The sequence below is a fragment of the Chanodichthys erythropterus genome, chromosome 9 (assembly GCF_024489055.1).
Source record: "Chanodichthys erythropterus isolate Z2021 chromosome 9, ASM2448905v1, whole genome shotgun sequence".
Classification (NCBI taxonomy): domain Eukaryota; kingdom Metazoa; phylum Chordata; class Actinopteri; order Cypriniformes; family Xenocyprididae; genus Chanodichthys; species Chanodichthys erythropterus.
In genome coordinates, this window is record NC_090229.1 from 29,927,827 (window position 1) to 30,072,005 (window position 144,179).

Consider the following 144,179-nt stretch of genomic DNA (forward strand, 5'->3'; position numbering starts at 1 on the left):
GCCAGCCCATGTTCCCAACATTATGAAAGGCATTAGACAAGGGCAGCCAGTAACGTCTGGATCTGCACAGGTGAATCAACAGACTAGGTAAGCAAGCAAGGACAATAGCAAAAAATGGCAGATGGAGCAATAATAACTGACATGATCCATGATATCATGATATTTTTACTGATATTTGTAAATTGTCTTTCTAAATGTTTCGTTAGCATGTTGCTAACGTACTGTTAAATGTGGTTAAAGTTACCATTGTTTCTTACTGTATTCACGGAGACAAGTACAAGTAACACTATTTTCATTTTTTAAACACTTGCAGTCTGTATAATGCATAAACACAACTTCATTCTTTATAAATCTCTCCAACCACTGTTGCATTAGCCGTTAGCCACAAAGGATAGCCTCAAACTCATTCAGAATCAATGTAAACATCAAAATAAACACTGTACTTAAGCGATTAGACATGCTGAATGACAAACACTTTGTAAAGATCCATTTTGAGGGTTATATTAGCTGTTTGAACTTTTTTTATGTTATTTAAGGCAAGCGCGAGCTCTTGGGGTGTGGAGCACCAGATTTAAAGGGCCACACACCCTGAATCGGCTCATTTCTAATTATGCCCCAAAATAGGCAGTTAAAAAAATGAATTAAAAAAAAAATCTATGGGGTATTTTGAGCTGAAACTTCACAGACACATTCAGGGGACACCTAGGACTTATATTACATATTTAAAAAAAAGTTCTAGGGCACCTTTAATGATGTTTAAGGGTTTCAAGAAAGCAGTATGGATCTGATGCTGAGATTCATGCAGGGATCAATCAGAATTGCCAAAGTGAGGGGGACCTGCATTTAATCTGAATGTAGAATACTGTAAAAATATGGACTTTTTAAGTATGACAACTATTTATATTCATGAATCATACAGTAAGTAGTTCAGGTGGGTTTGAATATTGATGTTATATCAATTATTATTATATATAATTACCAAAATGTCATGCTGTAATACCTGAGTTTCCATTTTACTGCTGTACTTTTTCTGAAATCATAACATTTCTGGAAAAACCTGGGATTGGCATCTGAGATCCAGGGCCCATCCCACTTTCCTTTTCTGCACAAACAGGTATGTGGCAAGAATACTGTCATAACGAAAGCAAAAGTATGACTCCATATGATCGCACATGAGTCATGACACCTCTATAAAATTTTACTTTTGATCTGTTTGATTTATAAACTTCAAACATAAACATTTATGAATCAAACACTCAACACAATAATATAAATCGCCAGAAACAATAACGAAAATCAAATAATTAATAAATAAAATAAAATCTGAAATAAGAAAATAAATCATTTACATTCTGTAGCATAAATTCTGTAGAATGTTTTCATAATCACATCACTTCTTTTTTCATCATCTCATTTTTATCTTTCATCATTCTGTGAAAGTTTAGTGCAACAGGTCTGCTGAAACATGCGGAAACTAAACAAGTAAATAATGATGAAACATGCCTGATATTTGGGTGGAACTACCTTCTGTAAACACAGTATATGAGATCAGGTAACCATATTTATAATATAAATAATTGCTGCTATACATGGAATATAGAGATGACCTACTATATTTGATAAAGTGTGGTATACACAACTACATGTGCAGTGAGCTTCTGACCTTCCATTTCTAGCTTGACGAATGAACCAGACGTCACATCATCAGTTACAATCTTTAACAAAAAAAGGTTTTTATTTTATTTTTTGCGCTATTGCACAGTATGCAGTAGTCACTTGTCACAGTGACTGGATGCAGAAAACAGAACTCCACAGATTTTGAATTCTTTCTTTTACAAAGTTCTTCACATCCTCAATTTGCTAATGCTATCAGTTGTCGAAAGGTGTATAATCATCAGCTCCATTTAACACATTTATTTCAGTCCATTCTGCAGAATAATGGAAATTTTCACACACTGTGCGAGTCCAGATTTTACTGGTACGTTACCTTCCACCATTCAGATAAATATGCCTTCTGAAAAACTTGCAACAGCTTTCTGCAAAAAATTTTGGTAGTGTGTGGAAGTAAAAAAAAAAAAAGCCCAGAACTTTCCAAAACTATAAATAACCTTAGAGAGCCTAGATGAACAGACGCACTGATCAGATAAAACAAGATATGGTGTCACGTGTAAACAAGAATCCCATGTAATTGTTTGTGCTATAAACATCACTTTTCTCTTAAGTTAATATAATACAACATAATTATAACATGAAGCCTCAAAGTGAATGGACGGGCTGATTATCTTTCTTAATGTCTTAATACAAAGCCAAGTTCAAGTTGAGACAAGTTCAGCACCTTATTTTTTTTCTTCTGATCACAGATTGGCAGATGTTTTTAAAGCACTGACAATATGTTAGAATAGATTCAGCTTTTTTGTATTTTGCCAGTGATTAAAGTACATAGTATGCACATATTAGCTTTGTATTAGGACACATTACTTTTTAACAAATGTAATGATTCATTTATTATAGGCTTTCAGTACTTTTGCTGGTTCCTATTGTCTTCATGAACTGAGTGAGGGATTGTCATAGGTCTCTAGAGAGATTGTTGATTTCAGACATCATGACTATCTATCGCCATCTACAGGTTAGCAGCACAAACAATAAAATCCAGCTAAGGAATTTTCCATTATAAAACCTAAAAGTCAGTGGAAGAGGTTTTTTAAATACATGTTTGGGAATCCCTTCATTAAAATAAAATAATAAAAAAATAAAACAAAGAAAACAAAAATAAAATAAAAGTTTTACGTCCAAGGGATTTATTTTCATTAAAACTAAGATTTTACCTTTCTTTTTTTATTCTTTTATTATTATTATTATTATTATTATTATATTCTTTAAGGTATTTATTATTATCATTTATTTTAAGGTATAATCTTTTTTTCTATACCTTAAAAAAATGAGGGAAAAAAAAAAAAAAAAAAAAACCTGACCCTACACCACTGGTGAATGAAATAGTGTCAAGAAATTTAAGAATTTATGCATGAACCTAGACATAATCAATAGCTCAGTACAAACTGTAATTGTAAAACCATTCTTGTGCTGGACAGAATATCAAACAGTCTAAGACCAGAAAGTCAAGGACAATGCCTAGTTAAAGGATTAGTCCACTTTCGAATAAAATTTTCCTGATAATTTACTCACCCCCATGTCATCCAAGATGTTCATGTTTTTTTTTCTTCAGTCGAAAAGAAATGAAGGTTTTTGATGAAAACATTCCAGGATTATTCTCCTTATAGTGGACTTCAAAGGAGCCCAAACGGTTGAAGGTCAAAATTACAGTTTCAGTGCAGCTTCAAAGGGCTTTAAACGATACCAGACGAGGAATAAGGGTCTTATCTAGCGAAACGATCGGTCATTTTCGAAAAAAAAAAAAAAAACATCTGTATATGCTTTATAAACACAAATGATCGCCTCTTGTACGTGTTTCCGCTTTCCGTATTCATCAGAACGCTTAGGCTGTATGTCCTACGCCTTCCCTATTCTACTTACGGAACGAACGCGGCGGCAGTTTCGTTTTTTTCCGTCTGGAGGCCATTGAAGTCCACTATAAGGATAATAATCCTGGAATGTTTTAATCAAAAACCTTCATTTCTTTTCGACTGAAGAAAGACATGAACATCTTGGATGACATGGGGGTGAGTAAATTATCAGGAAATTTTTATTTGAAAGTGGACTAATCCTTTAAAGGTCCGATAGTTTAACTTTTGCTCTCAGAAAATGGTTTTTCATTGCTGTAGATTCTTTACACTTATTACATTACATAGTTGCGCCATTACATTACCTTTGTGTGCTTGTGGCACTTAAGTGTACATACAGTATAACCAATTGCCTACACAAACCACCTCTACTGCATCTTTAAATTAAACATTTGACATTTTTCCAGATATTTGTCAACTAGATATTAATCAAAAGTTCTTTTGATCAAAACTTTAAATTACACTACAATCCCAGAAATATCATTTTTTAATGAATATGCATATATTTTGAAGAATTATGTAAGTAGAGAGGGGGAGATTTTGCAGCTTATATATTAGTAAATGTAAAGAAAAAAATATCTGTCAGACATAGTCACCAAACATCTTATTCATCTTCCACAATGCCACAATCATAATGAAGGAAAGGACAATATAAATACATTCCCGACGGTTCAAGATGACAAAAATCCCATTTCCTCGTGTTACGCTTCTTAACTGCTCCTCCACAGCCACGGCAGACGCCCCATTAAAAAGCAACTTATTCTCACCCAGACTTTTTAAAAAACTATTAATCTGTTCACAACCAATCAAAGGCTGTCCCACTGCAAACAGACCAATGAGGAGATCATGCACGTTGAGCGCTCAACCAATCAAGACAGGGCATTCTAATTCTGTCCATCATTATGAAGCAATGTAAGGTACATCTTATTTATGACCTGCAACCAGAGAGCCAGTGGGACATTTGTCTGTGAAAGTGAGAGTGGCGCTGGTTGTTCACATTGGAGTTCCGGCATCCATTATGGACTAGTTAAAAGAGTGGAGAAGAGGAAGTGAAAACAGACTCTTAACTCACCTTTGAGACATTTTCAACCTGGGGTGATGTGAGGACCACACTGAGCCCTGGAAATACTTTTCACACAGAAAGTTGTCAGGTTGTGTTGAATTTAGACTCGAACTGGACCCTTCAGAGGACTTGATGTAAGAAATCAGTCTGGAATCATCATCATCATCATTGGAAACAGAAGAAGTACGCACACTAGTTTCCATGGAGTCCAATATTTCAGGGTCTTTCCTCTTCAACAACAGCTTGAACCAGTTCCCCTCAGACATCAAGGCCCCGGTGTGCCAGTACTCCATTCCCAACTCCTTCTACAAGCTCAGCCCTGCCAATATCAACACTCAGCTCCAGGCTGGCACTCCGCATGGCATCAGTGACATCCTGAGTCGATCCATGGTGGGCGGCCCGGGAACCCCCGCGCTATTGTCCGGCTACCCCTCCATGGGTGGATTTGGGACAGCTATGCCTAGTCCAGGGGTGTATTATAATCGGGAATACACCCCATCGGGACTGACCGCTTTCCCTAAACCCGGTGTTGAATGTTCAGGTATGAAGGGCAAAGGCAGCAGCTGCTGGGTGGACGGAGGGTACGAGTGGAGAGGAGCGAGACAGCAGTGTGCCAACAGTAAGTCTGAGCAAGATGTACTTCGAGTTCATTTTAGAGAGTATTATGTGTGCTGTGATTCCAACAATTTACTAATAATAATTTACCTTTTTTACTATATAGTAAATGTATGTAAATTGTTTGAATATCATACAGAAGAATAAAATTAGACTTTATTTAAGGACTTGATGAGATCAGGTTGAATATTAGTCCAGTTAGTGCGATTTTATTAGTGTATATAAAGCTGTCTGTATATGATGTAAATTAAATTTAAATATAAGGATGTGGGCAGACTATTTTTTAGTAAAAAAAAAAATATATATAACTTATTAAACAGTTAATTATTTTAAGATTTCAGTGTGATATTATAAGTGTATATAAAATTGACTGGTTATGATGTAAATTAAATTTAAAGGAAAGGTTGTGGACAATATTTCAAATGACTTTTTTCTTTCTTTCAGTAAACAAGGTATAAAAAAATAGTTTATGCTAAAAAAATAATTTCCTTTTAAACAATTATTTTAGCTTTAAGTAAATGTTAAAAATGATTCAAATAGAAATTAATAATATTAAAATATTATGAAATTTATTAAAATAATGATTAGTGTATAAAATATAACAAACATTATAACATAATACTATTAAACATTTGACATTTGTTGACTATGAAAAGTAAAACTTCTATAATCCCAGATGTTTCTATTATTTTAAGATTATTCTATTTACTCAAAGACCCCTATATGAATGTGTCTAACATAAAATAAATATAAAAATTGTAAATGTAAAATTGTTTCCATTTTTCAATTCATGTCACATTCAAGGTTAAATTCAACAAAAAATTAAGTCAAACTAAATGTGTCAGCACATGCAGCTTTAGTTGTGGTAAAAAAAAAATCTTGTGTTTTCTCTGTAGATGGTGGGCATCACACTGAGACTGCGGGGAAAAAGAAGCACACAAGACCCACTTTCAGCGGGCACCAGATCTTCGCTTTGGAGAAAACCTTCGAGCAGACCAAGTACCTGGCAGGACCAGAGAGAGCCAGACTGGCATACTCACTAGGCATGACTGAATCACAAGTTAAAGTAAGATAATAATGTTTAATAGTTCTGCATTTGTGAGTTATTCAATATAAAATATATAAAATACACCGGGGAAACTTGTTATAAATTGTTTGGGGATTACGGTTGTTGGGAAGCTAACAGCTATTAGCTAAGTAGGTTGTGTCTACATAACTGACATTCATAAAGATGTGAGAAAATTGTGTGAGAATTTATTTATATTTAATTATCTGTAATGGGTTTTAACGGCACCTGCGTGAATCTTGACACGATAATATAATTCCTCAGGTGTGGTTCCAGAACCGGCGCACTAAATGGCGGAAGAAGAGCGCGACGGAGCCCAGCTCCACACAGGCCTCGCGGGGGGAGAGCGGAGGAGACGGGTCAGAGAACGAGGTGGAGGACGAGGAGTACAACAAACCGCTGGACCCCGACACGGACGATGAGAAGATCCGACAGCTGCTGCGAAAACACCGCAGAGCTTTCTCAGTGCTGCGCCTGGGACCGCATCATCTCTGAGGGCGAACGTGCACGTTTTAATAGGCTTTAGTAGGCCTACATTGTGCCAACAAAACACGCATATTCAGACCAGATACAGTTATATAAAAATAAGGTGTCTCAAGTTATACAAATACACAGTAATATATAACCGTTCTCGGTTACACTTTCTATGAACATTTACACGTTTTTGTTTTGTTTTTTTGCCAAAGAAAAAAAGATGGGTTAAAGAAACTATGTGGTCAAAATTGAACCTGCTTTTAAACAGCCTAAAATGTCAACAGTAAAACAATTATGATATACAAAACAAAACAATTAAAAGATTACAAAATGTTTTGGGGCAGTGTGTATTGTAATTAATACATTGTATAGGCTAAATGTATTACAAATTATCCCTTCAAAAAAGAAAATGCACATTTGTGAACTAGAATTTTGAATAAAAAGATTATAGTTACTGGGATATCTTGTGCGACAACTAGGTCTATTTAATACTCTGTAAGAAATTATTTTAATATTGAACTATTCATGGTTATTCATTTGATTATGCATTGTAATATTTAATACATAACATTTTTATTGATTATTGTGTTATAATACAATGTATTATCTAAATATATAGCCAGGAATAAACCGTAATAATTTAAGGCTACTTTAACTGATGAAAATTATTTACAAGAACACAATTGACAGTAGGTTTTATCACAAGGCAGGTGTTAGGTATCAATTTTAAGGCATTAAGAATATAGTTATGTTGCATTATAAAAGTTTCAGAGAAAGTATTGCCCAGTTGTCTTTGAATTCTGTACTGAATATTGCTCAAACTTATTCAGAGGTAAAATGCATTATAAATGTTCATCAAACTACAGGGATAACAGGCAGATATGGTAAAATGCAATCAGATACATAAATCAATACTGAATGAACTGTATTCCCACTCTCTTTATGTCATTGTAGATATACATCCTTCCTTTTTTCCAAAAGTTACAAGCATTTCATGTTGTGTCAGTGAAGTTTAACTAACCTGCAACTCTCTCAGTCCATAAATCAGGTCAAGTTCATACAGAGGTGTTTAGTAATAAGACACAGCATGTTTTCCATAATGCCATACAAGCACTGTACAGAGATACTATTATTTATTTATTTTTTTTTAATCTCTTGAAGACAGGGTAGATTGATATTCCCTCAATAATAAATAAATAAACAACAGTCAAATGTTAACATCTAAAATGCATATAATCTAATGTATATGATCTGTAAATTAATTATGAAGGAAATGCACAATAAATTGCTGTTTTGAATGTTGAGTTTGTCTTGTTATTTTGAAAATCACAATCTCTTTTCAAAACCATAAAGCTATGTTTAGTTAATAATCTTTTAAAGAGGTTAAAATAACTTTTCAGCATGCTATATGATGCACATTATGAAAGGAATGAAATCTTAAGAATGTTAACTTATGTTTTAAGGAAATTCCTGAGCTTAACTTGTAAAAAAAAAAAGGCTGAACTGTCAATAAATGTAAAACTTACTCTGATAATTCTACAGCAAATCAACAGGCATTGGTTATAGTGGTCATTGTCAGTTTGATGAATCTCATTTAACTAATGGCTCCTTTGAGATCAGTTGTCTACAGGGAGACATTAGTCAGATCTCAGATCCTTTAATCTAAATCTAAAGAGCAGATGGCGGGAGGGTGATTGTGTCTTGTTGAGCATCTGCTTGTTGTTATGGACGTCTTAACTGCACACCTCAATTAAAGGGTCTTATAATGATAATGACTTTGGATTGATCAATTAATGTGAACTGAGTCAATGTGAAACAATTGACCTAACAGTCATCAATGGATCTTGTCAGTGATGCTAATTTTAGCACCTGTTGAAATATTTCAAATATCGAGAAACTCATTGGCTGCGTCCGAATGCTTAAAAATGCTGCCTTCGGAGGATGCATTCCAAGGTAGGAAGGCATCAGGCAGGTCCGAATCCAATGGTACCTCTCTTGAGATACCTTCATCTGCTTGATTTTTGAAAGAAGCATAGATGTATCCTTAGCTGCCTTTAATATCCCACAATCCTGTGCTTTCCATTCTGTAAGAATTGCGCTAAAAAATAAAGATGGCATCTGAAAGTTGCAGTTGGTGGTCAGTTTCTGTGTAAATGTACGTTTTTGACCAATGTTTCCCACTTTGGATGTCATTCAAGAAATTACTACTGTAGTAATTAACTATTTGCTTAATAGCTTAAAATGCATTACATTTGCCTGACCCTAGTAGGTAAGGTTTTTTTTGTTTTTGTTTAACAAAAGCAGCTTAAAATGCAGCTTTGCCATCAGAGAAATACATCATACTTTGAAATATATATTAAAATAGAAAACTGTTATTTTAATGGCAATACTATTTCACAATATTACTGTTTTTTAGCATAAGAGACTTTCAAAAACATTAATCTAACAGACGAAAACTTTTGAACGGTAGTGTGTGTTCATAAAATATTACTGAAATAAATACATTTGTTTTCTATAATCTACATTGCAATTAATAGAATTAATAAATAATTTCAATATTTTAGTTTGAACAGTGTTACTATTTCTTTACCCAATTTAAATATTCTGTTATGCATCTATAGGCTAAAAAAACAACAACAAAAAACAAAAAAACAATACAACTTATCAGTTGATGAGTATACATTTTATTAGGAAATAAGACATAACATAAGAAAAACATTCATTGGTGCTGCAGAAGATATAGTACAGTAAGAGGGTCTTTAGACCGTTTCAGGCCAGTCCAACATTCGGCAGCACATTAGGTACGACTAGAGTAAATGCACTGCAACTATTTTACTGCATTTTACATCTGTTACAAGAGATCTACCAAACACAAGGTCTGTCAAAAGTCATAAAATGGAAAGGAAAAAAAAGGAAATAACATAATATTTGGCACGGTATCAAGCATCGTGTACATCTTCAATCACTTAAGATAGTTTTCTCCTCATGCAATTTTTAGACTGTTTAAAGGGATAGTTCACCCAGAAATAAAATGCTGTCATCATTTACTTTTAAGTGGTTCTAAACCTGTATGATTTTCTTTGTTCTGTTGAACACAAAAGAAGATACTTTGAAGAATGTTGGTAGCCAAAGAGTTATTGGTGCCCATAAAAAAATACTATGGAAGTCAACGGGGACAATTTAACAACATTTTTCAAAATATCTTCTTTTGTGTTCAGCAGAAGAAAGAAACTCATACAATTTGAGGGTGAGTAAATGACAGATTTTTTTATTTTTGGGTAAACTTTCCATTGAAGTAAGATTTATGCATGTGTTTACTCTGAACAACCTATAATTTCCTAATGGCAAATGTTCCTATCGACAAGTTTCCCCCTGGCCCAGCAGTCACCATTTATCTTAAACTTTTCACCATACCACTATCCATCTTCTGGATAGACACTATATAATAATATATAATATATTTTTCAATGGTTCTGGGGTGAATCCATGACAATGCCTCAAACAAAGTCTATTTTTTAATAAAAAAAAGAAGAAGAAAAGTGAAAGTGACACAAAAAGTAGAAATAACTTAAAGGTTAACATAAAAGAAGCAATGTGACTGATTTCACAATTGCTACGAGAGAAAAATCCCTTTTATTACTGACTATGAATGCTCACATCACTGCAAAGTAAAATACTTCCCCAAAACGAGTGCAAACATGAATGGCTACATACACGTGTAACTTAGCATGCTAATAACAGTGCACATAAATCTCAAGAGACTGTAGTGTTTGTATTTATCTGTAAAATCTCAAATGCTAAACGACATCGATGCCGTACCTACAGCGACTCCGTGGCCTCCTATTGAACCACGGTTTGAAGCGATGCCCCCGAGAACAGTAAATTATGTTGACCATACCATGAATCAACTTCAACAAGTCCATTATTGACAGGTGGGCTGTACGATTTAACCCTCACACGTAAATTATGCGTGGGGGTGTTCAAATTATATTGATTTAATCAATAAATTCAGATTTGGTTCTGTCATTTCTGGACATAATCGCGTGTAGAGATTGTTTGTTTGATATTTGAAATGAAGAACATGTTGCTGGGACATTTAAAGGGATATTTTACTATAAAAGTGTGTCAACTTCAATCTTGCATATTGTCGGTTTGATTATTAATACATTATTTCTGAGCATCAGTTACGTAGCCCTACGTATTTACAATTTAAAGTCATTACATAAAACAACGCATAAAGTAATTTACCACACAGAATCTTACTATATGAAACGTGGTCATTACGACAAGCTTTAAACAGATTTAACGCTGGACCAACACCAATAAAAACTATAAAGAGCTGTTAAAACTTTATGAAATAATACAAAATACCCAAGATCCAACGCAATTAAACAACAAACACATCTCGGAATGCTACGCTCCACATTAGCATTCACCATTGCACTAGTGCTCTAATTAAAAGTCTGGGGGCTTCCAGGCCAGGGCACGATGGTTGGGATTTCCATAATTCACAAGTGCTAATGGCTTTATAACTCGTCCCTTGCTGTCCTGTACATATTCTATTGATCCGCAAGTCTGACTAACAACCCCGCAGAGACAATGACTGAAGTTGAAGACACGCTGACGGCCGTAAATGCTGAGGTGAGTGTAAATGCAAAAACAGAAGATTATGAATCCATACTTGCACATGCAGAAAGTATAAGAACTGAAAAGCAACTAGCTGAAAGCTACAGTGTCAGCCCACACTTACTCGACGCACATGCACGCAGATGATGAATGTCAATGCAAAGAGATTCCGGAGTGAAACAGCAACCAAAGCTTGTGCGTCGCAGCAGCTTGCGTTTGGGTGTGATATTTTCAGCATACTAGTACTTGTATTCACATCCTTACAAAGAGTAAAAGCAAACAAATGGAGCTGTAATTTTTAAAGCATGCCATTGTAATTCGCATGAGTTTACATACTCTATGCAAAGTCTTAAGCTTAGTTGTTTGTAAAAAGTCAGGAATTGATAGCTTTGAGAACTGCCTTTGTGTTCTTTCTCTTGGTCCTTCTTGATTTTGTCCTTTTTTTCTTTGTTCAGACATTTCTGAAGTCACGCTGAACATACCTGAAGTCTTTGTTAAATGTGCATCATGATGAAAGTAAAACTAGGAGAACATAGCTTTCAGAAAATGAACAGTTCCTGTCCTTTACATTGTGTGCCCACTTGAGTTTGCCAGGAGATTTCAGAGGTCCTGTAGGGGTTTCTCATTGTCTTGGTGTGTGAGAGTGAGTGTGTACTTGTTGTAGAGTCCTGGCATGATCAGAAGAGATGACCACAGATTAACCTCTAGGTACACGTCAACAGCACAGGAAGTCCTGATAAAGAGAGAGAAGGAGTGTTTATCAACTAGAAAAAATGACTTATGAAAACATATTAATCTTGCACATGACAACTTTGTGACTTATTTTTTTTGGTTTATGGGTATTTGACATTAAATATTTTTTGGAATTACTAAAGGATAAAAGGATTAAAAACCACTCTAATAACATGTTTCCATTAAATGAACAAAAAATATAGTGTAGGAAAAGTGTAAACAGTGCAAACAGAAGGAATGAAATTGGGTTTATGAATGGGTTGAAATGGGTTTATGAATGTATAATAATTAAACAAAAAAATGTGTATATTGAAATGTATAATATTGCTGAGAAGTTAGTTTTAAAGGGGATGTCATTTTGTCTTTTTAAACATTGTATTATACTGTATTTCATTCCATTTTATTTTGATCCATTTTAAATAAAACTGTTCTTTTACCTTTCTTATTCATTGTTCTTAAATAATTTAAAATGGCCTTTTATAATGTTTGCACTTTTTCACAATTCTCTCTCCTTATTATGCCAATGTAAAGCACTTTGAATAATCAGTGAGTATGAAATATATGGTATCACAATTTGTGCACAGTTTTGTATTGCTTGGTATTGGCTGGTATTGACATTGACTTGTGTACAGTACTGTACTGAATATGCAAATGTTTGGTAACACTTAAATTTAGGATCCAATTCTCACTATTAACTAGTTGCTTATTAGCATGCATATTACTAGGATATGGCTGTTTATTAGTACTTATAAAGCACATATTAATGCCTTATTCTGCATGACATTATTCTATCCCTTAAAGGGTTAGTTCACCCAAAAATTAAAATTCTGTCATTTATTACTTACCCTCATGCTGTTCCACACCCGTAAGACCTTCGTTAATATTCGGAACACAAATTAAGATATTCGTTGGCTCAGTGAGGCCTTCATAGGGAGCAATGACATTTCCTCTCTCAAGATACATAAAGGTACTAAAAACATATTTAAATCAGTTCATGTGAGTACAGTGGTTCAATATTAATATTATTAAGTGACGAGAATATTTTTGGTGCGCCAAAAAAACAAAACAAAATAACGACTTATTTAGTGATGGCTGATTTCAAAACACTTCTTCAGGAAGCTTCAGAGCACAAGTGAATCAGTGAATCGAATCATGATTCGGATCTCGTGTCAAACAGCCAAACAGCTGAAATCACGTGACTTTGGAGCTCCAAACCGCTGATTCGACACGCTGATTCATTATGCTCCGATTTTTCCTGAAGCATTGTTTTGAAATCGGCCATCACTAAATAAGTCGTTATTTTGTTTTTTTTTGGCGCACCAAAAATATTCTCGTCGCATTATAATATTAATATTGAGCCACTGTACTCACATGAACTGATTTAAATATGTTTTAGTACCTTTATGGATCTTGAGAGAGGAAATGTCATTGCTCCCTATGCAGGCCTCACGGAGCCATCTGATTTCAACTAACTAACTGATTAACAAAGCTCTTACGGGTGTGGAACGGCATAAGGGTAAGTAATAAATGACAGAATTTTCATTTTTGGGTGAACTAACCCTTTAATACTGCCCATACCTAAACTTAACCACCGCACTAACTATTTGCAGTAATTAGGAGTTTGTTGAGGCAAAAATCATAGTTAAAAGTTAGTTAACAGTGAGACTTGGACCCAAATCTAAAGTGTGACCAAATGTTTTTAGCAATATCTTTGTTTCCACTCATTTAACTTCGTATCTGTCATTTCTACATTCAAAGTGGTCCAAATAGTGTAACTATTTTAACTATAGTGTAACTATAGTGTAACCAATTCTTTGATTTAAGAACCAATACTTAAATTCATAATTTAAGTCTATTTGCAGACTAAATGACATGATACAGCTGCAGTGGTAAACCCATCTAAACACTAGACAAGCGTAACCTATAGAACACACATAAAACTGGCAGCAAAACAAAATAACTGCCCTAAAAATGCCAATATGGGACAACAATGCAGAACAGATTGTGTTCTGTGTATCTGTAATTAATGAACACTGGTGCTTTTATGGTTCAGTGCGAGGAATTGCTTGCATAGGCTTAAGAGACAGAGAATCCAACAGACATAGATCAGGAGACGAGCAGCGGGACCCGTCTTCCATCATGCAGCACTGAGGTGCTTAATCTCGGCTCAGCGTCACAGTAAACGAGGGCCGAGGGGCTGCTAATGGCTTCTCAGGGAATATCAGAACAGAACTCTTGAGTGGACTGACGGACATTCTGCTAAATATGGAAATGGGAGATGTGTACTTGGGTGGTTGACAAATAACGTGGGCATTAACCTTTTTTCATCATGAAGATGTTATGCCCTCTTTGTTTTTGGGGTCTAGTAGGTTTTCATGCTTGAATGTTCAAAAAACATTATTTTGTGACATATTTTACATTGTTGCAGCACCTCTTTTCCCAAACTGTCACCAATGCTCTGTTTAGTTCCGGTCTCTAAAAAGCGCAATGTGCTCTGATTGGTTGGCTGGACCAGTGTGTTGTGATTGGTCAACCCCTTTGAGCGTGTTTTGCAAATGTCATGCACCTTTCCATAACCGTGAGTTTCAACACACTACTCACATGACTCAACCAGTCCTTGCCCCCTTTTTTCGTATATGCCTTGGGCGGGAATTATTTAAATGAGAAATAATTGAGCTTTTGTTACCTATCAAAGTCATTTTAATCAGGGTTTTTTTTTTTTTTAGATATAGTTGTGCGGTATGATGAATATATGCGTAAAAGTACAAACATTCCATGTTTACTCAAAGAATATAAAGACATGCATAATATAAAATGAGATGCATGATACTTTTTCAAAAAATTACAACTATGCTGTTTAATATAGTTTAAATTGAAGTTCATCATGTCACACTGCATTTAATCCTTAACATAACAAATAAAGTTAATTCTATTGGTGCCCATTTTTTGTTTGTTTACATTTTGAGGAAATTCCTGAAATTATATATATATATATATATATATATATATATATATATATATATATATATATATATATATATTAGGGCTGGGCAAGTTAACGCGTTTTTATCGCGTTAACGCATTAATTAATTAATGCCGACAATTAGTTTATCGCGCGTCAACGTACTTTTTATTTTGAAAGTCCGTTGCTCACTGCGTTTGAATACACATAGATAGACTACAACCGAATACAACACAAACCATGGGTCACAGGAGGGGTGGGATGTTTATCGGTAGGCTACTGGCTGCTTGGGATGAGCGTCATCACAAGTCTCAACCAATGAAAGCATTTGTTGTGTGTCTAGAGAGCTACAGCGCGAAAAATAAAATATCTGGTGCGGACAGAAAAATGGAAAAAGGTACCCACTGCTTACCACTCAATAAAAGAATCACATTGCTAAGTGTTTTTGAACGTTTTGATTTCATTTGGTTTAATAATTAACATTACCTTTGCGAGTCTGACTCTCACTGCGCTCGTGAATTAGCAGAACTTGACGGGGACATTCAAATGCTTAACAAAACGCTTCATGTGACCAACAATTCTGTACATGTTTATTAAAGCATACTGTGTGGATATACACAAATGAGCCCAAAATATGAATGCAACACGTTTATATCTTAAACGGTTTCCTCTCATGTCATCTCAAGAAAACGCTTAATGCACTTAGACTGATATTAAAGATACCAAATTCTATTTACAAATAAAGCACATGCAGAAAAACGGATGACACCAAAATATAAACTTTCAGTATCACTTTTTAATAAATTTTATAAATTTTCTTCATAACGGTTTTATAAAGGTAGCTTAGTGTGGTTGTCATTTGTTAAAATAAATATAAAAATACAGTGTGTTCGTGTCCATCTGTCTGCTGAATTTGACCCATAATCTCTGATTCTCCTCATCTATGATCATGGAAAAGGGGAATTACAATGACAACAGTTGTAGGCCTACTCAATATGCTAGTTTAAGCATCATTTAAACGTTTCCAACAAATAAATGAATCGACTTTTCTCAGTGTGTTAATTACATAGATTTATTTGGATATTCATACGATGATATTCATACGATGGCTGAAGCAGCAGTGAGCGTCCAGCGTGCGACACGGTAAACAGATCAACACTGTAAACGAAATCCTACAAAACTTCAGTGAAAAAATAAATAAAATGATCATGCGATGCGATAAAATAGCTTCTATTCCATGCAAACGATACCATTAAAAATGTTAACGTTCCACTTAATGGGAGAAACAAAACAAAAAGTAAGCAAGAATCCGTATTAATTTCAGTACGAAGGCGACACTGTCAAAATGGCGGCTCCACTCCGGCATGCAACGAGGTGTGACGTTGGTTCGTATTCTTTTTTGCACTTTTGTTCATACAGCAGTACTTTGAAAGAATAAAATTACGCAATATACTACTTTTGATTTCATTATAGAATTTTGCGAAAAAATCATGCGATTAATCGCGATTAAAATATTTAATCGTTGCCCAGCACTAATATATATATATATATATATATATATATATATATATATATATATATATATATATATATATATATATATATATATATATCAAAAATAGAACTGCATTAAATGCCAATATAGTTTTATTGTATTTATTTACACAATACTGGTATATTGTATTGTCCATATTATTTGAAAATATTAGAAAAAAACAACAACCTGAAAATCTGATTTTATGATCAGAAGCAAAATCTTGGTTGTTTCAGTTCAAGCTACAAAAGCAGCAAAAACAACACAAACAAACTAATGAAAAGTCTCACCTTTTGACTCTCCTAGTGTCAATGTAAAATTGTCTTCAGTGGAAAAAACAGGAAAACAGGCTGGAGACAAGACAAAAACATAACCAATAATAAGGAAAATGTTATCATATATTCATCCATCAGCATTCGTTAAAACATTTTAATGAAGATGGGATGTTTGAGAGATCTGATCACCTTGTGGTCTCCCATGCAGATGTTGGAGCCCAGTGTGTTATAAACAACAGCACTCTCACCCTCTTCCCTCTGCAGACAACAATAAATCAACAAATTAAGCAATACAAGTCGCTGTTCTTTCAACTCAAACGTGCATATTGCATATTCTATCCAATAACCAAATGATTATTGATTTAATCATATGGATGTGTATAATAACATATTCAATTATGGTGTAAATAAAATAAGTTCAAAATATGTTTTAAAAAAATCACTAAGATAAAAATAAAAGTTACACAAACGTAAACCTACCTGGTGAATGATGTCTCTCGCGTTGTGGGACATTAGGATGCGGTCACACCATGCCGGGCATCGTGTGTTCATGTACTGTGTAGGTTTAGTGTAGTCTTCACTGTATGGGTAACTGAAACATTAAAAACATACATGCAGAACTCAGACAAGAAAATTACACGGTTTTGGACTGTCAGTATTCTACAGACTTTAGTACTAACCCCAATTTAACTTATGTGTCTATATTTTGTAATTAATTCTGAACACCTTGATTAGCTTATTTGAGTGTGCTTGGTTAGAGCTAAACTAAAGAAAGGGTTAGAGCTAAAGAAAAAGATAGGTTAAATTGGGTAACGCATTACAAGTAACATGTTAGGTAATCAGATTACTTTTTTCAAGTAACAAGAAGCGTAGTACTTTTAAATCTACACCACATTACCAAGTTACTTTTTCAAGTAAAGTTACTTTGTTTTCCCATTTATTAATTGACAGTTCCCCTGCCTCCATATTGAAAGAAATCTAGAGTAAGTGCAGAGGCGTTGTGCGCGCAGTGTAAACATGATGGTTCATGATGGTTCAACAATCAAGTCCAGCCCAGGAGAGAAAAAGCCAGGTGAGAAAAAGTAATGCAAAATTAATGTAATGCATTATTTTCCTTAGAAAAGTAACTAAGTAATGCAATCAGCTACTTTTTTGGTAAGTAATGCAATATTGTAACAAATTACTTTTAAAAGTAACTTTCCACAATATTGGTTTTTAGTGTCACATGATCCTTCAGGAATTATTCTAATATGCTGATTTAGTGCTCAAGAAACATTTCTTATTTTATCAAAGTTGAAAACAGTTGTGCTGCTTAACATTTTTTTGGAAAACATCATTCTTTTTTATGGATTATTTGATGAATAAGAAAGTTTGAACTCCATTTGAAATGGAAATCTTTTCTTGCCTTATTAAATTAAAAGTAATAATTTCTTCCAAAAAAACTGAAAACTTTTGAATGATAGTATTCAAAAGTAATGTATTTCTGTAAAAAACAAAAAACAAAAATTAATCATGAAAATATATATATTATTGGTTAATATTTTGGCCTTGCGGAAAAGAAATGTCTTTCAGAAGCAAAGCAGAGTCCGATATTATGCTTTGATTTTTACCTTTGGAACATTGTGCACTTTACATTTTCAGGTGTTTTACAATACTTTTAAAGCTGCTCACCTAGGAGGAAACCGGATATCCTCCTCTGTGATGACGTCGTGGAATGCAGCGATCTCCTTATCATACTTCAGCAGCTGAAAGACAGAAAAATACATAAGTTCAGACATATTCCTAGTGATATACTCTTTTGATTAAATTATAGTCAATGTCTTATTTATTAAAAAGAAGTTCAGACCTCTTTTCCGTTGTTTTCTCTGAACACAGCCTGGTGCAAATAAGCAAATAACTTGGTCTCTATATGAAGGAGGACCTAGTGATGGAGTGGTAAAAAGAAGGACAGAAAGAAAAAATGAAATATTGAAAAGAAAGCAAAGGAACAAAACATGAGTAAAGAAAAAATAAACACCAGGAAAGACAAAGAGTAAAGACAAAGGTGAAAAGAGAAGGACAGAGGTTAATGCAGGGCATAAAAAACTAGCAAAGAACGGAGAGTAACTCCAACTTTGCTGGCACAAAAAATGAAGCACAGGTCTGCAGGAGTGATCTAAATGCAAGCTCGCATTTTCAGGACTGGCAAGAAGTCAATATCAACCCTCCAAAAACCATAAATCTGGCTGGACAGTGTACTGGATATGTCTGAGCGCACACAAAAAGAAAAAATTAATCATCTCCTGGATGCAAAGTCAGAGCCTTTAACATGTTTACAAAACCTCAATAAAGCAAGTGTCACTGCAGATTTGCTGGTGGCTCTGTAATTCTGCATACTGGTGAATTCAGAACAAAATCAAAGCATAAAAAATAATAATAAAAATAAGGCATTTTGAATTGAAAAACACATTTGCTGCTATTGAGGTGGGATACGGGTAAAGTTAGGGAAAGCTTTGGTGGTATGGGTAGGTTTAAGGATGTGTTAAGGTGTAAGGGATGGGTCAATAGTGTACTTATAAATGTTATTACAGATGTAATTACATGCAGGTGTTTTTAAAATATAAGTACAATGTAAAAACATGTATGTACACAATAAGTGCATTGTATCAAATGATTAATTTAAATGTAAGTACATAGCAGTCAAGGTCACTTAATATAAAGTGGGTCCAAAAACTGTAATATTGTGAAATATTATTACAATTTAATATAACTTTTTCAGCATTTTCAGAATTTTCAGCAGCCGTTACTCCAGTCTTCAGTGTCACATGCTCATTCAGAAATCATTCTATATGCTGATTTGGTGCTAAAGAATAATTTCTTAGTATTACCATTGTTGAAAACCAACAATTAATGGAATGTGTAAATGGCCCATACATTTACCTCAGACAGACTTGTAAAACCACTTTTGTAATGTCTACTGAATAACTGAATCTTCATTTGTAGGTTTTTCTCAGAAAATATTGATATATGCAAATGTTTGTGGTTAATTTGATTAAATAATCAGCATATCATACCCCTAATTCAATATCTGTTTTCATCAAAACAGATTTAAAAATAAATAATCACCTTGTGGTCATTGTCTTTCTCTTCACAAATTATTTTTTCTACCTCGTTGCTACTGTCTTTTTTTACCGTCTGGATATCAGCCGACATGGAGAGGTTCTGTACACAAACAAATACACATATTAATCTTTATATAATTTATGTGTGTATGTGTTCTGTGTTTAATATATCAGTCAGATCTACCTGTACTAGACTGAGTGTGTCAAGGCGGAAATTGAAATCCCCAAACAGGAAGAAGGGAAGAGGACTGTAGCTGTTATCTGCTACCCTGCAAGACAAGAAAAAGAGTTTGATATGGGACCATAAACCACATTAGACTCAGTCTTTTCTGCTGAAAGACAACATGACACAGCATTTAACTGAGATGCATTTCTGTGTGTAAGAGAAAATTGAGCTTGAAATAGTATGATGAGTAAATTACTATGATATAGGTTACTATTATTTCTCCCCACCAATTTCATGTTGTCATTGCATCCATTGTCATTTTTATAACTTGAATTTATTAACACAAACTCATGTGAATAATTCAAGTGAATATTTCCAAAGCACAAACCTGTTGATGACGTATCTGAGAGCTTTCTTGCGGTTTGCGGAATACACTGACGGACTAGCGTTGCAGGCTATGAGGTTGGAGGCATCGTGAAACAGGTGAACGTTCACCAGGTCCAAACCCCTGTACACACACACACAGATAAACACAAGATATATTATATGTGACTGATGTGGGACATTAGCTGATAGGATGGAGTTCACAGGCTCCCTTCATTTATCACTCAGTCTTCAGGTTCCTGTACTCCTCTATTATACTGCTGCCATGCGTCTGCTATTAATGTGCTTCTGATGACACACTATTCCACTAACACACAGCTAACACAACGTGTTTGCTTTGAGATGAAGCCAAAAACACACACACAATAGACTATAAAGAAAATTATGAGGGACATCTCGAAATGTGAAGAAGAGTGTGTATGATAACATACTGGTTGTGAATGATCCATCGTGTCCTCATGTAGCCTTTTCTGGACCACTTGAACTGTAATAAAATGTACACACACATATGCATGCATATTAAATTTAAGGAGGCATTTATATATTTTATAGACAGATATATTCTTGTACAGATTTGATATATTCATATATATATATATACAGAGTATGAGTCCCAGTACTTTTTTGTACTCGCCAATAAATATATTTTAGTAATGCTGTAATTTTCAAGCAGAAAAACTATTTTTTGGTTTTTTTATTATTTTAATGAAACAGTCAATTTTATGTTAAAATTTTAGTAAATTTTAAGTGTAACAAAATCACATTTTTGGTCTTTGATGTCCATTTAGAATCACACCGCACACAAAGATGAACAATATGTCATACAAAACTGTTATGTTTATTATTTAACTTTAATTTTAATTACCAGAAATTTACATTTTGCATACAACTGTATGATGTTCCCCTCATTATAAAATATGTAGCATACTGTACGTTAAAAATTGTGACAACTAAAAAAATAACATAATTTGGACCATTTTTACAGCATGATGGGAAGATGAGTAATTATTTCACATTATTACATGGCATGAATATGTTAATCTTAAAGTATCGTTCATAGTTCTGCTTCCAGCATTTCTTTGTATTTCAAGGTTTATATAACAAATGCTCTATGCACTGTATGAAAACATTTAAGCAATACAAAAGTGTAAATTAAACTGGTGCATCTCTAAAATGTAGTCAAAACAGAAGTGTGTGACACATTGGGACTCTGAAGTGAAGAGAAATTCACTAAAATTTTACCAAAAAAAAAAAAAAAAAACCCACTACACACTCTTACATCAGGCCAGAAGTTCTTGGGGAATTTCTCTTTTTCCATGGTAGCCACTCCTTCCAGGGAGCCCACGTACTTGTTATGGCCTAAGACAGCTTTAAACTCCTTCACTACAAGGAGGAGGAATAAACAAACAAGACATATTGTAAGAAAAACATGCAAATGCAAAATCAATATACTAATGTTAAAGTTGTCATGCCGCTGTAGGCTGTGAGAGCAGGATCTATGAGACACTGATTTGATAGGGCACCAAATTCATTGGTCCGCTCATCTTAATGGCTCTTCTATTAGTCCTCTTCTTGAGGGCTTATTCATGAGATGCTGTGACTAGAACAGATGAAGGCTAGTGAAAAAAGCTTATGAGGTTAAATCCTGTTCTATCAGAGACACTAACCAAATGAGTCAAAGGAGAACATTTATTTCTGTTGTGTTGGTTGGAAATTTATCTCTCTGCTAATAGCATTAAATGTCTTGTTTTTGTTTTGTTTTTTTGACCATTAAGATTATGTGTGAATTTCACTGAAATCTATTTAAAATTTGTAAAAAAAAATTGTGAATACATATTTCACATGTTGTACCATTTAACCCACTTCATTACATAATTTCCTGGAAATATTTCATCACACAAACATTTTATTAAACATTTACAGAGATACTAATAATATAAAGTATATGTGAACATACCATGTTGAGAAGCAACACTGTTCCTCAACCGAATACTATGAATTCACCTAAATTTTGAACTTTTGAATACTCAATGTAACGTTTTTTTCTTCATGTTATTCATTTATGTTATCTTCAAGAGTGATTCTCATTAGTTTTGCTTGACTGTAGCTCTGTCATTTTCTGTCAGTTAATACAATGATTTTATAAGCATAAATTAAAGGCAGTTTTGAAAATAAGTTAATAAATAAATTAGAAAATATACTTTTTGTTCGTCATATTATACCATATTATATATATATTTATTTATTTTTATTTTTTTTGGGATGTCATAAAAATACTGTCACAATGCAAAAATCTTAATAGCCCTAAAAAAAATATAATAATAATAATTTCCTATTTCACAGCTCTCCTAAATACTGAATTCTGTTAATGCGTGGCATTCAATGTTCAAATATTTCTGAATAAATCGCAGCTCATCCACAGGTAATAATGTATGACCAACTGACCACTCCATGACTGCTAAAATATTTTTACTCAAATGTTTCCTGTCCATTTATTGATTTATTTACTAAAAAGACATGTAATAAGCAGGATGATGCACAATCAGCTAGTCATTATCGCAAAATAAACCCACCAATAAAACATGGTGATCAGGATTATGCAATGACCTGGACTTGTTCTTGACAGGTTTCATGAAATTCAACCATAATATTTTATAGTAATAATAAATACTTTATAGTACGTTTATCAAAATAAAGCTCTTACCATTGAAGTCATATTGTTGGATATTTTTCAGTGACTTGTGGATGAAATACATGCTTCCCAGAGCCTAAAATCAAATAAGTCAATCAGTCAAGCAAACAATCATACATGATTTCAGGTGATCTTCTGATGGAAACCCTAACAATATCCTGAGTGGATACTGGGCTAATGACCTGACAGCTTTAAGTCATGCACAAGCAGGGGTTAATGGAGATCTCCAATGTCTGAAGAGCTGCTTTGATTTTAGATGATGTTGATGATGTACTCACATCATAATCATTAAACCCTGACTTTTAAGACTCTGTTACAGTCGATTTCCTTCTGTCTGTAAAACAAAACTATCTGACTTGCCCATAGTTTTGGCACCAATAAAACACATAGATATGCCCATGCAATTCTCCACTCACAAACCTCACACACGCACACACCTCCCGCGTCTTTTCTGGCAGCACGCTGAATGAATTTAATGTACTAGCTGCTTGCTCCAGCGAGCGCACATCAATCCAGTCCCTCAGAGATCAATACGGACAGAAAATTAAAACAATCACACAGGGATTAAACACAGGGCCCTGCTGTTGGCCCAACACAAGCCCCACGGATGGCAGAGAAAAATGACCTGCCGTTGAGAGATGTTTTGACATGAAGCAAGCCACACCATAAACACACACACAGTCATGTTTTCTTCAAAATATCCATCCCAGGAGAAAGAAATAAGTCTTGTGTGAGAAATTATGCTTTTTTAATATGACAGTGCTTTCTAAATGACCAGTCTTGAGAGACTGGACATTACAACAGGCACATGTGCTGCTACCCTAGTACAACAGCTCCGGCGGGTACAAGAAGTAGGGGAGAGATACGGGAAATTGGACTGGGAATTGACACAGAATAGATTAACCTTTTTTTTTTGAGTTTGCCTGTTTTGAATTGTATATGTTCTTTTGATTTTAATTTTTTAAAAGAAATTAATACTTTTATTTCATCATTTAATTCATCAAAATTTACAGTAATTTATGTTACAAAAGATTTCGAACAAACGCAGTTCTTTTGAACCTTCTATTAAAGGATTAACCACTTTCAAATAAAATTTTCTTGAAAATTTACTCACCCCCATGTCATCCAAAATGTTCATGTCTTTCTTTCTTCAGTCGAAAAGAAATGAAGGTTTTTGATGAAAACATTCCAGGATTATTCTCCTTATAGTGGACTTCAGTGGACTCCAAACGGTTGAAGGTCAAAATTAGTTTCAGTGCAGCATCAAAGGGCTTTAAACGATACCAGACGAGGAATAAGGGTCTTATCTAGCGAAACGATTGGTCATCTTCGAAAAAAATACAACAGTATATGCTTTATAAACACAAATGATCATCTTCCAAGTGGTTCCACCAAAACCGCACTTTCAAATTGTTCAAAAAGCGTACGCTTTATGTCCTACGCCTTCCCTATTCAACTTACGGAACGAACGCAGCGGCAGTTCTATTTTTTTCGTAAGTGCGGTTTTGGCGAACCACATGGAAGGCGATCATTTGTTTATATAAAGCATATACGTTTACATTTTCTTTAAAAATGACCAATTGTTTCACTAGATAAGACCCTTATTCCTCGTCTGGTATTGTTTAAAGCCCTTTGAAGCTGCACTGAAACTGTAATTTTGACCTTCAACCATTTGGGCTCCACTGAAGTCCACTATATGGAGAATAATCCTGGAAAGTTTTCATCAAAAATCTTCATTTCTTTTCGACTGAAGAAAAAACGACATGAACATCTTGGATGACATGAGGGTGAGTAAATTATCAGGAACATTTTATTTGAAAGTGAACTAATCCTTTAAAGGTGCCCAAGAATGCTTTTTCACAAGATGTAATATAAGTCTAAAGGTGTCTCCTGAATGTGTCTGTGAAGTTTCAGCTCAAAATACCCCATAGATTTTTTTAACTGCCTATTTTGGGGCATCATTAACTATACACTGATTTTGGCAGCGCGCCGCCCCTTTAAATTGCGTGCTCCCTGCCACACGAGCTCTCGACTATATTACAGTGCATTTCCAAAGTTCACACAGCTAATATAAACCTCAAATGGATCTTTACAAGATGTTTGTCATGCATGCTGTATGCATGCTTCGAATTATGTGAGTAAAGTATTTATTTTGATGTTTAAACTTGATTCTGAATGAGTTTGAGGCTATCCTTTGTGGCTAACGGCTAATGCTACACTGTTGGAGAGATTTATAAAGAATGAAGTTGTGTTTATGAATTATACAGACTGCAAGTGTTTAATAATGAAAATAGTGACGCTCTTGTCTCCGTGAATACAGTAAGAAACGATGGTAACTTTAACCACATTTAACAGTACATTAGCAACATGCTAATGAAACATTTAGAAAGACAATTTACAAATATCACTAAAAATATTATGCTATCATGGATCATGTCAGTTATTATTGCTCCATCTCCATCTTTGGCTTACCTTGTCTGTGCACAGATCCAGACGTTAATACTGCCTTTCCTTGTCTAATGCCTTGAACATGGGCTGGCATATATGCAAATATTGGGGGCATACATATTAATGATCCCGACTGTTACGTAACAGTCGGTGTTATGTTGAGATCCGCGTGTTTTCCGGAAGTGTTTTAAACAAATGAGATTTATATAAGAAGGAGGAAGCAATGGAGTTTGAAACTCATATGTCTTTTCCATGTACTGAACTCTTGTTATTTAACTATGCCAATATAAATTCAATTTTTGATTCTAGGGCACCTTTAAAGCATCCTGTATCACGTTTTCCACAAAATATTAACCAGCACAACTGTTTTCAGCATTGATAATGATAAGAAATGTTTCCTAAGCACCAAATCAGCATATTAGAATAATTTCTGAAGGATCATGTGAAACTGAAGACTGGAGTAATGACTGCTGGAAATTCAGCTTTGCCATCACAGGCATAAATTACATTTTAAAAAATATTAAAAGAGAAAACATAGTAATAATATTTCACAATATCACTGTTTTACTGTATTTTGAACAAATAAATGCAGCCTTGGTGAGCAAAAGACTTCTTTGGAAAACATTAAAAATCTTACCAACCCCAAACTTTTGATCAGTAGTGTATTTGTTTTGTAAGCCATGAGCAAAGACCACAAACTTCAAATTACATAATACCAGATTTCAATTCTTTAGCACTTCGAGGCTAAAGAACTAAAAGCCAATATATTGTATTGCTGTAAAGTATCATACCGTTGACAAAGATTGACTGTATTTTAAATACCACTGGGGAAAAAATGGGTCTGTTTGAAAAGCAAATAACTGTGTGATGGCATAAAATAATCAAATCTTGCTAAAATTTTGCAGCTTTTTATAATGAAGGTTCTCATTGCAGTGCATGAACTCTTAAACACACTCTCTCACATACACACACACAGCCATCAGGTGTGTTAACACCCACCTTCATTCTCATTTGTCTCACATCATCTGTATTGATTTGTAATTAGTTTTCGGAGGGTTGTGAATCATCGCTTGACTGGGAAGAGAGTGTGTGTGTAAATGCGGAGAGCGTCTGGCACACTCATCGTACAAATGGTGTTTAGATAAAAAAATCACTTTTAAGTCAATAAATTTTTATTAAACGCTGCACTGGCCTGATTGATGAAGATAGGTGTAAAGCTGCAAGTGTGCTGATCTCTCTTTAAGTGTGTGTGTGTGTGGGGATGGGGGTTCTCGTTGAAACAGGCTCATGTGATGAGCCAAATTTTTTGATTCGTGTGCATCTATGACATTTCTATATTTGACATACATTTATAATTTGGGAACAAAAACTGAAGCAGTTGCAGGAAAGGGTCCACGTACGGAAAAACTCACCTGCATCAACAATACAAATACACACTCACTCACTCACTCACTCACACACACACACACACACATTCAGTTTATTTATCATGTTCAGATGAGAGGGGCCTAATCAATAGTTTTAATCTGGAGTTAAACGTATTGACTCGGTCTGCTGCCTGGCCACTCCCGCACATTAACCCAGTCCATCAAGGTACAGACCAAACACATTGTGTACAAACACACAGACAGCACCTCTCACCTGGGTGGGCTGAGGGTTAATACCCTGCCAAACACCAGCAACTTCTCTCTTTTCACAGATTTTACTACATTACTTAGAGAAATGAAAGAGGTGCCCCTGGGCTCTGTCTTGGGTCCGTCACTATTGTTAGACAGCAACTGACCACTAATTACTTACTTATAAGAGGTCTTTGTAATTTTGTTTAAAGATGCTATGTGTAACCTTTTTTGAAATTTTTTTTTTTTTTTTTTTTCAAAATTCAAACATTTTCTGCTTGTTTGCAGATTTAAGTTTGATTTTGAATTTTCGTTTTCAATACGGTCACAGACTTTTGGACTCCACTGTGTATGTTCCATTTTAAATAACTTAAAATTTTAAAATTTGTTGTAGCACTTTAAGCAGTTAAAATCAATTCAAGGGTGTTGAAATTATATTTTTTTTTTTTTTTTTTTTTTTCAGAAAACGGACTGATCCTGCTCTTGAGTTCAATTGACTGAATGATCTGGTCACAGCAGCTAACAGCTTACTGCGGGGAACAATCAGTTAAAAACTGTCTGTTCCTCACAAAAACTATTGAATGGCTTCAGGATACTTGTGATATAGTGCATAAATCACATCCACCTTATTTTGCAAAGTATAAGTAAGCTATTTTCTGTGAATGAGCAAGACTCCCAATTCATTAGCCACTATAGGTACGAAAAACAAAGTGCAGTAAACTGTAAAACTACAGTGTTTATGTTTACGATAAGCAATTAACTGTTTTTGTACAGCTAACATAACCAGAAGCAAATGACAACGGAAGCCTCGCACATTCAAGTTACAAAGGCAAAACCTGCTGTTACATTAAAAATGAGGTGGATAGACTACTACTATTGTGTTTTTACCCCTTTTGCACAGTGAAAGCCCCTGTCCTCATTCACTTCCATTATAGGGAAAATAATAAATGAGTAAATGATGACAAAATTCTAATTTTTAAGTGGACAGTCACTTTAAATGTGAAGCAGTGCTGTGAGTATAGATACGAATAGCACAAGAATAACAAGTTGAAAAAGGTAAGTATTGGAAGACCAATCTTAAAATGGATATAGAGCTCCATCTAGTGGACATACAAACCAACCACAGCACTGATGTTGCAAGAGATAGCACATTAAGTCATTGCGTGACAGTTAAATGTGTTTCCCTTGAACTAAACCACTAAGGAAACAAGTAAAAATGACAGATATTGCAACAACCGTATCACTCACCGTGAAACTGTCCACAGCCTTGAAATGACTGTCTACATAGACACAGACTCTGTCAAAGTCTGCCATCTCAGAGCTGGACTCTATGGTCCTATAATCAGAAAGAAAGAAAGAATAAAAACAAGAATTTTTGCATATATATAAAAAATAGAAACAATAATGGTAATTTGTAATTTGGTATCAATCTGTTCAATACATTGCTGTCACATCACCCAAAAAGTACTGAAAAATAATGCTACTATCACATTATTTGGATATTTCAGGACATGCAACATTGCAGTCATATATATATATATTTTTTAAATACATCAGAGTACCATGTAATAAATACCATGGTATATAAACATGGTAGGGCTGCAACGATTAATCGCGATTAATCGTTTGCAAAATAAAAGTCTGTGTTTACATAATATATATGTGTGTTCTGTGTATAATAATTATGTATATATAAATACACACACATTCATGTATATATTTAAGAAAATTGTTATATTTATATATAAAATATTTATGTTTATATGTAATATAAAAAATATATATATTTATAATACATGCATATATTTCTAAACTTTATACCTGTATGTGTGTGTATTTATATATATATATATATATATATATATATATATATATATATATATATATATATATATATACATATATATATAATTATTATACACAGAACACACACATATATATTACGTAAACACAGACCTTTATTTTGCAAACGATTAATCGCGATTAATCGTTGCAGCCCTAAAACATGGTAATCAGTGGTTTGATACTGACATTGTACAATTATACTGCCACAGTACTTTTTAATAAGGTTACTAATTTATAGCGCACAATTTGCCACATCCTCACCAGAAAAAGTTCTCTGCATGGCCCATGTTCACCATATAGTCCTTTCCACCAACTTCCTGAAAGTGCAGGGCGACGAAGCGTGGCTTGTACATGTGGACCGTCTAAGATGATAACATTTACATTAGACATACAATTCATTCACTAGTGTGTTTATCAGCTGTTGCATCACTGAATCCATTAAATCATGAGAATAATATAATAACATGGATTTTTTTTTAAATAAAAAAAACTGTAGCTACTGTACTCTATCTTCTCCGATCATGTAGACTAGAACAACTCCTAATCCCAGAAGGACTAACCATTGTGTAACAACATTGTGCTGTTCATGTCAGTCTGATCTTGGTTTGTGTGGCTCATTTTTCAAGACAAATATACAGTATATAAATATATTGTTTTGAGCCAAGTGTATTTTAAATGCAACTTCCCAAAAAAATTGATTGCAATTCTTTGATAATTAAGCTGTACAAATAATGTTACCAGGCAAAAAGCAGACGCAAACAATTCAAGTGTAAGGTAAGATTTTGTATGCATTAGATGCAGAGATTTTCTAGCAGGAAAATCATTAAATCTGTGATTCAGCTTCTTTTTGCTCACAACATGACAACAGCAGATAACATAACATGATTTTATGGTGTACCAAAGACAGGTTGTATAAATGAGACAAACACCTTTAGGTTTACAGTGCCCGTTAAACAGAGTAAAGTTCACTCTGCAAAGGTGTGTGTGTGTTTATAGCAGGTTTGAACAGATGGAGAGCTCTGACAAAGAAATGTCAGTGTGACTATTAGAACAGTAAAGAGCATGTTAAAAAAGCTTGTGTTTAGTTTTTCTACTACGCTACATTGAGCAGCATCAGATGTGTGTGTTTGAATGAGAGACACGTGAAAGGCGTCAAACTCACCGTGAAGAATTCTCGCAGCCAGTCTCCTTCAATCTCACCCACCTGAGGAAAACAACCAGATTTCCCTGTTAGAGCACTTTTATAATACTGTAATAACATGGTCAGGTAATAACCTCTGCTTTAAGTTTTGAATTTCATTGTGGATTACATTTACTGGGTGATGGCTTTCAATTCAGAGCATTTAAATAGCTGAGATTGTTTGAGTGCTTTGATTGTGTCATTACAGGCAATTCTGCCACTGAAGGTCTTTATCAGACCATTTAGAGGCATTTTGAATATGTCCAGTAATAACAAATGCTATTTTAGTTCTCTAGACAAACAGACAAACAGACAGACTAGAGGTGTGTTTTGCACTTTGCACATTTACTTTGTATTTTGCAGCTGAATTTTAATTGATAATAAAACAATAAAGCAGCTGTATAGCGATATATATCATGAAGAGTCTGAATGTTGTCACCCATACATGGGGTGAAAGTACATTACATCTCTCCCATTAGATTATCAAGTTACTTTTACTCCTTTACCAAACTGGACAATAATAAATGCATACAATAACAAATATATTACAAAGATGATTGTATATGCAGTCAACATATGCTGCCGACAGAACAGATGTCTACCACCATCCTAAAACTCAAAGAATTTAAGCTATTGTGTGTTTTAGAAAGCAAACACAAAGATTATGAACAAAGTAAAACATTAACATTAAAAAACTGCATGAATAATTTAATAACTGAAGACTAAAACCATTTAAAAAAGAGAGTGTGTGCGTGTGTATTGCGGAAAATGTTTGTTAAACGGTTATCTTTAGATATCAATCTATGAAAAGTAAAGGTACTGTTTCTGAAACAATATCATAAACAATATGTCACAGGCTCAATTCTAAGACTACACTGCGCTTCAAATTATTATGCAAGTGACATATCAGTACGATTTCAGTAGAATAAACATTCAGATTTTAGTTTTTTTAAGAAAATGTTTGTTTGTTCATTTATCCATTTCTTTTTAGATAACTGGTATCAATCTCAGATAAAATAATTTGCCAGATCTATGGAAACCCTACTTCGAGGTTGTTCCACATTATTAAGCAAGTCACAGTTCTCATGCAATATGGGGAGGAAGAAAGATCTTTCTGAAGATGAAAAGTATGAAATGGTGCAATGTTGTGCAAAAGGCATGAAAACAACTAATATTGTGTGGAAACTGAATGGAGATTTTCAAATTAGCATAAGATTTGTGATTTAGAGAACAGCAGAACTCGGTCAGATAAAGGCTTATTAATGACAGTTCCTGTCAAAAAAATGATTTGTATTAAAATGGCAGCTATAAAAAAAGTGTTGAGCAGCAAACAGGTATTTGAAGCTGCTGGTGTCTCTGGAGTCTCAAGAAGATGGGAGTTGTGCGTAAAGATGCATTTTAGCCAACACTAACCAAACCTCACTAAGAGAAACATTTACAGTGGGTGTAGAAATACATTTTCAAACAGTTTTATTGCTGTGGGGTTTTTTTGCAGCATGGGATAGTGCATAGTGCATTGTATTTCAGCCGAAAGTCTGATTGTGCAAGACTATAGTTTGAAGCAGTATCCAGAAAATGAAGCAGTGCATACAGTATGTGTATACTCGCATCTGAAGATCTGTGACCTGCCACTGCAGGTCATGCATAGCAGAAATGCCTTGAATTTGGGCGAGTATGCAAAGGAATTAAGATTAACTTCACAAAGCCGCCAGCCATGTAGCTCTAAAACATGATATGGGTTCAGGAAGGAGCTTAGAAATTTCATTTATGAAGGTTGACACTGAGAACTAGGTTCTATGACATATTTCAGACGTGTAATATCTTGTACTACTCTTACAGGTTTTTCAAGCACTCCCCTTTTAAAAACTGGTAATGTAATGTTTGCTGACACTCTTAGCTTAATTTGTGTTCCGAAGATGAACGAAGGTCTTACAGGTGTGGAACGACATGAGGGTGAGTAATTAATGACAGAATTTTCATTTTTGGGTGAACTAAGCCTTTAATAGGGCTGTGTATTGCCAAGAATCTGGCGATACAATATGTATCACGATACAGGGGTTACGATACGATATATATAGTGATATATTGCGATATTGTAAGAAAGGCGATATATTACGGTATTTCTTTTTTTTTTCTTTTTTTTTTTTTAGAAAGATCTAATTTTAGAAAAAACAATCATAAAGAACACACTCATTTGCATTTATATCACTAATCACTATTTTGTGCAATCTAAGTAAAGGGAAAATAGTAAAGTGACTGCAGGATTCTTTATGTGTATATGTTTTAAAGGTTCACAGTATAGCAGTTTTTAATTTCTAAACTATTTAACAACAGAAAGTGCATACTCTGTAAAGTTTGCTTTAAAGCAGTCTATTGTATAAAGTGCTATTTAAAGTACTGAACTGCAGAGCTGGTGCAACCATATCCACATCACTATGATCAGATGCTTTCTTTCTGCTGCCACCGCTGTCAATTTTGTTGTGTGTTTATTTTGTTACTGAGAGGAAAACGTACAGTACATATCACATATTCTATCGAAACGCTTCTCAGGAGCGCGGATGGTGTTGGGATGTTAAGCGAGCTCTCAGATTAAATGCGCTTCCTGAGTATTTGGATTTTAACATGGCCTATTTTGCAAACAAAATGACTCTTGTCAATTTCCTTAGTGGCTTCTTTATAGCTGAACTTCAGCTCTGTATATCGAGGGAGCGGAATAATTCTATCATCTTGTGAGCTGGGTTTGCCAACACTAACACTAGCGATGCACGCACCTTCACCTTGCTCTTCTCCGGCTCCGCGTGATTTAAACCGAACACAAAGTAATGAATCTTGGATGTAAATAAATAAATATATAAATATCGATACAGTATTTTTGAGAATCGATACAGTATCGCCAAACATAATATCGCGATATTCACATGTGGGTCATCAATAAAGCTGCATACTGAATTTGGTCCTCCAATTTCATTACACTAAGCCATGGTAAGCAGTTTTTCCCACACTAAGTGTTTTAGAATGTCCCCAACACACTTTCACAAGCATCGCCATCGCATGCTCATGCTAAATTCATCAAGAGTCAACAAGCTGAGGGCGAGACATGCCAGTGCAGATCACTCGTCTCTCTAGCCACCTTTTCCTGACAAGCCTACTGCGTTTTGAAATATGGGAGGCACTTCCGGTTTGGGGAACTTCCATTCAAAAAGACTGAAACAAATCATTTCAAATACTAAGGTTACGCTACAAATAATCCAAAACATGAGCCTGATGGACTTGTTCTCAAGCCACTTCTTTCTTGGTTGTCTTTGCAATTTGGGCAGGGGCATTGTCACATTTCATTGAACATTTCATTCGTCTTTAGATAACTTTTCAATTGTGGGAACCAAGCAAGCCATTCTGCAATATTCTCCTGTACTCCAAAGTATTAAATGACTTTTTACAGTGAAGCAGCTCACCAATCCCAGCAGGTAAAAAGGCTCCCTACAAAATTAAACCTCTTCCTCCATCCTTCATTGTGGTAGAGATGCATTTATTATTATATTTCTCAGCAGAGAAATTTTCAATGACGCCACTCTGGAGCATCATGACGCCACTCAATGAGCATCATGTTTCATTGTGATTCATCACACCACACACAATTGCTGAACCACTCTGAATCAAACTTCCCATATTCTGCCAAAATCTTCATTCTGTCTTTAATGTTTTTCTGAGACAGCAACAGCTTTTTAACTAGCGCATTTGCTTGAACTTAGCTAATTTCCTGACCTGTAATTTGTGGTTAAGACTATTAAAAGTTTAGTGTTTAGCCATTTTGGGGCTTGGCCCAAATTTTTTTTTTTTCTCTCTCTTTTTTTTTTTTTTTTTTTTTTCCTAGGAGTGAACACAATTTTTAAACTACTCAAAAAAAAGTACAATATTGATTAAAAATTTAACTTAATTACAGTAACATGAGCATTTGTAATTCGTTACATCACAGCTCTGCTCAGGGATTTAGTAAAATAAATAGTTTTTAAAAAAACAAAACAAAACAAAAAACAGCCACAGAATGACAATGTTGCACAACATTTTTAAAGATATCTGTATCTACTTCCTAATAACACTGGTTGCTACAAAACAGACTAGTTTTATCAGTGTCACAGATATGTGCCCCTGTGGTCTGCTATATTATAACCACAAGCGTGAAATTCACTTCAGTCCTCCTGTCAATTTAACAAAGAATTGTAAGGTACAGGACTTTTCAAAGTAAATTTGAGAATTGTGAAAGAGGGCAGACCACTGCCAGTCTATCTGCAGGTTGTGTAAATCATACTGCTATATGTATTGCACAGTTTCTTTTGTTTTTGTGTCTCTTTCATGCAATTATCACTAAAAAAGTAAAAAAACAAAGACCACTCCCTTCCACAGCCTGTCAAGCATGCAGTGAAACCAGGTCAAGAGAATTTTACTGCACAGCCGGCGAAAGAACGGATGGAACAGCACACCCTCATTGATTGTAGTGAATTTGACAGGGCCTAGAAATAGAATTGCATCTGATGCAATTTACAAACGTTACTTTGATCTTATAAAGACCTTTTATGGACTGCCATTCACCGTTTTTGTTTTCTAAGTTCCACTGAATTTGAAGGGTGGGGAGGCCAATGGAAACTTCCTTCATTTTATCTCTCAAGAGGATTTCCCAAATTTGCAATGCATCATTTCCTGTTGCCTGCTCCAGAGGCGCTTACAGTCGACTTAAAATAGCATAGAACTAAGTTCATTGAATTAGAGTACTTTTAAATGGCAGGTAAACACTACAGGGTCTTCAGGGGACACTATCAGAGGGAAAGAATGCTTTAACCAGCTCTGATGAAGTGTTGATAAGGAGTTCATCAGATATGGTTGCACCTAGGCATTCGGTTATTCCATCACAAGACTGCATGACTGTATGATTTGATCTGACATACTCATTCAACTCTCTAAAAGAAGTCGTCAGTTTTCAAAAAATGATCACTCATTGCTGAAACACTCATTGCATAACAAAAAGATGTTAACAAAGAGTCTTCAGCCACAAACATACTTCACGCAAGTATGAAAAAACAAAATTGTTGTCAACAGGGCAAGATGCCATAAATGTATTGACTTGTTTAGCAAGATTCTCAGCAAACTATTGCTCCAGCAATGACAGGACAAGATAATACAAGAATATAGTTTATGGAAACATACTATAGAGTCTATGATGTGTGTCATGAATTCGCTGTCATACATTTCCTGATACATTTTTTGATCAAATTTGAGATCTGATATGTATTGGAACAAACAATAGGCTATTTTTTTGTGTAAATTTTACAATAAAGCATCAAGAAATGTTTAGATTTAAATTCTGCATAAACAACACAAGGTTTATTTTTAGCAACATGAAGGGTGTGTTCAGCACTGTAACAATTTTACGCTAATGCTAATAAAATAATGATTTAATATTTCAATATTTTGATATATTATAAAATTACATTAGTAAAGTACAATTTTAAGTAGATATCATGGTGATATTTGCTGACCAAAATTTTAATTAAGCTGAAAAAAATGTGCTGTTGTTGTCATGAAAATCTTTGAGCGTTTTCAGACCTGGCATTTGTTTCTGAACCTGATTTGTTTCTCCATTAATTTAGACACCAGTTAGTTTAGGCATGGAAATCGGGCTCAGATCTGCATCAAAACAATCACTCCGAGGTCGAATGAATGAGGTGGTCTCGTTCCGATTTAAAATGAACTCTGGAATGGTTTGGTTGAGGTGAGAAAGCAATCTGACCCAATGGACCAACAAACCAAGTGCTATCATAATTCATAACGGGAAAAGTTTTATATAAAAAGCAGCAGTGTCTGATTCTGTGAGTTTTTGTGGTTGAGAACCAAAGAGCTCCTCTTAATCTTAAAATGTTGTGTAATTGCTCTTCTCCATGCTTTGCAAGAATGCTGTCCCGATGAAGCCTTGATTCGTAGAAGTGTTTGCATGTGCCACAACAGCTACAGATAAAGCCACAATAAGCAAACTTGTCAATCCATCTTGATGGATGAAGCAGAGGAACATAAACAGGTGAACTCTGACCAATAATGGGACAGTTTTACTCACATGTGACTTGCATAAACACATTTTACTACGCTTTGAAATGTTGCCTTGCGAAAGCGAATCAAACTAAGAAGACAATGCAACATTATAACAAATTAAGTCCCTGTTTTAGAACAAAGCAAACAGACTACAGGTCTGAAAATGCCCTCAATAACTTAATTTTTTATATTTTTGTATTTATTTATACTAAAATATGAAAGCGCTGCTTTCTCAAAGGCATAGTAAGCCTAAGTGGATCTTAGAAACCATTAGCACCAATTTTCTCTACTTATGCTCACTATGCTTTTCAGGAAATGCAGACATTAAGCATTTTCAGTGAGATTTGCCCTTTCACTAAATGTTATCAACTCATTAGACATGATGAATCAGAGCTAAATACACTAAACTCAAGGATCTTGCAAAACATGAAAGGTCTGGTAAACCCTTCTAGAGGATAAGAAAAATTTAACCATTTTTGGAAGTCTGCTACAACATTTAAACTGACCTGTTCAAAAAAGAAGTGATGAAAGGTTGAAGTCCTTTGGGAAAAGATATTCATCTGTTTACAGTCACAATGGACTGTGACATGTGCTTTTTCTCAGCCAAAAATGGCCGGAGGAAACTGGGTACGGGGCCAAATTTCCACTTGTAGCCTTAGTCCTCTATACACACAATGAAGCCAATGCTCTAACAAATTCAACTAAAACACAACTCCGGAACTGGGCTGAACATACATAGTATGAGGCAAAATTATCTCTATAGCAAGACTATAACTAGAATCACCTTCAGGTCAAGTCAACTTTATTTATAAAGCGCTTTATACAACAGAGATTGTTTCAAAGAAGCGATAACAGGAAAATTATGCATTTCAGCTGCTGTTCAGCTGAAGTTAGTTCAGTGTTGATTCAGTTCTATTGTAAAGATCATCAATTATTAAATTAGTTTATTTAATCTATAAGCAGTTCTGCAGAAAACAGTAATGTCATGGTCCAGCTCTGTTCATTTCTCATACAACAGCATCAGACAATACAATCATATCAGTAATATTATTGAATATTAAGTGTCCCCAACTAAATAAGCCAGAGGCAACCATGGCTAGGAACCCAAACTCCAACAGGTGACAGAATGGAGAAAAAAACCTTAGGAGAAACCAAGGGCCAGATTCATGAAACATTCTTAAGAATAAAATTCTTCTTAACTGGCAATTTCTTATTTTCTATCATAAGAAAAAAGATAAGAATATTTTGTGTTCTGAAAAACTTTTCTTGAAGTTTTCTTCAAGAAAGATTTATCTTTTTTTCTTAAGATCAAATTTAAGAAGTATTCATTTTCCCTAAAAGAATGTTCTTAAAAATCATCATAAATAACTTCTTAAAGTTAGGATAACCTCCAACCTGTCTTATATCCCTAAATATAAGATGTTTAATTAATTTATTGGGTTGTTTTAAATATTAAGCATTACAACATGACGCTAGCTACATATATACAAAATACCACCAGGAATGTGGACGAGTACTCTTAAGTGACACCGATCAATCATACAAAACAGTGATCACTATTCTAGCTAGAACTAGTGAGGCAGCATGGGCTGCACACACAGATACAGGGCGCATTCACTCTCAAGAAAGCGCAAGAAAGACTGAGCACAAATGAATGGGAAAGACCGCTCTATCTTGAGACAAGCTCTTTTAAAATAACTATTTTATCTTGACACAGCACTGAGTGATTAACTCCCCTCAAACCAGTCACAACGAAAATAGTCTGCGTGCTTATTATATCATCTACGGAAATCTTCAGCTAGTGCAAAAAGACGAGCTTTGAGGTGTTTTTCCATTCAACACGTCTTCAGCAATACACACCTTTCAATCAAATAACACCACAAAGTCTTTCACTTTCTTCTTAAGGAAAAAATTAAGATGTTCTTAAGAGAACCTCCTAAGAATTTTTCAAGAATTGCACTTAGGAACATTCTTAGGAACATCTTTGAATTTATTTTAAGAATATTCTTACCTTCTTTCTTAAGAAGATTTTTGTGAATCTGGCCTCAGGCTCAGTTGGGGGGCCAATTATACAGTTATATTGTCTAAATAAAATGTGAGTGGTTTTGCTTTTGCAAAAAAAAAAAAAAAAAACCTGCAGCACCAATGTTATAGTGTGTTGTGGGAGATTGCCTTGGGTCATCCTTCAGTGTAAGTGTGTAGTTTTCTATCTGGAAATCATGATTATTTAGAAATGTAGAAGAATCCTCTACCTCATCAAGTCTCATAATTTGACATGGCATCAATCATTCCTTTAGCGTAAGAAGAGGACAAACTACTTACATAAAAAAAAAACTGTTGAACAAATTGAGATAAAAGTTCTATACAATTGAACTTATTCAAATTAACTTACACCATTAACTTACAAATTAACTTACACCATTGACGGAATTTTCACTATTATATGGTAGGGGGCACATCTCCTAAAGCAGGGGTTTCAAACTCAAATTGGCAGGGGGCCGTTTCTGTGATTGACACCTCATAGGAGGGCCATATTAACATTCAAGTGCAAGAAAGCGCAACATTTCAGAAAATTTACTTTGCATTATTTCTCATTTACATCAAATTTGCCTACTAAAATATCTTTATACCTATACTATAAATATTCAGCAGAGACAGCAGTGTCTCTCTCATTGTTACAGAGTGTAATATAATTATGTAATACTATTACTAATATAATACTACTAGGCCTAATATACTATTAATTGCAATAGTCTGGTGCAACTTCTCACATCCAACAAGGTGCATGGAATAAAAAAAATGTAGTTATTTAGGAACAAAACCATCAACACTTGTGGTGTGGAGGGGTCAGAAATAAACAAAAAACTGGAGCTATATATATATATATATATATATATATATATATATATATATATATATATATATATATATATATATATATATATATATATATATATATATATAATCAACTTTATTTTGCCAAAAAATAAAAATCTCTCATTGTTACATACATTATTAGTTTTTAATATTTAGTGGAAGTATTTTCCCTTACTTTATGTCAGCTTAAATAACATTAAAATTTTGCACTGACCAACACTGTACTGAACAAATACAATCCCTGAATATATGTGTACACGCTTCTGTTTCTTGACAGACACCTGGCAGCGCATTTGTCCAAGATGCCGTTTGAGCATCGGTAACGTTTAATGGCTGCATCGGACGCGTTTTGGTGGTTTAAATCGACGCTCGTGACTTAAAGTCGAGTGCTTTTACTGTAATTTGGGCAAGAGCGCTCATAATAGAAGCGACGCGGTTGAGAGCGCGGCTCATGGTTGCATAGCAACGACAGACGCCACTGGAGCGAAAGCGCTTTGGAAAGAAGGAGAATGCGGGTCGGCTGCTTATGTGACGCGATATGTGAATGCCCCCATAGAACAGCGACTTTTTCTTTGCATATCAGAGAGGTAGCAACTGGAGAGAAAAATAATAATAATAATTTAGCGGGCCGGATTATGTTTTATTTTTGAGATCAGTTGCGGGCCGGGTAAAGGGGGAGGGCGGGCCGGCAGTTTGAGACCACTGTCCTAAAGGCTGGGACACACCAACTCTGGTTTGCTATACTAAACAGCCAATCAGAGTTCTCTCTCTTGCAGATGGCCTGACGAGGATTCAACATGTCGAATCGGATGAAAAAAAAGCTGACAAGGACCAACTTCAGCCGCAATGCAGAACACACTGAGGAAACTTAGTCGACCGACACACGAAAATTGGCCGATGGCCGACCTTCGGCTTGGTGTGTTCCGATGCAGGAACAGACCAAGCCGACGTCAACGAACTAGTGGCGACGAAAGCAGACTGCGGGGTTGGCTCATATCGGCAGCGTCTGGCTCCAAAGTTGCCCTGACACACCAAACCAACGCTCGACACCCGACGGCCAAGTAACACATCCGTTCTGTGCCTGCGTAAGATGAAATGCCTTTCTGTTGTAGGAACCGTGGACGAACCAGACAAATATATAATTCAGATGATTCTTTCAAAACATAATTCTAATTCAGAATCTAAGTTCCGGCTCCAGTCCGTCTACAGAGAAAACCCTTGTTAATTACTTTTATGAAGTACCCCCCCCTGTAAACACAAACCCTACTACTTAGCAGTCAGATCTCCGTATGAACAAAGACATTTATATTTGCACCAGAACAGTGGATCGTGGCTTTGAAATTGAGAGCATTCTTCTGAACTGTCTGTAATTGTCAGAAAAACACTATATTGTCTCAAATAGTAACGCCTTGTTTCACCTGTCGCTGACTGCTCTGTGTAGGAACTGCAGATGACAGGATGATTGGAAAAATGTTGGTGACATTCATTATTATCTAAACATAATGGGTGATATATAAATTATGGAGGTCATGTATATATATATATATATATATATATATATATATATATATATATATATATATATATATATATATTTTTGTGCAATAAGTCAATATATTGATTATTGCGACAGGCCTAATCCGAACACGGTCTTCGACAAAAACATGATTTTCTCAAGTTTTTGTTTAAAATGTTGCTTTTTTAATGAAACATACATTCAAGTGTTGATAAAAAATGAATACACGAAGCTAGAATAAAATGTTTAATTTATGGACATTTTTCATGTTTTAAAGGGTTAGTTAACCCAAAAATGAAAATAATGTAATTTATTACTCACCCTCATGTCGTTCTACACCCGTAAGACCTTCGTTCATCTTCGGAACACAAATTAAGATATTTGGATTAAATCCAATGGCTCAGTGAGGCCTCTATAGACAGCAATGCCATTGTAATGCTTAAGATCCATAAAGGTACTAAAAAACACATTTAAAACAGTTCATGTGAATTCAGCGGTTCTATCTTATTATTATTAGGCGATGAGAATACTTCTTGCGCAGCAAAAAAACCAAAATAACGACTTTTCAACAATATAGTGATGGGCCGATTTCAAAACACTGTTTCGGAGCTTGACGAATTGAATCAGTGATTCAGATCTCCTATCAAACGCCTAAACTGCTGAAATCACGTGACTTTGGCGCTCCAAATCACTGATTCAATTCGTAAAGCTCCGAAGCAGTGTTTTGAAATCGGCCCATCACTAAATTGTTGAAAAATCTTTATTTTGTTTTTGTTTTTTTGCTGCACAAAAAGTATTGTCACTTTATAATATTAATATTGAATCACTATACTCACATGAACTGATTTAAATATGTTTTTAGTATATTAATGGATCTCGAGAGAGGAAATGTCATTACTGGCTATGCGGGTGTCACTGAGCCAATGGAATTCAACAAAAATATCTTAATTTGATTTCTGAAGATAAACTAAGGTCTTACCGGTGTAGAACGACATGAGGGTGAATAATAAATGACATTATTTTCATTTTTGGGTGAACTAACCCTTTAAGGTATCATGGTTTCCCTAAAAGTTGATTTGTGAGGCTGTTTTCAGCTAGAATCTATTTTTATGTTACAGAGCTTTCCTGTAGCTCAGTGTAGCTCAGTGGTTAGAGCATGGCACTAGCAATGCCAAGGTCATGGGTTCAATCCCAGGGATTGCACATACTCAGATACAAATATGTAGTATAATGCAATGTAAGTCGCTTTGGATAAAAGCATCTGCCAAATGCATAAATGTAAATGTTACAGGTACTAATATTATCAAGTTACATTTTGGGACTTTTTTGCCTTTATTTCAGAGGATAGTTGAGGCGAGACAGTGATTGGGGAGAGGAGAGAAATCGTAATGATACAGAAGTTTTCTTCCCTATTGTGATATTTATCCAAGTGAAATGGCTTTTGCAACAAGATAAAATGGTTCGGACTTATTTTTTCTATCGGGAATTGACTGGATTGTTTACTACAGCTCTGATCTCACGTGAATGACAGGTTCTGTGTCCTAGCACTTAAAAACATAAGAGAAAAGAAAAGACATCTTTTCTTTTCTCTTATGTTTTCTCTCTTTTCTCTTTTCTCCATCTTCCAAGGAGGGAAAGTTACTTTGATTAAAGATTACGAGGGCACATGAATAAAATATATATATATATATATATATATATATATATATATATATATATATATATATATATATATATATGTGTGTGTGTGCACAGATAAATAATTTAATAAATACTGCAAAATTCTATAAAAAATTAAGATTTGCAAAGTTTGATTTCTCAAAATTTCTAAATCATCACTTACCACTTTAATAATGACTAGTATAATAAACAAGTACTAATGAAACTGAAAACAATACTAATACGAAATAACATAAAGAAATTGCGTCTTCCAGTCTTAAAAATGTAAAAACAACTTGCCATAAACTGCCAACTTTACTATTCACATGCAGTAATGCCAACATTACTATTCACACTTCTGAAAGCCCGTGTATAATTGTTTCTTTCTTCAGTATGGACTAACATTCTCCTGTCTTATTCAAGATGTGCATAATTGTAGACCAGAGTTTGTAGTAGCCTATGTCGTGCTACAGGAGCTCAACTCCCCATTTTCGCGGTAACGCTTTGAAATATCTCACAACTGGTTGTCAGTTTCCTGTTTTATTTGAATACACACAGGCCGGTCGCGCGGTGTGTGATAGGTCGTTAGACCTGTGGGGAGGTGCTGTCAGACAGCACACCGTGAATGGGAGAGGATATCACTCTAGACTGGGGACTCGTGTGCTAGAAAGGCCCAGTGGAGCGAAAAAAAAGTGAAGTGGGTTCACAGCAGTACCTGCAATATGGAGGAGCCGCATGAGAACGTCCAGCTGTACGTTATCATTGATGAGCGAGAGGCGTCGGAGCCACTCGCGCAGGACGCGTTGTTGCGTTCAAAAATAGCGAGACGCAGCGCTACGGAACGCTGGCGTCTCGAGATGCGTTTTAAAAGTTGAACTTCTTTTAACTTGATACGGCGACTTAAAACGAGACGCACAAAGCTGAAAAGAAAATAGTGTTTACAAAGTGTTTACATGAAAAAAATAATAATAATAAAACAGCGCAGAATGACGCAAGAAGGCGTTCCTTGTCAACGGCCCCTTACAATATAACAACGGTTGAATTATAAAATTAAACAGACTGAAATATAGCGCATTTCGGAGCCGTTTAAAACGCAGCTATTCATGTGGGTGATTTGGCCTACCTATATTCATATAAGGTTAACGACTATTTTTAAGATTACCTAAGAAAGCACAGATAGCGTTGAACAGCAGGTTACTAGTCTGCGTGCAGTTGAAAAGGAACCAGTTAAAATAACAAAAGTCGAAATAATTCGTTGCGTTACTCATTTATGATATTGAGTAATATTCCACCTGGAAAATAATAAGGAATTTAAACAGAGGCGACTTACATTGTCAAACAGTGATCCAACGTTTGCAGTGACTAGTAAGACGTCCGTGTACATCTCCATGATAAGAAGCGAGCTGGAAAAAAGTCGAATCTTACGAAGGAAATCCCACTCGCAGCTCTTTAGTGGAGGAATAACAAACGGCTTACAGATAAGATTAGAAAAGTCTAGCTATCTTGCCCTGAATACAGAGCCCACGAGAGCGACGCTCGCATCTCCAGTCCTGCTGTCATGAGGAAACATTCACATTCACGGTGTTTCTCTTCTTCAGTTGCTCAGCGGTGGACACGGAGGGATTTCTCCTCCTGTCTTCATGGTAATTGGACTAGGTTCTTAAGCTGAATTAACCCAACGTCGAAGCATCTGTAGTCTCTGGGTTCATACCTTGCCAGACTAAACCAAACTAGTTGCGCTGTCAATGTTATGTTGCATGTGAAGCTCCGCCCTGCACATGTAGTACTGTGAGCTACTGTACAAATGCGAAGCGTCAAAGTTTCCGTGTGTCAGTCAGACCCGACTGAAGCGAGGTATCTAGGCCTTCTGTACTTACTGAATTTGTGGTTACGTATACACACACACACACACAAAAGCGATGCATATACATTTGTATTATATATACACAACACACACACATAGGCTATATATATATAAATATAAATATATATATATATATATATATATATATATATATATATTATATATATATACACACACACACACACATATGTATGTATATACACCGATCAGGCATAACATTATGACCACCTTTATAATATTGTTTTGTTCCCTCTTTTGCTGCCAAAACAGCCCTGACCCGTCCAGGCATGGACTCCATTAGACCCCTGAAGGTGTGCTGTGGTATCTGGCATCAAGATGCTAGCAGCAGATCTTTTAAGTCCTGTAAGTTGCGAGGTGGGGCCTCCATGGATCGGACTTGTTTGTTCAGCACATCCCACAGATGCTCGATTGGATTGAGATCTGGGGAATATGGAGGCTTTGTGGCAGGGCACATTATCCTGCTGAAAGAGGCCACAGCCACCAGGGAATACCGTTTCCATTAAAGGGTGTACATGGTTTGCAACAATGCTTAGGTAGGTGGTAAGTGTCAAAGTAACATCCACATGGTTGGCAGGTCCCAAGGTTTCCCAGCAGAACATTGCCCAAAGCATCACACTGCCTCCTCCTGCCTTCTTCCCATAGTGCATCCTGGTGCCACGTGTTCCCCAGGTAAGTGACACACAAGCACCCGGCCATCCACGTGATGTAAAAGAAAACGTGATTCATCAGACCAGGCCACCTTCTTCCATTTCTCCGTGGTCCAGTTCTCATGCTCATTTCGGACAGGGGTCAGCATGGGCACTCTGACTGGTCTGCAGCTATGCAGCCCCATACGCAACAAACTGCGATGCACTGTGTATTCTAACACCGTTCTGTCAGAACCAGCATTAATTTGAGCTACATTAGCTCATCTGTTGGATCGGACCACAAGGCCCAGCTTTCGCTCCCCACGTGCATCAGTGAGCCTTGGCCGCCCGTGACCATGTAGCCAGTTCACCACTGCTCCTTCCTTGGACCACTTTTGATACTAACCACTGCAGGGGACCGGGAACACCCCACAAGAGCTGCAGTTTTGGAGATGCTCTGACCCAATCGTCTAGCCATCACAATTTGGCTCTTGTCAAACTCGCTCAAATCCTTATGCTTGCCCATTTTTCCTGCTTCTAACACATCAATTTTGAGGACAAAATGTTCACTTGCTGATTAAGACAGGTGCTGTGATGAAGAGATAATCAGTGTTATTCACTTCACCTGTCGATGGTCATAATGTTATGCCTGATCGGTGTGTTTGTGTGTATATATATATATATATATATATATATATATATATATATATATATATATATATATATATATATATATATATATATACACACACACACACACACACACACACACCCCGCTCTCTCTAGAGAGAGAGCGAGCAGACTGGGGCTACTTTGTTCAGTAACACTTATTTTGATTTACAAAAGTTGAATGTGTTTAAATGTCGGCAACCACATTGAAATCTGTTTTTGGAGTTTGGGTATTTTAGGTCACTAATCCAATAAGTAATTTTGTAACATGGATCATGTGAACTCTTTTGTTCAAAAGGTCAGATTTCCTTACACTGAAGCACAAGATGCTCTTTGGATCTTTTTCAAATGATGTTGGGGAACATGGTAATCAGGTTTTACACAAACTTATGTGGAGTGCAAACAACAGAAAGCAATTGAAAGCAAATTCCTTTGGTCTCAGGTTTAGCTTACAATATGTGTTATTGTTTAATGAAAATGTCATATGCAACATTCATGGTATTTACTGATATCTCATGTAATGAGAATCCCACTGGCAATATTTAACAAAAAATATACAAAAACAGATGAATGTAGTTTCTGTTCTGCATGTGCTGTTGCAGTACCACAAATTAGATGAATGAACATGGCAGTTTATAATCTAGTTAGTTTGATGGATTCAGAGCTGGTAAAGGTAAGGTAATTGTGCAGAAGCTGACGCACATGATCACATGCCCAGTGTGCCCTGGCAGACACTTAATTGGAGTCAGTTTGTCATTTTGAGTGTTCCACCAAAACTGATTTGGAGATCTGGAACTCCTCCCGTAATAATGCAAGAGTGATATTCACCAGATGTAAACCATTGGCTATTTTAAAGATCTGTTAATATCTAAATTGAATCCCCTGTACTAAACATGTGAAAACAATAAGCATGAGGCTTACTCGTGTTCAGCATGCAGTTTTTTGTGTTGTGATCTATCCATCAGCTCTTTGACCGGGTGAAGTCATTGTATCCCCTCTTGGTCTAAGGGCTGTTACCTAAGAATTGGCACTCTTCAAGTGAAATGTCACCATGAAGGAAAATCTCTGTTTCTCAGGTCAGACTCCAGCCCAGCAGCAGCAGGCTGAATGAATGTTTATAATTCATGTTAAGTAAAAGGACTCTGGCAGAACAACTTGTCCCTCTGCTTCAGTGCTTGACACAGTTCTCCAGACATACGTCAATGTAGAGCCTAAAACCAATGTCCAGTTCTCCATTTATTTTTTACAGCCTGCAGCAGTAGTGATGGGAAGTTCTGGTCATTTTACCGATTTGGATCTTTGAGTTGTTCAGCAAAATGAACAAATCTTTTTTCAAGTCAGTTTGTTCATTTCAGCAGAATATAATTTGAAATGTTACATGGTGGGGGTGTAATGGTACACAAACATGACGGTTCGATACGTACCTCGGTATTGAAGTCACGGTTCGGTACAGCAGGGGGGAGAAAACTAAACATAAAATTGCTTCTTTTTTATTAAACAGTCATTTATTTAGCAAATTATGCCTCTCTCTTTAAATACTGTAAATTCAATTATAAGTGACGTTTTCAATTTAACAACAGAGCCCAAACTATTAAATTCAGTTGCTGTTTTTATTTTTAGATAAACACTCAAATAAACATGTTGCATTAACTTCTAAATCTAATTTACTTTTCGACTCCAAGTCATTTTTGCAATACAATCATTTACAGTTACTGTCATAACTTGTTTTCTTGACAAATTATACATATTAAATAACTAAGACATTACCAACAGGTAAAGTAATTATAATGAATATATAAGCTAATATAGTGCATATATTTAGTGAAATGCTCCCCTCTAGAGTTCATTTCTCTAGTGAACTAACATGGTGTGGACACTAAATGACTTGCCTGAGGTAAATGTAATGCTACGCGAGATACTATTCTCAAGCTGTTATATTGATGTCTTTCCGCGGTTGAAACACTTGTTGAGAGATTACACGTAAATATATTTATGCATATCATCTGTTCTTCTTCTTCTGCACTTATTCCTGTTGTGGCGGTTAGCAAACAGCATTGCATTACCGCGCACATGCCTCCTTTTCGATTGGAGTGTGGATCACCTCTGACCGACTGTATTCGTCGTCTGACTGCCTGTACCGAACCATGACGAATATTTGTACCATTACACTACTATAACATGGTTATAGCCAAATTCTGCAACACTTCTTACATCAACTTACACAAACGTTAATCACATTTAGAATAAGAAAAAACTATAATGCAGCCAAGGCCAAATTATGAGAAAGCTAGGCACTCCGTTAATTCACCTCACCTCCCGATCCGAGTCGTTCGTTCTTTTCTTACATCACATCCCCATAGGCTGAAGCAGTCTGTAGCTTAAATAAAAATGACTAATTGACCTCCCGAGTCGTTCATTTATAGCGAGTTATGGAAAAGAACCATCATGACAGAAACTCACAAATGTATAAATTGTAAGTATTTTGAGACCAGAAACGCATTACGTAACTAAGAAGAAAAAAAACGTACTTGTTTGTAAGGAAGGTTGGGAATTATTAACTAATTTCTGAATCCAATATGGTCGTCACATCATGTGACAAAAGAACGAACGACTCAGACCTTAATACTCAGGAGACGAACTAATCATTTCTGTTTCCAGTATAGACTGCATAGCCTTATCCAATGGGCTGTTATGGGATGAATGGACGACACGGACCCGAAGACTCGGGAGGCGAACTAATAATTTCTGTTTCCTGTACAGAACCTATGGGATGTTGCGCATGCGCGGTCAACAAAAAAATGAATGAATCACTCTCTGAGACTTGTTCAAAATGAATGAATCGTTCATGACCGAATCCTCACTACTCAGCAGGCCTAAGACAGACTTTTTTGTGGGTGAGCCATTTCAGCTGCTGTACTAGGCCTTGAAGTTCTTCATTTCCTTTGAGAAAAAGCAAAGGATAATAGAAACGCTTCCCATCATAAACTTGAAACTGAGAGAATGTTGTGTTGAAGTTCTTTTATTTACATATATGACATATTCAAATAGTTGTACATGACTGTATCACATTGGAACATTTTTTACAAACAATGACAAACAGGTGGATGTATTGGCAAGGTGCTGTTTTAGAGCGTGGCAGCAGTCAAATCACTGGCGACATTGTTATGACAGATAAACTGCGTTCCGTCAACACACACACCCACTCAGCTCAACGTGGATGGTGACCTAATCCAATTTAATGACAATGTGCAAATCTCACACTTTATCCTTCAAGGCTGGATTAATCTAAAGATTTTTGTAGTGTCTACTGTGCATAAAAGTAGCACTGTTTACTACAATATTAAAGAAAATGTCATAGACATGGTAAATGTTACTTATCCTCATGAGAGCCAGCAAAATAGTTAAGTTTTTTTTTTGTTGTTGTTGTAAGATTTTTGTCATGTTTTAAATCCTCCAATGACAAGGCATTAACAGATGTTCTACAACTTTCAATACAAAAAAACAGCTAAGCCAATGAAAATTTGACCAGTTTTGTAACATTTCATAGGATTGTTTTTTTACCGTATTGACCTGTAATGTCTCCCCACAGGTGAGAAGTAAATCATACACTACATTTGACAACTTACAAAATAAATAAATCATTAAACTATAAATAATAATGTACATATACATAATCGCTCAAAACTTTGGGCTTAGTAAGATTTGTTTTTTTAAGAAATTGAGGATGCATTAAATTATGTCTATTTCAAATAAATGCTGTTCTTTTTAACTTTCTATTAAAAAATCCTCAAAAACATTATCATGTTTTTCATAAATATATTTAGCAGCACAACCATTTTCAACATTGATAATAATCAGAAATCATTAATATAATATAATATGCTCATTTTTAAGTAATAAATCAGCTAAGTAATATGCTGATTTGGTCCTCAGGAAACATGTGACACTGGAAACTGGACTAATGGCTGCTAAAAATTCAGCTTTGAATAATTCTGAATAAATTAACTTTTAAAAATACAATAAAATAAGTCTGTCATTTAAAAAATGTCATTACATTTCACAATATTACTGTTTTTACTGTATCTTTATCAAATAAGTGAGCATAACAGACTTTCAAAAAACATTTAATGGTAGTGGAATTACAAAATAAAGCAATACTGTACTACTGCTACTTTTTCAATATACAATAATTAGTTTGCAGAAGTAGATGTTTTTGTGATGTCAGAAATGTCTTAAAACACTGAGAGGAAGTTGTCATGCCAAAACAGCCAACATTTTGTATCTCAGAAAGAGTAGATCAAATTGCTGGATCCCAGAAGGATACTGAACTGATGATGAATTGCAAAAATATTAGAGAAAAGAGCACAATGTCAGTGAATTGGAAGAAGTCGTACATTAATAATGGCTCCCTCTACACCTATAATAATGGCTCCCTCTACACCTATAACTTCAATAAGAATCTCCAGTTGAACCTCCACAATAAAGCTGAGAACTACATAAGCGTCCTTGAAAACAAGTTGACATGTTTATACAAACTCTCACTACATTTCCACAGAGCCATTTATATGCGTTCAGTAACTGGTTTAAAAGTGTAAAGAACAGAGTCGTTCCCACATATTGAGCCCAGCAGCCGAATGGTTTCACATGCTGGTATGTGGTTGTACTATTTCAGATCACGGTTGAGCTCTAAAGCTTTAATTATACTCGAACTGTTTACTACAGGCATATGTCTTTAAAGATTTAATTAATAGAGACTACACAATATGGCGCCAATTCAATTCCACTTTCAAGCATGTAGATGAGGTATAATTATATTTAAATACATGTTACACTTTCTTAAATCAAAACTCCATCGTAGTGTACATGCCTCCTTGAGCTAATGTCCAGGCTCTGTGAGAGATGCTGCTCTTACAAAGGACAAATGGAATGACTATGATGATGGCTGAATGAGAAATCCTAATCTTGGTTGGTACAAGATGGCTACACACACCCTTATAAAGGTTAAAGGATTAGTTCACTTTCAAATGAAAATTAGCCCAAGCTTTACTCGCCCTCAAGCCATCCTAAATGTATGTGACTTTCTTCTTTCTAATGAACACATTTAGAGATATATTAATATCCTGAAGCATCCGAGCTTTATAATGGCAGTGAACAGGACCGAGTGAACGAGTATGAGCTGAAAAAAAAGTTCCTTCAATCCACATCCATCTATCATAAACGTACCCCACATGGCTCCGGGGGGTGGGAGGGACAATATGTTTGTGTAAAAAATATATATATATTTAACAAGTTATGGAGTAAAATATATAGCTTCCGCCAGACCACCTTCCATATTCAACTTACAAACTGTAAAAAAACAGAGCCGGAGCCATGTGGAGTACACATTTATGATGGATGGATGTGAATTGAAGGAACTTTCTTCAGCTCATACTCGTTGGTCCCGTTCACTGCCATTATAAAGCTCGGATGCGTCAGGATATTTATTAAAATATCACTGATTGTGTTCATCCGAAAGAAGAAAGTCATATACACCTAGGATGGCTTGAGGGTGAATAAAGCTTGGGCTAATTTTCATTTGAAAGTGAACTAATCCTTTAATATTTAGAACTTTTCAGCTTGAGTGTTATTTGAGAATGAGATATCATCCAATACAAACTAAACTTATTCATTAGAAGCCAAAAAGCTAAAGTGACTAAGAATAAAGTGACTATATCAAGCTTTCACACAATAAGCTAAACAAGCAAAATCTTGTTTGTCAGTGGTTGTAACCAAACATAGTCCTGAAAGGAAAGCCACAGAGCAAAAAGTGTTCACGTTGTGAAAATACTATCTTGCATTATGAGCCCTTTAGTGTTATAGTTTTAGAGCTAGTTACAGTAGTTGCATACAGTGTTTTCTGCACTGGTATTTAGGAGGCTTTTTATGCCAAGGTTTTTTTCTTCTTTTTTTAAAGGGATAGTTCACCCAAAAATGAAAATTTGATGTTTATCTGCTTACCCCCAGGGCATCCAAGATGTAGGTGACTTTGTTTCTTCAGTAGAACACAAATGATGATTTTTAACCCCAACCGTTGCGGTCTGTCAGCCGTATAATGCATGGCAATGGGAACTTGATCTGTAAGAGTAAAAAAAAACACGCACAGAAAAATCCAAATTAAACCCTGCGGCTCGTGATGACACATTGATGTCCTAAGACATGAAATGATCGGTTTGTGCGAGAAACTGAACAGTATTTATACATTTTTTTTTTTCATATAATTTTTTGCCTCTAATAAACCACTATGTCCAACTGCCTTGAGCATCCAGTGTGTGAGGTCTGATAACGTGCTCTGATGACGGAAGTGATGTCTCGCGCGTATGTCAATAAGTGCGAGAGATCACTTCCGGCGTCAGAGTGCATTCAGACCTCATACATCATAGTGGTGTATTAGACGTAAAAAATGATATAAATACTGTTCAGTTTCTCGCACAAACCGATCGGTTCATGTCTTAGGACATCAATGTGTCGTCATGAGCCATAGGGTTTCATTTGGATTTGTCTGTGCATGTTTTTTTTTTTACTCTTATAGATGGAGTTCCCATTGCCATGAATTATACGACTGACAGACCACAACAGGACATAATTTGTATTCAACTGAAGAAACAAAGTCACCTACATCTTGGATGCCCTGGGGGTAAGCAGATTAACATAAAATTTTCATTTTTGGGTGAACTATCCCTTTAACAACAACATGGCAATTTCTTAGCTGAGTTAAGGCATGTTCAAGACTAATGTCCTGTGCGAAAATTCATTGCGATAAACATTTAAATTTGAACAACACAAACATTAGCATGCCGTCAAGCTAACACTTTTCTTATCTCTCTTCCATCGCACTGAAAATAAATTGACCAACATGCCCAGAGCTGCTGCTATTACAAAAAAAATGAGTTGGTGGCATTCACAGACAGACACTTTTGCTAAAGCCGCGCACACACTTAACGATTGTAAGGTCGATTATGATTGTAAATTGATACTTATGACTGATCGCGCTCAAACGCGTCCAGTCGCGTTCAGTCTGCGATTACAGTCGGTGTTCAAATTCCATGTGTAAGTATTTAAATCGGCTTCAGTCGCAGGAAACAATCGCTTGTATGTTCAGCACAGTTTTAGAATGATTGAGCTAGTCGTTAAATGTGTGCCCGGCTTAAGAGACAGTGAATAGCAGAGAAAGAATCCGGAAGAATCCATCCCAAAGCATAGTATATTGAAAAGAGTATACCAAAAGTCCCCAGATGGTCTACAATTTTCGGTAATTTTCGAAGTGTAGATCCATGCACACTAACACTAGTATTGCCCACAACACATTTCGGTTTGGAGGAGGATTAGGTTCAGAACTACAAACACGAATAAAAAGTGTTAAAAAACTACAAAAATGGCAGATGTGCGACGGTTAAGTACAGAGGTTTAGATAAAGTGACTAATATGTTAATGTTATCCATGTTATATTTCATCTGCAACAACAATGTAAACTTTTATAAAGATCCATTTGGCCATTAACTTTTAAATATGAAGGAAAAATATAAGGAGAGTTCTCCACTTCAAAGACCCATGACTGGCAGATCAACATGCTACTTCTTTTCTCTCCAATATGGTGGGAAATGAAATGAAATGTGGAGTGTTAACTGTGACAAGACAGGCCAGTTTACGGTGATAGGATGCACATAACTAAGCGACAGAGCATCTGTTAAAGACACTATATTATGAGGTGATAGTATGTCCCAAAGCTTGTCTACTCTTCTGTTACACACTCAAAAGTATGTACTTTTTCTTCACAAAAAGAGTACTTTTAGGGTGTAGTATAAGTAGGCGAATTGGGACGCAGCATGGGTCGCTTGTCTCTGTACGCGTGTATTTGGTGTTCTGAACAGCTGTTTAAAAAAAAACATAAAATACAGTTCCTTCCTTCTCCGTGACTTAATGTTCATTTAGCCTGTCTGCCTTTTTTTACACATTGGTCTAAACAGAAAATAAATATATTAAAAACAAAAATAAAATAAAAAAATCTAACAAGAAAATCTATCAAATTGTGGTGTGAACAGGCCTTTATAGCGCAACATGTCAAATTCACTAACAAACTGATTGTTTTTAATTAACAGATGAACACAGGAGTACGGATTAGGATTAGTAGGATTAGGGCCAAGCAATAATAAAAAAATAAAACCATCTTGAGATTACAGTTGTTACATTTTGAGAAAAAACTTGTTAAATTACGAGAAAAAAGTAATTAAATTATGAGAACAAATTTGTTCTCGTAATTTAACAACTTTTTTCTCGTAATTTAATGACTTTATTCTCAACATTTTATCTCGACTTTTTTTCTCAAAATTTAACGAGTTTTCTCATAATTTTACAAGTTTATTCTCAACATTTTATCTCAACTTTTTTCTTTAAATTTAACAAGTTTTTTCTCATAATTTAATGAGTTTATTCTCAACATTTTATCTCGACCCTTTTCTCGAAATTTAATGAGTTTTTTCTCGAAATTTAACAACTTTAATCTCGAGATGGTTTTATTTTTTTATTATTGCTTGGCCCTAATCCTCTTCCGTACAGGAGTCATTGTCTGAATCAGTCAGATAACTTACTGAATCAGATCAGATTTTTCAAAATGAGCTGAGAACCAATAACTCTGTTGTGTGCACTTTTTGAAAGCAATGTTAAAGATGCAAATTTTGTTGTAATAAAAAGTATTAATTTTTTTTTATTTTTTTTTTTATAATATGTTTGAATAGTCTTGTTATTGTTTAACAAGTTGTCACAATTTTAGGGTTGGTTGATCTGAAAGTAAAAATAAATCTTTTAGGAAACATATACACTACATACTGCATAGTGTTGTTTAAACAGCACAAATAATGGTTTTAATCTGAATTTATGCAGTACCTTAAGAACATGAAAAGTTCATTGAGTTTTCAATTGGCTTCAATTGGCCAATATCATTAAGACTCTTAAGATTTGACTTCCAGATGTGAATGGAAATGGCAAAGAGTTCTGGATTTGTCACACATTGATGAAAAAAAATCTAACAATATATAACAAATTCTTCTCAAACCCTTCACACAGGCTTTATTGTTTACATGGAGGTATTTTGAAAGACTAATGCAGATTATTTGTCTGCAAAGGTAAGTATAACCTTGATATCTTTAAATTAAATCGCTGGTTTGCCATGCATATTTCTGCTGTTTTCTCCTGTTAAAATCCAGGATTAAAGTGACTCATGCAGCAGAAGTATAGCAGAGAGATGGAAGTGAATAACAGAAAACTCTTGGACACCTACGTGCAGCCTGATGAGGCGTTTCCTTGAACCATTCATGGCCATCAAATTTAATAGTTTATTGCATCCTAATGATACGTTAAGAGTAAATGATAATAAGAGAAAAAGAAAGAAAACATTAAATTAAAAAATTTTAAAAAAAAACTAACCAAGTAATAAACAAAAAAAAAGAGAAAGAAACCATTAAACTATCACATTGCCTCTTTATGACTCCTCATAAGCCACCCGGCCACTACAGACTGAAACACGCTACACTGGCTTCGGTCAAAGGAACATCAAAACACGTCTCGAGGTGTGCTTTGATCACAACCTGACCTAACACTGGACAAGCTTTGATCCTTTTTCACAAAGAGGGATAATTAAACAAGGACAGCTCTTGTGATTTGATGTAAAACAAATCCATAGCGTCGTTGTCCAGGTCTCTGAACCGTCTCTTGCCCTCCAGGTCCTCACCTGAATCATTTTCCTCTCCTCAAGAACGACTGCGGTCTGCTTGAGTTCCAACCAAAATGTTGCTGTAGATTTTTTGTTGCTCCTCTTTGAAAGTATCTTTCACTTTCCCTCTTTTCAATCCACCATCCCTAAAGAGAAAAACAAACCCAGTTTGAACTAAATTGTTATTTACCTCTAAAAAAAAAATAAAAAGACATATCTGAGAAAACCAGCTTTAATATGGCTAAGCTGGTTTGCTGGTCTCTCAAGGCCCAGAAATTCTGCTCTGTCTCACGCAAAGTTGATAGCGTAAGCATTTCGACGTATGCTCCTTTGGCCTTGAGCATGGAAAGATGCGTTTGTTGTGTGCACACAACAAACATCAAATGGACTTTGTTTTTCAAGCGTTTAAGTCACTCGCACATGCGCTGTTGGGCTGCAAGCGGACGATGTGCGCAAACATCTGTGAGCCCTCCTGATGACTAAGGGGGTTTTCGCACTGGCAGTTTGGTTTGAAACGGAGCACGGTTCACATGAAAAATCGCTAATGTGAAAGCTGTCATTTCGAACACAGGTGCGCACTGGGGTACCGAACCCGAGACTACCTGAAGGAGGTGGTTGCATTCGAACTATGCTGCGGTTCGCATGAATATGAAAGCAACACGGACTCGGGTGCGCACTTGTTCAGGAAGTAACTAGGGCTGTACTAGAATAATCGAATATTCGAATATTCGTTCGGTGGGGTGGCATTCGATTTTCAGTTTTGAGATTCGAATATTCTTTTCTTTTTTTTTTTTTTTCAACACGTGACTTCCGTCGCGGACTCATTCTCACTCATAAGACAAAATAAATCCCTTATATAGAATAAAACTAATTGTAATAGATATTACATTTTGTGTCATTTTAAAAACAATTCATTTATTCTTATTCAACTGTTTATAAGCTTGCTACCATGTTCTTTATTTATTACAGTTCATTGAAATCACTGTGTGTTACTAATTTAATTTCTGTTTTGGGATTCATTTGTTTTAAAGAAATGTTCGTTATTAATACCTTATTAAAGTTCTTGCTCTCAACAGACTTTGTGTTTTGTATCACTTGTGCACTGTCCGTTTTCGGAGCATAAACCTGCCCGTGTAATGCATACCGGAAACTGTTCTATTTAAAAGATTATTAAATGTTTATTAATATTTAAAGAATGTGTGCCACCTGATCATATTGCACCAAATGCAACACTGCACTCCACTGGGTCTGCCGCAACATATTTACGATGCCGAAGAGTGAAACGTGAAGTCGTGAAAGATGATACAAATGCAAACCGACACTATAATTATATATTTAGCCCCACCCACCGAAGCTTCGAATATTCGATATTGATTGCCACCTAAGCTTCGAAGCTCAAAAAATGGCATTCGAAACAGCCCTAGAAGTAACCTGCGCATGCATTTTAGCTGATTATAATGTATTAACTTCAATAAAACACATCTAAGAGATGATAGTGTTGATGATTTATCTTGGATTCGAGCCTGCAGTGTATTCACGCTTTGTGAGTGCAATCAGAGCGGCAAATGAATGGTAATCAGCTGTCGTCTCAAAAAAGTCTGTTTGCAAACAGCGGAAAACCATCTACATGCGACACACATACAGTAAACTCAAGTATCGTTTACTCTGCTGCACGCAATAGCACCAAATTAATAAAAAAAAAAACACAATTTACTGACCTGCGTTCTGTTTTCTATCATGCACCGTGCACGTCTGTGATGACGTGAGATGAATGCAAACACACCAGGGTTCAACGGAATCAATTTGAGCGTGAAACCAGACCAACACTGCGGGGGGCACCGGGAACAATCACGCACGGGCTTTGCCTGTAGCAAACGAGCCCAGTGTGAAAGCCCCCTAAAAGTGATGAAAATTGCCTCACGCGGACAATCGTTGCAAAATACGGACGGCTGAAATATACTTTGGGCTAGACAAGTCTGTCAGCTGGTTTTAGAAGGGTTTTGGGCACTTGTCAGGCTGGGAGACCAGCTTAAACCAGCTAAGACCAAACATTTTCTGTTTTAAGACAGCCAGTTTTCACTTATCTCCCCATCTACAGCTTATATTAGTATTTTTATTGCTTCTCTTTAGCCTCAACATAGCCGAGTCAAACTTACCAGAGAAGGTCCACCAGACCACCCTGTCTGGCAATGGCTGCCTTTACTCTGTTAGCAAACTGCACTGCATCCTCATCTTCCTGAGGGAGACAAAACAGACCTTGACAAAAACCTTGATCTTGTGCTTTAAGAGTTTAAAATGTTTCATATTGTTTCAATTATTTTTACCATTTTCAGTTAAAGGGGTAGTTCACCAAAAAATTCACCCAAAATTCTCTCATCATTTACTCACCCTCATGTCATTCCAATTGTGTATGACTTTCACAAACAAACACAAACAAAAATCTAATGTAAGTGCATTGTGAATTTTCATTTTTGGGTGAACTATCCCTTTAATAGCATGTTTACATAAAACTGAACAGTAAATTTGCTTAAATATTAAAGTGCCCCTATTATGTTATTTTATGCCCTCTACACATTGACCGAATTTGGGCTGTCCCAGATGAAAGATGACCAATCGTGGCGATTACTGTGGTCGAGTCTCTTAAACGGTGGTCATAAAGTGAGAGAGGTTCAAATACAGAAGTTGTAGATAGCCTGCGATAATTTTCTGAAAGTGTCAGAAATTTAGCATGATCATATCACAGTGTTTGCTGCTTTTACCTACATCTACTGAATAACCCATAAAAAAAAGCAACATGAAATGAGGTATTGATCAACATAACATGGTGCTAAAAACCTAAAGCTCAACAAGCTCCATTTACAAAATTAGCATGCCAATTTGCGTCTTTTCCCTAGCCATGACCACGTACATATTCTCCTCTTTCACTTCCTTCTCTTTTTTTCAGCGAACGTAAAAACCACAATTGCCCATGTGTGATTCATCTTGCTTTATTTGTTTACCACTAGCACATGCTGACTGTGATGGACAGGCCATCTGTCCAGGGTGCTTTCCCCTGCCTCTGGCCTAGGAAACTGGGATAGGCTCCAGTCCCCTGACTTATAAGTTCATATAAGGAATAAAGAGAGAAAGAAATGAGCGCATGCTGATAACGTTTTATTCTTCTATACTAACTTCCGTCATAGCCTATGATTCAATAGGTGTCATCATTGTATAGTCTAAATAAATGTCATACCCAAGTTTATTAGATACGCAGGCACTAAAGAGTTTGTAGAGAATACTTTTTGTGCGCAAAAAACAAAACAATAATAACGACTTTATTCAACAATATCTTATCTTCTGTTTCATTCTCATACTGAGCTTACTACGTCACCAGCATAAGGATTATGACAGGGAAGAGAAGAGATTGTTGAATAAAGTTATTTTTGTTTTGTTTTTGCGCACAAAAAGTATTCTTATCGCTTCATAAAAATTAAGGTTGAACCACTGCAGTCACGTGCAGTTCTGGACCTTAAAACTGTTGATTATATTGCTGTCTATGGACGAGTCATATGCCTCTTGAATTTCAATCAAAAAATCTTAATTTGTGTTCTGAAGATGAACAAAGGTCTTCGGGGTGTGGTACGACATGAGGGTGAGTAATTAATGACAGAATTTTCATTTTTGGGTGAACTAACCCTTTAAAGTTTCTTAATTTTGTTTTGGAGGTCTCCTACAATAGGCTTACATGCATCCGAGGTCGAAAAACACTTTAATTTTCTCATAATATACATGGCACATAACCACATTTCTCAAAGAGTTTGAAAATGGTTTGTTTGAAGAATCAGTCTCTCTAAACCCCTCCTTTCCGAGAGCCTGCTCTGCTCTGATTGGTCAGACTTTCCAGTCTGTTGTGATTGGTCCACTGCTTACAGCGCGTGTCGGAAATGAAACGTCTACTACTACTATCTGAATTTAGCTCCGGAGGCTTCCTCAGCTCTCACAGTGATACAAACAGTAACAATGGTGTTGGTTTTCCGTATCAATTACAGCGCAAGTCCTCATCCTTTTGAAGTGCATGCAAAGTGGATTCGCAGCACTGAAACCAGTATCTTCTCAACATTTTGACAACACAAACCAAACTCTTCCAGGCCTCAGCTACAAATACAGAGTTTGAAGGCGGGTCAAAGGAGATGCTTCACAGGCAGCCAATGAAGAACATTGGCTAGCATTATGCAAATTTGCTACATTGTTACGTAAGCATGCAACACGAAGTGAGACTGGAATTGCTGATGACTTGTTTCAGCAGTTCAAAATCGATTCTTTCTTTTAGGAGATAACTTTATTTGTCATGTACTTAGATCTTTAAAACTTTACAGACCATTTGCATTCACAAACAGCTATATGAAAGGTAATATTCGAAAAAGCATTATAGGAGCACTTTAAAACAACCTAAGTACACCAAGGAAGGGCTTTAACATTATTCCAGTGATTTTCCAGAGAATTTCTGCAACATTCAAGGTGGGACAGATCGAATCAGCACAATCATGGTGACCATTTCTGGTATTTTTAAGAGTTGAGAGCTTACACACATTAAAAACAATGGTGTATTTGTTTATTCGCATGCCCACATGCAAAAACAGATGTCTATTTCCAATCTGTGGTGGGTGGACAAAACTTCAGACAGATGTCCAAACCCACTTAGGCTCATTTGTGCTTGATTTGTGTATTAAATGTACCAATGCAAAATGGGCAAGGCAATGCAAGTCATTCATACCACAGAGATTTTACTGCATTTACAGAGATGATGAGTTTGCGTGCGTGCCGGCCTTACCTGACGGCTCATCGGAGGCAGGTACCACACACTGCAGACGATGGCCCAGCTACTCATCATTCGAAGCAGATAATTCACCATCCCAAACTTACTGCTGTTCCAAAAGGCATCCCCAAACCGAGGGTCATACTAGAAATGCACAAAAACACAAATAAAATACAGTGCAATCCCCATCATAATGCTGATGAAAAACTTCATTTTCTTTATTTGTTGTTTTTCAGTAAACATTCTTAAAACTAGATAAAATGTATTTAAAAAAAAAAAAAAAACTGTACACAATAACACTTTTTCATTCATTGTGAATTGTTTTCGCTTGTTATATATATATATATATATATATATATATATATATATATATATATATATATATTGGGGCTGGGCGATATATCGCATGCGACTGTCACATGCATTTCGTCAATAAAGCTGGTTCCCTGATTACCGCTAAATCACCATCAGCTGCTTTCAAATGGATGGGCATTTAATAGACAGAGCCGTAGTTCACTGACAAGCTACACAATATTGCGTTCATTATCGAAGGCGATTCATCTGCGATAATGAACGCGATATTGCGTAACTCACACCCTTGCTGTGGCTAGCGCCATTCAATATTAGTTGGCTACAGGGAATTTTAAAAAGGAAAATAAAGTGATGTTTATGCCTAAAACAACAAAATTTGCCAATGATATAAGAAAAAACTAAACAATATATTGTAAAAAGTATGCAGCATATTTTAAATGTACTTCTCAAGAAAATTATCTTGTTTTCAGGAAAGATATTACTAACAAATACTGATTAGGACATCAACATCCCTAATCATCTGCTTTTCATCCTTTTTCTTACCATAAAAGCTGATAAAGTAAGAGAGGATGCAAACAAGGAGGAACCTCTGAAAGCAGCTTTACAGCTCAAAACAAGATTGAAATCATACAGTCTACCAGCTGCAGCATTAAAAACACGAAGTATTAATTCTGGCCAGTTCATATATTTCTCTAGAACATTACTGATAATTGATTATTCTTTAAGTTTGGAATAATAAATATGTCCAGTATGTTTTAAATGTAAAAGGCATGTGAATGGGCACATTCGCATATGTAAATGATCAGTGAAAGAAAAAAATTTAAATATAAAAAAAAAAAAAACTTAAAAAAATATTGAATATTTCTTCTTTTTAAGATTTTGAGCAGAAATAAGATTATGCAGTATTTCTAGGTCATAGATTTGATAAGCAAATTAGTAACATGAATCATGGAACTTCTTTATTCAAAAGGTCACAATTCTACAAGAATTCCACAAAAATTCAACACTTTACAATAAGGTATCATTTGATAACTTTTAACTAACATTTAGTAACAACAAGCAATATTTTTGTTATCTTTATTAATCTTTGTTAATGTTAGTTAATAAAATACAGTTGTTTATTGTTTGTTCATGTTAGTTCACAGTGCATTAACTAATGTTAACAAATGCAATTTTTCATTTTAATAATGAATCAGTAAAGAATAAAATTAGCATTAAAGGTGCCCTAGAACTTTTTTTAAAAAGATGTAATATAAGTATAAGGTGTCCCCTGAATGTGTCTGTGAAGTTTCAGCTCAAAATACCCCATAGGTTTTTTTTATCTGCCTATTTTGGGGCATCATTATAAATTAGCCGATTCAGGGCTACTGGCCCTTTAATTCTCGTGCTCCACGCCCACGGAGCTTGCGCTTGCCTTAAACAGTGCATAAACAAAGTTTACACAGCTAATATAACCCTCAAATGGATCTTTACAAAGTGTTCGTCATGCATGCGTCATGTATGCGTCGGATTATGTGAGTATTGTATACTGTTATATTGTTTACATTTGATTCTGAATGAATTTGAAGCTGCGATCTGTGGCTAACGGCTAATGCTACACTGTTGGAGAGATTTATAAAGAATGAAGTTGTGTTTATGAATTATACAGACTGCAAGTGTTTAAAAATGAAAATAGCGACGGCTCTTGTCTCCGTGAATACAGTAAGAAACAATGGTAACTTTAACCACATTTAACAGTACATTAGCAACATGCTAACAAAACATTTAGAAAGACAATTTACAAATATCACTAAAAATATCATGATATCATGGATCATGTCAATTATTATTGCTCCATCTGCCATTTTTTGCTATTGTCCTTGCTTGCTTACCTAGTCTGTTGATTCACCTGTGCAGATCCAGATGTTACTACTGGCTGCCCTTGTCTAATGCCTTTCATAATGTTGGGAACATGGGCTGGCATATGCAAATATTGGGGGCGTACACACCGACTGTTACATAACAGTCGGTGTTATGTTGAGATTCGCCTGTTCTTCATAGGTCTTTTAAACAAATGAGATTTATATAAGAAGGAGGAAAAAAATGGAGTTTGAGACTCACTGTATGTCATTTCCATGAACTGAACTCTTGTTATTTGACTATGCCAAGATAAAGTCAATTTTTTATTCGAGGGCACCTTTAACTCAGATTAATAAATGCTGTAGAAGTATTGTTTATTCTTAGTTTATGTTAACTAATGAAACCTTATTGTAAAGTGATACCAAAATTAGTGATAATTTTTCAGTTCAAATAAATATGGTTGCCAATACAAAAACTTTGCAATGTGTAGTTAGCAGCATGACAAATATATATTTTATACAGAAAGCAAGCAAAGATCGCAAGCAATATAATCACTGAAGCGGTCAATGACAACTGAGGTACACAAAGCTGCACTCTTGCGAAAACTCACGTTATAATCAATGAAGCTCTCTATGCTGTGCAATGTATCTCTTACTGACATTGTGTTTACAATTTGTTGGTTATAACGAAAGGATTCAAGAGCATGCAAAACTCACACTGAACAAAAAATAAGCAGTGTTGTGTGCATTATAACTAACTTCTTATTGGCCATTGCATTCACACACTCAACAGATATGTCTGTGATTGGATAACAAAGCTCAATGCTGCAAAAACATGTTGTAAATATGACACTCTTTACAAAGCATTTTTAAAGTGTTTTAAAGCAGCTGGCTAATCAGTGGGTACCGGTACTGCAGAACAGCACATATCACATTAAATGATCAAAAAAATCTTTGGCAGGACAAAGATTCATTTTGGTGGCTGCCAAAATATTTTCAATGCAGGACAAACCCTGCACAAACAATACAGGATTATGCTTAAAGGAATAGTTCACCCAAAATTCCGTCATCATTTACTCACCCTTATGTTGTTCCTAACCTGAATGAATTTCTTTCTTCTGTTGAACACAAAAGCAGATTTTTTGAAGAATATTGGTAACCAAAGAGTTGTCGGTAGCCATTGATTTGAAGTCAAGGGCTACTGTCAACTCTCTGGTTACCAACATTCTTCAAAAAAAAACCTTTTGGGTTCAGCAGAAGAAAGAAACTCAGTTTGGAACAACGTAAGGGTGAGTAAATGATGACAGAATTTTCGTTTTTGGGTGTTTACATCCCTAACTTGGTATCTTCATTAGGGAAGTGAGATTTTCTGACCTTTATGGCGACGGGGTAGACAGTTGAGCCAATTTCAAAGCTTCCTTTCTTGAACATCATTACTGATGTGTTATTAATGCAGGTACCTGGACACAAATAATATGATGAACACATGAAACAGAATATTAACATATTAATATAACAACCAGATCATAACACCTGTTCATTGGTAGTCAATATAAGCTTACATATGTATAACACTCATTAGAAGAGAAAATGTAACAGGGCAATTGTAATGCACTAAATGTCTTCAATCACAAACAAAAAACACTGTTTTTCCATCACATTCTTTCTCTGCCTGAAAAAAATCAAGTGTGAGCAGCTGACTTTGTGAGAAACAGTGATTTTGAGTTTTGGATGTTTGGATGTCCAGTATTTGTTTCCTGCTGTCAAGTTATAATGCCTTTGAATTTAACATTATATACACTACCGTTCAAAAGCTTGGGCGTAGTAAGTAAAAAAAAAAAAATTGATCACAGTTTCCACAAAAATGTTAAGCAGCAAAAACGGTTTTCAACATTAATAATAATAAGAAATGTTTCTTGAGCAGCAAATCATCATATTAGAATGATTTCTAAAGGATCATGTGACACTGAAGACTGGAGTAATGGCTGCTGAAAATTCAGCTTTGACATCACAGGAATAAATTACATTTTAAAATATATTCAGAAAGAAAACAGCTATTCTGAATTGCAATAATATTTTACATTAAAATCTTAAAAACACCAAAGTTTTGAATGGTAGTGTACATAGGGAAAAAAAGCACTATTCTTCCCTAGTTTCCCTTTCATATCAATAATCATTTCTGAGAATGAGTTCAGCTTACCTTCAGGGAATATGAGGATAGGCAGTTTGCTTTTGTCTTTTACATGATCGCTCAACCTGAAATCATTTCATTTATAACAACAATGATAACAATGATAAGTGAGGGTGTTATAAAAGAACAAGATCCAATGAGATAATAATGTGTTTTCCATTTTTTTTTTTAGAAGAATCCACTTTTGTTCAAAAGCAAGACAAGTGTTGATGTTGTGTTACCTTTTAGCCACTAGATGGCGGTCTTTGACTTCTAAGCGCTCAAACCAAATGTGTGGACAAGCTTTCACCATAGACCTCTGAATGATCCCCATCAGCCCACCATGGATCTGGCCCACCTTTAACATACACACACAGACACAATTTACCTTCTGACCTTCTATCTCGAATACACACAAATACACACACTTACCATTGCATAACATCCGTCACTGGCCAGTATAATGACATCAATGGGTGACGTATGGTTGGCAACACAGATGCCTCCATTCTTGGGTTTATTTTCACTGTTCCAGAGAAAGACACAGAGAGGAGATTGTGAGCAGAGAGTGTAAATAGTTACAGGAAAAACATGGAGAGCACTGTCGTCCCTGCTACAGGAACCAGTTTGACTGGTCAAGGGAGAGGACCTGATAGAAAGAATACTCTTTATTCTCATCACATTTTAGGAGACAGAGATAAAGAAAATGCGCAGGAGGTCAGTGACCCGAAATATTACGCATTATCGCATTTAGGAGACATAGGAATGACAGGCTCAGCTGAGATAATTACAAAGAGAGTACTGGAGAAGATGAATCCAGTTTACCTGACCTGTAACTAAGACACAAAACCCGTTTTATTAATATTAATATACATCATCTGTGCACGAGGTAGGGCCTTAAAAACATTAGCCAATCGTTTACACGATGATTGGCCCTCTGGCTTGACAATCACTACCGTGACGTTCCTTGTGAGAGACGAGCGCGGCTGCGCGCTCCAGTAACTTTCCACACTCCACAGGCGCCGCATGCAATGTTTTTTGTCAGGAGACAGGAGTAACAACTGCACATTACGAGTTACCTGTGGTGAGTCCAACATAATGAATCCACTAACACGACACAGCGAATGCCGGTGGTAAACAATCATTTTCCAATACTCGTGCACGAGTTTACAGTACTCAGTAACAGTCTTTGGATTCTCAGTCGACGAAAAAATCCTCTCCATCACCTTTAACATTCTCAAGAACCAGTTGTGATTTACTGTAATTGTATGGAGAAGAGTGACTAAGAACATTCTTCCTTTTGTGGAAGGAGGATAGTCAGACAGGTTTGAAGAACATCAGAGAGAACTGTGAGCATGTGATTTAGGGTGCTTTCACACTTGGTACGATTGCCTGGTCTGAACCCAAGTTCGATTGTGTGATTGTGAATGCCTCTTTAAGAGAGAGTATGTATGCGATTGATGGTGATTGTGAGCATGATAGTGACCACCTGATTGAGTGTGATTGTGACAGTGCGTGCAAGGGTTTTTGATTGGGAGCATCTGACACACCCTGACGGTGTGTATGTGTGTAATTGTGAACTCTATTTCCATTTTAGCTTGGTTCGGTCCGGCACGATTACAAACCGTTCTCGGAATTCAACCGTGCTGATAGAGTGCGTGTAGTGACGCCACCACGTAGGATTGGTAACTTGTCTGTTGCCTGGCTACCAGTTTCTCTGTAGCTGGCCAAGTGCACTACTACAGTGAATTAAACAAGTTAATAATAAAATTAAAAGAAATATCTGATCATCCTCCTTAATGCAGTTGCTATTTACATATCACACATCTGTAAACTCTTGCGTTACCAAGGCGATGACTGACGCATTTGTATTACAGTAAATTCCAGAGAGTTCTGTTATCAGCCCCACAGTGGAAAATGAAACCATATTCGTACCGGCTAGGACAGGTTTGGCACGGAATGGAATGGTTAAGCAATTAGAATGGTTTGGCCCGACGGTGCGAGAGTGATTGTGAGCATGTATGTGATTTTAACCATGTTTGTTTGATTATTAAGGTCTAATTTTGAGCATGTATGTGAGTGTTTGTGTGATTGTGGGATTATATGTGCGTGTTTGTTTGAATATCAGTGTCTGATGTGAGTGTCATTGTTTATGTTTGTTTGATCGTACAGGATTGTGTGTGATTGCAAACATGTGATTGTCAGATTGCACATTGATCCATAATGCCAAGGCTCAAGGTGGTTGGAGATTTCCAGGATGTATGTGTATGTGTTTCCACACATCTGTGGCGTTTTACCTGTGATGATATGTGATGATAGCAGTCAGCGCTCTCACACAGATACGGTAACACATCAGGTGCACATTCTCACTGAGAAAATTTTTCACCCTGCAAACACACACAGGGACACGTTGACATACATATCAAATCACACTCTAGAATATAAACTTACTACCAACTTCAAAATATCCAAATATCAGACAATGTATTGGTCTCACAGATATGTTGGTCCAGCACTAGTACAAGACAGCACAACAAAATAGGATTTTTTTTTTTTTTTTTTTTTATTTATTCAATCAAGTTTCTTACCTCCCATTGGGCAGAAAACCAATAATGGTGGTGAAGACAACCAATAGGCTTATTCCTGTGATTGCTAATGTTAGCCTGATAATAAAAAAAAAAAAAAAAAAAGACATTTCAGCTTGGACATCGGAACATTTTTACAAAACACACCCTTTAAACCCTTTTGATTGAGAAAAAATGTTATATTCTACATGAAGCGTGTCAAAGACTGGAGTCTTCATCTCATACAAGTGTATATCACTTTAGTATTTTATCATTTTAATTAATTTTTCTTTTTTTATGTGTAGAACCTGTTTAATTCGCAACAAATTACTGTGTGCACTTTTAATATTGAAATCAAGTTTTTTACTTTCTGCCATTTGATTTTTCATTGGAGATACAAAGAATAAATGGCATGAAAGAGAATCACTTGAATATTAGGTTTGGAATCGAAAATCGATTCCAATTCTGGAATCGGATACTTAAAGGATTAGTCCACTTTCAAATAAAATGTTCCTGATAATTTACTCACCCCCATGTCATCCAAGTTGTTCATGTCTTTCTTTCTTCAGTCAAAAAGAAATTAAGGTTTTTGATGAAAACATTCCAGGATTATTCTCCTTATAGTGGACTTCAATGGAGCCCAAACGGTTGAAGGTCAAAATTACAGTTTCAGTGCAGATTCAAAGGGCTTTAATCGATACCAGATGAGGAATAAAGGTCTCATCTAGCGAAACGATCTGTCATTTTTTTTTAAAAATTAATTGTATATGCTTTATATAAACAGATGATCGCCTTGCATGTGCTTGCGCTTTCAGTATTCTGTATGTCCTATGCCTTCCCTTTTCTACTTACGGAAAAAAACTAAACTGGCGCCACATTCATTCCATAAGTTGAATCGCTAGGTAAGACCCTTATTCCTCATCTGGTATTGTTTAAAGCCCTGTGAAGCTGCACTGAAACTGTAATTTTGACCTTCAACCATTTGGAGGCCACTGAAGTCCACTATATGGAGAATAATCCTGGAATGTTTTCATCAAAAACCTAAATTTCTTTTCGACTAACGAAAGAAAGACATGAATATCTTGGATGACATGGGGGTGAGTAAATTATCAGGAAAATTTTATTTGAAAGTGGACTAATCCTTTAAGGTCAGGAATCGGATACTTGTAATAAAATAAAAATTTGATTCCTCTTATCGATTCCTGTGCGTGCATTTTAATGTGATTTCAAACCATTTTCAAGTGCAAGAAGATGCTCAATTTGGCACTTGCGCCACGCTGTTTTTTTTTGCGCAAACATCCAAAGTCTTTCATATAGCGTGCGATACTAAATGGAGTTCTCGTACGTGGATTCTTGCGCTTGAAAGTAAAAATACACACAAAAATATAAAATATCCTTGTAAACAGTCGGTTTTGCAGCAGGATCATTAGGTTGCTGTCACTTTAAGACCTCACACTGGATCCAATATACTGATACTCATGTGTTTACGGTTACTTAAGACAAAACAGAATGTGTTTACGACTATATTTTGACACATTTTTGTGTATTTGTGTGTTCAAGCACAAGAAGACATATTGGATCCAGCATGAGGCCTTAAAGTGACAGCAGCCTAATAATCCTACTGCAGTCGGTCATTAACGTCAATTAAAGAACAAAAGAAAAAGAAAATCACTCACCGATCTTGAATGAATAACTTTTGTAACTTTAATAAGGATTAATCTATATTTTATGCATAAAAAGTAAACTATGTAGAGTTATTTTACTTTTTATTACCTTTTTATTTGCTGTTAAAACCATAGGAAAGTGTTAGTGTTCTTAAGGCTGCTGAATTTTTTTGTAGACTGCTGATTTCTATTTGTGTTATACAGCTACAACAAAACGTTTTGCCAAAGGTCACAATAAATATGTTATAAATGTATTATGATATATGATATAAATGTTTGACTAAATGTTTTTACCTTAAAACATATAAGAATTGGAATCGATAAGCAGAATCAGAATCGATAAAATTCAAATTATACCCATATCCCTACTGGAATATGTCACAGGTGAAATTCAAACCTACATCAGCTATGTGATCTCAACTCCAGAAGCACATGCACTACCCACTGCACCATAACTTTAACCCATTGGATACTGCTGTTCAGTTAATCACACAATACCCGGGTGAGCACATCTGATTAAACAGAGCTCAGATATCAGGCACTCTTCCTCATCTCAAATGTGCACATGGGATGGTAAAGTGTTTCTATTAAGGAATGTGGGTTAAGGCCATTGCCCTGACTGACATTAATCCTACAGAAGCTCCATATGGCCCTGAGGGGTGGCAGAATTAGCCTGTATTTTAAGACACTAAATTCAGACTTGTGTGCCAGAGCAGAGCAAGTGTCTCCAAATGGACCAGTTAGAATGATGTCAAATTATAACATCAGCCAACCAAAACTAATATTTAGTATTTATTCTGACTGCACTATACAAAGCCATTGAAAGGTTACAAATGCTGCAGAAAACTTTTTTCTTGTTATATGTACATGTATCTTTGCTAGCTATGATAGATTTATCATAGACATGTAAATGAGAGTAACAGCAGTGCCCTCTGCTCCATTCTTTATGAAGCAGCAGTTTCTAATTTGAATATTTTTTTTGTATTCATACTGTGTAAACATACTGTGGCAATACCAGTGGGCAATACCATGATAATGTCTTGCATACCATGGTATTACTTTCCAGGCCAAGGTACTTTAAAGATAACCAAGACACTACCATGGTACATGTCCAAAAAGATATAAAATTAGCATGATACATGTCAAAAAACCACGGCAATACCACAGTACCTCAAGCATTTTAGTACTTGTTTGTTGTTAGCATTAGCCTCTTAGCTTCTTTTTAATTTTAACATACTTCTCTCTAATCTTGACATTCACTTGTGCCATAAATAAGGGTTTATTTTACTAAGGATGCACAATAATTTGGTATCACAACCATTATTTTTTGGTATCAGTTGATATTGGATATATGCCTGACAACAATGGATATTTACTGTAATTGTGATGCTCAATACATATTTTTAAAGTTAGATTACTGTCTAACACTCACTAAATGTTATTTCATAACATTGTTAAATGTAATCTTTGGCAAGCCTCAAAGTGAATATTCATTTTTTATACTGTACATTAAAATTCGCTTATAGCATTTGAAACAACTGATTTTAGTTTTAATTTATTTAGACAAAACAGTATAGAATTTTAAAATCAGACATTTATGGGTGATTAGCATCAGCCAGAATTTTAATATCACTGACGTTTAATTTCGAACACTGTTTTCATTCTTCCTCACCTGAGGGGCAGCAGGAACCCATAACGGATGATAACGCCAAGACCCCACAGCACTGTCAGTCTGGTGCTAATGTGCTGGAAGTTATAGTTGCTCCTGGTCAACAAGTTCCACGACTCAAGCTCCTCTGCAGAGAAACATTTTGTAACCTCATCATCTACGATGCTTTCAATGCCACGGCGGCAAAAGTAGAAGGTGTCCGACATTTCAAACTCTGAAGAAGGGGAGGGGCCTGTGGAGGTGGAGGCGGAACCATCCAACTCTCGACTGCTCCCATTTCGCCGAATCTCTTTGAGCTCCTCTTCCAGTGACGTAGGCTCTTTAGCAATAATGCCTGAGATAAAATGATAATGCAAACATACAGTGTCTTTGTGAAGAGCAAAATCTAGGAAATAAAATAAATTATATTTTTTAATTTGCAACTGAATTAACAACTCTCCTAGAAAGAAGAGAAATTATATAACAGCATGAAACACGTTAGGGCATAATTAAATGAAAAATAAAAAAACAAAATATATATACACTACCTTTCAAAAGTTTGTAAACATTACTATTTTTAATGTTTTTGAAAGAAGTCTCTTCTACTCATCAAGCCTGCATTTATTTTATCAAAAATACAGAAAAAAACAGTAATATTGTGAAATATTATTACAATTTAAAATAATGGTTTTCTATTTTAATATACTTTAAAATATTTTTTTTTTCTGTAATGCAAAGCTGAATTTTCATCAGCCATTACTCCAGTCTTTTGTGTCACACGATCCTTCAGAAATCATACTAATATGCTGATTTGATACTCTCTCTATTATCAAATTTGGAAACGGTTGTGTTGCTTAATATTTTTTGGAAACTGTGATGCTTTTTTCTGGATTCATTGATGAATAAATAGTCAAAAAGAACAGCATTTATTCAAAATAGAAATATTTTATTTTTAACAGTATAAATCTTTACTATCACTTTTAACACATCCTTGCTGAAAAAAAGTATTAATTTCTTACATAAAAAGAAAGAAAGAAAAAAATACTGACCCCAAACTTTTGAACAGTAGTGTATATTGTTACAAAAGATTTAATTTAAATAAATGCTGCTCTTTTTTAACTTTTTATTCAAAGAATCCTGTATCACAACATTTGTAATAAATCAGCATATTATAATGATATCTGAAGGATCATGTGACACTGAAGACTGGATTTAATGATGCTGAAAATTCAGCTTTGCATCACAGGCATAAATTATATTATATAAGTATATTATAATAGAAAACCATTATTTTAAATTATAATAATATTTTACAATATTACAGTTTTTTCTGATTTTTTGATCAAATAAATGCAGGCTTGATGAGTAGAAGAGACTTCTTTCAAAAACATTAAAAATAGTAATGTTTCCAAACTTTTGAATGGTAGTGTATATATATATATATATATATATATATATATATATATATATATATATATATATATATTAAGGCTGGGTATTGACACAATTTTCACGATTTGATTCAATTTCTATTCACATGCTTGAGATTCGATTCGATCACGATTTCGGTTTGATATCGATTATTTTGGATGTAGTATATCAGTTACAGTACATGGCAAATTTTCTAGAGGAAAAAAATCTCTCAACTAATGCTGTAAACTACACATGGGAGTCAGTTGGTACTACATTACTATAATATTGAAGGTTAAAATTAACTTATATACGAACACTTAAATTATAATCAATTATGTTTTCTTTTTATAATAAATACAGTTTAGAATTACATTTACATTTAAATCGTGGCTGTCATAACTGATTTATTCAAACATGTATTAATTATTGAAGAACATTATAATGAATATGTAACGGTGCATAGCTATATTTATCAGAATGCTGCTCTCTAGAGTTCACTTTTCTGGCTGACTAATAAGTTTATGGTCACTGAATAGGTTTTTCTGCGGTAAATGTGACGTTACGTGACAATGTTTACAAGCGGTTTTATTGACGTCTTTCCGAGGTTGAAACACTGATTGAGCGATTAAACGAGACATGATACGGATTTCAGTAAGTTGTACTGTTTATTCATGTTTATTTTGCACTGTAAAGCAGAGGAGAGGATGTTCACACGAGCTACTTGCTGCCGCTTCTCTTTAACTGAGGCGCTAAAGCGATCTGTCGCGTCACATTAAACAGCGCCAAAACAGCATTTAAGGGATTGGGTTTTAGGAATCGATATCAGTTCGTAAAAATGAGAATCGATTAAAATCGAGAAATCAATATTGTATATTTACTATTAACTATGACTTTTGCCTCCAAAAAACTCTTAATTAACTGCATATTAATAGTTAGTAAGGTATAGGGTAGGATTAAGCAGAATATGGTCATGCAGAATAAGACAATAATATGTGCTTTATAAGAACTAATAAACAGTAAGTTAATAAGCAGCTAGTTAAAGTGAGAACTGTTCCCGATAATAAAGTGTTACCATATATACAATAACCCGCAACACCATAAGCAATGGAGCTTGAATGGAGGTGAATGGGACATAAAAGTGTGAACGCCATTAATCGTTGCCTGTTCTTTCTGTGGATAGGTCAAGTGACAAAAACAACAACGGTCCTGTGAGATCAACCAAGCACTGGGGACACACCAAAACAAGCAATGTCACTCAGATTAACAAGCAGATGAGCACACAGCAGGAGTAACAGCTAACTTTCCCATAGGTGTAACAGTGCTCAGTGTTTACACAACCACTGCAGTACTTACTATTAAGACTGTAAGGCTTGTACAGAAGATGGTTTTTCTCCTTGGCTCCTCTTTCCATCCTCACTGTGGCCCACTGGAAAACAAAGAAAGAAAACCAAACTCAATTTAATGTTAACACACTATTGAATTTACAAATTTAGTTAAGAATTATCTTAATTAGCAAATAATTAGGAGTGATCTAAATAGTTATATTATTTAAAATATTTATATTCATATTCAATTATCTGATCATGCATGAAAAATTAAATAATGGGGGAAAATATGTAGTATGTAATACAGCAGATAATGTACAGTCAGACAGTCATTATCACAAAATAAATCAGTTTTCCTCTGTGGATTATATCATAATGGTCCTTAAAATAAAACTTCATGATCTGAAATCACATCGAGGTGGACTACAGCACAAACACACACACACAAACTGATGTTCCCCCAAGGAACAAGAAGCACTTTATTGGAAAGCTGTAGGAGGAGGAATAATGTCAGTTTGTTAATTCAGGCATGTGGAGAACTCAATGCACACAATTGACTTACTGCACTGAGAATCAGAAAACACTGAAGGGCTGGTATTGATATCTTGCGAAATTTACCACAGGTTTTTCTTTAACTTCAATGCCTCAATGTTAACCTATTAATTTGTCTTATTTTAAACCAGGGATTCTCTTTAATAAGATTGAGCACTTTGGCATTAAGGACAGAACATAGACTTTACAATTGTCATAATGTTGTTCCTGGTGCTCATGAGACAGTAAAACTTTGCAATCCTAAGGCTAAGTTTACACTACGATGTAGTAAAAACTGAAAAGTTTTTCCTTTGAATTTTCTGCATGCAGACGACAATGGGCCCTATTTTAACGATCTAAACGCAAAGTGTAAAGCGCACGGCGCAGGTGCACTCAGGGCGTGTCCAAATCGGGTGTGTCTCATACGCCCTGAAAAGTGAAACTGCGGGCTCTTTGATCGCCCCCTGGAGGCTGGATGCAGTACAGGTCATAAACCCCGCCCTCTCAATGCAGTCGAATGAGACTTCAGTGAAAACTTAAAAATAAATTCTGCTTCAAATAAAACTTTCTGAAAGATGGTTTTGGTCATTTAAGGTAGTTGTTATCACGCTGATATATATTCAATTGTTCGTTTTTGTGATGATTTAGATTTTAGATAGCAATTTGATGCTATAAAAACGGGGCGTGTCGTCATGATTCGAAGTTGATTGACAGCTTGTCTGAGGACTGTCGGAGCTTCGAGAGGAGATTGAAGACGATTTTGATTTTCGATGTCTTTGTTATTTAACACCAACAAAATTAGTTGTTCAGCAGTAAACTGTACTAACTGACGTACAGGATCTGACAGATCACTGAACTTTTTTTCTGTAACATTAAATGTGGGTGCTATAAGCTAATTAATAAATGTTATTAGTTAAGATAACACACCTAATGTTAACCATGTCAGGAAAAAGCAGGTGATCGTTATCTGGCAGTTACTTATTATTTTTATGGGTATAAAATAATAATTAGCAGGACAAAACTAATGATAGCTTACTCTAATTACAGCAATCGATCTCCTGTAACGTTAGTTGAACTTGATTTAAAATGGCAGGACCGTTTCTGACAATTTAGAGTTGTTTCTAGTGGCTTATTATATTGATTTTATCTACTGAATTTGCTGTTTCAAAAATATTATTGCTTTAGAAACAGAATAGCCTATTATTTTATAGGTAGAATTTTAAATTGTGTATAACTTTTTATGTGTATAACTATTTAAAACACATGAATGATAACGCAGTCGTCTGGGCGGAAGTTTGATATCGCGACTTTGCCTCCGGGCTCCACTGACAATTCCTTCTGCGCATGCCCAGGTTCCAAACTTTTTTTTTTTTTTGACGTATTGCCTAACGTGTCAGTGCCCATTCATCAGCCCATTTTGGCTTCAGTTCAATACAATGGAAGGAAGCGGCGTCGCGTCATCCATCTTTTTTTACAGTCTATGGTCCAAATCCACTTTTGCTATTTTAACGACGGAAAAACGGTCCGTGCACCGGGGCGCATTTTTGAAATGGGTTGTCCCTATTCTCTTAATGAGTAATGGGCGTAACGTTCAATAAACCAATCAGAGTGTCATCTCCCATTCCCTTCAAGAGCGAGATGCGCTCGCGCCATGGCGGATTGCTATTTACATGGCGAAATTTGTTGGCGGAAAAGCTGAACGCTTTTCAAGCAAAGAAACCGATCTGCTCTTGTGCGAAGTTAAAGCAGGCTTGCAAATGCAAACTTTCAAATAGCTCCGCGCGATGAGTCAGATAATATATATGTGTGTGTATTGGCACGATTGTTCAATTAATTAGCCAATTTCATTCATCATTATAAGTAGTAATAAGCTGAATTGAAAATAGGTAGCCTAATTCTAATACACACAATGGGTCTCATTCATGAAACATTCGTAAATATACGAGTAAATATGTGAGTGATTTGCACGTAAAGAGACCTTCCCGAAAACTCTTCTCCTGATTCACAAATACTTCTTAAACATCAGAAGTGATAGTGAAATGTGTGTGTGTGTTATTGAATTCCAATCAGTCGTAAATGGGACGCACGTGCACGCTCATTCTCAATTACCATAAATCCCGCCCATTAAATCCGACTGACAACTATATATGGGCATCATATTATGACACCAAATTAAGGATTTCAACATGTCTTCTCAAAAGCGAATGAAAAAGATACATTTCTCAGATGCAGAAATTGAAGTTTTATTATCAGAAGTTCATTCAAAACACCACATTTTAAGCGTACATATATAGTGGCGTATCAGGCCCCCAAAAAAGGAAGCTTGGCAACAGATGCTGTTAATGGAGTTTCATCTGTTAACAGATGAACAGTCCCAGTTTCAAACAGTCCTAGAAGTGAAAAGAAAACGGTTCGACATGAAGCTTGACTGCAAAAAACAAATTAGTTCACTTCGAAAAAAAATCGTATTCAGACTGGAGGAGGACCACCATCATCATCGAGCATATCTACATTATACATTACAATGACTTTATATAATATTTTTTTCAAAATGCTGTGTAAATATGTACCCGAATAAGGTGAATTAAAATGCAGCATTATTAATGAGCAAAACGTTCAGATGTTAAACGCACTATTTACGCGTGGCTGGGAGCAGATGTAGATTTCTTTCGTACCAACTAACATTTGGAAAATACGAACATTTTAATGAATCCGAAAATTTACGCCAGAACCACTTTACACACGATTTACACAAAAATTCGTTCTGCTCATGTTTCATGAATGAGACCCAATGACTATTCATCATTACATTTTTATATTTATGTAGCCTACACAATAATATTCTTTTACACTGTAATCGTTTTGTTTTTAATATTTGGCATGTTTGTGTGATGCGCATCCCTGTGTGTAATAAGCAAAGTCAACACGCACTGTGGACGCGTCCAGAGGCGCAGTTTCTACCAACACGCTCTAACAAAAAAAATATTGCGCCATTGACTTTAGACTTTAGACCAGGTTTGAGTTGGTCTATGGCGCAGTCTATTTTCAGCTCCTTAAAATAGCAATGTGCCGGCAATGCGCCTGAACACACCTCTTTTTTAGACCAGCACGCCCATGGGCGCACTAACTGGCGGGGCTGAACGGGAAAACGCGAGCGGCGCCGGACACAAACTAGCAAACACACTTGCGTCGCATTGCGCCGGGTGTATTATAGGGCCCAATGTTGTCAAAACAACACCATTTACATAGATCCGTGAAAATGATTAAAAACGCTTTATGTATACAATACCAGTAGTTGGCGATGTCACTTTGTAAAGAAACACTACACACCTATAAATAACACAATGAACACATAATACGCATGCGCATGACACCAACATTTTCACAAATTCACATTTTTGTAGTTTACAAGGAAACAATAACCGTATTGTTTTCAAAAACTTGTATATAAAACAGGTTTTCAAATGTTGGCATTTTCAGGTCCCCAAAACACTGTTGTTGTGTAAATGAACGGCAAAAAAGAAATTTTCTGTTTTTAGCTGAAAATTGCGTTGTGTAAATGGCTCCTAAATGTGCAGCTCTGTTAAACTGTTTAGATGTTTGTTTCCAAAAGTGGGATCTTTCAGGTCCTGCAGAGCTGTAGGTGCTACACACACAGCCAGGAATAGAACTTTTTAGCCTTTAACTTGCATTTAATTCTTAACATTAGTTTTTTTTCTGATGTTCAGAAATAGTATCTATACTGTAATACTTTACCATTACTAGGTTGGCCAAGTTGCATCACTGACATGTAAATGTGACAAACATTCAACATTAATCTTTTAATAGCTGAATGTTGTTTAATACCCAAACAACAGGAAGTTTTCAAGCATTCTCTGCTTCAATGAACCTGCTTATTGTAGGATGTCACTAGTTTGCACGAGAGCCACAGTGTCAGACAAGAAAAAAAGCCAAACGCAGTGAGACTGCACGACCAGTTACATAAGAGCTTCAGACGGATGTGATGTAATTTTGAATTAAATCAGTCACAGCTGGAGTGGAGCAGCCCCTCAGCTCTTCACTCCCCCTCAACGCCTGCCTCTCCACTCTCTTTTTTTATGATTATAATTTGGGGGGGGGGGGAGAGAGTAAGCAGAAGAAAACAAATCAGACATTTTTTAAAAACATTAACCAGATGTGCACTTGAGCAACATGTCCTCATCATCCAGATCTCATTTCTTGTATATGGCCTCTTGCACAGAAACGATAAAAAAATGGCGATAAAATAAAAAATTTCAGTGAACTCCCAACTCCATCTACATCAGATGGCCACAACAGAATAAGACTATGAATATGCAAAACATGTCAATGTGATCTGGAAGCACAATCAATTTTCACTACCAAGTGCACTCCATAAATAAAAGAGTATAAAAACGTATCATGCTAGTACCATAGTTTTTTGGATATGCATCATGGTAGTAGCATTATTAAATTATTTGATAAACCTCACAGCTGTGGTTCCCAAACTTTTTCTGTCAGGCCCCCCTTTTGTTGAGAAAAATATTTTCAATCTCACCACTGCATTTATTAAAAATACATTAAACACAGTAATACTGTGAAATATTAAAATTTATTAACTTTTTTTTTCTATTTGAATATGTCTAAACATATTCAAATATGAAGCCAAAGCTGAATTTTCAGCATCATTACTCCAGCCTTCAGTGTCACAAGATCATTCTAATACGCTGATTTGCTGCTCATTTCTGATTATTATCAATGTTGAAAACAGCTTCACAATTTTTTGTGTTTGTGATGTGAATTCTGTAAGTGTCATCATAACTTGCTCGGCTTCATACTGTCAGAACTAATATTTATATAAAAAGCTAATATTTTGAGGCACACAACACAGTGTACTCTGAGGGCAAGATATGCCTCGTCATATTTTCTGTTTTTTCACTGTGTCTACAGTACACTAGATGTGACAAAGCGAACGTTGCAAATCCATTTGTCCTAGAGTGTTAAAATATGTCAGAAATAGAAGTGCAACAGTTTACTGTTGGAGATTCATCTAGTGTAGACAGCATCACTAATTATAATGGATTCTATTTGCTTTTGTTGCGTCCCGCCGCTCACGTCTAGTTGTTTTGGTAGTTTCATGCATCGTCAGCTTACGTTTACCTGGCACTGGCAGTCCTTTCAAAAAATGTTCATGCTAGGTGCAGAACCATACATTATTCATTTAATTTTTTTTACACAGTTCTCCACAATACTCAACTTTTGGTCTATTTTTGCATGACAACAACCACTACAACTGATAACAGACGGGTACGGCGAGTCATCTTGAGGTAATAAAACATGTCAAATTAATATTTTGTGTTCAATTATTTACTTATGTGGAAAGCAGCCACATAATAAGTGGGATAATTTCGCAGTAGGGTCTTGTGTCACCCTGAAAAGGTTTCTTTTGCACAACAATCTCCTGACCCGCCATTTTGCTAACAACTCCTAAAGTATTAGTTCACTTTCAAATGAAAATGAGCCCAAGCTTTACTTACCCTCAAGCCATCCTAGGTGTATATGACTTTCTTCTTTCTGATGAACACAGTCGCATAAATATTAATAAATATCCTGACGAATCCGAGCTTTATAATGGCAGAAAGCATTACCAAACGAGTATGAGCTGAAGAAAGTGCCTCCATAAACATCCATCCATCATAAACATATTCCAAACGGCTCTGGGGGGTTAATAAAGGCCTTCTGAAGAGACACGATGCATTTGTGTAAAAAAAAAATAAAAAATCCATATTTAGTAAGTAAAATATCTAGCTTCCACCAGAACGCCTTCCAAATTCTACTTACAAAGAAAGGGTAAAACTAGTAGTTCAAAAAGCTTACGCTACATCCTGCACCTTCCCTTTTCAAGCTATGGAAAAAGTGTAACAGACGCAATGACAGTTTACACTTTGTTCGTAACTTACAGAAGGCGGTCTGGCTATATATGGATTTTTTTTTCCCCACAAATGCATCGCTTCGCTTCAGAAGGCCTTTATTAACCCCCCAGAGCTATGTGGAGTACATGTTTATGATGGATGGATGTGGATTGAGACACTTTTTTCAGCTCATACTCTTTCACTCGGTCCTGTTCACTGCCATTATAAAGCTTGAACGCGTCAGAATATTTATTAATATTTCTGCGATGTGTTCATCAGAAAGATGGAACACCAAGGATGGCTTGAGGGTGAGTAAAGCTTGGGGTAATTTTCATTTGAAAGTGAACTAATCCTTTAAGAGTACCATAGAAATAACATGGTACTTGAATGGATATATCATATTAGTTATTAGATGCAAGTTAATATTTAAAAATTCACATAAACACTGTTATATGTAATCCTCAGCAAATATCACAAATGAATATACATTTTTCCTACTGTACATTATAATGTTGAGATGCCTAAATTCATTTATAGTTTATAAAACAAATTTTATTTGATAGAATGATTGTTTATTAATCTCTCTCACCCCAACTTTACTATCAACTCTATAGTATCCGGTAAACAAAAAGCCCACGAATAAATCAGCCTGAAGAACAATTTTCTTAACCATCTTGAAATGGAACAAAATGATCTTCCAACTCACCTTAAACACCTTGAGCAACATCTTCATGTAGAGTCCACGTATGCCAAAGGACAGACCAAAAATTGCAGGAACGATGATGAAGACCAAAAGCAGTGTGACCCACACAGTGAAAGAGATGCCCAACAACATGCATAGCAGATTATTGAAAGGAGATATAAAAGGGCCCATTTTTTAAGTGGTTTCCTTTCAGGAAGAAAAATAAGAAGGCAACTTTCTCAAGTACTAAGTCTCCAGAGCATGATGTGGAAGGAGTCCGTAATGAAGACTGGTGACGTTATAAAGTCTTTCATTTCCATTTGTGTACAACTGGATGAAGCAAACACATCATTCTGTGTGTGGCACTGCCCAGACGCGATTTACTTCACTTTTAATTGGCAACATTCCAACTTTAGATCCTTGTAGACTCACAGAACTTGACAGCTCTCCCCTTAGAGCTCTGAAATGAAGAAACACATACAGGTACAGGTAAAGGATTACAGTTCACTCAAGTACGGCTTTATTCAAATCAAACAGATAGTGACTGCACCCACCAAAGTACACGCAACAGGTTGATCACAAAGTCAAACAAAGTAGCCTACATTCAGCATGAGCTACACTAGGATCTTGAACAAGGAAATATTTGAGCTCATAGAGCTCCCACGAGTACAGTGGTGGGAGACACACGTACATAACAGAGAAGAGAAGAGAAGAGAAGAGAAGAGAAGAGAAGAGAAGAGAAGAGAAGAGAAGAGAAGAGAAGAGAAGAGAAGAGAAGAGAAGAGAAGACTAATGTCAAAATTTTACTCTAACAGGTTAAATTATCCTGACAAATATATACAAATAATCTGAAACCAGTTTTGTTATTGTTAGCTAACATTACATTCATAAATTGTTAGTTTACACGACACCGTTTTCAACAAAAAATGGAAAACTTTTTGGAAGTGTTTTGGCCGTTGATTTACACAACAATAGTGTTTTGTGGGCCTAAAAACTGGTTCCAAAGTACTTAAAAAAAAAGAAAAAAAGATACAATTATTGTCTCCTTGTAAACTACCAAAAAACGCAAGAAATTGAGGTTTTTGATGAAAACATTCCAGGATTTTTCTCCATATAGTGGACTTCAATGGAGCCCAAATGGTTGAAGGTCAAAATTACAGTTTACAGCGATCCCAGACGAGAAATAAGGGTCTTATCTAGAGAAACCATCGCTCATTTTCTATTTTTTTTTTTTTTTTTAATTTTATATGTTTTAACAATAAATGCTCATCTTGAACTAGCTCTCTTCTTCTTCTCTATTTGAATTCCAGCAGATAAGACACTGCTAAGTGTATTACTGCCCACCATAGGTCAAAGTTTGAACTAAATTGTCATATACAATATGCTAGTGCAAGTATATAACAATTAGTTCAAACTTAGCAGTGTCTACACTCCTTGAATTCAAATAGGGAAGAAGAGAGCTAGTTCAAGATGAGCATTTATTCTTAAAACTTATATAATTTTTTTTTTTTTTTTTTTTTGAAAATGAGCGATATTTTCTCTAGATAAGACCTTTATTCCTCGTCTGGGATCGTGTAGAACGTTTTGAAGCTGCACTGATTTTGACCTTCAACCGTTTGGAGGCCATTGAAGTCCACTATATGGAGAATAATCCTGGAATGTTTATCAAAAACCTTAATTTCTTTTTGAATGAAGAAAGAAAGACATGAACATCTTGGTTGACGGGGGTGAGTAAATTTTTAATTTTAATTTGATAGAAATTTTAATTTGAAATTGAACTAATCCTTGAATGGGATCATTTTGACAAAGTTGTCGTCTGTATGTGAAAAACGCAAAGGAAAAACTTTTCTGTTTTTAGTACACTGTTGTCGTGTAAATGTAACTCAAACTCTTTTTTTTTTGGTAACTGAAACAAAGCTGAAATAAAATATTGAATTAAATTTATAGATAAAGGAAATATCAGATTAAAAACTTAGAACTGCTGCTTAAAACTTGAACAAAACTTAGAAATGTCGACTAAAATAAATTACTTAAAATTAATTAATGCTATATATATATATATATATATATATATATATATATATATATATATATAAAACGACAAAAGCACTTAGCAAAATTAAAACTAAAATTAAAATAGAAAAATATAAATGCTCATTCTAAATAGTATACTAATAAATAAAATGAACACTATAATAGTACTATATAGGCTAAATAATACTGACTGAAGAAAATCTAGATACACTGAAGACTTTCACAGAAGTCATGTAAAGAAAAGGCATGCAGTTATTTTTTTGTGCATTTCTTTAGGCTAAAAGAGATGTGTGAATGACATATTTTTATTAAAATTCATTCCATTGGCTGTTTTACATAAAACTTGAATAAAATTAATAGGGAAATTATTTGACTTGTCAGCTAAATATGACATAAGAAACTATCAATATTATGAACATAAAATATCAATTTGATGTTTAAATCACATTTTAACGACTTAAGAGACTCTTAGAAATGTAGAATACAACTAACGTTAATCAGTTTCAATAGTTCTCGACTAGTATTATCCAATATATTTAAGTAGCAATGAAGTAACAATTACTCAAGTACTTACGCCTCAGGTTATCTGTTGTGCCGCTGTTAAAAAAAATTAAATACTTAATCCACTAGATGACTTTATGAGTAGGTAATCTTTGCCAGCTAAAGCTTTCGGCTAGTTGGTTGATGAACAGACAGAGCAGCGGATCGGATGATTTTTTACCTATCATTTTACACAGACACGCCGCTCATCCACGCATCACGTGTTCTGGTATCTATAGAAACACTTACTCGGCGCTTTATGGAGCAGCTTCGTTCTCAAACTGAAGGCGCGTCCTTATCGTGCTCACCCGACACCGGCAGAACTGTCACGGAAAGGATGCAAAACCGAAGATCCGCATGTCGTGAGTGACGTACAAACTGACGCGTGTCTGTGACTGTGACCACACCAGTAAGGGAGTAACGGATTTACATGACGGATGCCGTCCACCAGGGGGCGCATCGAGGCTCAAAACACTCAATCGCCCATTGAGGCGCATTCAAATTCCAGGACGTTTTTTGTCTCATTGGAGAAGTTTGTACTTTAAATCTAATCATTACTTTTACAATATAATTCCAAGGATTGGTCTATGTCATTTAAATTCTCCCTAGAAGTCGTTAAATTGTTTTCAAAAAATTTAGCTAGTAATCACAAACAAATATGATTGGTTAATCCTGAGAAGCGCTGATAAATGTAATAGGTTGCATGTGATCATGCTCTCTCTGCTGCTTCCGCTACAGGTTGGAAAATAATTCATTTTAACAATAAAACTGAGAAATTCCAGTAGTATTTCGTGTAAAATAGACAGTGAAGAAATTAAATAGAATAATTATTAAGTATTAGTTTTCTTACCAATTTACAGGCAAATTTCGAGCCTCTATCCCCTACCAGAGATTTGCCTCTATCATTTACTATTTCTAGGGTAGCCCGAGTTAAAAGTGCCCTCTAGTGACCCCCTTTCTCAAAAACAACTTTTGAATCTTAAAGAGTTAGTTCACCCAAAAATGAAAATAATGTCATTTATTATTCGAAGTGTTATGATTCTTCTGTGTCAAATCATGATTCGGATCGCTTGTCAAACCACCAAACTGCTGAAATCACGTGACTTTGTCGCTCCGAACCACTGATTCGACACGCTGATTCATAACGCTCCGAAGCTTCCTGAAGCAGTGTTTTGAAATCGGCCATCACTATATAAGTCGTTATTTTGTTTTTTGGAGCACCAAAAATATTCTCGCCGCTTTATAATATTAATATTGAACGACTGCACTCACATGAACCGATTTAAATATGTTTTTAGTACCTTTATGGATCTTGAGAGAGGAAATGTCATTGCTCCATATGAAGGCCTCACGGAGACATCGGATTTCAACAAAGATATCTTAATTTGTGTTCCGAAGTTTAACGAAGGTCTTACGGGTGTGGAACGGCATGAGGGTGAGTAATAAATGACAGAATTTTCATTTTTGGGTGAACTAACCCTTTAAATGTCTAAATTTCTTTCGAAAGCAAAAAAAAAAAAAAAAAAAAAAAAAACAGTGCAGCAGGCCTATGTTATCCCTGAAGAGCATTAAACAAAAACAGATCAAAAAGCATAAGAACACTAAGAATCCACCAGGTGGTGCTGCAGGACTGTATTCGATGATAATATCAATTGGAGTACAATTGATAAAAAGCCTAAAACCCATAATGATGTTAAATACCATAATACCTTTAGTAATAATCCACAATTCACTGAAATTTTTCAACTCATCAGTAAAATAATTAATACTCAAATTGTTGTGTGAAACTGATATCTTATATATGCTGTATTGACTTGATGTTTTCAGTAGTTTATTGTGAAATCATAACCAGTTTCACAATGATCATAGTAGAAACAAAACCTCTTAATGAATTACAATTATGCATGCGATAATCAAAGCTATATACATATGTGTGAGGTATGTAAACAAACGTGCCATATATGAATCAGTGAAAAACAATAATTATAAACATAATTTCTGTCATTGCAACTTTTGGAGTGTTTGGCATGGTAATGGATATGACAGTGTTGATATGTTTGGTCATCACTGCTAAATTCAAGCATTCTTTCATGCTGCTGGTGCTGAGCCAGAGACAGATGCGCTCAGTGTTTTGTTGATATCATAAAATTCATGATATAGTTAACAAGTTTGTGAATATTTTGAATAATAAAGGAAAAACACAATAAACGCAATACACACCTGTCGTAGTGTGGCTGCATGATGCGTTGCCATTAACGGTCACCTTAAAACGGTCGCCTTCGTGTGTGCTGGTGCCAGCTCTGGAGGAATAGATCTGCTATGCTGCTGCTGCTGAGCAAGTACGGGATTTGCTACTGCCAATGCATACACAACACGCTGCTGTGAGCAAGTAAGACATGCTTCTGCTGTACAATATAGCATACATGACTTACCCATAGCAGCTCTATACAGGTGGAGCTGGGGAAGAAGGAGGGTTTCTCAGGGGAGTGGGAAGTGGGGGTGCTGCAGTTTTCACAGGATTGTAAATGCAATGCAAATTTTTGTTCATTTACATTTATTAATTTTCAGCATGTAGTAATTGTAATAAACACTTTAAGTGGGCTATTAAAACGTGTTATGTTAAATTATGCTTTTTAAAACATACATGCAGAGTGTGTTGTCATTTTGTGACTGTTGCAGTGTGCATAGAAAGAATTCTACTCCTCAGCGCAAGTTCACTTTCGGTGTTGTGTAAGCTAGGCAGGCTTTTTGTGCTCATTTTTATTTCTTGTTGCTGTGCAGGATCTTTTATTGTATATGACAGAAACAGCTCAATAACCCTTTTATTTAAAGGCTTAATCTATGTCCCATAGACCGGATCGTTGCATTACGATTGCAAGCAATGATGATGTGATAAAAGTCAAATGCCCTGGTGTGTATGCTGTTCAAACTAGTGTTCTCATTGATACGCTTGTTGTACTACGTGGAGTTTTGACGTGTTTTAGGGGCTGTTCACGTCACATCTAAAAACGTGTGGAAAGTGCTGGGTTTCTCCTCCTTTCCTCAAGCGCTTGTACTCCTGTGGCGTCTGTCGTTGAACTGAACTGCGCTCTCCACGATGACAAGGAAGGAAGTATTAGCAAAGGAATAATTGATTTCTAGCTCTTGCATTAGCTTTACTACTAGATATATTCATGGAGATAAAACCCAACACTGTACAGCTATGATCAGCTATTCGGCTGAGCTTTCGATTAAGGAAACACCGTAACAAACAAACAATCGCATTTCAGGGGGGTCCCACGGTAAAAATCGCATTACGAGGGTAACATTCACTTTTTTGGTGGGGCTTACTGATAAAATGTGCATTCCAGGGACTAAATATCGCATTGTTTTGGGTCGATTCAACCTGCAGACATGAAAAACAATCAGCGGCAACAGTGGAAAAGTAGCCAAATTCCGCTGGAAAACCGCAGACTCGGCAACACTGACTGCAACTAACTGAAGGTTAGGCAGCAAACTCATTGGCTACTGATACAGCAGGAGCCAATCAGCTGTGCCTTATAAAGAATGATGTGATTGCAAAGCAGATTGATTTAAAGGGATAGTTCACCCAAAAATGAAAATTCTGTCATTAAAGGGATAGTTCACCCAAAAATGAAAATTTGATGTTTATCTGCTTACCCCCAGTGCATCCAAGATGTAGGTGACTTTTTTTCTTCAGTCGAACGCAAATGATGATTTTTAACTGCAACCGCTGCCGTCTGTCAGTCAAATAATAGCAGTAGATGGGAACTTCAACTATAACAGTAAATAAACCTTGCTTAGACAAATCAAAATTAAAACCTGCGGCTCGTGATGACACATTAATGTCCTAAGACACGAAACGATCGGTTTGTGCGAGAAACCGAACATTATTTATATAATTTTTACCTCTAATACACCACTATGTCCAACTTCGTTCAGCTTCCTGTAAGTGAGGTCAAAAACCAGTTGTGATGACGGAAGTGATGTCTCGGCCATATACTTCAATGAGCGCGAGACATCACTTCCGTTGTCAGAGCGCGATCAGACCTCACTAGCCGGAAGCTGAACGGAGTTGGACATAGTGGTGTATTGGAGGTAAAAAATTATATAAATACTGTTCGGTTTCTCGCACAAACCGATCGTTTCGTGTCTTAGGACATTAATGTGCCGTCACGAGCCGCAGGGTTTAATTTGGATTTGTCTATGGAAGTTTTTTCGACTCTTATTGTTCAAGTTCCCATCTACTGCTATTATTTGACTGACAGACGGCAGCGGTTGCAGTTAAAAATCATAATTTGCGTTCGAAAAAAAGTCCTCTACATCTTGGATGCCCTGGGGGTAAGCAGATAAACATCAAATTTTCATTTTTGGGTGAACTATCCCTTTAATTACTCTCACATGTGTCATTCCAAACCCTTAAGATGTTTGTTCATCTTCTGAACACAAATAAAGATCTTTTTGATGAAATCTGTTCTGAATATGAATGACAGTCTTACAGGTATGGAACGACATGAGGGTGAGTAATTGATGACAGAATTTTAATTTTTGGCTGAACTAACCCTTTAAGGACCAGCCTGCGCCATCTAGAGTTTTATGACAGAACTTTGTTCTGCTCAAAATGATTAACTACCATTCATTGCTCACCAATGCTGCATTTATTTGATTTTAAAAAATACAGTAAAAACTGTGATATTATGAAATATTATTACAATCTAAAATAACTATTTTCTATTTTAATATAACTTAAAATAAAATGTATTCCTGTGATGGCAAAGTTGAATTTTCAGCATCATTACTCCAGTCTTCAGTGTCACATGATCCTTCAGATATCATTCTAATATGCTGGTTTGGTGCTCAAGAAACATTTCTTATTATTATCATTGTTGAAAACAGTTTTGCTGCTTAACGTTTTTGTGGAAACTGAGATACATTTCTTTTTCAGGATGATGTGTCCTTGCTGAATAAAAGTATTCATTTCCTTTAAAACTTTGATCAGTAAGAATAAAAAAGATATTTAAAAAAAAAATCATATTGGAATTTTCATTACAGACAGACTGACATACAAGAGAGCAAATTTTCTGGATAAATCCACCCACCCAAATCCTGACGTCAACCTTTAATCAGGAAACTAGTCTCAGATCAGCTGGGAAGCGGGACTTCTGACCTCTACATGAAGGCGAAACCGCAGAACACAGCCTGACCAGACTGTTTTCTAAGGAAAGGTTAATCTTTGAAGTGACACAAATGATGTCACTGTTGACCTTTAAATGTGAGAAAAATAAAAAAAATATATATCCACATCCATCTGATCTGAGAACAGTGTGGCTCTCTGTGATATAACTGTTTTGGTATAGGTTAGTGGCTGTGAGAGCTTGTCTGAAACCAGTTGTGAGGATTGTATATCAAAAGGAAACCATTCGTATCAGGCTACTCACAGAGGAGAGAGAGGCGGCCTATAGGACAGAAAATGTCCTGTGATTGGCCACTGTGCATTAAAAGAAATGATGAACAGACCAAACTGAACACTAAACTTACACATTCAACACAGAAGAGCAACTCCACTACAGATCATCCAAAGGTAAGGACAGAAATCATCACAATATAGTTCACAATTTGGAAACATTCACTATAATTTGTTAACATGCATTAGATATCATAAACTACCAATGAACAATACTTTCACAGCTTTTATTAAGGAAGGTTGATATGTATTTCTACATGTACTTGTAATACACAGTTAAATTAACATCACTGTATTATGAACAAATGTGAATTAACAATGAACAATTATATATTATTAATAACATTAATGTCCAAAAATTTGGGGTAGGTATTTATTTTATTTTTTTAAAGTCTCTTATGCTCACCAATGCTCAAATATTATTACAGTTTGAAATAACTGTTTTCTATTTAAATATATTTTAAAATTGTAATTTATTCCTGATATGCAAAGCTACATTTTCAGCATCATTACTCCAGTCTTCAGTGTCACACAATCCTTCAGAAATCATTTTAATATGCTGATTTGCTGCTCAAGAAACATTTCTGATTATTATCAATGATGTATGTTTTAATATTCTTTGTGGAAACCATGATACATTTTTTCAGGATCCTTTAATGAATATAAATTCAACAGCATTTATTTGAAATAGTAACATAAATGTCTTTCATTTAAAAACAAACAAACAAATAAACAACTTTGAATGGTAGTGTAGATTAATAAGTACTGTAACAGGTTTATATTTGTACTTCTACTATTAATATTTTACTTTATTTTATTGTTATTCAGTTGATTGATATATTAGTGACAATATATTATTCAAATAACGCTTAATTTGCTTTAATATTATTCCAACGATCAAAAAGAATTGGCACCATTCAGTAAAAATAATATGTATTATACTTCTTGTTAAACGCAATATAATGATCTGGTCTTTCTCAATGTAAATGTATTAATGGTACTATTACTGTATAGGCACAAAACGTTTCTTAGATTTGTTGTAGTGTGTGACTTATGAAGGAAAATGCAAAATAAAAATTATAAATTAAGCTGGTTATAATAATTTGCACAAGATGAAAGATATTTGTTCAAATGAGGATTATAGAAAAGGTCATGTTGGTGTAAAATGTCATGACAATATTTTGTATTCATTTTTTTTTATCATAGGTGCATCTTTATTCATGTTTTTATGCACTATATTAAAAATTAAAATTCCAACAAGAAAAAAGTTTGACGGCATGGGTTGAAATCGCTTAAACCACTCCCCTCCGACCGTTAGTCTGCTATGAGCGAGAGATGGAGAGGACGAGCGCTAAAGTAAAACTCTGCCCTCTATTCAATATTCCGTTTCACTTGGAAATACGTCACAGCATTGGAGAAAAGTCGTTTGCAACTTCCGGTTCACGCGGACTTTAAGGGGATGCTGGATGACAAAATAACCTTTTAAACTTCATACTCTAGACAGTAGAGCGCATAGTGTAAGTGTACAGTGTATAGTGCAGTATTTGGGTCACAACTTATAATCGATTTTCCACCGAAATTACCCGAAACAATTTGTCCCAGGAACTTTTTCCCCCCAGCTGTCTTTGGGCAAATTCCAGATAGCATTTTTGCACTCTTGAAGGGCACTTGTTTCCATCGCAATCTAAAGTACCGTGAAGATTAAGTTCAGCTGGATCAAAATGCTGTGTGAACTCAACCAGTCAGCATGTTCAGCGCCCATGTCCCACCCTCGAAAGATCCGGGACATTGGAAAAGTACTACCTAGCGAGCAGGTACTTTCTGAGGGGGAAATTTTTACCCAGACCTTCATTTAGACCCTGGTCCCTGCAGTCGCTAGCTCCTGGGGAAAGTTCCTGCAGTGGAAACGCGGCTTATGTTCTGACAATTGCTTAAAAAAGTATTTAACATGCATTAACTTTTTAAAACTTTTTTTGTTGTTGTTCAGCATTATCCACCACAATGTGGATCCTTCAGAAAGTACAGGCGGGAGCAGAAAGCCTACCAATGCAGATTAATCACCTTATCAGCAAAAATAAAGAGGAGATTTCAGCCAAGACCAGCATCTTCAATAAACTGCATAGCAACGTCCTCACACCTGATAAAATTCCTGAATTTTTTCTTCCGCCCAAGCTGACCAAGCGCTGCCTCATGGCAGACACCGAAAAAATCGTCCAATGTCTGAATGAAGAAAAAAAAGTTTTCATCAGTTCAGCAAAAACATCATTGTCAAGACATGGTACTGCCCAGTCACTGAGAGCGAGTCTAAACAAATCCACAGCAGCCTTGAACAAACTCAAGCCCATCCCATATTCACTGAAATGCTACGAGTCTGGTTTATTCGAGAGTCCGAACACACGTCGCAAAGAGTCTTTGTTCCATTCAGCACTTACCGGTTACACACTGGAGCGAATGACCATCAAAACACCCAAATTTTCCTGTAGAGCAGTTCTGAATATGGCCAGCACAGAGAGTGACACGCCCTCTGCTGACTCCTCCCCTTATTCCGCTCCTCCACCAATCAGAAGAGAGGATTTCACCAGCGAACAGTCATTCTCTGAAGATCCAGTTCAGCAAGATATTTGTGCCTCTAAATATGAGAAAAATAAATTTCACTCCACTCCTGACAAAAAGTCAAAAGTGTATCCCCGAGCTAAAGTTATTCAAACGTCCCATTGCACCACACTAGCCCCACCCATCCAGTTCCCACTGGACATGCTGCACTGCCAGGAACGCTTCCATCAGGAGCACGTGCTTCCTCTTCCTCAAAGAGGCCGTGTGCGCATATCTGCCTTCAGGTCCAGTGCAGCCAGGTGCTCTACGACAATTCAAATCCGTGTAGTCTCTGTGGAAGGCTTGAGAGATCCTGGTGACCCTCGACCTCTGACCTGCAGCTTGACCCTGAGCCTCACCCCAGGCAAGCTGCAGAGGCAACACAGCGCCATCATCAGGAACTGCCGTAACCCTGTGTTCAATGAAGACTTCTTCTTTCAGGAGCCAGAGGAGCAGCAGGGCAGTCTGGGAGATCTGGCCCTCAGACTGAAGGTTCTGGATAAGGCGTCAGGACTGGGGAGAGGGGTGGTGCTGGGAATTGTCATCAAACCTCTCTGTCAGCTACTGCCACTGTGAGACACAAACAAACAAGGAAACATGCTCCAGATTTGTAGTGTCATTTTGACTATAATAGAGCCCTAGTTCTAAATTAGCAAGAATTAGTGCTTTTGAGCCATGAAGGATTCTACGCTGTGCTGACGTCATGATCAAAAATGATCTGGTTTATTGACATCGCAAACATGTTTAAAAAACTGATTTGGTAAAAATGGTTGTTCAGCGCAAAGACCCTAAAACCCAAAACACACCAAGCTGACGCCGACGAACTAGTTACGAACTAGACGAAAGCAGACTGCAGGGCTGGCTCACGTCGGCAGCGTCTGGGACTAAAGTTGCCCTGACACACCAAACCGATGCTCGACACCCGACGGCCAAGTAGCACGTCCATTCTGCGCCTGCGTAAGAAGAAATGCCTTTCCGTACCAGCAGGTGGCAGTAGCTGAACAGCCAATCAGAATGATCAGATGGCCCGACTGACCGACAAGCTCCGACGCTGATTTAACATGTCGAATCGGCCGAAAAAAAAGCAGACAAGGACCAACTTCAGCCGACGGTGCGGAACACACTGAGAAAACTTAGTCGGCTGACGAACAAAAACTGCCCAATGGCCGACCATAGGCTTGGTGTGTTCCGGGCTTATAAGGACATGGTGATAGAAAGGAATATGTATGGAACCCCTAAAGGGACATGAGATGAAATAAAATATGAGATAGGGGCAAAAATTATATGTCAATATTTTTGCGTTCTCTTGCAAATGTTTTGCATTTCCCCAAGAAACTTTGCATTCGCTCACAAAGTGTTTGCGTTACCAAAGACTATAGATATATAAATGGGATGGGAAAAACTGCAACGCACAATATGGCGGAATACATCCCGCCTTCTAAGCAAAAGAGCCAGTCGCTGATTGATAAAGTCATTGCGTCACTGCAGCTGCCGTTAGAAGCTCCGGTTCCCATAAAAACCTGAGACTCACGCTTAGGACTGCATATTCGCATTGGCTCGTCTAGCCTGAAAAATAAACTTTTTTAACGCTTATTTGAGCATAAGAAACAACTTTTATGGGACAGTTCATGTCAGATTTTGTTGCTGGTTTGAAATATGTTATTTAATTGTGAGTTCCCCAAGCAGTTTTTGAGATTTCAGGATTCCCCCAATCAAATAGATAGGACTTGGTCTTGGATGCCCGAAATAGCTGCCCGGAGGCGTTGCAAATATGGCCACCGAGTGAACAGACTTTCCTTTAAAGGGACTTTGGCGTTACCCTCTCGTTCTACAAGACAACGCAAAAGCATTGAAACAGATTTTTTTCCTCCCATCACCATATCCCCAAAGCCACTTGAAGGCAAGCCTACAAGATTAGCAAAAAAACACCTGCTAATGCTGCGGTATGCAGGGAAGGAGACCAGAGGCCTTTTTTTTTAATGGATGTCAATGGAGGAGAGGCTTTACTACGCTAAATAAACTACGCTTTGTGGGAAAATGGCTTACCAATCTTCAACATGTTTTCTCTTAAAAAGTCGTTTTGGATTGAGTTTACACCAAAAAAAATGCTGTTTTATAAGAGAAGTCACAGACAATTGTGCAACAGGTATGATTCAGTTAACAGCATTTCTTATTTATTTACCGTACCGTTCTGAATGACATTCAATGATGTAAACACTGTAATGTGATTGGTTTAAAAGGCACATGATCCAAGTTAGTTATTACACTTTTTCCAATGCTAGAGCCACAGACCCTCATATCTCCTACTAATAAGACTATCTCTGGTGTCGGTCTCCGTGATTTTGCCATAAGACATATTTTCAACATATTCCAGTCTTAAAATTTAGTCTTAACCCTATTCCTACCCCTAAACCTAATCCTACCCATAACTTATCCCTAAAATCAGAGGGGAAAGAGTGGTGAATAACATTGATGTAGAAGCACCTAACCCTGGTTGCAAGCCTAAACTTGACATAAACGGTAAACTTGTCCCTCAAATCTGATTGGTTGATTGGAATGTTATTCCAGGATTAACAAATATGTTGATTAAGGAACATGTCTTACTTGGCAAAATCACGGTGACCCTCTGATGTCCCTTTATAGGGCTCCATAAATATGCGATGGGAGGAAACCATGTGCCCTTAGGGCCTCCATCTTTATTTTTACCATGTTTGTACTGATGTATCAAAATCAAAATATTTAGCCAAAGATGTGCTGATCACTTCGAATTAAGCATTGTGAAGCTTGTGTTGCTTTTATTGTGTTGTGAGTCAGTGTCTGACATTGATGAAACTTTTTAAATAAACATATTATAATAGTCAAATATCTCTGGATGTGGATTAAAGAGAAAAAGAGAGAAAGATCAATAAAAGTACAGAAATAATATAAAATCCCAAAGGAGAAATTTAAAAAGATTTAAAATTTAAAATGGCAACCTCACCGCTATAGATGCTGCTAAAATTTACACACTGAACATTATATAAAGTGTGACTTTGTTGTTAAAGCTTCAGTGTATAAATTTTAATGGCATCTAACCGCTAGGTTGCAAACTGCAACCAACAGCTTAGTCCACCCCTCCCTTTCGAAGCACATAGAGAAGCTACGGTGGCCGACACAGGACAAAGATGTTGTTGCCTGAGACAGCAGAAAGTAACCAGACAATCAACAAGCTCTGTAGAGCAGTTTGTCCATTTAGGGCTACTGTAGAAACATGGTGGTGCAAAATGGCGACTTCCATGTAAGGGGACCTACTGTGTATGGACTCCTATGGAGATAGAAATGGCTCATTCTAAGGTAATAAAAACATAATGGTTTATTATGTAAGGTCTTTATACACCACTAAAAACATAGTTATGTATATTATATTATATTATATTACATTTCCCTCAATAGATCCTCCTAAATATTACACACTGGACCTTTAACTATGTACTAACATTTTGCTCTTATTGTGTACATGCATGTTTTACATTGTATTTATATTTTAAAAATACTTGCATGTAATTACAGCTGTAATTAATCTTGGTAGTTACATTTCTGTAGTTACATCACCCTTAAACCTACCCATACCACAAAACCTGTACTTATACAAAATCAGTTAAATCAACTTTGCTCAGAGTACATATGGTCCCTTTCTAAAGTTAGTGAGATAATTAAGTGATTAATTATGTGATGAATGAGCATTAGTGATGAACACCTGCTGTTAACAAGCAGAATCACCAAAGAAAATATAATTCTCCTCTGCTGAGATCTTGAGAGATATAATGTCTTTTATCTTCAGGTGATTTCAACTAAGACTGTGGCTGAAGTCAGTTGTAGTTCTTGTGTTTCTCTTTTCTTCATTGATTCTGCTTGTTAACAGCAGGTGTTCATCACTAACACTCAATCATCACTTAATTAATCGCTCAACTTTAACTCTGCTTCAGTGTTACTTTAACACTATTTAGAGAGGGACCATATGTACTCTGAGCAGAACTGATTTAATTCTGGTGATTTTGCTGTGTACTTACTTGTATCCCACCTCAATAGCAGCAAAAGTGTTTTGCAATACAATATGAACTCAATTAGTACATTACTTATTTTTGATGTAAGTGCATAGTAGTTATGGACACCTAATATAAAGTGTGACCAACAATAACAACACTGGTTTATTTCTTAGATGTCTGTCACATTTAAAGATTCACTCTCTCATGAATGATTCCAAGCATTTCTTTCATACTCCATTCTTATTGGATAATCTTGTTAGTAACAAATAAGTCTAAATTACCTTGGTGGGGCATGTTGTCACACTATACGGCTTGAGTAAGTCACAGTGGGAACCTGATTGACACTGATTTAAGTGTCAGAAAATTGCTTCTCTTTATTTGTACTACTTTGTCAGAAAAATACTAAATTACAAACTAAAAAAAAAAAACTATATTTAAGATGTGCTATATGTTATTTCAGGCAAAACTACACAATATGTCTAAAAGATATGTGACTGCCCCAATATCCATGTGACAACTTGCCCTTATTCATTAACTGATACAATGATACTGATACAATATCCGAACACAAGAGGGCGAGCATGAGTTTCCTGTGTCAGATCTCAGCTTTGACTTCCTCAAGCACTCTGACTCTGAATCTTTACAGGAAGGAGAATGAAAACCAGTTAGCAGAGGCCAAAGTGTTTGCCTAATTGAGATAATCATTAAAAAGCTGTACAGTGTATAAACTTTCTCTTCCTCTCTCACACACAAACATGCACGTTGCATGAGTGCACATGCTGTAAGGCCAGTGTTAAGCAGATAGAAAGAGAGTCCTAATTAGTCCAATAAAAACCCAAGTGCCTGCTCTAATAGAAAGATAAATGTGCAGGGAGGCAGCGCAGGACCTTTCCTTTAACTGCTGTCAACAGCCAATTAACTCTAAATGAGCAGTGTGTGCATCTCTGAACACTCATCAGACACCGGCTTAAAAAATGAGACTGCACGCATGGACACACACACACATACACATGTTCACTTAGCTATCTAAATGGGGACATTACATAGATTTTTATTGGTTTATATAAACAGCTAGCTAGTTTTATCGTTAAGTACTGTAACCTAAACTTAACCTTAACAAAAAAATATATATATTTTAACAGATAAAGAAAAAAAATATTTAGGTGGAGACAGAGGAGTGTTGTAACACAGGGCTAGATGTAACACTCTAAGTTTGACATGTCAGAAAAGAGCTGTGGTAACATCAACAATACCATCTTCTTTTTGAGCTCACATGAGAAGTAGCATTTGACAGTGAGCAAATTTGTAGATTTTATGACCAAAAAAACAGATTTTTAGGTAAGAAAGTAACATTTTTAATCACGATTATTTTTTGCCCGGCAATCATTGAATTGTAGGTACAATTATTTAACATGACCTGAAGTAACTGTTTCTCCAGTTTAATTTGATGCTTTGAATTTATGCTAACTTCAAACCCACATGCTAAAACATTTATGACAGTTTGGGGTGGGGATAGTTGTAACAGTTTATTAAAAATGTTTCAACCAACCCCTATGATGATTCCAATGAGTCCAGTTATCAATCAGATCCACTGTTGATGCAAAGACATGTGAGTTTTTTGTTGGGTATCAAGGGATTTATTCAGTAAATGTGTTTATACGCATGGCTTCTTACCATATCAAGGGAGACTGGGGCAAGTTGTCACATGGGTTATAATCTCAGGAACTGAGGTTTTGAGAAAAAAGTCTTTTTTAAATGTACTGTATGTTTTCTAAAAGTTTTTGTATTGTTTTCAAAGGGATAGTTCACCCAAAAATGAAAATTCTGTCATTTATTACTTACCCTCATGCTGTTCCACACCTGTAAGACGATGATGGCCGATTTCAAAACACTGCTTCAGGAAGCATCGGAGAATAATGAATCAGCATATCGAATCATGATTCAGATCGCGTGTCAAACAGCAAAAACTGCTGAAATCACGTGACTTTGGCGCTCCGAACCACTGATTCGACATGCTGATTCATTATGCTCCGATGCTTCCTGAAGCAGTGTTTTGAAATCGGCCATCACTATATAAGTCATATTTAGTTTTTTTTGGCGCACCAAAAATATTCTCGTTGCTTTATAATATTAATATTGAACCACTGTACTCACATGAACTAATTTAAATATGTTTTTAGTACCTTTTATGGATCTTGAGAGAGAAAATGTCATTGCTCCCTATACAGGCCTCACGGAGCCATTGGATTTCAACTAAAATATCTTAATATTAAAATATCTTACGGGTGTGGAACGGCATGAGAGTAAGTAATAAATGACAGAATTTTCATTTTTGGGCAAACTAACCCTTTAAGTTAGTTTCTTTTTTTTTTTTTCTTTTTTTTTGTAAACGACTAAAATTATAACATAATATTGCTGTAGCTGTTGATTAATCAAAACAATAAAACCACACTGGCACATTCAGTGTGTGAAAATTTGAAGGCATATTTTAACTAAAAGGCTGAATTGTGCTTATTAAGGATATTTTTTATAAATGTCAGGCCAGGTATATTTTACATGTTATAGATTTATTATAACAATAATACTATTATTTCTTATTTATTTACACACTTGAGCCATCAAACTGTTGTATATGAGCAATATCACAATATGGCTGAAATACACTATTCACATGAGTGTGCAAATAAATAAGAAATAATAGTCTCTTTAAAACCCTCTTTTGTGCAGCACTACTTCCTTCCGCCATGGATTCAATTGCAATTGCTATGCTATAAATGATGTAAGTTAAATATATCCTTAATATTAAATTATTAAATTATGAAATTTAACATTGCGCAATTTGATTTGCTCTGGAACAAGTAATAGATTAATAAGACCAAAGATTGCCGTTTTATGTTATATCTTATGTTTAAGACACAGCAGAAAATCCCTGAAGCACTGGCCGAGATGAAGCTGTTCTCGGCGGTTACACGACCCCTGAACGGCCACTGACGGCCTGGAGCTTGCACCTCCGAAAACATCTTTGTAAATTGTAAAATAGGTGCTATGGTCAAATATGAGTCATATTTCAGGTCTAAACAACTATTCTCGCCTAAAAAACTCTTAAAACTACAGTTAATGGTACAAGTGTAGCATTCGCAGAAATATGGTGGATTTGCTCGACCGCCATGATGGGTGCTTCAAGCCAAGTGGACTGATACAAACAGTGAAAAGGTAAGAGTGCCAGATTCGAGAACCAGAAAGAACTGTTGTGTGTGTGTGTGTGTATATATATATATATATATATATATATATATATATATATATATATATATTTATATATTTGCTGCTTCATTAATTGTTTTGTGTGTCATAATAGATTTTCAAATATTGCTTAAAGGCCTTTTATAGGCTGTTTAATGGCAGGTTCCAGTGTGACGGAAAAAAAAATGTTTTCTGAGAACTGTATCTTTTTCGATGTTTACACAGAATTTAAAATAATAATAATAACTTAATTAAATAATTAAGAAATAAACAATAATTTAAAAATTACTAAAATATATACTGTAGTAAAAAACAAATTGCCCTATACGTTTTTTTTATACAGCTAAAAGTTATGAAAACTTTCAGAACTTCATAAAGGTCTTAAAAACACTGACACTGTGCCTTCAGAATTCATGGAAGTAATCAGATGAAGTAGTCAAGCACCAGACAATCTGCTATATTGAGCACCATTAACACAGGACTTGGCTGCATCTAACAATCCTTGTTAAAAGGACAACCTCCAACCATTTCAATTAGCCCAGAGGGCAGTCCGAACGTGGCTGTCTTTTCTTAGTGAATCACTGAGAAAGAGAGAAAGAGAGAGATTTAGTGATCGGCACTACGACTCTGGTGACCTCTACTCATCTTTTGTTAATGCATGGCAGATGAGCTTTTTATTATGAGTCGGTGACTTATGGCTCGAGGTGTGTTGAAGGGGAAAGGCAGAAGGCACATGCCAAGTAATGAAGCTCAGCCCTGAAAGAACAAATCAATGTGCTTTCACTGAACTCCAGCACCTGAGAGCTGCCATACATGAATTAAAACCTGCAGAACAAGAAACTACTATTTAATGTCCTTTAAGATCACTTCCAGATACTTGAAGAACTGAAGTTTTAATTAGTTTACCAACAATCTCCAACATCCATGCATCTCAGTAGAATTCTGTCATTTTTGTCATTGTTTCTGAATCTGAACAAGTGTCATTTCCACAATGTCATTATAGTCAACATGTTGTTTGCATCCAAGCACTTCTGCTAAAACTTAATTAATTTAATTAAATTAGTGGTTAAATTGTTGGTTGCAGTAAATGATGCCTCAAACTATAAGAGACAGTTAAAATTTGAGGGGGGGGGAAACAAATGTCTATAAAGGCATCTGAAAAGTACCAAAAATAAAGGATGAAGACATAGTAAAAAGTTTCCAAGAAGGTAAATATTCAATGCTGTCTCACGACCAATTCGAAAAACGTGAAAACGTTAGTTGTAAATATTCTCAGAACGATCAAAACTTCCATTTTTTTTTTTTTTTTTTTTTTTATTACTTTTCGTGTTTGTGCGAAGGTTAGAAAAAACATTAAGGGAACAGTCCATTTTATCATCTTAAAAACATTATGGGAACATAACTTTTTGAATGCTGAACGTTTTGAAACAAGTACATTCAAAAAAGTTAGATGAACATCCAACTAAAACTTTTAATGATCATTGTAAATAATGTTTTTGTGCTAACATTAAAGACTGTGAACAAACATTCCATAAATGATACTGGAAGAATGTTTGTTCATAACTTTGAGAGAACCCCTGCTCTGAGAACATTCCCTGTTAGCTGGGATAACTCATAACATTATAAGGTCCGGTTCAACAGACAGGGCTTAGACTATAAATTAAGATTAGGCCTTAGTTCAGTTAGGGTATTTACGTAACTTTTATAAACGTGCCCTAGAAAAAAAAAAATACTGGTGTGCATCTTGAGACAAAACAATGGCACTAACATACAGTCAAACCAAAAATTATTCAGACATTTTTTTTTATTTTTACTACTGGGTGCAGGACACTATAGTTCATTTATGTAAGTGAGGACAGCAAAATTAAATTAACTGTGACCTATTATACCTAAAAAATTCTTCATACAGTGGACTACCAGTAAAATTGATTAAAAAAAAATTTGGAACCAAAAATTATTCACACACTTTGACCTGACCATGATTTGCTTAAGTGTTATCTGACAGATTAATTTTTTTCTGACACAGTTTTAACTCTGAGATCTTGTCATATTTTATTACCATTTTTTAAAACTATACACTGTAAAAAATAACCGTGATTTTAACAGTAAAAGACTGTAAAAATGCTGCGGTGAAAAACTGTCAATTGGTTTACAGAAAGTTTCCGTACTATATACAGTGAATAACTGCAATAGATCTAACCGTACATTTAATGTAATTTTATGGTAAAATACCATTAAATTCATAGTTTTTGGAAGTGAAAAATAAATAAATTGACATTCCCACAATTCCCAGCATGACACTTCACATTTGATATATTTTCGTTGAAATAACTCCGTTTCTTCTTAGTTTTTCTCATTTTTTTCTAATCAGTTATGTACATTAGGGTTTTATGTTACATCTAATGTTGTTAAATTAATGTTTATTGCATTTTTAAAATTTCATGCATGTTACCATGATGGTGTTTAGTGTGTGTGTGAATGACACTGTGTGCACCTTCTATATGTTAGTATTGTCCTTCTCAGCTTGTGGAAAAGCTGCTTGTGATGAACTTTAATTCATCATGTGACACTTATTACCCATGTGTTTGATGACTGTCAGTGCATTATAAAGGTACAAAACAGATATTAGTACTTCATTAGGTTGGTAAATTAAAATTATATCAGTTAATGGAATACATTATTTTTCGGTAAATTTAACAGATTTTCTTTTACGTTGCTACTGTATTTTTTACAGTAAAGTTCTATAAAGGGTATATGTCTTACCATTGTTGGGGAAAGTTACTAGTAATGTTTTAAAAGTAACGTGTTAGAATATTGCCTTACTCCCTGAAAAAGTAACTACTTGGATTACTTTTATGGAAAGTAACTTTTTCTCACCTGGCTGGACTTGCTTGTTTGTTACAAAACTAAACTTTTGGCAAATTTAAAGGCCCTTTCACACCAAAAGTGAAATAAATAACCATCAGGCTGAAGGAAATGCAAATTTTTGCCTGTACAATACAGGTGCAACTCAAACAAACCTTTCAGCTGTACTGCCGTTCTGGATTGCTGAAGAATAGGAAGCAGGATAAGAAAGTCCAACACTCTTACTTCAGCAATATAAACAAAAAAACACAAATGTGATGGTTATCTAAAGTCATCGAAGGTCAGCAGCAAAGACAATGGTTAATAAAGTGAGATGAAATACACAAAGTATACATAAAGCATACATAAAGATGAGTAAATGCATGTTCACTTTAGTCTTGAACTACAATAACTATCATGTTTGCACAGCGCACACTACGCCTCTGTACCATTACTCTCAATTTCTCTCAGCTTGGGGAAAGAAGAGCTGTCAGGCAGCCAATAAATGGGAAAACAAAATAACATGCATTACTTATTTGAAAAAGTAACTCAGATATTTAGTTTGAAACATAAAAGTAACGTATTACTTGTTACTTGAAAAAAGTAATCTGTTTTTGAAACTCGCATTACTTGTAATGTGTTATCCCCAACACTGGAACAGTATAGTGTAAATTTAATAGTTTGTGAGTTTGCTGTTGTTGAGCGAGTACGTTCTCCATCACTGTATCTAAATATGAACAAACAGCTACTTAATGGTAAAAAAAAAAAAAAAAAATCCCCTGATATAAATATTTCAAGAGACAGACAGATTAAACACTGAATCTATCAGTTCAATTATGTGTTATGAGGAATTAACACAATTTATCAATTATAATATTACCAATCCACACTTGATTTGCGGGCCACAATTCAAGCATTTATAAAGAATTATACAGTTGTACTAAGTTGCTGTGCCGGGGCTCATAATGGCGAGGAGCTTCATGAATTAAACGGTTCATTACGAAGGCGAGGTCTTTGCAGTTATTAAGACGGGCATGAATGTGTCACCTCCACCCCTGTTGAAGTCAGAGTAATTAACAATAATACCTCATATCAAATTCTGCTCCTCGACAAGCCGCAGACCAGCAACTTCACGATGACCTCATTCCTATTCATCATACTTTCCACATAATCCATATTTAAAAGACTGACGAATTTAAAAAAATCAGCATATCTTTCTCATTGAAAAGAAATGAATAAGAAATGGTCACATATTTGTTTTTAACAGGAGGTTTTTCTCGTGCACTGTATCATTTGGCATATGTTACGTTTTCAACAGGCGCTTACATATGCAAAATGTCACATTTTGTTTGAAATTTACACTGTAGCTGCTTATGGTAAAAGACAAATTTTATGTCTTTTAAGATGCCAAGAAATTCAGATCACTACTGTCAGACTGTAATGAATCCACAGAGTAATGAAGAGAGAGTGCAAGAAAGAGAGACAGATCATTTTCATTGACTAGATATGATGTGGGTGTAGTTTTCACATCAGCCAGCCACTTGTGCATCTTATTTGTTCAGAGGGCAGGTTCGGCTCACTCCTGGTGTGAGCGTGTGCTGCAGCGCGCGTATGAAGATGTATAAAAGAGCCTTTGCCATGCTAAACAGTGACACTCTAAATGGCCTCCCAACTGGCAGCTTTTGTGTTGTGAAGAGGACCAGCTTCTCAACTTCAAAGGTGAAATTTATGTCAAGACGGGGAGGACAAAACAACTTTATCAAACGGCTGCTTTTGAAGTCATGCGGCCGTCTCCTCTGGCGCTTTATGTGAAGCACAGCATCCTAGACACACACACACACACACACACATACATGGAATAATCTCTTGGCAAAAAAAATCTATGGTCATCCCAATTCATGTAGTGGTCAGTGAATCAATGTTATTTAGGTTAAATCAAAATATTAAGAAAGAATCTATCAGGCAATCAAAAAACAGGCCACCAGGTTGAATTTGTGCTTGTAGCTACAAGCTTCTTGAAAGTTCATATGGCTAATTTGACTTTTTGTTCTCTAAAATTCTCCAGCCCATACATATTAATTTTAGTTTCATGCTTAAGACTTTAATGCAAGATATATTGCCCTGAATATTTTTATGTTGGGAAAAATTTCCATATGCAAGAACTTTTCTGCATTCTGTCAGTTTAAGTTTTCTCCATCACCACTACTTGTGGAGCTCCTGAAATACATACCTGACCATATTACAAAAAAACTGATCTCAGAAACTGAATTGACTTCAGGAAGATGTGTGCACAGCACTAAACTTATAAAGCAATATTTAACATCAGGATGGATTATTAGGTAAATGCTCCTCTGCTGGACGGCGCCATGTTTTCTGTAGTTTGGCAAACAGACTCAGTCTTTCTTCTCTATGCCTCGGAGCAACAATTGTCTTAATGTTCGAAAATGGCGAGGAAGCGAATCCATTAAGCTATTTATGCTTGTGGATGTTCAGCCACTGTCTGTCAGGGTTCAACGTTCAAAATGTCGATTTGGTGAAAGAATTCTCAAAGTGGAAGACATTATTGTAAATATTATGTGATAGCACAAATAACATAAAAACTATTTCCTCTGTTTTGTATTAAACAAAATAAATTTACAGATACATTTACTCCTTCATTTAAGTATATTTTAAAGCATTTTATCTACCTATAATTTTACACATATGTATGCATATGCTTTTAATTTTACATATATAAGAGTAAATATACTGTACATATAAGAGTAAATACAGCTTAGAGAGAACTAACAGATGAGAAAAGTCAGGAAAAAAAGACATTCCACTGCACAGAAACTGGATTGAAGTGTGTGATTTTACTCTAAAAATACTTCATTTACAAATCTTATACAATTATACTGCTTTTTTTGAAACTCACATGCCACCTTAAAACAGCACACATAAACCAAACCTGCTTTTGTTCACTATAATTGTCTATTTGATTGTTTAATCTTCATAAAATATTTAGATGTTGTGTTAGTAAATACCACGAGTGCAATTCAAATGCTAAAAGTGATGATATTCTACACATATTTACATGTATAACATTTATGATAATATATAAGAACATTTTAACATATGTATTTTCTATTTTACACAAAAACATAATTTAGCAAAATTCACTTTGGGTTATTTCATGACTCTCTCTCTCTCAGACACACGGAAATCCTCTTCACTGTTTTGACAGTGGCATACAAGCATGCAAGTCATAGTTTTACATTTTTTAATTCTTTGTACAGTTTGTGTAGCTTTCATGTTTATAAGGCTTAACTTTTAAGTGTTTAAAAAATGTACATCAGATACATGTTTTTTTCTTATACAGTACACAGTTTTTAAAAGAAGTTAAAACCTGTTCATCATTAAACAAAGCAGAAAAGTGCAGAGCCAAAGATGACAACCTGCATTCTGCATAATATAAACTAGCCTCGCAAAAAAGCTTCTTTAACAGTTCTTAAAGGACAGTACAGATCTTCTGGAAAAGGCTGGCATCTCAAATCAGTCCACAGCCATCCCCAAAACATGCTCTACGTACCCTCGTGTCTGAATCTTCAGTTTCTGGCTCAAGACTGCAGGAGAGCAGGATGGAGAGACCCGCTTTTTTCCTCAGCAAGAGCTGTTGCGTCTCTCTCCATCAGTGCTGAGGTTCTCGGGCACAGCTGCGTTACTCCCGGCGTCATGCCAGTCAGGGAGGGGACTGTGCCCAGGGTCGGCGTGGGTTTGATGGGCACGGGCACGGCGGGCATGCTCTGTGTTCCCGGGTGATGATGATACAGCCCCTTCACCGCCACACTGAACGGTGGGTAGTCTGACGACACCGGCTCGGACAGCATGCCAACGTGCGGCCACACGGAGTTGACCATGCCGCCCAGCTGAGCGGGCACGGGATAGCCGAGGTGATGCATGACCGACGCAATGGGCAAACCGCTGGCCATCACTCCTTTATAGTCTCTGCCGATCAGGCTCTCGATGGCGAACGGGTGCTTGAAGCTGCCACCCTGCCCGCCACCGAGCGTGTAGCTCTGGAAGTGCGAGAGGCGGCCCATGGTGCCCAGGTACTCCGGGTGTCCCACACCCAGCTTGCCCGAATGGTGGTGGGATTGATGCAAGGAGTGCTGGGCATGGTGGTGAGAGTGGTAGGAGTGCAGCACGGGGCCACTCTTGCAAGCCGAATGCTCCACCCGCAGGAGCTTGAAACGCTTGCGGCGGCGGAGGAAGCTGCCGTTCTCAAACATGTCTCCACAGTCCGGATGCAAGGCCCAGAAGCTGCCCTTGCCCGGTTGGTCTGGACGCCGGGGGATCTTGATGAAGCAGTCGTTGAAGGAAAGGTTGTGCCGGAGTGAGTTTTGCCAGCGCTGAGTGTTCTCGCGGTAATACGGGAAACGGTCCATGATGAATTTGTAGATGTCGCTGAGGGGGAGCATCTTCTCAGAGGAGCTCTGGATGGCCATGGCAGTCAGAGAGATGTACGAGTACGGAGGCTTCTGGTCGCTGTAGGAGTTTTTGCCTGGCCGAGGCATGGCTTTTTTTTAATTCTGTGCAGTATCAATCAGAAGCAAGCCAGCATATCGTCCATTTAAATAAAAAAATCATTCAGCGTGCTATATAGCCTTGCTTTGATTTACTTCATCTGTTTGTTTTGTATGTTTACATATGCTTTATAGTCATAGAAACAGCTCACAAAGTCAAAATCCACAGGATTAAGGCAAAGTCAAAGTATGTCAAAGAAAACGGGACCGTTTGAAAGTTACCTCTCTAATGATACTCCTCACACGCGCGCGCGACACCTGCGTCCTCTCAGAGCGCGAGAAGTTCTCCCGGAGGATGCGCGCGCTCGGCTTTGACTCACAGAAGATCCGGCGACGCTTTTGTAAGAATGGCAGAGGTCCAGACCCCCCGCTAGTTGCGTTTTATTATGATGACACTGACTTTAGGACGAATAAGGGGTAAATAGGGGGAGGGTCTGACTTCATATGCGTTTAGTCTTACTCATCTGTACCAATCAGAGGGAAAGAGCAGCGCGCTCACTAATGAGTCTGATAATGATAACACACACTGCAAGACTAATGATGTGAATGTGAAATATCCATATACTGTTTATGGAGAGTTATTAGAATTATTTTAAACGTCTCGAGTTCAGGATAATCAAACTTTTTTTATTTATATTTTTTAGTTTAGACTTACTTAAACAAGAATAGCCTCAAGGATACTTTATATTTATGGTGTAAGCTATTGTTTCCTGTGTTTTCATTTTCTCTGTCAATGCACTGTAAAACTGTTTTCAATGTAAAATTAATCTTAAAATATAAAGCTAATTTCAACGTAAAAAAGTGAATAAAGTATAAATATTATGAACAAAGAGACATTCTATTTCCTGTGCAAACCATCACATGTATGTATATTATAAATATAATAATTACGTATAAATACATTTCTTCTTTTTTCAATTATGTACATTGATGTGTTTTATTTAGCATTTTATGCTGTTTAGTTATTGTACAGCATTATTTTAATGTATGTGAACCCTGATGGTGATCTGTGTTGCTGATAAACTTTAAGTCATGGACTTCCATTATGCCACCTGTGTTATTATCAGAACATTTTACAGTATGAACTATAAAATATAGTCAGAAAAATTCCATCTATTTTTCTGTTATATATTAGACATAAAGTATTTACAATGAGGATTTCTCATTATTATCTGTTCTAAAGATGTTTTAACATAAAAAAAATAATTAGGCAATAGGGACTAACATGCTCCTTTATATATATAAAAAAAATCTTTACATTTTTCTTCACACTCTTTCTCCAGCACATCTTATAATTGCACAAACTTTAGTTTGTCGAGTTTAATCTATTTAAGTATGAATTGTAAGTTGAAACAACATTTATATTCTTATAATATTCATAATATTAATATAGAAATTATATGAGCAGCTTCAGAAAGAGATGAGCATTTTTGATCATTTGACTTTTGGTTTGAAAAACTGTCCTGAAGGCAACTTTTAAAGTCTTTCAACTGACACAGTTCTGTATAACTACCTCTGATTGCTATCAAAGAAAGCTTTTTTTTTTTTTTTTTTTTTTTTTTTTTGCTCACTAAACTTTATGAATGTGTTTAGTAGTTTTGGCCTTGAAAATAACGTGTTAAAATTATTAAGTTCATTGTTTGTTAAAACATAATAATCAAGGTTGGTCCTATGAAATGTGGATAGAGATAGCAGAGAGAGAGAAAGGGGAAACAACAGGACAACAGGCCTACTTACAAAAAGAAAAAAAAAATATCCATATTTTTTCTTTCCTGAACAAGATCCATCATAAACTGCATAATATGTAACCTTGTCACCACTATAAGCACGTTACTTACATAATTAAATTCTATTTCACAACTCCTTTCTCTTGAGTAATTTCAGGTAAATGACAAGTCATTTAAAAGCTGAAAGCGCGCGCGTTTGCACGCACCAAGCGCGCGCCAGTTTTTCACCGGGCTGAGCGGAGTCAGAATCAACCTGTCAAGCTGTTTGCACTTTGCTCGTATTTCACAAGGATAAACACACTTCCCCACAACCCCCGAGAACAGGTACTCCGGTAAACAGAATAACAAAAGCGCCGCCGCTCTTGTGCGGCCAGGTGTCACGGCACGGTCCCACCAGGCGCCTTCTTACACGGGTTCCCGGCGGGTCGCGAATACATTACATTAATTAAGCCTTCAGTGATTTACCTTCCTGAGAGAGATGTCCAACAATATAATTAAAGGCGTAGTGGTTATATTAGCGATGAATATTCAAAACCGTGTCAATTAATTAGCCAACAGATCTTTCTCATTATGTTCCTGAAGAGCTCCGGTGTTTCTCTAGTTTAAAGGGTCACCGGCGAACGAGTCGCATGCATATTTCACGCGCGGCGACACCCAGCGCCATTATCTCCCGGGCTTAATGTCTTTTGAAATGCAACTTTAGCGCCGGACCGCTGACGAATAACGTGTGTTTAGAAGCGCCTTTGACACGCGAATCATGTGAAGCACTTGGCACCGGAAGGCCCCTGCGAGGCTGAGGCGGGAGCGCGCGTGTTCCTCCTCACCGTGTTGTTTAGATCAATATTAAACCTGCTCCCACAAAGCGCGGTGTTAAGTAGACAACACGCTGATATGCATAAGAAATTAATTAGACGGTTTTCGCTGCATTCAACTCCTGGACAAATAACAACTTGTAAAGTGCACCTTCTGGGCATATTGAACATATGCTGGAATTAGCCTTAATTGACTAATTACATAAATTACTCATTAATTTTACAGCACATCAATTATAAAAGATATATCAATTAATTTTGCATAAATTAAGGACTGAACGTGGCAAAAACGGAGACGGGGAGATGAGCGCGCGAGGAGGGGGTCGGCTCGGGGCCGCGAGGCGAGGGTGGGGGGTTCGTCTGTTTGTTCCAAGATGCTAATAATTATTTTTTCAGCTCTGGGCGAGAGATTCTGACTCTTGTCGTACAATAGGAAATGAAGAAAACCGCAATCATGGTAGTAATAATAAAAATGTTAAAGACCCCTTACTAAGTGAGCATAGTAGCGTTGCCGCAAGGACGAAGCATTTAAATCAATTAGAGTGGTCCTATTGGGAAATGAGACTCTGGCACCAGCAAGAGGACTTCATGGCCACCAAATGATTTATTAATGCCGATTAACATACGATCGCTTTAAGTGTGACGAGGAAGTCCTTCCATAAGTTTAGGTGATCAGTTTTATGTCTTAAGATGTTGCTAAGTGTATCAATTCTAGATCAATTGCATGGCATATGCTGAGTGCTCAAAGTAAAAGTTATATATGAAATGCTATAAGAGATATTTCAAGGATCAAGCCTAAAGCAAAGTTGCTTTATCTGTCCATAAACTCAGTCACGATATCTTCAAGATGGCACACTTGAAGTAGATTTATATAATTGTCCTTCCTTCCCATTGCCTCTGGTCTATATATATTTATAACAGACAAACTCATTCATCTTCCTACCTGCAGATCAAGCCGACATACGCAATTGAGTATAAAACCCATTCACATACTTAATATGGAATATACATTTTGGTTTTCTGTATTTGTATGTTTTTTTTCTCTCTTTCGCTCGCTTCTTTCTCACTCACACATACACATTAAAACTATCTATCTCTCTCCCCTGGTGAGAGCTTAGTGAATCGTGGAGTTGGCAGAGTCTGTCTCCCCCGTCATACGCACACACAGGGGCCCACAGTCAGTGGCCCTTACCTACCACAACCCTTTCCCTACAGTTACTCCTTACCTTTAACAATCCATTCCTTACCTTTCACAATTCATTAACTATGCTTATTTCGTACCTGCATCAACATAATCCTGCTATTTTCATACCTGCGGTAATTCATTCCCAACAGACCTTAAAAATCTATTCTATTCTTTATAAGCTAAACACATCGTAGTGAACTTTTGGCGTCTGGTAATCTGTCAATGTAAGACCCTTCTGCAACTCAAAATGTCCTTGGCAGGATTTGCACTAAAAATGTTGGTTGTTTTATGTATAAATTTTATGTGATGTAGTGAATGAAAGACCTCGATATATATATATATATATATATATATATATATAATATATACATATATATATATATATATATATATATATATATATATATATATATATATATATATATATATATATATATATATATATATATATATATATATATATATATATATAAATAAATAATATTAGTAGTATTATTCATATGCTTTCATAGAATTATTCATATAATTTTTATTATAATATACCAAATGATATATTATTGAAGCTATAGTTCAGCAAGGCATTGAAAAAGTAGCTTGGTATTATTTGAGAAAAAAAAAAAAAAACGGTCCCACTTTATATTTAGTGGCCTTCAATGCCTTGCTGAACTATAGCTTCAATAATATATCATTTGGTATATTATAATAAAAATGATCATATTATATTATTGATCATTTGATACAATGCACTATGAACCCTATAAGTTATCAACTTAATATAAAGTGGGTCCAAAAAAACTTTATTTAGTTGTTTTATGTAAGGTTGTATTTGATATAGTGAATATGAGCCCCTGATAAAAAAAAAAAAAAAAAAAAATGGTTTAATAATAACAATAATATATTAGTATAAATTGTATTATATTACAATAAAAATAATACTATTATTTAAAGCTATAACGGAGCTTCATTTAACAGCATAGGAACTGTGCTGAGCTGAAAGGCTTTGGAAAACTGGCATTATTTTATTATTATTCGAGAGAAAAAACTTTATTGTGTTTTATGTGATGTAGTGAATTAAAACCCATAATAAAAATACAAATATTGTGATAATAATATAATATTTATTAGGTTATACTTTATTTGGTAACATTTTATTTTAGAGTGTCATTGTTACACGTTACATGTAGTTACTGGAGTAATAACTCTAAATCATGCATAATTGCATACAATTAACCCTAAACCAAACCCTCATCCTAACCCTAACCCTAAGTACATGTAGTTACTTACATGTATAATTACACTAACACTGGCACCTTAAAATAAAGTGTAACCCTTTATTTTAAGAAGTCTGTGTAATTACACATTTAAGTACTGAGTAATAATAACAATGTACTTATTGTAGGGTTAGAAGTACGGCGTGGTTAAGGTTAGTTGCATGTAATTATGCACAATTTATAATTCCTATAGGAACTACGGTTACACTTTATTTTACAGTGCCGTAGTTACATTGTAATTACTCAAATAAGTACTGTGTACTTTTAATTAACTACATGAACTTACTATAGAGTTACAGTTAGGGTTTGGTTTAGGGTTAATTATGCCTAATTTACTGTTATTAGTAAGTACATGTAATAACGTGTAACTATACGGCACTGTTAAATAAAGTGTTACCGGAACTACATATAACGCATAACAAGGACACTAAAATAAAATGTTACCTTATATTGTAATCAAAATTAGTATTCAAATCTAGCGGAGCTTCAATTGGCGACACAGGGACTGTGCTAAAAAACAAAGCTTTGAAAATTACTTTGTGTTATTATTTGAGAAAAAAAAAAAATTAAGAGGTCATAGATTGACTCAGGCTATTTTGTAGAGGATATATATTTTTTTTTATCCAATTCATGGATTGAAAGTGTTGCATTGATGGATAATGAGAGCTTTTAATTTCAGTGAAAACCACTAGGTCAGTAGCTAGACAAAAAAACCAAGACAACTTAACACAATCTCCCCTAGCCTCATGACCATGAGCGCTACGACTAAATTAACAATGTGTTTAACAACGCGAAAGATAGACATCCTTCTTAATGCGTTAAAGAAGTTCATGTGGAAACAGAACTGTGCGCTAACGACCATTTGTCAGGGCTGCGAGGGCCTCAGAGTTCAAGGATACGGTAAGCGAAAGCCCGCTTCCTATCCAAGGGGTGTCGATCACAGCCCGCTATGCTTGTGGGTGGCGGGCAAGAGACATTGTCTCTCTCCAGCGAGGATGTTCTCGCTCGCCCTTCTTCCGCTTCCATTCACAGCTCTCCCCCTCCAACTCTTAATGTCCCCCGTAACACTCACTGTTCTGATTTTCATAAAGTCGTTCTTCTCCCCTCGCTGCCCAGTGTGTGATACCGGGATATGTGTAAAATAAATGATGTATATAGCTGTAGGGGGAAGCCTTCCTCCCCCAGAACTACCTTAGCGTCCAGGGAACATTGAACATTAGATCCTCGTTTAGTGAATAAATAAGCATTCAACTGAATGGCGGTATTCGTGTTGGACTTTTGTGCATATTTTACCAGAAAAGGAGCTAGGCCATTAGGGAGTTAATATCAAATAAATCTCCACTGGTCGACTGGCAGAAAGGGACCGGCGGCTCTGTAGCGCCCTGTTGGGTTACTAATGACCTGAGCGGGCTTCAAATGAAGCCGTCATATGCATGTCATTTGCAGTATGTATATATTTATATATTATCTTCTAATTGTGTTTGAGAAGAGAACAAAGCCACGAGCGCAGCATTTAGGATCAGGCCATAAATGCTTTACAAAAGACTAAATAAGCTTGCTTTGATTAGTGCATGAAAGTGTGTGTGTGTGTGTGTGTGTGTCCATATATGTTTGTGCAGATGACAGAATGATACTTACTCAGTCGAGTGTGACAATAACCATGGAAGTCTGACTCAAGATCGCAGTACTTTAAAAGGCCATAAAACATGCTAAGCTGAGACAGTACTTTGTTTCTTTGTAGGATGGGCTGATACTGATAAGCTGATAAATATTTTCATATTGATAAGTGATAAATGGTTCATAGTATTTTGTCTAAATAAATTACTAAAAAATAAAATCAACCAAAACAAGTGAATTTAAGCATCACAACATTATAATATCAATATGAAAAATGGAAAATCAAATTTAGATCTGCAAATGAAAAAAGAAAAAAGGTCTAGTTTACCCAAAAATGAAAATTCTGTCATCATTTAATCACCCTTGTGTCGTTCCAAACCCATAAAACTTTTGTTCATCTTTGGAACAAAAATGAACATATTTTTGATATTCTCTCATAATTTTTGCCTATCAATTGAATCTATCCACGCAATAATTTTCAAGTTTCAAAAAGCTCATAAAGATATTGTAAAAGTAATGTGTATGTGATGAACAGATTTAATATAGAAACATTGATCAATGCACATTAAATATAGTAAGTTAATATATAGTAAATTTTGAAGCTCAAAAATGCATGTGATGTCTGTTGACATCCAACTGTCTGTTGGACATAAAATGATGAGAGATTAAATATATCTTTATTTGTGTTTCGAAGATGGACAAAAGTCTTAAGGGTTTGGAATGATATAAGGGTGGGTAAAAGATGACAGAATTTTTATGTTTTGGTGAACTATCGCTTTAAATTTAAGTGCGCATTATCACTGTAAAAAAAGAATTGTTGGTTTAACTTAAAAAAGTAAGTTACCTGGTTGCCTTAAAATTTTGTTTATTGAAATTAAAAATTTGAGTTAATACGACTAAAGTGATTTAATCAACAGAAACTCAAAATATTGTTATATGAACCACATTAATTATTGAAGTTGATTTGACAAAATAAAAAAATGTTGTGATAACAAATCATGAAAATATTTTTTACAGTGTATAAAAGTGATCTAAATGTAAAAATAAGCATGGACAATACCCAGTATCAACCAATACTGATCGACCATACCACATCCCTATCACTGAAAGACATGATCAGTATCATCTTCACCGTCTATTAACTTTTTACTTGGTAATAAGGACACAAATTCTACTTGACAACAGTCAGTCACCCACTCTTTATAGAAAACATACAAGTTTTTCCCTTTCTTGTTCTTGCAGCTAATTAAAACTTAAGAAAAAAAATCAAACAATGAGGCCTAGTTCTCTGCGGAGCTTTGGAGCCATCTGGAGCTCTCGCAGCCTCTCTCGTTTCTCTCCATCTTACTGCCTGGGAAATTAAATATGCACAAGAGAAACAGCTCAGTGAATAGTGTTGTGCTTTCAAATAGAATTAGCCAGCAATTTTGAAACAACCAGGCCTAACAAAAACACTCAATGAAATCATTTTATTGTAGCTGATTAGTTACAGTCAAACTATCACTATGTGACACTGTGTAATTTAGGTCTACTGTAATTGATAACTATACGGTCCTTGAAACGATTATTGCGTCAGTGTGTTACGGGTTTTTTTTTTTTCCCTGTACACACTCATCTTTCCTGTCTGAGGAAAATGTTTACAACATATTGGCCTTAGTTTGAATCACTAGATGAATCACTTGAATCACTAGATTCATTGATGTTAGTTCATTATTTATTTATGTTTTTTTTTTTTTTTTTTTTTACAAATATTCAAATTTACGAAAATTCAAGTTCATTATTATCTGGTAATTGTAATTTAAAACATAACAGTATACGATTGTGTGTACAAAAAGAGCAAATCCAAATTGGTGGCAATGTGATTAGCTCATTAGCATTGTAGCATAAACTCCAGGCTACAGAAACTCTCAGTAATTTAAACTTTTAAACCTTTACTCTTTTTTCCATTCTTACAGATAGATAAAAATCTCATAAAAGCAAAAAGCAGGGCACATGTTATGATGGGAGCAGATCTAAGGTTTGAAGCTAACCATGGTCCAGTAATTAGCATGTGCAGGCGCTGCGTTGGTTAGCAGTCCTCGTGCTGAGGAGTTGATGAACTGTGCTAGAGATAAAACCCTGGAGCCACACACAAATAAATCTGTCATTTCACACGTTATCATATTCATGAGCGTGTGAGTCTGGGTGTGTATCTGTGTTTGTGTGTGTGTGCGCGTAGCACATTACAGATGTTACAATAAGCCTACTTGTGTGTCTCAAATGTGCTAGCTATTTGGGAAACGATTGCTTTTCAGACCAGAAGTTTTTGGGTATTCTTTTCCCCGGGAGTGAGTCTACATGCTGCTAGTGTTTTTGCCGTTTGGGCGAAAATGAGCGAAGAGCTAACGATGTTTGTCATGTGTCTCCAAGCCGCCTGTTTGTTTATGCTAGGCCAGTTCTGCCCAGTGCTGCCTGTAAATAATTACCCACCCTAATTATGGCCTGGAGTTAGCAAGCGCGCTAAATGCTTTTCTGATGAGTACTGCCCTGGGTTAGCAGGTGCTGGGTGGCCCTCCTAGGGACTCAGATTGAAGAGGGGGCACATATTCCTCCCTCGGGTCCCACAGGCGAATGGGTCGTGTCGCTTCCACATACCCCCCGAAGAATAATGCGTTTTACGCAGGGGGGCGGTTCTCCACACAGGGGGCGTAACATTGTGTGCAGCTGGCCCCTAGTGTGAGATCCATTATGCTGGCCTTAAGATCGCCTTGTTTTTAAGGACCTTAGTCATTAAGATGTGTCTTGCTGATAGAAATCAAAATAAAGTGGTGAAATTCACTGAATAAATCTCATCTGATCCAAAGACCTTGTGGTGACAATCAGGGGAATCATGCAACTGAATTTGACAGCTAGTGATCAATATTATATTTTTTTATTAATTAATTATTTTTTTTAATTTATTATTAAAAAAAACAGCTTTGACATTTTAATACTCCTTCTGTGGAGGGAGAATAGATTTGATTCCTATTCAATTCAGACTGGTTAGATTTGGATTATGATTCATTTGGGTGTATTTCAGTGAAAATTACCATTTTGCTTACAGAAATTAATTCTCTTTCTGCTGATGCTGTAAATTATAAATGGGGGTGTTTCAGGCTAATTCAAAAAGAACATTGAAATCAAAATTGACCATTTTTTATGGAATATTGCAGTATTTATTATAAAAGACAGAGTACATCATCATTTATTTATATTTTAATTCATGTGCCCTCATAATTTTTCATTAAAATAACTTCCCCTTCAATTTCCAGACATCTTCTCTGTTTACTGGTGTGAGGGTGGGAAAATCGCAGCAATAGCAAACAACGATCCAATCAATTTCGATGGACAAAATCAAGTCCCGCCCTATATTTTTTCTTGTTTGAGAAGCAATTTCGCTCAGATATACATCACAATATGGAAAGAAGGAGTATCGCAACTTCCATTTCATGACAACTTTAAAAGTGCTTATGAATCAAGTAGTGACAGAAAAAAAGTAGGGTGGAGACTCAGATTTATGTATCAGTTTTTGATTAGATTTTGACAGTAGCGGCCTTTGCTACGTTTCCCCCATTTAATTTGAAACACGCACACACCAAGGTTGGAAATTAACAAGGGGTTAGGGCAAAAATCCCATCAAAATGAATACAAATGCCCCCAAAATTTAAGATGTATAGGGCAAAAAATGTCCTTGTGAGTGCCTGTTTTTAATATTTATTACAGGATATAAAGTGCTGTTTTCCCGAATATCAGCATGATTGCAAATGTGATAGATAGCCTGTTGATTTTAATATTAGGTGTCTTTTATTTTAGATTTGGAACATCCGTTTTTGCTCTATTTCTATCTTCCAGACACTGTAGGTTCATTGCACTTCTCCGACTCCAACGGTTTCTTTGAAAGATCGTCTATGGATTTTGAGATATGGGTGTTTCATTTAAAAAAATGGAGGCAGATGAATGCACACTTTAAGGGTGGAGTTTAAACGTCTAAATAATTGAAGAAGTCCTGCATAGGTCATCAAAGAGAAGTCTGTTGTTTCACTGGAAGATCCAGTCATGACATTTTGATTGAAATTTTTATATAATTAAAAATTATAGGCTGAATTTTCATCTCATGCCGAATTTAAGACAACGATAACTATATTAGCATCAACCCACAAAGGATAACGTTCTGTTTATAATAAGTGCACACTGAAGTTCCCTTTCGATACTTCACTCGTACTGCGTATGGGGAAAGGTCTCCCTTTTTCCCCGCTGCTGAAGCCTTTTTCAATAACGCAGTGTAACTGCACCGTCATTGGTTCACTCATAGACAAGTTGTTGAACCAATGGCGGCGCGGCATAGCTGCGCGGCCTATGGCGACAAAGCGCGCGAATATTCCCGCCGAAATGGGCGGGGTATAGGGCTATATAAGCAGGCGTTTCGCCATAGGATTTCAGTGTTTTCTCCTTCAGCGACGACATCTACTTCTCTTCGCTGATCTCCGCCTGAAGCCGAAGAAGCTCGCCGCCTTCTGCTCTCGCCGCCGTCTGAAGAGGCTCCCGCAGCGGACTCGCCTGGACTCGCCGGTGGAAGAAAGCGCCGGCGCCCTCGCGGACTGCAGCTTCTAGCGCCGTCGCCGAGCCGCCGCCTCCCGCTTCCCGCTTCCGGCCGCTTCCTGTGCGTCCCCTGCCGCCATCCGGCGCGCCGCCTGAGAGCTTCATCCGCGGCTTAAACGCCGCTCTAAAAGAGCGATTTCCAGCGGTTTTCACCGCTCTAAGAGCTTCCGCGGCCCTCGCCGCTCCTAAAGAGCCACCCAATTGCCGTTTTCACGGCAGCGGCGTCTCACGATGCCCCGCCACTCATGTGGTACTTGCAGGGCCCCCTGCACGACGACGATGGACACAGCGAGTGTGTCGCTTGCCTGGGCAAGCCCCACGCAGACGGCGCGCTCGCTGGAGACTCATGCCCGCACTGCGAGTGTATGAGTCTCGCTTCCCTGCGCTCGCGGGTCGCCTTCTTCACTGAAGGCGATCTCGCCGCTCGCGCCCTCCCGTCTCCCTTCCTCCCGCGAGCCGGCGAGGAAAGACAGCGGGGTAGAGCGACTCAGCGCCAGGAGTTGAGCGAGCTCACGCCGGCCCAGCCCCCGCGTGCCTCGCCCTCTCCTCCCAGGGAACTCTCTCCCGTTCTGTTCTCTCGCCCTGAGCAGCGTCCCTCCGCAGAAGCGAGTGACCTCGTCTCATTCGGGGAACAGACGGCGAACAAGACGACTCCATGTCTCTTGCGGCTTCCGAAGCGGAAGGATGGGCTGGCGAGCCGGAAGACCCCGCTCCACCGCCTCCCTTGGAACCCATCGAGCATGGCCAGGGCATGGATGCCGAGCTCTTCCGCATCCTGTCTAGAGCCGTTGAAGAACTGGACCTCGAGTGGGCCCCTCCAGAGGAGCCGTCCCGCAGCCGCCTGGACGAATGGTTTCTGCCAGGCCGCCGCCAAGCACCTCGCCAGCGTTCAGCGCCCTTCTTTCCTGAGGTCCACGAAGAGCTGACGAAGTCGTGGCGCGCTCCTTACTCTGCCCGCCTCCACACTACGCACCGCTCCGCCCTCACCGCCGTCGACAGCGCCGAGGAGAAGGGATACGAGCGCTTGCCACCCCTAGATGAAGCGGTGGCTGCTCACCTCTGTCCTCCCGCGGCTGTGGGTTGGAAGACGAAGAGGGCCCTTCCTTCCAAGCCCTGTCGGACCACCTCTACTCTGGCTGGACGGGCTTACACCTCGGCGGGCCAAGCTGCCTCTGCGCTCCACACCATGGCCATATTTCAAGCATTCCAGGCCAAACTCCTCCGCTCTCTGGATGAGTCTGGAATCGACGCGCCAGCCTTCAAAGATCTCCGCAGCGCCACGGATCTTGCCCTGCGAGCTACGAAGGCTACGGCCCAGGCCATCGGTCGTTCCATGGCCAGCCTGGTCGTGTTGGAGCGCCACCTGTGGCTCAACCTAACGGAGATCAAAGACCTAGACAAGACGGCCTTCTTAGACGCCCCGGTCTCGCCTTCTGGTCTCTTCGGGCCTGCAGTGGATGGCTTCACTGAGCGCTTTACTGCCGCGCAGAAATCGTCTCAGGCTATGAGGCATTTCTTGCCCTAAGCGCTCCAGCTCCGCTTCTGCGTCTAGCCGCCCCAGGACTGCGCCGGCTCAGCAGAACAAACCAGCCCCACCTGCAACACAGGCAGCGCCGCCCCAGGAGCATCGCCAGCGCTCGCGCCCTGCGAAGCGCCCTCCCTTCCCGAGGCGCCAGGGACCCCGGCCCAGGATTGTGCTGGACCCGGTGCCTCCGAAGTCGTCCTGATTCGTCGGACAGGAAGAGGAGGGGGACCGTCCCGTTACGACCGGACCACCCCAAAAGCTCCCACGAGTAATTTCCCCTCCGCCTCGTTTATTTCCGGGCGTGGGAAACATACTCCAAGTGACGGCTGGGCCCACACCTGTTGCGCCCACTCCAAACGCCGTTTTCACGGCGGACAAATTTTTACCTCATCACAAAAAGAGCAAATTTCCTCTTCCACCCCTCGCGGTGTACGACCCTCTCAACGGCGGTCTGTCACCCAACATTATTCAACCCCTAGCCACTCGGGCCGAGGCCTGGCAGGCCATCCCCGATGTGTCAGAATGGGTCATGGGGATCGTAAACCAGGGCTACTCGCTCCAGTTTGCACGACGGCCCCCCGCTTCGCCGGGGTGCTTCAAACATCGGTCAATCCGGACGACGCTCATGTCCTCCGGGCCGAAGTCATGTCGTTGCTGGAAAAAGGAGCTGTGGAAATGGTTCCTCCGTCAGAAGAGCGAGACAGGCTTTTACAGCCGCTACTTTCTGGTCCCCAAAAAGGATGGCGGTCTCAGACCCATCCTAGACCTCAGGCTTTTGAATCACTCCCTCATGAGACGGAAGTTCAAAATGCTGACGCTGAAGCAGATCCTCGCGCACATTTGCCCCGAGGACTGGTTCTGCTCGCTGGACCTGAAGGATGCGTATTTTCACATCCAGATAGCCCCCCGTCACAGACGATTCTTGAGATTCGCATACGAAGGGGTGGCATACCAATATACGGTCCTGCCCTTCGGGCTGTCTCTGGCTCCCCGCACTTTCACCAAGTGCATGGACGCGAGCGCTTTCCCCTCTGAGACAGATGGGAATCCGGGTTCTGAATTATCTCGACGACTGGCTCATCTTAGCCCGTTCGCGAGACGAGCTGGAACGCCACAGATCCGTGCTCCTCAGCCATCTACAATGCCTGGGTCTCAGGGTCAACTTAGCCAAGAGCTCGCTATGCCCCACTCAACGAATTTCGTTTCTGGGAGCAGTTTTCGACTCGGTCCGTATGACGGCAGTAGTCTCGCCAGAGCGCGCCCTGGCAATTCAGCAGCTCACGGCATCTGTCACGAACAAAGCCTATCTCCCTCTGAAGTTTTCCAGAGGCTGCTAGGGCTGATGGTTTCCGCCTCCCCGGTGCTGCAGCTAGGCCTTCTTCGGATGCGGCCTCTTCAGTACTGGTTGAAGTTCCGGGTTCCTCCCAGCGCATGGCGGCACGGCCGCCTATGTCTCAAGGTCAATCGGGCCTGTCTTCTAGCCCTGAAACCTTGGATGGATCCAGTATGGTTCCAACGCGGAGTCCCCTTACAGGCGGTCTCACGGAGGACGGTGCTCTCAACAGACGCCTCCAACTTGGGCTGGGGCGCTGTGTGCGAGGGCAGACCGGCCTTCGGCTCGTGGAGCCACGAGGAAAGCCATCTACACATCAACTGTCTAGAGATGCTAGCAGTGATGAAAGCCCTTCAGTTCTTTCAGGCTTACTTGACGGGACGTCATGTTCTAGTTCGGTCAGACAGTATGACGGTGGTGTCATACCTGAACCACCAAGGCGGTCTTTCGTCCAGCCGCTTATGCGCTCTGGCGAAACGTCTGCTGGAATGGGCTCTTCCGAGGCTTCAGTCGCTCAGAGCGACTCTTGTTCCTGGCAGGAACAATCTGGGTGCGGACATGTTGTCACGGAGCAACATCCCCTCCGACGAGTGGATGCTCCACCCCCAAGTGGTCCTCACGATCTGGGAGTTCTTCGGGAAGGCAGAGGTAGACCTCTTCGCCTCAGAAGACAACTCTCATTGCCCAACATTTTTCTCGAAGGAAGTAGATGCTCTGGCCCACACATGGCCCAGCACGCTCCTTTATGCTTTCCCTCCGATCGCACTGATCCCCCAGGTCATCAGGCGTATCAGAGAAGACCAGCACAGAGTCCTTCTGGTGGCCCCGCTCTGGAGGAACCAGGTTTGGTCCTCAGAGCTATTCAGGCTCTCTCTAAGAGCCCCGTGGCCGATTCCCCTGAGACGGGACCTCCTCTCTCAGGCAAACAGAACAATCTGGCACCCACAGCCGCAGCTCTGGGCTCTGCACCTCTGGTCCCTCGATGGGAGCCGACTAGCCTCCCCGAGGACGTCCTAAATACCATTTCTCAGGCTAGAGCCCCATCTACGAGCGCCTCTACGACCAGAAGTGGTCAGTCTTTGTTGATTGGTGTTCAACACGCAACATAGACCCTGTGGAGAGTGACGTATCTTCCATACTGTCTTTCCTCCAAGAACGCTTGGAAATGGGGCGCTCCCCTTCCACGCTTAAGGTTTACGTAGCAGCCATTGCAGCGTTCCACGCTCCTATTGCTGGCCAATCGGTGGGACGAAACGGGCTCGTGATCCGTTTTTTGAGAGGTGCTAGGCGTTTGAATCCTCCTCGCCCTCTCACTATTCCCTCCTGGGACCTCTCGTTGGTCCTCAGGGCCTTGAAAGGAGCCCCATTTGAACCAATGGGTTCAGCCGACCTCAGGCCCCTAACACTAAAAACCGCTCTGCTACTAGCACTAGCATCGGTAAAGCGTGTTGGCGATTTGCAGGCCCTCTCTGTGAACCCTGCATGCCTCGAATTCGGGCCTGGTGACTCTAAGGTCGTTCTGAAACCTAGGCATGGCTACGTCCCTAAAGTGCTCTCAACTCCGTTTAGAGCTCAGGTCATCTCGCTCTCTGCTCTTCCTCCCTCGGCGGACGAACCAGAGCTGCAGCTACTCTGCCCAGTCAGGGCATTGAGGACCTACATAGACCGATCACAGTCTTTCAGACTGTCGGATCAGCTCTTTGTTTGTTTTGGCGGCCGCACCCAAGTGTCTCCTGTCTCGAAACAACGCATTTCCCGTTGGATAGTGGATGCTATTAACCTGTGCTACTCCTCACTGGGCACTAATTGCCCCATAGGAGTCAGGGCCCACTCCACTAGAGGAATGGCTTCCTCGTGGGCTTGGTCCAACGGAGTTTCCATCCAAGACATCTGTGAGGCGGCCGGCTGGTCTTCGCCGTCCACCTTTGTCAGGTTCTATCACCTCGATGTCCCGACCTTACAAGCTCGGGTCCTGTCGGTGTGATTAGCGGCTTCCAACAGGTCCCGCTTCACGCCACCATAGGAAGTATCTTCCTTCAGTGTAACCATGGGTTCGGTTAGGCTTTGCCTCCGCTTGTCCTTTTTGCCCCCCTCTGGGTGGCCAAATGCAAGCTATATCGTTCCCAGCCGTGGCACGGCGTGGTTGAATTCGTTCCCCATACGCAGTACGAGTGAAGTATCGAAAGGGAACGTACTCGGTTACTAACGTAACCTCGGTTCCCTGAGATACGGAACGAGTACTGCGTCACTTGCCGTGCCACGAGGCTGCGGCTCAGGGTCGTCGCTTCAGTCGATTGACACTGAAATCCTATGGCGAAACGCCTGCTTATATAGCCCTATACCCCGCCCATTTCGGCGGGAATATTCGCGCGCTTTGTCGCCATAGGCCGCGCAGCTATGCCGCGCCGCCATTGGTTCAACAACTTGTCTATGAGTGAACCAATGACGGTGCAGTTACACTGCGTTATTGAAAAAGGCTTCAGCAGCGGGGAAAAAGGGAGACCTTTCCCCATACGCAGTACTCGTTCCGTATCTCAGGGAACCGAGGTTACGTTAGTAACCGAGTACGTTATGTCGCCTGTCGCTTTAAACTCAAGCTTGTTAAAGTTGGCTTGTCTCTGATTGGCTGACATAAGCTGGAAAAAAAAAATTGTTCTGAAAGTGATTCCAACGATTTCGACTCTGTTATCGTTATTATAGTTGTGGTGTAGACTTTTAGAATGATTATTAAAATTTCATAGTTATAGTTATCGTCCTTGGAGTAAACAGACCTTTCTACTGGTTGCGCTGTATGTTTTTCACTGCAGTAACCATCCTGACTTATTTTTGCAATTATCCACGTTTTAAGTATTTGACAAGCTGGATGCATCAAAAGTTTATTCCAAAAACAACTGAGCCACAACTGATAAACATACTCGATTAAATCTGAAAATAAATCTCGACGTAAAATCCACAATGGTGTCAAGCGCTAAAATACTTTTACAAAGACATGCTGAACTCCGTCTTCACGGAGGGGTTGGACAGGGGGGCAGCTTGTGTGTGCCATCACGAGTGCTGTGTGTGTCTTGTAGCATGTCGCATCAAACTTTTACCCCCCACGGACGTGCTCAGTCTGTCTCCCAAACTTGCGCAGACTTGCATTATGTCAGCTCGCGCTTTGCCACCCCATTTGCTGTAGCTGTACTGCTGTGCGCGCAGACAGACTTATCAATCAAACGCGGCTTGATGGATTCTTCAGAACGATGGAACGATCGCCTCAGAAGAGCTGCGGAGTCTCGGAGCGCTTTTTTCTTTGACATAAGGGTATGCAAAGAGTGTAAATGGATGAACGGTTGATTGATTCTCGCCAGCGATGTTGTTGACAGCAGGAAATGTGTTTTGCATTGACTGTGTTTGCATGGGAATTTGCACGGGGCATGAGTTATCGAGCAGGAGTTTGGACCTTAGGCGATTCTACATAATGATGGCAGGTCGGAGAAGCCGAAATTCACTGTTTAACAGCCGTTACCTGTGGAGGGCCTGCAGAGAGAGAGCGTACAACCACAACAAAACAAAACATTACATATTTAGAAAGGTTATAAGGCAGAATAAAAATATTTTGTTCTTGCAAAAATTTAATTTTGTTGGATAATAAAGATCTATCATTAAAATTGTTTTATGGGTGGCCCTCTTGACTCTCAGGCCCAATGTATAGGTGATGCCATAGTGGGCCCCACAGCGCCCTACTGTCCCCCTGACGAAGGCCCCGTGTTTAGGTGTCATCATTAGGCTACTAAAGAACTCGCAGAGAGGTTCACGTTTACACGAGTGTGTGTCTTTGGAAGAGTGTTACTAAGAGGGGTATTAAGACTAGATATTGTCAGAGCTCTCATCAGGGTATCTGTAGTGAAAAACGACCCTGTCCTAGAGATGGTAATAATGCAATGGCTGCGCACAGTTTTCCTGTCAGATTTACCCCCCCCCCTCCCCTCATTCTCTTCCTCACGCCCTGCCTTCCTAGCAACCTCTCCATTTATCTGTGTCTGTCAGTATTTCCTGTAGACTAAATACTAAATAAATAAACTTCTTTCCTCAACATCTCTCAGCAAGTGCATTATATGTCTGAAGGACAATTATAACATATGCACTTTTTTGTGGGTTCTCAGCATGAAATTTACTATTTTTGAGTGTCATTCACCATGCAATAAACTTTTGCAATGTTTCACAATGCAACTTCAAATGTGTAAACTGTTACAAATAAATTAAAGATATTCAGGTGACAACATCTTTGTCTTTCACATCCCTTCATTACCAGCGAAAGCCCATATTTTTTAACTATGCAGTCACCTTTCAAAATTCGCATTGATTAGTTGAGCTTCTGAAGTACTTAAACCCACAAAATATCAAGAAACTCTACCTCTGAAGTGAACAGACTGAAATGATATAACAATAAGCAAGTGTGGTGTGAAAGTAATAATGATGAATGCTATTAAGTCTCTCTGAATATTAAGATAGAAGATTTATCCAGTTTTGAAACAAATCATTTAAAAAATTAAAATAATAAAAATCAAAATTGATCTCAAAAAGGTAAATTCTAGATTAAAGACTAAACAACATTTGTGTTCATTCTGAAATAGGCCTATATGTAAGTGCATTTTTAATAAAGAAATTACATAACAAGCCTTCATTATGATTATGTGAACATAAACAAGATTTGAAATAATGTTACTTTAAGTGCATTTCAAACAAAGTTACTTAAAACTTTGAAGGAATACATTCAACGATAAACACATAAATAAGAGATTTTAACAATTGCGCTACGCACACACACTCAAAAACAATCAAATTTTGTTTTTGATCATTTCAAAAGTCATAAAAATGTGATAAACACTGCAGCATTAAAGTAAAAAAAGCAAACATGACGGCATGTGTGATTAGCCTCTCCTTCAAACACGAAATAATCATTGTAGACACTTTTTCACTTCTATTCAAAACACACATGGGGGTCCCATTACATCGCTGTAAAGCTTCATAAAAAAAAGTGTTCAAAAGCAACCATGAAAAGAACAAAAAAAAAAAAAAAAATTCCATTCTCCAGAGACAAACAAAACCATTAATTAAAACAAGCTTTCAAACATCAATCTCTCTGCCTGTCACAAAATTATCATAATCTGGGAATGTTAAGAGTCTGTAGAGTAAACAGTTAATTTAGAGGAGTATTAATCAAAAAGTCTGGCTTTTTGTACCCCCTCTGTGCTGTGGCACTTGCACTTTTTCATCTATCGCACTTTGTACACTTTGCACAGAGTGGGGGCAACTTTTAATGCACTTTTCCATGTGTGTACTTAAAGGATGCCATGTTGTAATTTTTATGAAACCCTGTTTACCTTCAGTATTTTATTGGAAGGTTTAATACTGAGACAAGCGTTCACTATAGTATGACATCCAATACTGTATATTTTAAAAACATAATATTTTCATAAATGGATATATTTGGATATAACATAAATGGATATAACATCATTTCAGTATTTTTTTCAGTATTTACTGTAACACCCATGTTGTATGATTAATGCAGGGTATACTTGAGGTAGCTGGGCTGTATTTTCCACAACAGTGTCATTAAAGGAATAGTTAAAAAAAAAAGAAAAGAAAAGAAAGCTGTCCCATAATGTACTCACCCTCAAGCCATCCTAGGTGTATATGACTTTCTTCTTTCAGCCGAACACAATCGAACTTATATATTAAATATCCTGGTTCTTTCCAGCTTTGTAATGGCATTAGATAGTGCCCACATTTTTGAAGCTTAAAAAAGCATATCCATCCATCATAAAAGTTATCCATACGACTCCAGTGGGTTAATAAATGCCTTCTAAAGCAAAAGGTTTTAAATATGGATATTTTATCACCTCAGAAGGCATTTATTAACACAATGGTGTTGTATGGATTACTTTTATGATGGATGTGCTTTTTGGACCCAAAAAACATCAATACTATTCTGTGAAAATCGCTGGGCAGAGACATCATCACCCATTGCACTCTGACCATCTCTCTGCAAATAGGATGTCTCCACAGTGTACTGGAGGGTTCTAGAGCAAGCCTGGGACGCCTGTGGATGGAACGACATCGACCCATCAACTCCTTGGCCAATGGGGACATCTTAAGATGGAGTGATGGATGTTTTCAGAACTCCAGTTACCCTTCTGCAGACCCAAACATCCATAACTGTGAATTCCACATCCATCAAGAGCCAAGAATACAATCAGGAGGTTGAAATTCCCCATGAATATCAGGCATTCCAGGATGTCTTTAGTAAGCAGCTTGCCACAAAATTTCCACCACAAGGAAAGGTCTACCCTGTCCATCCCAGTACAAAAGGCCATGGACAAGTGTACTGAGGAAACACTCAGGGATTCATCCATCCATCCACTTCCTCTGTCGCATCCAGCTTCTTCATTGCTAAAAGGATGGAGGCTTGAGGCTGTGTATCGATTATCGCCTGTCCAACTCACCCTCCATATTCCAGGACTTCATGAATCGATTTGTCACTGTGTATATTGACCACTTAATCTTAATCTACTCCCAGACTATGGCCAATCAACGCCAGCACGCTACGCAGGCTCTACAAAAACTGAGAGAGTACCACCTATACCTACACCAAATTGGAAAAATGTAGGGCTACACTCGACTAAAGATTTTTCTGGTCGACCAGTAGTCATTCATTTTAAGCGATTAATATTAATAAACCATATAAATCATAATAAAGAGCCTTTAATGCCTACATAGCCTAATCAGCGTTCAAGCGCACACATAAAGCTTGCCACCAGGCAAGTAATGCATATGAATGCATTGGGGAAAAACACCCACTTTCTATAGATATATTTTTCATGTCTGTGAGGCAAGTTTACATGGAGTTTCGGTTCTTTTTTTTGTCTTTTTTTGGCGTGCTCAGGCTCACATAGAGACGTCAGAAAGCACACCATGTTTGCTTTCATTATTTTACAAAAGCACAAAGTTTTGTTGTTATTCTAAGTGCACACAAATAAAAACAGGCTCTTCACAAATTCAAAAGATGTATTACTTTTATCTGTATGACCAATAATGATGGAATATTTTAAGTGCAAGTGATCGCACGCTTCCATGTTAGCTTTAGCCTCCATGTCATGCAGTAAGAGTGCTACTCCCATCCACCATTAAAGAACTTCAAAGATTCCTTGTCTTTACAATCTTCTATCATCAATTCATCGACAACTACAGCACGATTGCCTCATGTAACGTAGTTCGTAAATATGGGAAGAAGGAGGCGGGAACCAGCCACATTCAACAAAACTTTAATTCCAAAATAAACAAATACAAAACGAAAGTAATGCCGACAGACCCTCGCGGACGTTTGCCGGCCACACAAACATAATAAAACATAACGTAAAGTCCAGGCCTGGTCCTCTCTCATCCGTCACGGTCCTCCTTTTATGCTCCCGGAGCTCCTCTGTGAGAGACTCAAGGCCGGTGCGCCTCCCAGGTGATGCTCGTTATCACTTGCGTCACCGGCCTCGCGCCGTTCCCTCACGGCTCTCGCCCACCCTGCTCGTCACACCTCACCTCTCACATCACTGCTCAAGAACCGGCCCAAGTCTCTATCCTGGGATCCATCTGCTACAGAAGCCTTCCAACAATTTAAGAATGCCTTTTGCACTGCCCCAATCTTAGTCCATCCTGATCCAGAACTACCCTTCATTGTCAACACTGGAGTAGGGGCAGTGCTATACCACACGACAGGGGAATCTGCCTTAACCTCATTGTAACATGGTTAGTAGATGTGGGAAGAAGGAGGCGGGAACCGGCGAACATTCAACAAAACTTGAATCTCAAAATAAACAAACAAAACGGAAGTAATGCCGGCAGTCCCTCGCGGACGTCTGCCGGCCACACAAACATAATAAAACATAACGTAAGGTCCAGGCCTGGTCCTCTGTCGTCCTTCACGGTCGTCGCTCCTCCTTTTATGCTCCCGGAGCTCCTCCGTGAGAGACTCAAGGCCGGTGCGCCCCCCAGGTGATGCTCGTTATCACTTGCGTCACCGGCCTCGCGCTGTTCCCTCACGGCTCTCGCCCGCCCTGTTCGCCACACTCATCCATGTGCATTTTTCTCTAAGAAACTTTCCTCGGCAGCGCAGAATTATAATATTGCCAATTATGAACTGCTGGCCATGAAATTAGCTCTAGAGGAATGCTAAATATCCATTCGAGGTGATAACTGACCACCGAAATCTGGAATATCTTCGTGAAGCTTGCCGACTCAACCCCAGGCAAGCACAATGCACTCTATTCTTCACCCGATTCAACTTCAAGGTAACTTACTGACCCCAGTGCAAAGAACTTCAAAGCAGATGCCCTGTCAAGAGTCTATTCACCTGAAGTATGTTCCACACCTCCCGAACCAGCTCACCTCCCCATCCAGTGGTCTCTGGATGACCAAATCAACGAAGCCATCCAAACTGAACCACCTCCGCCAGGAGGTCCTGAGGGGAGATCGTAACAACTGCCTTGCACATCCCCTTCATGGACTCAGTACATTCCTCTTCAAGCTCTGGACACCCAGGCAGCCATCAAACCCTCTCGCTCCTCGATCAGCACTATTGGTGGCCCGGTTTGTGAGAGGCTGCCCCATTTGTGCCATTTCCAAGACCCCAAATCACTTACCTGAAGGTAAATTGGTGCCATTGCCCATTCCCAGACAACCGTGGTCCCATATAGAAGTCCATTTCATGACTGACCTACCACCATCAGACAACCATACCTGCATACTTTTTGCTGGGGGCAGATTCTCCAAGGCTTGCCGTCTCATCCCTCTTAAGGGCCTTCGCTCTGCCATGGAAACTGCTGAAGCATTGTTTCAACACGTATTCCATAACTTTTGGAATACCAGAGGACATTGTCTCCAATCGGGAACCACAGTTCATCTCAAGTGTCTGCAAATCCTTTTTCCAACTGCTGAGGGTCTTGGTCAGCCTCTCTTCAGGATACCATCCACAAACCAATGGCCAAACTGTAAGTAAAAACCAGGAAATTAGCCATTTCCTGAAGACATAGTGCCACAACCAGCAGCACAGCTCGGTTTACTATCTGACTCAGGCTGAGTACGCTCAGAATTCCCTTCGTCAACCATCCAACAGAGCTACCCTGGTCAGATGGGCCTTCTGAAGTCCCAGCTGTGAAACACTGGTTTGAGGTAAGCAAGATTGATTGGGACTCAGCACACATCCACCTACAGGTAGTTCAGACACATAAGAGCCAGGCAGACACAAGAAGATCTGCCACTCCCACTTACCAACAGGGACAGAAGGTCTGGCACTCCACCAGAGACATCCGTCTCCGACTCCCATGTCACAAGCTGAGACTCCGCTACATCGATCCCTTCACCATCCAGCGTCAAATCACCAAAGTTACTTACCATCTCAACCTGCCAGTACAGTACCATATATCACCCACATTCCACGTATCACTACTCAATCCTTATACTTATCCTCGGGTGCTATTGACGTACCTTTTCCTCCTCTTCCAGAATCCGAAGGGTCCATCTACAAGGTGAACATCATCCTGGACTCTCGTAGACGAGCCGGCTGCCTTGAGTACCTGATCAACTGGGAGGGGTATGGACCAGAGGAATGCTCTTGGGTATCTCGTGATGACATTCTGGATACCTCCTGGCTCACAGAGTTCTATCAGAATCACCCAAATTGTCCAGCACCTAGAGGCTGAGGTCGTCCACGTTGCCATCATCTGAGGTCTTCAGGAGCTGCCCCTGGAGGAGGGGGTACTATCACAAAATCAGCCAATCAGCCAACCACAGCACCAGATCCCATCACTCCGCCTACACGATCTCAATCACCGTAATTCATACCTGCAATCACTAATTATGGACTTCCATATAAACAGCACTTCAAAAGCACTCACTGTATGGTCTCGTCAATGTTATCCTGCATTGTCACCCGACTAATCACCTTATTGGACTGTGTTGCTCTGTTTGTCTTCTTCTGTGGCCCACTCCAAATGAAACACACCATCACAAGAATTTTATTTAAGCTAAGTGCCTTACCTGCTGTTGATTCTGAATTCCTGGCAATAAACTTTTTGAACTGCATTACCTGAGTCTCCTCTTCTGTAGTGTAACAGGAAGAGCCAGTATATTATTCAATGTAACTCCGATTGTGTTTGTCTGAAAGAAGAAAATCATATACACCTAGGATGGGTTGAGGGTGAGTCAATTATGGGATAAGTTTCGCTTTTGGGTGAACTATTCATTTAAAGGCATAGTCCTGTCAGAAGTCTTGAGCTGTGGTGCTTAAATGGGTGATGCAGGTTTAAATCTGGCCTGAAACATGTTTCAATCCTATTCCCGCCCCATTCTCTCTCCATAATATCTATCTAATACACAAAGAAAAAGCCCAAAGAAGATAGTAGTCAAAACATTAAACAAATCTACTGAGGACGTTTGCCCTGTCTATTATCAGCACGATCAGTCGTCTGTGAGTGCACTATAGATGCAGTAAGAGGAGAGTGGGGCAGAGATGAACAGATGGCGAGAGAGTACCATAGCAGTTGAAGGTTTATTCACAGGTGTGTTTGAGGAGTCAGTGTGTGCGTATGAGGGGAAACTAAGTGAGAGATAGAGAGATGGGGGGCACTGCTGTTGTAATAATGTTGGAGTGGGTGTATAATGTGAGTATACAAGCTGTTAATCTCTCCTGTGTAGCTGTGTTTAAATGTGTTTATGCTTCATTAAGCATGCATTACCTGCTTCATTACTGCTGTGTTGCAACCACAGCTAGCGAGTCTCACGCTCTGAACGTGGGTGTGTGGAAGTTCATAGTTCTCAGAGACTAACCTGGGCCTGACAGGACTGACTGCCACACCAGCTTCCTCCTTAGAGGTATTTGCTCTTTCTGAGCTTTTTCTTGCTTTACTGTCACTTGTGTAGTGTTGGAGGTAACATGAGGGTGGGTACATGATGACAGGTTCAGTTGGGCTTGAGCACAGTAAGCATGTAGTGGAGCACGGAACAGCTACTACTCTTGTGTGCGATACTGTCATCATTACGACAGCAAACATCTTTATTACTACTTGGATAGTACACTTTTCAATTACTTTAATTAATTTTAGTGTATTTGGGTTTATAACGGGTCTGGTTCTGACCTTATTGATGAACAGAAATTTTAGTTTGCGAGTAAAGCTGTAAATTCATCTATTAACGTCAGCTGCCTAAAATTAAAATATCTTCTTTTATGTTCAGCAGAAGAAACAAATTCATACAGGTTTGAAACAACTTAAGGGCGAGTAAATGATAACAGAATTGGCATTTTAGGGCGAACTATCCATATTTAAAACTTTATAAACTATAATAACTAGCTTAACTATCCTCTGATATGTGCACTGCAAGTGAAAATCGCTGCGCCACATAAATGATAAATCTATTAGGCAATCTGTTAGCTGAAGTGCTTTCTTCCATATACAAAAAGTTGCATCGTATATGACGTAACCGTGAACGTTAAATGCAATGTGAGTGCAAGCCAGCAGGGGATTGGGAACAATCATCCTTGGGATCGGTTCAAGGCAACCATGCCTAGTGTGAGTACACTTTCATTAACACCAAGAACAATAACTATTGATAACAATATCTATAGTAACATCCACACCAACGGTCATCAGTTAGAAGTCTAAAGGGTTTGCGTCAGAGGTTACTCTTTTGGTGTAAATTTGATTCCTAAGGCTGTCTGCTGGAAGCTAGATATTATAACTGATAAAGTTTTAAACATATTTTTCTTACAAAACCCATCACTTCACTTCAGAAGGACTTTATTAACCCCTTGGATTACTTTCATGATGGATATATGCACTTTTTTTGGGCTTCAAAATACAACGCCCCATTCACTACCATTATGAAGCTTGGAAGAGCCAAGATATATTTTAATATAACTCTTTTTGTGTTTGTATGAAAAAAGATTGAGGGTGAGAAAATCATAGGACAAATCATAGGATAAATTTCATTTTTGGGTGATCTATCCTGCATGTTTTTAATTCTGACTGGCAGTCGTATCAGATGGAAAAAAATCGTTCTGAAAGTGATTCCAACATAAAGCAGGATGAATTCTGATTAAATGTTTTTATCATTCATCAGCTGGAAATCATTCTGAAAGTAATTCCAATGAACTCTTTTCTCTGTGCTGTTGTTATAGTTGTGGTGTGGACTATTCCTTTGTATTTAAAACGATTTTTAGAACTATAACTTTATCGTTATAGTTAAAGGCCTACCATCCGTTGCTCTTTATATTGACTACTGTGCCCATCATGTAGCTATATTGTATCTCTTTCGTCCAGCTCTTGTGTCTCTTACCAGTTCGCTGTTCTTACGAAAGAGGTTTTCGTTTTTTTGCTTCCAGGAGCTTCTAGCCATTATCAAAATTTGTATTTTTACCATAACAGTCGTCCGAGGTCATTTTACTGCAAGATGGTTTAAATTCCTGACAAGATGATACTAACTAGCGTTTGTGTGAAGAGAGAGACACCGCGGAGTGATAACAGGAACACAAAAAGTTGCACCGTATTTGCAAGATCGTTTTCCTGGCAGAGTGGCGGTTTTTTAAGTGTGGTTTGACGACTGTTACATGTTGCTATTGACCAGTCCCTATCAAAATTAATATGTTTTAAGCACGCAGTTTTTATGGCGTTAACCACATTGTCAGAGCCTATACAGTATTATTGTTATATGTGCATGGTTATTCACAGGATGTAATTGTGTGATTGGAATTGTACGGAATTATAAACCTAATGAAACCCTCGCGGTAAAGAGATTTGAAAATTAGATTTTTTTATGTTTTAATCTGTTAAATTATAATTTGCACAATAAAAATTTACATATAAATCAATATTATAGTTTTGATAAATATTAATTGTATTTGCCATTTGCCTAATATTTGGATGATATGATATGATTTTATATATATATATATATATATATATTTTTTTTTTTTTTTTTTTTTTTTTTTTTTTCTCCATATATATTGTTCTTTTTTACAAAATTTGTCAACAACAGTATTAGTTTTAGTGGACTGAGGACTTTGAAACAAGCTAAAAGGAATGCAACTGTATTTTTGTTTGATTGCGAATATGTTTTAATTTTAAATTAAATTAATTGATAAATTAATACATTTAATTTAAGATATAGGCTAATGCAAAAAAAAAAAAAAAAAAAAAAAAAAAACCTATTATTTAAGAGGGTGTGAAAGGAATAGTGTTACAGACGCAAAGTCACAGTGCTCTCATACTCCACACCTCCAGATAAATGGCGACACCTTCTGGTCACTGCTGACTTCCCATACAGAACAATGGACTATGGGTTGGATTAAAACTACCTTTAATGCATACGGAACGGAATTTGCGACCATATGGCTCTGGGAAACGCACCCCAGGTCGGTTAGTTGCAATTTATTGTTATTTGTAAAAAAATATTTATCAAACAGTATTACATATGAGAAAATAAACCATCCCATATAATTAATTAATCATTCAAATTCATACTGAAGCTATTTATAAGGTGAGGTAATTTAACGTGAATATATCTAATCCAAAGGTCTCGAATAATCATATGACATCTGACCTTTTGTAGATTGTGTCACATGATGACAGTACGAGTTGGGAAGGTCTCTAAGGTTGGTTAGTTTGCTACTTTATTTTTCCTGCCATCATTTATGAACAGGCAAAAAAATCTACAAATTATTATTTTTTATTTAGTCACTTAAATAAACTCGTACTGAATTATTGATTTAATATTATTGGAAAAAGTTCGATTTGTATTTAGTACAATTGCAAGACTTTTATTTTGAATTCATCTAACAGGAAATACGTAGCAAGGTCGTTGCGGAAAAAACTGCTAGTGTGGTGAGTGCGAAACTCACCGGTTACATTACTGTGAGGATCAACGTACTGACCTGTTGTATCCCAGAAGATATCGCTTCTTCATTTAGTGTCAAGATACAAAACAGCTGGGATTGAGACTCAAAGGCTCTTCATTATCAAAACGATATTCCCTGGCTGAAAACGAGTACGTTAGATAAGAGAGAAGAGTCTAGAATCAGCAGGGTCACTGTCCGCACCAGAACTGACAACTGACTGGATCAGTGAATCACTTTAAACGCGTTGACATGAGGAGTTTGCCTTATTTCTGCCGGGGACAGGTTATCCACGGATTCGGACGGGGAAGCAAAGAACTAGGCATCCCAACAGGTGAGAATAACACTTACAAAAACGTTTTGTCCAAAAATAAAAATTCTGACACTATTTCCTCACCCTTGTATTGTTTCACACCTGTCTGACTTTCTTCCGTGAGACACACAAGTGAGTGTTACTATCGCCGTCACTTTTGTTGAATGGGAAAAGATGCAATGAAAGTGTACGGTTGTGACCCAGGCTGTCAATGCCTAACATTCGGCTTAAAATGACGATACGAGTGAATGATTTTTGGGTGTGAAAAAAAAAAAAAAGTATTTAAACACATGATAATGTTTACACTTTATGAGTTAAAACATACATTTGATATGTAACGCGGAATTAAACCGCTACAATTTGATGTTCAGTAGTAAAAACGCTGCCAGTAAATTTATACTAGTATTAAAAAATGTAATCTTTCAACTAAAGTTCTGCCCAAATCATTCTTAGGATTCGGTAATATTTCAGTCCCCCAGACTTTTAAAATAGTGGTTCACTATAATGACCTGCTAAAAGCTTTTCACGGTTCTTTGGTATGTCCATTATAAAAATTAATTATTGCATTTAAATAAATTTATTATAAAATATATTCTATCGTACACAAAGCATTTTGTCATGTGTCTGAGGCACTTTTTGTATATAAATATATTTAACTGTTGTGTCTATAATTTTTGCCAATATTGTAAGTATTTATTTGTGTTTTCTTGTGGAAAATATTTTTCTAAAAAATGCAAGATTTAATTTTTTTATATATATATATATATATATATATATATATATTATATGAATAATATAAACAGACTATAAAGTTATGTCCCTCAGTCTGAACCGTCTGAACTCAACTCTTTCTCGCCAACCATTCTCCGCCTATGATAATTTCGACTCCACCCATATGACATAATTGACCAGAAATTACATAATTCAGGTCTTTTTAACATTGGTGCAGAAGATGGTAAGTATCATCATACTTTTTATTCACATTTTGCGTATTATAGTCAGGGAAGGGGACTTTCAAGCTTAACTACTCAAGCCCATAACATAAAATTCAGACAGAAAATGAGATTTTTCAACCTTTCTCGCTCGTTGTGACAACTACCCTATGCCACTCCCACACCATTCTTTTGATTCCAGGAACCAACTGTTGCATACTATGAACCCCAAACTCTTACTGGAAATTTCACCATTGCTAATGGATTTCAAGCTAATAAGCTAATAGGCTTCTTCTTGTGACTTGCCAGTTACTATAACTAAAAATTTTAATAAAAAAATATTAAGTTATGTAGTGGTTAGAGTATATGAAACAAAATGTTTACAAACATTATAAACATGTATTTTTTGTTCTCCTCATGCCACAACAAATCCACCTGTATTCAGAACAGGAATGAAAAATATAAGTATAAAACAAATAATATAGCATTCATTATAAACATTTATACTAGAAGATACAGTAAAACCATTATTTTTATGTTTGTGTAATTTTATTTGCAAGTAGCAACGTATTTTCCGATAATGAATGGCTGTACACGATCCCTTACTTCTTGTCAAGTTTTTATGAATCTGTAGCTCTACATAAAGATCTTGTTCCAAATGTAAACGCACATCCTGATAAAATGCTCTTTCCATTCCAATCCCAGCCAACTTCGCAGAGTCGGTTGTGGACAACCTCCCTGCTGACATCAGCACCGGCATCTACTACGGATGGGCGCGTGTGGATAACGGAGACATTCACAAGATGGTGATGAGCATCGGCTGGAACCCTTACTACAAAAACACAAAGAAGTCTATGGTATTTTCATATCAACCTTTCTAGAGGGTGCAAACATCTACAAGCTGTTTGACATCTGATATCTTTGCATTCATTAAATGTTAAGTGTTTAACATCACATGTATCTGATGTCAAATATCATGTATTTATCGCTCTGTGCGACAGGAAACACATGTGATCCACACGTTTAAGGAAGATTTCTATGGTCAGATATTGAGTGTGGCCATGGTTGGTTACATACGCCCTGAGAGAGGATTCACATCGCTTGGTAAGACGCACTGAGACATCACATGATCTCACTGACGCCACAACACCTGTTCACCCACCCAAACAACTGTGTTCACATGGTTACATTAACTCACGGTTGTGTCTTCCTCACAGATGAGTTGATAGCAGCGATTCGTAGTGACATTGAGGAGGCGAAGACAAAGCTTGATCTGCCAGAGCACTTGAAACTGAAAGAGGATAACTTCTTTAAATCGTCCGTATCAACAACAGCCAATCAGATCTTGAACGGTCATCGACTGTAACACTCACTCATGATCACCTCTATTTAAAGCCAGTTTATATCATATGCAGTTTGTTGTTATTTATGTAAAAAGATGTCTGTCCCCGAGTGGTGCTTTGGTTAAGTGCAGGCACTGTGTATGTATGTTCATATCAGGTAGCACTTTTGTTTCTGTATATAAAGCAAAAAAGAAAGATGGTTACTAGAATGACTGAGCTATTATCACTGCAGTTCCCAGGTTAAACGTCACAGAGCCCTTCCCAGAATTCAATGTTTACCACAGACCTCTTGCAGTGAAGCTATGCGAAAGTCAAAATCTGTCTTTCTGTTGAAATTCCTCTTTAGTTTGGTCATTTGCCTCCACCTTCAATTTCATTATTGTTCAAGAAAGACTTTCTTTACATCAATAAAATGCTTTAACAATAGTTATAATTGGCAGCCCTCCTCTTTGAGATGAAATGATTTTTTTTTATGGTTCTCAGAGAACCGTGACTAGAGGTGGAAGTCCAAGGTTGAGATAAAGATAGTTAAAGCCCAGGTTGATGTACTATGAATGTAAAACTGGGCAGAGAGAGAGCAAACAGTGATTGAAGATACAATCTGGCTGTACATAGGTTTTGTACATATGTTTTGACTATGTACATATGTAATAGTACTAAACCTTCACATAAAATGGCTGCCTTTTTTTCCTTTTACTCTGGTAAAACAGAGTTTTACATTTGTAAAGAAACCGTAAGAGTCGAGTTAGAACATGTAGGTTTACAAATGTCCTTTTGATTTACCTGTTTCTCCATGTTGTGTTCCTATATAATGCATGCTTGAAACATGCTGCTAGTTTAGTGTCAGACTACAGCAGGGTTGGTCCCGGAGAGCCGCTGTCCTGCAGATTTCAGCTCCAACCTCAATCAAACACGCCTGAACAAACTAATCAATGTCTTCAGGATTACTAAGGCTAAAGGCAGGTGAGTTGATCAGGGTTGGAACTAAACTCTACATGACAGCAGCACTCCAGGACCGACTTTGCCCATCCCTGGACTACAGCAATCCTCTGTAAAGGTGTGGTCATATTAGTGAAATTTCATGGGCAAAAAAAGGTTCATTGTCAATAGTGTAGAGATGTATGAAGCACAGCTCACACAAATCAGCTCTCTGTTGGTCAAAGCAGCAAATTCACGTGACCAGTTGAGAAATATGCATTGGGGAAATTTTTCATCCTCACGCGAAATACCCAATCACATGATTCCTATTGATTTTGCCTGTGAAAATTGCAGAACAGTGGTAAATGTGACCACATCTTAATGTAGGCACAGAAAAGCCATACTATTTAAAACCTTTGTTAATGCTGTTATCTTCACAAAGATGTTTAGATGCTTATCTAGACTGAACCTTTATATGTTAAACTGCTGCTGCTTTTAATGTTTGGTACTGTGTATGTGTGTTTTTTCTTTTCTTTTTTGGTCAGGGCAGTGCCTTAGATATGTGAAATCGAACACTAACACATAGTGCACAAACAAGCATTCCTTCAATGTTGACACCTACTTGTAAGCATTAAACAAAAATGCCTTATGTGGTGTTTTATTGTTGTGTGTTATTGTGAAACCACATGTAACTCTTTTTGATGTCATATAATAGAGATGGGAAATGAGAACCAGAAATGAATCTGTTGTAATAGCTTAATGGATCTATTCTTAAATGATCTTGTCAGTTTTCCTAATCTGAGGTGTTTCTCCTAGAAGCATAATTAGACAACTATGGTCTCAAGTTCCATTGAACTCGATTGGTGGTAACGAAACCCATGTGACTATAGTTGGCTTTGCTTCACTTTCACAAACTGAATCCTTAGATTATACTTTTTGTATCACTTTTAAATTCCTGTGTAGCTAACAGTCTAAGTAAAACTTTTACTTTTTTTGTTGTTTTTGTTAATTGAACTAAAGATGAAAACTTAAATGGCAACTAACTGAAATAGTTGAAGTACTAAAATGACAAACTAAAAAATATAAATATTTCAAAACTAGTAAAATGACAAAAGCACATAATTACTAGAACAAACCTAAATAAAAATATGAACCCAAAAAAATGAATGCACACTATTAATAAATAATAGTATATAAAAAATACTTAAATAACACAGGTAGCTATAGAACCACACTCTACTGATTTTGAAACTTTTGATTGAAAAATGCCACAGTACTGTTTTTTTGTACTGTCTATGAGGCAATGTCCCATCTTAGAGTCTTTTCTCTCACTGTAGCTAAATATTTGATCAGCTTGTTTGGGGTGGCTGTAAAGATAATGTCCTGAAAACAGTTTTAGATACCCTCAAGGCTAACTTAACTGGCTCTGATTTCATTTTGTTCATTGCACACAATGCCAATAACATCAGCTGACATTTCAGTAAGGGTTTCCCAGGCAATCAAAGAGCTTAGCTGGATTTGATCTAATGGATTACTTGACTGTAGTTGATCCTTGGTCACATGTGCACTACCCTTAAAAGAAAGATATCTTTTTTTTTTTTTTTTTTTTTTTTTAAAGAAGTTTCTTATGCTATGCAAAAATACTGTAATATTACAATAACGTAAATATTCACTTTTACATATTAATGGTGATTTGATGAATAGAAGGTTCGAAAGAACAGCATTTATTTGAAATAGAAATCTTTTGTAATAGGTCTTTCCTGTCACTTTTGATCAATTGAATGCCTGCATACTGAATAAAACTTATACTGAACCCAACTTTTGAATGGTAGTGTACACATTTTAAGTTTATGGTTTACTGTGCTAAATTCGTGAAATATATAAACTTACAAAAACGTTCAAAGTTTTCTACTGTGATGGGGGTTTATGTTACTCTGGCTTGCAACAGCAGTTGCATTATCAGCACTGTGTTAATTTAATCTAGTAGTCTAACTTAACTGAGATAAACCACAACAAAGAGCCATAATGTCCAATTCGTCATAGATAACAGACTGCCATCAGTACACCATAAATCATTCACAGGTCTTAATTAAAACATAAAGCAACAGGAATGACTTCTGCATACTGATGAGACCACCACAAGATATTTAATATTTAGCTACTTAGCAAAGAGTCTTATATTTGCATTTGCACCATCCAAGTGGCTCTCTTACAAAGGAGTGGATGGGGAACCAGAGCCAGTCAACAACAACAAAAAAAGCACCATAAAAGTAGAGCAGTTTGTCCGTTTAGGTCTGCTGTAGAAACATGGCAGTGCAAAATGGCGACTTAAAGGGTTAGTTCACCCAAAAATGAAAATAATGTAATTTATTACTCACCTTCATGTCGTTCTACACCCGTAAGGCCTTCATCGTCGGAACACAAATTAAGATATTGTTGATTAAATCCGATGTCTCAGTGACGCCTGCAATCAAAGCAATGACATTTCCTCTCTCAAGATCCATAAAGGTACTAAAAACATATTTAAAACAGTTAATGCGAGTTCAGTAGTTCTACCTTAATATTATAAGACGAGAATACGTTTTTGTGCGGCAAAAACACAAAATAATGACTTTTCAACAATATAGTGATGGGCCGATTTCAAAACACTGCTTTGAAGTGTTATGAATTGAATCAGTGACTCGGATCACCTATCAAACGACTAAACTGCTGAAATCACGAATGCAGACCTCACTGAGCCATCGGATTTAATCAAAAATAACTTAATTTGTGTTCCGAAGATGATTGAAGGCCTTACAGGTGTGGAACGACATGAGGGTGAGTGATTAATGACAGAATTTTCATTTTTGGGTGAACTAACTCTTTAACGTGTAAAGGGACCTGTGGTGTATATAAATAGAAATGGCTCATTCTAAGGTAATAAAAACATAACGCTTCATTATGTAAGGTCTTTATACACCACTGAAAACATAGTTATGTATACTACACTGCATTTCTGTCAATAGATCCTCCTATAATTTACACATTGCACCTTTAACAGCTGACAATTGCGTGTCAAAAGCAAATAGAACAAATTATAAACACAGATGTTGTCTATACTGGATGGATACAGATGCCTGTTCATTTTGTGACACTCCACGCACTTGAGTCTGCCGACAAATGGAAGAATAAATGGAAATGTAAAGAATGGTTCGCTTTCAGTTTAAACATCTCCATACTTTTGCTAATTTCTGTAGAGACTTCAGAAGGATACCAGTGTCAGGAACAAGTGGATCCCAACAAATCCAGCTAACAAAATATGTTCTAAAATCATTTTGCTAACGTTACCATTAAGTCATGAAAATGATATTTCCAAATGTTCAAAACATCCAGTTTAAAAAAAACAAAACTTTTTCTAGGTTATATAAATGTTCAAGAAATATTCATTTTATTCTTCTGCAAACATGGGAATGTTACTTTAGAATGTTCTCTGAAACAAGTAGTAACATTTAAAAAACAGTTAATAAAACGTTTCAAAAACAAATTCCATGAACATTATTAAAGACCAGATAACTTTGAACGAACATTCTATTAACATTACTATAAAAACATTTCTTTTTAAAGTCACCCTGTGGTGAAAATCAAGTTTTTAAATGTTGTTTATAAGTCCATGTGGTGTTTAAATATGCTTTAAGGCAAACCATGTGTAAATTCATAAGTCAACACCATTGCTGAGTATTTTCTCTTTAAAACTGCAGTCATCTAAAGTCAGTCTCAAAAACACGGTTTGAAATCGTTGGTGTTTGTGACATCACAAACTACCTTGTAACCAATCACTCAACGTGTCGGCGGGCTTTAGCATATCATTAACTAACAAGGAGGTGCAAGGAAGTCTCAAAAGAAGCCAGTTTATCCCGATATTTTTCAATTGATATGAAAAAACTGGTAGATTTAGCAATAGAGTGGGTGTATTACGATGTTACGATGAACTTTATGCCTATCTCCAGTGATGTTCTAAGCTGTTCAAAGAGCTTCTAAGGATATTGATTACCGTTATGTGTCCGACGTTGTTAAAAGCTATTCCATTGTGCAGCATTTACCTCAGTAAATGGACCGAGTGGATCTCTGATCTCGTGGAGTGGAGGCGGGGCTAATTAGCATATTTATAGATCCCCGTATACTAAATGAAGCAAGAGTGTAGAGTTACATTCAAGCTATTTTAAGGCATGAAGAATTTTTTTCACAGGAAAAAAAAAACATTTAAATATGTCATTTTGGTGATCAAAGATTAGTTTGAATTAAGGTTTGACCTGTATTTGAATTAAGGTTTGCATTAGGTTGTGTTTTAAGGATTAACGTAAAATTCCGGATAAAGTCCTGGCAGAAAATTACCAGTACATTTTCCATTTTTATTTTTTATAGTTCAGAGCTTGGACATTCTGCCAAATATCTTCTTTTGAGTTCCACAGAACAGAAGAAATGGTCACATGGGTTTAGAACAACATAAATGATGACAAAATTGTGATATTTGGGTAAACTATTTCTTTAATGGTTGATTGGTGAAGCTTCTGGATGGCAAAATGGTAATAAATAAGGTATTGTTATCCACATATCAAAGAAAGTAATCACACTTTTTATGTTTTATGTGATAATATGCATCTCATCATCATATTCCAGCTCCACGTCCACTTCTTCCTCTGCCCCCTCCAACAGGCTGTATTTAAACTTCCGATACACTATCCCGTCCCTCCCCATGTAAACGATATCCTCGTCCTCCTCCTGGCTTTCATCTTTATCGCTATACTCCGCCTGTAAGCTGTCATTGAGGGTTGCAGAGGTGAAAGGGCTGTCTGCGATTTTGGAATAGCCATTTAATTTGACAATGGGCTTTATGGTCATCCTCTTCCGAAAATGCAGGAAGAGAAAAATGACAAGCCACAAGCATACCAACACAATTATGAAAGTGAAAGCAACAAGGCCAGGATGACCCAAATTCGCTGCATCATTGGTGAAAAGGTTGTAGTTCAGCGCGACAATGCATTCATCTGAGAAAAGAGAAGTTAAAGGTCACATTTAGGACTGCAGGAGTATTCAAAGGTTCCCTGAAATACAATAGCTCCATATTGAAAGCTCAAGGTGTTTAATGTACAAAGAATATTACTGCTATCTAACAGTACAGTAGCTAGAGAATATTATGCAAATCTTACAGATTGATATTGATACCTCAATACAAGTTTAAGTATTGATGGCATGCAGTTTTGGATGCAATGCATTAATAATGCAAAAAATTACTGAAATTTAATTTAAAGTAAAGGATTACTCGTAATGTTTCTGTAAATTAATTACAGTTACGTCTTATGTATCTGCATTAAATACTGTATAGACTAGAACAATTCTATATAAAACAATAGTGGATTTAGCATTAAAACTTAACATCTAATGTAAAAATTTATGTTTTTAATGTAAACTTCTCCCTTTAATACTTTAGTCAGTTCAAGAAAAATGTATGCAATTTTATATTATTTATTTGAAAGAATCAGTTTAATTTCTATCCTTGTATTGTTCAACTGGTCAAGGTTGATATGGGATTTAGAAAGTAATTAGTAATGCACTACTTTTTAGAGAGAGTAATTACTACAGTCATCTAATTACACTGTTGAATATGTAATTAGTTGCTAATAATTAATAACTTTTTTAGAGTAACTTACCCAACACTGATGGCAGGTTGTCATTACTAAATAAAATACATTTTAATTTGCCATGAGTTGATTGATTGTGTCGGGGTTTACAGAAAGAAGTGTCAGCTTGTATTTTTGTTGTCAGTTTCATCAGTTATTCAGTAAATATCAATATAAATATAATCATTATCTTATTAGTAAGGCAGTTTAAATATCAGTGTTATTATTGTTAACTAAAACTATTAAAAAGTTAATTTAATATATATTAAAGGGTTAGTTCACCCAAAAATTAAAATCGTTCTACACCTGTAAGACCTTCTTTCATCTTCGGAACACAAATTAAGATATTTTTGATGAAATTCGATGGCTCAGTGAGACCTGCATAGACAGCAATGCCATTTCCTCTCTCAAGATCCATTAATATACTAAAAACATATTTAAATCAGTTCATGTGAGTATAGTGATTCAATATTAATATTATAAAGCGACAAAAATACTTTTTGTGCACCAAAATAAACAAAATAACGACATTTCAACAATCAATCTCATGATGGCCGATTTCAAAACACTGCTTCGGAGCTTTACAAATCGAATCACTGGTTCGGAGTGCCAAAGTCATGTGATTTCAGCAGTTTAGCCGTTTGATAGGAGATCCGAATCACTGATTCGAAACAAAAGATTTGTAAAGCTCCGAAGCAGTGTTTTGAAACCTTTATGGATCTTGCGATTTTCAGTCGCATTGCTGTGAATGCAGGCCTCACTGATCAATCAGATTTAATCAAAAATATCTTAATTTGTGTTCAGAAGATGAAGGAAGGTCTTACAGATGTAGAATGACATGAGGGTGAGTAAAATGACATTATTTTCATTTTTGGGTTAACTAACCCTTTAAATTAACAACTTCAATTAGAATGTTTTGAAGTTGAAGTGTCAAAACTAAGTATTAAATCTAACATTCAATTCAAAAATTCAAGCTAAACAAATATTTAAAAAAAATATATTACTAAAACTAATAAAACAAACTACAATTAAAAAATAAAAATTGATTTAAGATAATAAATACTACAATAGTATATAAATAATACTAAAATACTAAAAACTGAAATATATAAATAGTGAAATATATAAATATAAATAATTTATAGCATGTACCATTCATCTCATGGCACTGGCAGCATTCTGAGTGGATTCTTGAGGAATCCACAAATGTGTCGTCTCCACAGCAAGGAAGACACCTCCCATCCTCTGAGAGGCGCTGTAGAACAGGGCACCTGGTGCAGTTGTATGGTCCTGGGCCTTTACATTCAGCGCAGGATGGGTCACATGTCCTACATTCTTCATTCTGTGCAAAACACAAAGAATGTTAGAAAGAATATTGGTCTAGAATAAGGGATCTGGCCAAATCTGTTTGTAAGCCCACACACTTAACTATAAACCATTTAGTGTACGTTTAAATGACTAAGAAATGTCTGGAAGTGAATAAAAGATAAACAAACA

General features: G+C 37.0%; 7 protein-coding genes across 10 annotated transcripts in view; 3 read left to right on the plus strand and 4 right to left on the minus strand.

The window, feature by feature from the left end:
* The first annotated feature begins 4,782 nt into the window (after window positions 1-4,782).
* On the plus strand, window positions 4,783-7,956 carry nkx6.3 (NK6 homeobox 3). The gene is made up of 3 exons (XM_067393978.1): window positions 4,783-5,200; window positions 6,093-6,262; window positions 6,527-7,956. Exons 1-3 carry the CDS (start codon window positions 4,783-4,785, stop codon window positions 6,755-6,757), a joined length of 819 nt encoding a protein of 272 aa, XP_067250079.1. The 3' UTR covers window positions 6,758-7,956.
* Window positions 7,957-10,502: 2,546 nt separating this feature from the next.
* On the minus strand, window positions 10,503-44,232 carry inpp5l (inositol polyphosphate-5-phosphatase L). Its single transcript, XM_067395272.1, has 16 exons — window positions 43,758-44,232; window positions 30,280-30,321; window positions 29,379-29,479; window positions 28,521-28,608; window positions 23,221-23,284; window positions 21,796-21,899; window positions 20,948-21,000; window positions 20,521-20,640; window positions 20,151-20,235; window positions 19,971-20,066; window positions 18,712-18,786; window positions 18,537-18,610; window positions 17,346-17,457; window positions 17,055-17,123; window positions 16,881-16,940; window positions 10,503-12,095 (listed from the first exon to the last, which is right to left on the minus strand). Exons 1-15 carry the CDS (start codon window positions 43,815-43,817, stop codon window positions 16,899-16,901), a joined length of 1,185 nt encoding a protein of 394 aa, XP_067251373.1. The 5' UTR covers window positions 43,818-44,232; the 3' UTR covers window positions 10,503-12,095; window positions 16,881-16,898.
* Window positions 44,233-52,272: 8,040 nt separating this feature from the next.
* LOC137027279 (glycerol-3-phosphate acyltransferase 4-like) lies at window positions 52,273-83,135 on the minus strand. 4 transcript variants are annotated; one of them, XM_067395276.1, is made up of 13 exons: window positions 83,027-83,135; window positions 80,228-80,663; window positions 73,110-73,182; window positions 70,368-70,491; window positions 67,056-67,130; window positions 66,765-66,854; window positions 64,900-64,993; window positions 64,710-64,825; window positions 64,498-64,553; window positions 63,672-63,757; window positions 60,163-60,291; window positions 57,509-57,588; window positions 52,273-55,498 (listed from the first exon to the last, which is right to left on the minus strand). In XM_067395276.1, exons 2-13 carry the CDS (start codon window positions 80,393-80,395, stop codon window positions 55,390-55,392), a joined length of 1,200 nt encoding a protein of 399 aa, XP_067251377.1. In that variant the 5' UTR covers window positions 80,396-80,663; window positions 83,027-83,135; the 3' UTR covers window positions 52,273-55,389. The 4 variants fall into 4 exon arrangements, with proteins under 4 accessions (XP_067251377.1, XP_067251374.1, XP_067251375.1 ...); XM_067395273.1 differs by having other exon boundaries at window positions 70,368-70,698; XM_067395274.1 differs by having other exon boundaries at window positions 70,368-70,698; window positions 82,812-83,128.
* Window positions 83,136-90,242: 7,107 nt separating this feature from the next.
* On the plus strand, window positions 90,243-91,409 carry LOC137026719 (C2 calcium-dependent domain-containing protein 4C). The gene has a single exon (XM_067394154.1). The coding sequence runs from the start codon at window positions 90,243-90,245 to the stop codon at window positions 91,407-91,409; it is 1,167 nt and encodes a 388-aa protein (XP_067250255.1).
* A 13,132-nt stretch (window positions 91,410-104,541) lies between these two features.
* On the minus strand, window positions 104,542-105,498 carry foxb2 (forkhead box B2). The gene has a single exon (XM_067393979.1). The coding sequence runs from the start codon at window positions 105,496-105,498 to the stop codon at window positions 104,542-104,544; it is 957 nt and encodes a 318-aa protein (XP_067250080.1).
* A 27,996-nt stretch (window positions 105,499-133,494) lies between these two features.
* On the plus strand, window positions 133,495-137,672 carry rfk (riboflavin kinase). Its single transcript, XM_067393980.1, has 4 exons — window positions 133,495-133,853; window positions 135,470-135,621; window positions 135,766-135,868; window positions 135,982-137,672. The coding sequence occupies exons 1-4, from the start codon at window positions 133,772-133,774 to the stop codon at window positions 136,128-136,130; spliced, it is 486 nt and encodes a 161-aa protein (XP_067250081.1). The 5' UTR covers window positions 133,495-133,771; the 3' UTR covers window positions 136,131-137,672.
* Window positions 137,673-141,409: 3,737 nt separating this feature from the next.
* Window positions 141,410-144,179, minus strand: part of pcsk5b (proprotein convertase subtilisin/kexin type 5b) — a 77,579-nt gene continuing 74,809 nt past the window's right edge. Inside the window, exons 36-37 of the mRNA XM_067395277.1 lie at window positions 143,835-144,024; window positions 141,410-142,049 (exon numbers count right to left, since the gene is read on the minus strand). Coding sequence (XP_067251378.1) covers window positions 141,646-142,049; window positions 143,835-144,024 — 594 coding nt within the window. The 3' untranslated portion in view covers window positions 141,410-141,645. The remainder of the gene's footprint in view (window positions 142,050-143,834; window positions 144,025-144,179) is intronic.

Coding starts and splice junctions, on each gene's coding strand:
- nkx6.3 (XM_067393978.1), top strand. CDS start 4,783: ATGGAGTCCAATATTTCAGGGTCTTTCCTCTTCAACAACAGCTTGAAC. Junction 5,201..6,092: donor GAGACAGCAGTGTGCCAACA/GTAAGTCTGAGC, acceptor TTTTCTCTGTAG/ATGGTGGGCATCACACTGAG. Junction 6,263..6,526: donor TGACTGAATCACAAGTTAAA/GTAAGATAATAA, acceptor ATAATTCCTCAG/GTGTGGTTCCAGAACCGGCG.
- inpp5l (XM_067395272.1), bottom strand. CDS start 43,817: ATGGAGATGTACACGGACGTCTTACTAGTCACTGCAAACGTTGGATCA. Junction 18,787..19,970: donor AGAAAGACAATGACCACAAG/GTGATTATTTAT, acceptor CTCCATCACTAG/GTCCTCCTTCATATAGAGAC. Junction 17,124..17,345: donor CGAGAGACATCATTCACCAG/GTAGGTTTACGT, acceptor TGTTGTCTGCAG/AGGGAAGAGGGTGAGAGTGC.
- LOC137027279 (XM_067395273.1), bottom strand. CDS start 80,395: ATGGGCCCTTTTATATCTCCTTTCAATAATCTGCTATGCATGTTGTTG. Junction 66,855..67,055: donor GGTTTTCTGCCCAATGGGAG/GTAAGAAACTTG, acceptor GTGTGTTTGCAG/GGTGAAAAATTTTCTCAGTG. Junction 64,554..64,709: donor CGCCATCTAGTGGCTAAAAG/GTAACACAACAT, acceptor AAATGATTTCAG/GTTGAGCGATCATGTAAAAG.
- LOC137026719 (XM_067394154.1), top strand. CDS start 90,243: ATGTGGATCCTTCAGAAAGTACAGGCGGGAGCAGAAAGCCTACCAATG.
- foxb2 (XM_067393979.1), bottom strand. CDS start 105,498: ATGCCTCGGCCAGGCAAAAACTCCTACAGCGACCAGAAGCCTCCGTAC.
- rfk (XM_067393980.1), top strand. CDS start 133,772: ATGAGGAGTTTGCCTTATTTCTGCCGGGGACAGGTTATCCACGGATTC. Junction 133,854..135,469: donor AGAACTAGGCATCCCAACAG/GTGAGAATAACA, acceptor TTCCAATCCCAG/CCAACTTCGCAGAGTCGGTT. Junction 135,869..135,981: donor GAGAGGATTCACATCGCTTG/GTAAGACGCACT, acceptor TCTTCCTCACAG/ATGAGTTGATAGCAGCGATT.